Below are 144,179 nucleotides of genomic sequence, written 5' to 3'. Positions count from 1 at the left end.
TTGGGGAATATACCTTCTCCCACCACGACCCCTCTGCACGGTGGTGCTCAGTGTGCTGGGCATTGCTTTCACTTTTTTGCCCATTTTGGGGTGTGTGTGTTTAAAAAGTTTCAGGTGCTCTCATAGAAAAATCTACCACAAATGCAGTCCTTTTGCAGAAAATGAATGGGTGTTAAAATTACCTGTCAGCAGGGCAGGTTTGGACAAGGATGCTTGCACACACCTATATCCACTACTGTGTAAGCCTGAAGTAATGAGCTACACCTGGTTACTGTGAAAAAATAAAGTGCAGAGCAAGAATGCATTTCCCACAGGATCCTCCTTTACTTTTTGCGAGTATTCTTGATTTTATCCTGAGACAGAATCATAAACTACTACTTTGCTACTGTATTAAGTAAAGTTCTGAGACACTTGTAAGCAGGATGCTCCTAGTTATGTGACACTTTGTATTTCCACAGTGCCTTTCTGGTAACAGCTACTAATTAACATAAAAAAAAGGAATATTAAGATTACAGTTGGTTAGAAGATGCAATATATTTTCAGCTTTCTGTAGACGTGCGCTGCAATGGGCTAGTTCCTCAGCTGGTATGCAGTGGGTTGGTTTGAAAGTAGATGCTTTGAATATTATTTGCCTTCTTCCCCCGGATCCGGGGTTTCCGTGCTTTGCTCTATATCTGATGGCTAATATCCACTCGATAAAATGGCTCAGCTTGCCCTGAACTGAGGACAAGCAACCAGCATGAGACAAAACTTGAGTGCTTCGTACCCTGCCCTCTCCTGATGGCAAACTAGTGAGATCTCACAAGGTTTAATATTCTCTCTCTACTGATGGTGCTCAGCTCCTGACTTGACCAGGCCACCTCTGACTGGTTTCTCAAGCTTTAGCGTACCTGTAAGTGAATGCTGAGATTTTCAGTGTGGACTCAGGATTTTCAGCTGAGAAAAATCTCAGGAAGGAAAATAATTGAATTTCTTGTGTTACCTTTTTCCTCTTCACTTTCTTGACATCTGCTTTCTTGTTTGTCTTGCTCGTGAATGGCAGAGGAGGAAGGTAGTGGGGCTTGGTTTTGGTTGTGATCAGTCTCCTGCGAATATTAATAAAAATGTCTGGACTTACAGAGTAAGCACAGGAGTCACAGGAGATTTTATACTAATTTTAAAAAATAAGTATCAAAGGAAAAAAGGTATAATTTGAAACCAATCACATTGCCTCTCAGTATAATGTTATTTCCAGACTGAGACTCCAGATTAAAGGAAGAGGAGCACTCAATTCTTCCCAAAGAGAGTTTTTTCCATATGACATTTCTTTGCAATGCTACTGCATTTCTGTCTTGCATAGCCCTTTTTGTGCTTTTTAGCAAAAAGGTTAAGATCTCTCCATTCACCTCCTTTTCCATACTTAGAGTATATAGCTATAGCCTGCTCCTTTCTGTCCTCTCTCTATATATTCTTACAACTTCCAAGTTTTTTCCTTTCTGGTCTTCCAATGGAAACTGCATGTCTTTGCAATAAGCTTTTCTAGAGCTGTTCACCTACTTCAGTAGCAGTGAACAGGCAAGGAACAAGTGATGTGTCAGTTCCTCTCTACCCAGGTTCCCTCTCTGCTTCCAACCAGTCCTACATCTTGGTCAAACTACCTGTTGACTTTTCTGGATTGATGCTGAAAGCCGAAGGGGTATTTTCTTGCAAAGCAGAAGCTGCTTGTGAGAGAAATGTCTCCTGAAATCTGGGTAAAGTGACTGCCTTGGGACCATTAGTGCTCCAGCGTAAAGGTCAGTGCACGTTTAGTGAGTGTATCAGAAGTAATAAACCTGGTCAGATGCCCGTGGGGCTCCGACTCAGTGCCCGTAAAGACCTCTTACGCAGTGGGCAAGTGAGAAATGACGTACAGCAAAAGCCCTTGGTAAAGGTGATGGTGTACTGTGACCTGCTTCCAAAGCACAGAGCTCTCATCTACTTGATGGATTTCCCTTCCAAGGGTATGACTTAAAATGCTGAGCCCCCCTCCTTTACAACATTGCCTTGGGTGAAACAGTTACCTCAGCCCAGGCTGGAGAGCAAGTATTTCGCAGGGCAGGTTTCCTCTGAAGAACATTCTTGCCTTTTGTATCATCAGGACATGCCCCTGCTCAGAGGGAAGGAGGAGCTCCTCCACGATCAAGCTATCTCATCCATCGTGCACTGAATCCATCCGGACTGGCCCTTCCCTAATTAGGGCAGCAGTCACCCGTAACACCTTCTTCATGGATGATCTTGTTGCTGCCTTCCCGGTGCTGCACTTCCCCACAGCAGCCAAGTCCCTTCTACTCCTGCTGAAGCGACCAGCCTCGTCTTCACTCGCTCCCTTGCTTGACTTTCCCTCAGAACAAAAACATGTCAGAAATGAATTAACTTGTAGAGCAAATTAATTGACTAGTGAAAGAAAAAAACCCCACATTGTTCATACATGGTCTGCATGAGCCTCCATTCACCCACAGCTTCTGCATGCAGACAGGAGAGGGACAGGAGTGATGCTCTTGGAAGGGTCCTCAGGACATAGCATTTTTGGGGCTGAAGATGATCACTGGAGTGATGATGAGTGAGTATTAGGTTGAGGAGAGTTGCTGGAGATGTTTAGGTGCCTGGGTACAACAGGAATATAAGGTAACTGTGCACTGGTGAAGATGGAAAGGAGCTACAGAGCAGAGGCAAGAGGATTGTCATATTCCCAGGCCTGGGGGGTCACTGGGAATATAGAGCTGTGGGTCACTGGGATGAGCTTTGGACCAAAAAGGATTTTGGGTGGTTGGAGGTAAGGTGACTCTGAGTGAAGGACTGTGGCTATGGAGTTGATCACTAGGAAGAGGCTGTGAGAGGACAGAGCACCAGTATTGGGATGAGGGAGTATTGGAGACAGTCAACAGTGGGATGATAGTGGGGGGCTGAGCACAGAGGGGTGCTGGAGGTGACATTTGGTCAGTGCCTGGGTGAGCAGTAGGAGTTAACTGAGGCAGTACAAGGTGCATGATCCCCATTGTTGTCTCCTTCATAGCTTCCCTCCTTTCTTATCAGAGATGAAAACATAGGGAAGAGAGTGAATGGCCTCAGCTGTGCTCTTTGTAGGAGAGGAAAACATTGCACTAACTCATGCAATTCCTGTTTCTGTTTTTAAGCACACCACTGATCTTGTTCTAACCCCACTGCCCATCTTCCCAGCTGCATCACTCTTTGCAAAGTTAGTCAGTAATTGTGATAAAGATAACGAAGTATGACCCTTGTGCAGATGGAAGGCAGTCAAGGAAGTGACGGTCGCAGCTTCAGAGTGTGCTGCCTGACAACAGAGACAAGGTACCACTGCTGAAAACACGCTCAAGTGCAAAGACCTTGCCCAGTGGTTGCTTGTAGCCCAGCACAGTTTCCCCTAAGCTTGAAGGGAAATGCCTATGGATTGCTTGGGGAAGTCTTAGCACGCAGTAGTGGTGGTGGGAGCTTGGTTACACCAAGTTGGTGCTGAGCAACTCCAATATTGTAATCTGGGTACTCCAGAGAGGGCATTGCTGGCTTCTTGAGGGATGTCATAGTGAAATCCCTTTTCACTGGTGGCCAAAGGGGGGAAAAAATAACCATATTTGGATGATTTAAATTACAGGTGTCTTGAGTTTGAGATATGAGAGAGTTTAGTGCTGTTAACATGTCCTCAGAATTCTCCATTTAATCTTGAGTGGGGAATAAGATGAAACAGTTGTTTTGTACTAAATACTGGTAAAGGAAATCACAATCAAATGAGTCCATATAGGTAATGTTTTTAATTTATTTTGTGAAACAATTGCATTTTAAAAACTTTTTTTTCTACAAAAATAAAATCAAAAACAATTCATAGAACTTTAAATAAATAGTCTCAATCATACACTTGTATCATAAGCATACTGAACCCAGCCGAACCCAGCCAAACACAGCAGGTTGTGTCACAGGTGAGTGACTCTTGAAATGTGGCTGCAGAGTACAAAATGCAGAGTGAACACGATTCCTTTCTGAAGCAGCTTATAACTTAACACAAATAACAAGGGGTGAGGAATTCCTCTTTACCTACCCCCAAACCAACTAGATCTGTCCAGACTTTGACTCTTAAGCCAAATACTATTCCATGTGAATGGCAGAAGGGTGCTCTGAAGAAGAGTGCTCTAAAGATGGATCTGAATGACAGTTACACATTTAACAAGTGTCCAAGCAGTTTTCACTTATTACCATATACAGTACTGACCACCTTTTAATACAAAGTTATCAATGTTTTTCTCTTCTTCATGCTCCAAATATAAAAAAGGAAAACAAATGCCCTTCTTTCTCCCAAAGCATTCATACCAAACACGACCTCAAATCAGTCACTGGTGTCAATCTCTACAGGAGATCATGATTCAGCTACTCATACTAACAATTACAATCTTACACAGCATAAGGTAATTGGCATTTCTAAACAAATCAACAGAAACAGAACTCCCAGTCCAACTACACTATTGCCATAGCCATTACAAAGCACAAGCCTCTAAAAACACTCAAGTCTTAGATTTCATCTGAATCTCAAGTCCTTTTCCACAAGAAGTCAAGGAATTTTGGGCAGGGGCACAGAATACCAGGTTGCTGCTCTATTCCAGTCTGAAGTTACTTTTTCTTTTTATCTACAGTTCCCCAGCTGTTTTTATGGGAAGATCATCTTCTACACTTCCTCTCTAGAAATTAAAAAAAGATACCCTTATATGCAAAGTTGGAAGTGCAGGTACAAGATCTCGTGTAACCTCTTATGCACCCAGATGGGACTAGAAATTTTAGTACTGGACTGCGACAAATACATCCAGGAAATTTTGTGCTAGCCAGCCAGTTTTATTTAAGCTTAAGCCACTTACTTAAAATGCCTCTGTTTATAAGTTATAAACAAACCATTATCCCTCCTCCCCACAATAAATAAAGCTATAAAAGTCACAAGTATGGCCATGAGTTACCTTCAAGCCTTGGTGCCTTGAAGTTTTGCTAAATCTATCTGTATTCATTTCTCTGCTGTGTCTACTTACACAGCTTCTTAGTTTTCACTGTTCCCCAATAACCTCTGTGTTTTGGTTACACAAAGCTAGAGTTAAGGATGTGACTACAGTAAAGATATACCATCCATTTGTCCTTAACAGGACAAAGATTACAATCATATTATCAAGTAGGCCAGAGAACTACAGCTACGGAAAGAATACCAATACTTCGGATTAAGTTTAACATCTCCCCAAACTTGCACAATAAAATATCTGTAACAAGATACAACCAGCCTTGTGTTGCAGCCTGAGAGGCAGTTATTTCTAAGCTCAGTACCTTATTATCATCCTTTTCATAAATAATACTTCTGTGACATATGCCTCAAAAACAAGTAGGATCCATGACAAGTTCTATTTTCTTTAAATAAATTTTTAAAAAGTATAATGCCACATGAGGGTAAATTTACACATAAAAATAAACATACACGTTTCTATACAAAGTGCCTTATTTGCAATAAGGGAGAGGTAGTATCAACAATAAATGCAATGCATTTTCTGACTTTACATAAATAAGTGAGTCTCAAGTATATGTATTTTTTGTTAATCTTGGAGTGCTTATACTGAATTCATAATCTTTTCTGGCAGTTTTCATTAAGTCAAAATTTTCTTGTACTTTTAGTTCAATGGCCTCTTTTCAAGTTTAAGAAGTTATTGAGGCAATAACTTGCTTTTGTAGTGTTATGTGACCTATCAAGTCAAAGGACAAAAAGAACAACAAAAAATAACCAAACAAACAAACAAAAAAACACCAACACCCTTTGTCAAGTATTAAAACGTTAAAAAAGTTGGAACCTTTGTCCACTTTGGAATACGTAATTCTGTTGCAGAAGACTTTAAACAAGGGATTCACCACTGTAGAGCTCAAACACAGAAAATCCCTTTGGTAAATGTAAGCCTTACCCGAGTAAGGAATCTAGAGCAACCCCCACAATGAAGATGCTCAAGTTTTGTTTTGTTTTTTTTTAACACTTGAAGCCATAAAAAGAATAAATTATTTGTTAAATAAATAAATAGATGGATTTTTACAACTCAGCAGATCGCTCTTTCAGTAGTAGCGTGGGGTTGATATCTTCCATTGATGTTTTTGAGGTACTAACATTAATAGTTGCCTCTGTGGGCTCAGGATTTAAGATGTGGAAAGCAGTGAAAGGGCAGCCTTTCACATTGTTGCAGATGAGCTTCTGTAAGGAGGCAGTATTGATTATTTCAAAGCCCACTTTTCCACCAAAGGTGCTAGGTTTCCAGTACTCAGGGGAGCAGATAGCATTTCCCATCAGTCCTTTTAGAGAGAATGGTGCTCCAATCTCCACCATTGTTTCACCAAAGATGGCACCTGGCCGTGGCTGTTCTACGAGAAGGCCTGGGTACAGCTCCATAGCATCAATGTCCCCATAAAGCTCTTCCAGTTCAGCTGCCATTTCTTTTTCTCCTGTAATTATTAAAGAGTAAAAACCATGAGTGGAAAAAAAGAAGTCCTGTTTTCACAGCAACACTATCCTGTTCAAGTCCAGTAATAGCATTGCAGGACTCTTGTTAGCCATTTTAAGAAAGGGGCCTCTGTTAGAAAGGATGAAAATTGTACCTGTAAGTTCTTCAAATGATTTGAATGGTTTCAACATGAAGCGTTTCCTATACTCATTCAAGGACTGGTATCGCATTTGTCTGCTCTGGTCAATCGAAGCCTTTGCTACTTTCTGTACTGCAGCAGGAACATTTTTCCCACCAGCAACCTATTTAATAAGATAAAAAGTAGTGATATGAGTAATGAGGAAGTTCTGCCTTTATATATATGATTAGGTTTGGTATAGCTTTATTCTACTGCCTTGTCCATCCCCAGTTTACGTCTCTGTTGGTTCACTAGCAACTTGGGAGAGTACCTACCCTTCCAGCACTTTGCTTGGAGAAAGACTTCACCATATGGGAAAGGCCATGTTCCAGCATTATAGAGTTGTTGTAGAGGAACTGCTGGAAAGTATACTCCTGGTCATGTATCTGGAAAGTGTCGGGCAGAAGCGGGTGCCAGTGGTAGAGAGTATTGAATTCAGCTGCAATTCGGTTCTGGTATTGAAATCGCTGGTTGAACAGCAGCTCAGGATCAAACTTGAGTTTGAAGTGGTAACCGCTCAGGTGTTGCACATAGTCCTCAATAACAATCTTGATTGTCTCTCCTGTTGGTCAATGAAACAGGAGAGAATATTGGTACTGGTTCCCTGAGAAACCTTAGGTGGTTACCCTGCTCTGAGAAAAATACCATTTCTGAACTGTTCTAGAAAAACTACTACAGTAATCAGGATAACAAACACTTCAACATTCTGTTATCTCTTATAGGAAGTGATTCACATATTTTATGTGACTAAGAGTAAGGAGTGGAACCTCTTAAGATCCAAAGTACTTAAAATCTAAAGAGTTTTTGTCTGTGGTAGAGAAGTGTTTTCTACAGCTTTCTTCCCCCCCGATACACTTCCTTGTACATTCTACAGACAGCACAGATCAGTATCTACATTCTGTTCAGTTATACAGTGCTCTCTGGGGTAGAAGTAGGGGCTAATGAAGAAAGTGGGTATCTGAAAGCAACACTCAGCTTCCAAGCTGCTTAATAAAATTGTCTTGGTTTACTATTTCAGTCACAATCTGGGCAAGGTCTTTTCAAGCTTAGCGTACATCACTATTTACATAAAATAAAATAACCACTGAACAGATAATTAGAAAGCAGAAGTATGTAGAATTACCTCTTACATAACTTCCTGAGCTTTAGACTTAATCACAGCCTTTCTTTTAAAGCATACCTGAACTGACCCAGCCCCAGGGGAAATAACCCACAAAAACCCCACAACATCTGAGAGTCTGAGGTCATCTAGTCTCACGAGCTTTCTCTCTGAGAGAGGAAGCTTAGCTTCCTGCCTTTTTGCTGCTTTCAGTTCTGTTCCCCTTAAATAAGGGAATTAAGTACCACTTAGCTCAGTTTTCTTCACTTCTTTCTTTAATATTGCTGGGAGAAGGCTGTATCTTTACGCAATCCCAGTAACATGACATGAAGGCTCAGAAATATGCCCTCACACACCAATTTAAGTAATAGCTTTTCCTCTTACTACACCTACAGCATATGCAGTAGATAATGGATAGAAGTGTCATGCTCAAGAGAAGGTTAGAGTTGCATGTAGTAAAAGTGACGCTCACCTATCAGTATTAGTCTAGTAGTTTGGAACAGCTGCTCATCATCCCACTCCGGATGCTCCTGTTTCAGGATGTCACAGACCCGGTTGTGTTCCCTCAGCCATATTGTAGCATACATCATCAAGCCTGGGACTAAACCAAACACCTCCTGCCCGACAGAAAACTGCAAGTGTTCAGGTATGTGAGGAGGGTAGATCATCTCTGCCTGAGTGTCCTTTACTGTTGGTGGATACATTTCTCCATCAATCATCTGCCAGGGGGAGGGAGAAAGAACAAAACAAGAGACTCATAAGTTATGATGCTTATGAGTTAAGCTGTGTTGATTCTGTTAGTACTGACTTTAGACTTACACTTTAGATCAATTACACCATACACAGGGTGCTAGTTTTAGGAAATATGCATAATCCAATAAGGTGGCAGGAATTTTGAGGTAAGGCATACCTGGTATTTTAGCTTTCCATCCTTTAGAAGTCTCAGTTTAAGTTGTCTTTCCAGAGTCTCTCCATAAATATGGTTCAAGTCAACCTATAAAATAAAAGCATTTGGAACATGAAGCCAAGATGCATTATTTTGTTATTTTAGGATAGGTCCTACTTCTATGGATGCCAATAGGAGCTCATCCCTTAGATGTTTACTTTTTTATTATTGTTACTTTCTAAGTATCACACACTGATATTCAAGATGAAGCCAAATTACTTCCTGGCAACTGGAGCTATCTCTGCATAAGGGTAAGTTTTTAACTTGACTAGCAATTTAAGAGGATTCTGTTTAAAGAGTCAGCAGCTCTCTATTACACAGACAGCTCTTTGTATATACACACATATTTTATAGTTTTCTGGTTTAGACATACAAACTACACTTATATTAGACAGCTTTTGGATAAAGAGTTCTTTGTTTTACATATAAAGATCCTAAATACAAGTCTGCTTTTGAAGTTCTTTTTTAACCAAGTCTCTTCTATTGGCAGCACACAAGACACTTTACAGTGCTAGATACAGCTCTTTACAACCAACAGAAAGAGTCCAGAGCCAGTGAGGACCCAGAACTTATTTAACATGCTTTAGATGAAAAAAGATTCTTGGGAAGAAAAAGTCACACAGATCACTGTGCAGATATCTTAAACCTAACTACATGCTTTGCATAAGTGTTTCTGACCCAGGAAGAGATGCTATCGAGTGCTGGAATTTTGCCTAAGGAGACGTTACAGAAGGGGTAAGCCCATTGGTTTGTGGCAGTGTTGCACGGTACACACACTAGTGTTTGTGTACCCTGGAAACCTGTAAGATACCATTCCAGCTGCTCAGTAGCTCCTAAGAATTATGTGCTGTGTTCAAGTTATAGAGCTATGATCGTACCCCATGGCCAAAAGCTTTTGTGAAGCCAGGTCCTTTCTTGTGGTCCGTCTTAAAGAACTGATGAGTGAAGTGTTGGGCAAAGAATGTGAACATCATATTTGTGCCTTGTGGGTCAGGAATAAATTTTTTCCTTAGCAAAAACTTCTCCACAATCAGCTTTGAATCTGGGAGCTCTTTCTTACCTGTGAAAGAAATAGTGAGATATTAATGATGACTATGTTTATGCAATACTTAATTTTGATCCTAACAACAAAAAGTCTTAAGTCTTTCAGTGTATTATTGAAGGATAGCAGCATACAAAGAAAGGGAATTATCTACTTTTCTATGCTCACTTTGAGTTTATTAGAAACTTCTAAATTCCCTCTTTTTAGTGTGTAACTCAATACAAGAGCCAGAATAGTTATCTTTTAGGTCTTCACATAGTGTATCCAAAACATGGCTATTCTTAGAGCCAACTACACCGAAAAAAAGGTTATAGACAAGGCAGGTCTCATGGTATTTTCTAAGAGAATAAGATAAGCAGAAATTCCTAGAAGTGAACATTATTCCTTACCTTTAACACCCATTGGTGTTGGACAGTCAAGTCCTACTGGTGGAAGGCTTCTTGTGTAGTAGGAAATATTGGAATAAGCTTCCCAGCTTTTGTAACTATAATCACTGTTGTAGGTTGGTGGGCTGTCAATCAAGTGTGATCTTGCTAGAAAAGAAAAAAAGAGTATTTGATTTTTTTTTAAACTGTACATTTTAGTCTCAAAGAGTAAATCACAAGGCCAGATCCTTTGATATGTGTGGAATTTGTCAATGCAGCTGCTGCCAAAATGTATCAGTTACTGATTTTAAATGGGATTACTGTTACTGAGTAACAGGCCTGGGTCCCGGATTATCAGCTGGATCAAGCTATTTACATGAGTAATTTGGTACAAAGTTCATGCTAGCAAAATCTTTTCCATTTCAAAGCATGTTTCATACAAGTCTGCAATCGTGCCGTAATCTTAAATTTTGGTTAGTGCATTTTAGCTAGCTAACTCTCTATATGGACCAATCAAGTACAATATTCTTGAGTCCTACGAGTAACATCTGCCAGTTAAGTGGACTAGAAGAGAGAACTCATACTTACACGTTAACACATATCTCATAATAGCATCTCGTAAGAAGGGAACATTGTTGACGATACTCCAGGCTCCTTTGAAGTGGGTGAGGATGTAGTGGACAGTATTTGGCGAAGGTTTCAATGTTAGCCTCAGCCATGTGAAGAATTCCGCTGTGAGCATCAATGGAAAGATTATTGTAAGTTAGTTACTGAGAATAGCCTGCAATCTTGAAACTAAATTCTCAAATTTCATTTCCATGAGAAGATATTTAAGATACTTACGCGTTGCACAGGTTTTCCCATAATATCCTGTCCTTGTGCAGTCACATTCATACTGATCAAATCCTCTTGTCATGCATACTCCTCTGTTCTGACAGGGGTTTGAGCAGCAGGGGTTGGCTGGAACAAAACCAAATGCTCTGATTAGTGTCTTATATGGCTACACTGGTATTGTCACCTCACTGAGCTGATTTTTCAGATGCAGGTAGACAATGCCCTGAAGTTTAACGCTTATCAGGAAGACAAGAGAATGAGCATTCATTCACTTTAGGCTACTACAGGTAATAGTTATTAGCAAAAGCACAGGAATTTGTCCACATCTCCTGACGGTAATAAACCCCTTCAGAAGGGTTGGATTGTCTAACACAAGCTGACAGAAGCCTGACATCCTTTTTACCATACATCGAATATTCGAGAAATCTTAAAAGAATATAGAACATTTTAAAAAATCCTTAAACCCACAAAAAATATATAAAAAAAGAAGAAATCCCTATCCGTGGTTTGAATCGCGATTCCCGGCGGCCGGACCCGCTCTGCCCGGGGAGGAGAGCGGGCGGGACTCACCTGCGCGGCTGACAGCCAGGAGAGCGGCCACCAGGGTGCAGGGCAGGATCATGTCCTGGCGGGGCGGGGATGCAGCGAGGACCTCGATGTAGCTCTGGCTCTTGCGGCCACTCGGCGCTGAGATCGCAGTGCTGCTCCCAGGTAGACGCCCGCCTATTTATTCCCGGCGCCGCCGCCACCGATGAGTCACCCACCCCTCTCTCCGGAAACTATCACGAAATGGGGAATTTCGCGCCGCTGCTGCTCCGGACCGCCCCGCCCCGGACCGCCCCGCCTCGCTCCGCTCCGCTCCGACCTGCCACGGGCCGGGGCTGCTGCTCGACCCCGGGCGGCGTCGGGCTGCGGCGGGGGCGCTGAGGTGGCGGTGGACGTGCGGTGGCCCTGTCGCTGTCGTGCCCCCTCCGCCAAGGCTCAGCCGCGGCGGGCCGGCTGCAACGGCTTTTCCTGCCGGGAGCCGGCGCTGAGGGGAGCACCGGCCTGGGGGGTGCTGCTGGGCGCCCTGTTCCTCTGAATCCCCGGTGGCCTGGGGGGCGGAGGAGGAGGAGGAAGAGGAGGAGGAGGCGGCGCTGTCGTGGAGGCGGCTTCTCAGCGCCCGGACCCGTCCTGTCGCCCTCCGGCGTCTCCTCAGGGCAGGGCGGCGGGGAGTTTCCCGCGGCCGCCCCGGGCTACAGGGCGCTTCGCTGCGGCTGGCCGTGTGCCGAGCGACGCGGGTGCGCCGGGCCCAAAGAGCTGCCGAAACCCCCCCTCCCAGTTTTCTGACCCCTCAAACTGCCCCTTTTCAAAGTAGATGCTTTCCAAATGCATCTTGTTACTGCACCTGCCCGCCGCGGGGCTCTCCTGCCGGCGGCGCCCCGCACCAACGGGAGAAAATACACTTTTCTGACTGAAAAAGTGCAGTGAAAGCTGACACCCGGCAGAAAAAACTAAGTGGGCACCAGGCACAATACCACTGATGTCCTACTGACGTTTGGGCTCCCCTCTCTGTCTGACACAGTATTGAGCGCTCTTGGAAACATGGGTTTTAAAGTGTTAATGAGGTAATTTTAATATGTTAATTAAAAGTGGTTGGAGGACTTTTTCTCTGTATGTGTGAAAGTGGGCTCTGCAAAGTACTTGGTTGCAAGTGAGTATGCACAGAGGGATGTGGATGGGCTGGATCGATGGGCCAAGGTCAACTGTATGAAGTTTAACAAGGCCAAGTGCTGGGTTTTGCACTTGGGTCGCAAACCTCTCATGCAAGGCTACAGGCTTGGGGAAGAGTGGCTGGAGAGCTGCCAGGTGGAGAAGGACCTGGGGGTGTTGGTCGACAGCCAGCTGAACATGAGCCAGCAGTGTGCCCAGTTGGCCAAGAAGGCCAACGGCATCCTGGCTTGTATCAGGAGCAGTGTGGCCAGCAGGAGCAGGGCAGTGATCGTGCCCCTGTACTCCGCACTGGTGAGGCCACACCTCAAATACTGTGTTCAGTTTTGGGCCCCTCACTACCAGAAGGATATAGAGTTGCTGGAGCGTGTCCAGAGAAGGGCAACGAACCTGGTGAAGGGTGTGGAGAGCAGGTCTTATGAGGAGAGGTTGAGGGAACTGGGGTTGTTTAGCCTGGAGAAAAGGGGGCTGAGGGAGCCCTTATCGCTCTCTACAACTACCTGAAAGGAGGTTGTAGCAAGGTGGGTGTTGGTCTCTTCCTGAGTAGCAAGCAATAGGATGAGTGGAAATGGCCTCCAGTTGTGCCAGGGGAGGTTTAGACTGAATATTGGGAAATATTACTTCACTGGCAGGGGTGTAGGATTGGAACAGGCTGCCCAGAGAAGTGGTTGAGTCACTATCCCTGGATATGCTACATTCACAAAACAACACAGACGTTTGGATGTGGTGCTTAGGGACATGGTTTAGTGGTGAACTGGCAGGGTTAGGTTTACAGTTGGACTCGATGATCTTAAAGGCCTTTTCCAACCTATATAATTCTGTGTGTATTCTGTGTAAGTGAATACTGAGTATATTTAATTTTATTTCTATATGCTTGCATTTCTGAGGAGACCAAACCCCGATATTAGGCATCTTATTTTGAAATGACCAGTGACTTTTCCCCAGTGCTTTTGCTTTAAAATACCCCCACTGCTCTGTATAGTCACTTTGTAAACAAATCTTTGCTCATTTCCTTCACATGTGGTACAGCTTTTGCGATCTGAGAATGCTTTACCTTTTTGTCATAGATATGTTTTTTTAATCAGCACACTCTACTACTATTTTTAATCTTTGTTGCCTATGGAAAATGTCTTATGAAACAAGTAGGATGTAATGCACAGTGTAATCCTCTATGGTGTGGTGCTGGGGGCTTGCTGTAGTCTTCCCATCAGTCGCACTTTCGCCCTTGATGTCAGCATTAAACACCAAAAGGAAAAAAAATCCATTGCTGTTTCAACAAAAATAACCTCTGAGGTTTGATGCTGTGTTTAAATGATGTGTTTAAATTGCAAATCTGTGACTTTACAGAAAGTGATTTGGTCTGGTTTAAACAAAATCTTTTTTTTTGTCCGTAAGAATTGTATTGTGGTCAGTGAATAATTTGTATACATCAGCTGTATATATCAGGTCATCCTAGATGTTTTAGGGAATGGTGCACGAAAGTCTGTAATCACATGATTTTTCTGGCATAGAAAAAGGCATACATTTATATATTTATACGCATACGCGTAAAAAACCTACAGGCTTTGGTCATATACTTGAGGCAGAGGGTGGCTGTCGGGAGCCTGTTCCTGCATGAACCGTAGGTAACTGCAGGCTGTGGCTGTGTGCAAGTGTGGTAACTGTTGCTCGGTCTTATTGAGTGTGAAAGGGGCCTGCTCCATTCCTGCACTGACTAATCATGAAACGCTGGTAATGTTTGGTGGAACAGGGTATAGAAAGGGATGCATGGTACATACGGTGCTGTAAATCAAGGGTCTGGCTTTGTAGATTTTATATGCTCATTTTACACTGGTTTTATTCTGCCTTACAAAGCTTTTATTGATGCTGTTAGATAATAAGATTTTACTGAAAACACTAGGCAGGTGAGACATTATGTTTTAATAAGGGGCATAGGAAAATGTAAATCCAGAAAATGTTTCTAGGATGTAGAACCAGCAATGTTAAGGGGAAAACTGATTGTGTGCAGCTGGAGAATTACCCCTAAAAATGATAATAGAAAGCCGACTATGCTATGATTTGGAGGACCCTGGGGTATAGGGAGCTGATATTGCTTAAAGTTTTTAAATAACCGATGTGCAAACAGAGCAACAGGGCAGAGCCTTGGCAGAGGATGCTTCTTGGGAAGCGTCACTTTTTGCAACTGAAAAGGCAGTCAGCACACTTCACCTTCCACCCTACCCTACACGGGGTGCAACGTGAGCTCTCTGTAAGTCTGTGTTAGGCTGGGGAAGGGCACTTGTGCACCTGATAGCTGCAGTATCACTGAGATTATTCTTCAGCTTTCCAAGGTGATTGAAAATCTGGGAGATATGATAGTGCTGTTTTTCTGAAGGCTGACCTTCCCCACTTGTTGTTTTGAAATTGTCTATAATAAAGAACTGGTTATATGTTGGAACGGGAATTTTTCTTTTAAAAAAATAGTATGCTGTGGGAGGATTCACCACCAGGTGGAGATTTTATTTAGCATACAAACCATCTTTGCAAAAAATCAGTATTATTTTTATTCCTGTGAGAGTTATTTAAACACCCTCTAGCTTCCTCAACCTCAACATTTTTACACTGGCTGAAATTTCTCGAGGAGGCGATTCCCTGAAAGCTGTTTGTTCCTGTTTCTATTTCAGGTTTAACTGCATATGAAACGTTATATATAGAATATATATCAAAGTCATATCTCTTTCCTGTCATTGGTCTACTGTTTCCCTAAGGCAAGGTTTCAGGACAGTATTGGAGGAAGATCCAGCAATCCTTAATGACTGACATGCTTCAATAATGCCACTGAAAGAGGGGAGATGGGAAAATGTTCCCTGGCACTGGTGCTACTCCATTTTTTCACTGACTCCTGAGAATCTAAGGCAAATGCTGTTGTCCTAATAATACTGATTTTTCTGAGATGGTGTTTCTGTTGAAGGGAGACTGAGGCTTTGCAAAGCCCATCATGTGTCTTCCTTGCAAGGTGTGTACAGCCTTTATGCAGAGTTGTCAAAGCAACATAATCTTTCCAGCAAATGCATCTTTCCCCCCTGGTTATTTTCATTCATTTTATCTGTAGCTATGGATCAGTGGGAAAAATCAGTAAGTTCCTCACTTCTCATCAGGAATATTTTCGCCCCTGAAGTGAAATATGGCTCTGCCAAAATCCAGGATGTTTCTTAACAGCTGCACGTGGAAATTAAGTCACAATTCTATACATAGTGGAATATAAGCAAATACAGATTTTTTGCCCCAATAGTAGGTAGAACCTTACATGACCTGTTTTTGACAACTTTTAAGGAAGCAGAAGGATTCACTGAGTATTAATGCCCTCTTTTGCTGGATGTTTGTTTCTTATTGTATGACATGATAAATGATGATATGCAGCTCTTTTTTCCTTTTCTTACTGTTAAGATGATACCTTATTTGAGAATAAGTGGTATTAATTTAATCATTTGCAATCCAAGCCACATAAAGCTCTGTTTTGTAACTGAACTTTGGAAGGTTAAGCTGTCATTAGAAACTGTAAAATCATAGAATCATAGAATGTCCTGAGTCAGAAGGGACCCACAAGGATCATGAAGTCCAACTCCTGTCCCTGCACAGAACAACCCCAAAATTCACACCACATCTCTGAGGGCATTGTTTCTTGAATAGCTTCAGGCTGGGTGCCAAGATGACCTCCCTGGGGAGCCTGTTCCAGTGCTCCACCGCCCTCTGGGGGAAGAACCTTTTCCTAATATCCAACTTAAACCTCCCCTGGCACATCCTCCTGCCATTCCCTCGGGTCCTATCACTGGTCCCCAGAGAGAAGAGATCAGCACCTGCCCCTCCTCCTCCCCTTGTGAGGAAGCTGTAGACTGCCATGAGGTCTCTCCTCGGCCTCCTCTTCTCCAGGCTGAACAAACCAAGTGACTTTAGCTGCTCTTTGTACAGTTTCTCCTCTAAATCCTTCACCAGCTTCATGGTCCTCCTCTGGACACTCTCTGGTAGCTTCATATCCTTAATGTATTGTGGTGCCCAAAACTGCACACAGCACTCAAGGTGAGGCTGCACTCCACCCTTTCGTTCCTCAGCCTGTCTGTACAGCCAGGAATACCAAGCCCCAGCTGTAAAACCCAGCACTTGCCCTTGTTATACTTCATTACGTTGGTGATTGCCCAGCTCTCCAGCCTGTCCAGATCCCTCTGCAGGGCCCCTCTGCCCTCGAAAGTGTCAATAGCTCCTCCCAGTTTTGTGTCATCAGCAAACTTAATCAAGTAATTTTAAGTAACTTTAATATAAAAAGATAAATACACCAATTGGAATACTTTTTGTTCTTCCAAAATTTCAAACTGTAGCTATCAAAAATGGTATTGAACAAATACTTGAACTACCAGCTTATGTTGTTGTGTTAAAAAAATTAATTTAAAAAATGGCTTTGTCATCAAATGCATGGGAACGACTCCCAGGGGCTTTCACTGTGAGCTGGATGCTGTTTATGTCAGAAAAATGTGATAAACTGAAAGGCAAGATGATTTAGGATTTGTATTTTCCTGGGAAAAAAAAGAAGTAAAGACAAGTTTTTTATAGTATTGCCACTTTATAAATTACCTCCCCAAATTTGTTTAAAAATCAAATATTAAGACTTTTTAATGCATTTTTGCTTGTCTGTTGTTTTCTAGCTGTCCTCTCTTTCTAAATGGTCTAAGAATTTAAGGTTCTAGAGGGTATGTGAGTTTATTCTTATTTTTGCATAATATTTGGTGAAAATAACAAAGTAGTCTACAGACTATTTTGTGTCCATAGCGAGTAAAAGGATTTTGTTGAGTGTCTTAAAGAATCCCTGAGAAGATTGCTTCTCCAGGGAAAAAGCTGCATCTCCTCACTAGTTTTTCTGCTCATGATGAGTTTGTTGCACAGTACGCTTTGGAGTTGAGATGAAGTAGAGTGTGAGTAGCTGTCTGGGTGCCAGGATGATTTTGACTTCTGCTGATTTTCACCTACATAGTGGGGTGTCTGCCACTTCCAAGGTAGGGATGACTAACAGAAGGGCTCTGACAGAGCTGTGCTGTTGTGGATATTCTGGGGAGAGAGCATAAGGCTGGAAAGACTGTTTGTGGTCCCTGCTGAGGTGCTGATAAAGTGAGCTGCTCGTCTCCACCTTAGTGAGTACCCAGTATTTTTTTAAAATAGCGAGTAGATGATGCACAGTATTAAATAAAGGCATATTTCTATTCGCAGGTACAAAGATTCATATCAGAGCTTTGTCAGGTTTATGTTCACCATGAGCTCAAAGGTGTAACATGCAGTTATGTGAAGCATGGTATTTGTGACACACGCACAGAAACATGGCTGAAATATTTATAGGTGCTCTATAAAACAGAATGAAGGAAAACACCTTCTTCCCCATCCATTGTTTGCATTTACAGGTTTCTATTAAAATGGAAAAATTGTCCAGCCAATAGATTGGATAGGTGTCCTGGTTTCAGCTGGGATGGAATTAATTTTCTTCCTAGTAGCTGGTACAGTGCTGTTGTTTGGATTTAGGATGAGAATAATGTTGATAACATACTGATGTTTTAGTTGTTGCTTAGTGCTTACACTAGTTACGGACTATTTAGCTTTTTGTGCCCTACCAGTGAGAAGCTGGGAAGGGGCACAGCTAGGACAGCTGACTCAAACTGGCTAAAGGGGTATTCCATACCATGTGACGTTATGCTCAGTATATAAGCTGTAGGAAGTTGGCAGTAGGGAAGCAGAGCAGCTTGGGGACTGGTGGCATCAGTCATCGGGTGGTGAGTGGTTGCATCACTTGTTTTTTCCCTGGGTTTTGCTTCTCTCTCTCGTTCTTTTCCTTTTCATTACAATATTATTAATAATATTGATATTGATATTAATATCAATATTATATTTTAATTTTTAAACTGTCCTTATCTCATCCCACAAGTTTTCTTACTTTGGCCCTTCTGATTCTCTCCCCCATCCCACAGGGGCAGGGGCATTGAGCAAGAGGCTGAGTAGGGCTCAGTTACTGGCTGGGTCTAAACCACAACAATAAGATACATGTGTTGCATGGAAAGAACATTGGTAAAGCAAAGAGTCCTCGTATCAGCTGGTTCAAAGCAGTAAGTGGAATTGAAATCAGTGGGGCTCTTTGCACTTAAACTGGCAGTGAATTTATCCTCAAGCCTTTTTAATATCTTTCAAATGTTTTCCCTTCCCTTATGACTGTGAGAATCTCATCATCATGTTTAATACAGCAATAATTTCCTGGCAAGCAAGCCAGTTTTATTTCTTTGGTACTTTTCTGCTCTTTTATTACAAAATGTGTGCAATCTGAAGTTTGCTATCACAGAAAGTTTTAATATGTTGCATAAAAAGCAAAAACACACTATATATGTAGTGTGTAGTAGATATGATACAAAGAAATACAAAGGTATTATAATTCTGGTGGTTCTGAAAATGTCCTTGAAAATCAAAGGACCTTAGGAGGAAGTCAATGTCTTTAAGCTTCTTTTGCTGCCGCCTTCTAATCAGAAATGTGTTAACGGAAGTGTTCGGTTATGTAGTTGCTTTAAATTTTCATGCAACCACCCCCTCATTTTTCTGGCCAGGCAACCGGGCTGCCAGTTTTCTGCCTCTTTATTCTGTGTCCTCATGGAATGCTCCAGTTGTTTGGGTCCAAGTTTTGTTGGCACCCATAGGTTCTGCTGGAAAACAATTTAGATTTAGAACAAGGATTTAGAACAAGGGAGGTTTATTTGTTTTTCCAGGAAAATCACAGTAAAAATGTGTCCCATTTGTGGAGTTTCTGGACTCTGAGATTTTCTTATTGTTGTCTGGAACACAAAATAAATTTGTTCCAGTCAAAAATATGTACGAATATAGAGTATGTGAGATCTGGGAACTGCACTGCCTTGCACGTAACAAAAATACCATGGACAGTGATTGGCAAGAAACGCTTGCGAATGGGCTTTGACTACACCAGCCTGTTTCAGGGAGACAAGGAGCATGCAGTTGAGGTGGGAGAGCAGTTAAATGGGGTGACTATGGGCATTGATCACAGCATAGGAAAATGGGAGTATACCTTATTATCCAAATCAGCGTGGGTTGGGTTTTTTGTTTTCCTCCTGGAATTATCAAAAAAAAAAAAAAAGTGTAAAAAACAGGTGGATGAAACAAAAAGCTATGGCTGATTTAGGCAAGACCTGAGCAAGTTTAGGCCCCATTTTTTTGTTTCACCCCTTTTCAAAGAGGCTTGCCTTTGCACTCCAGCTACTGAAGGAGATACATACGTCCACTGCTTGTGTTTTATTTGGAAGCCAACAGGAATTCTGGGGGATGCTTTTCAATATGGAAGATAGTCATTGCTACAATTAACATCTGCTTGGAGTAAACCCTGTTCAAGTAACCCATTCCATGCTTCTGTTTTTATTAGTGTCTCAGTTCTTTTATTAATCCTTCAACATTCTTGACAGATTCGGCTAAGAGTTAAAGGCTGAAGTTAAACTAAGCTGAAAAGAGTGACTTTATGTCGAAGTTAACTAGTGAGATGAGATGTGAAATGAGATATCTGTACACTTCATGTTCATCATTCTGTGTCGTGGCCAGGTTTTTCCCAGGTAGGCCTGTTTGCTTTGCAAATTCTTTGCTGGTTACCTGTATTCTAATGTGGCTATAGGGCATGTGCACACTTCTTGGTACGTGGTGTCAATTTGTCACAAAAGTAGAGAGAAAAAGAACAGAAGAATTGCTCATTAATAGCAGCTAAAGTTTGAATCTCCACCTTATCCAAAGCAAGGTTGATCTCCTTGCTTTGGCAGGTGACTAGACATTTAATTCATGTTATTGTAAATGAAAGTTAATGAATGAAGCCTCACCAGAATGGCCTCCAGAACTGTTTGTTTTGGGTTTTAGATGAAATGTATTAGACAATATTATTCTTTTCCTCATTTGCAAACTTGGTAGTCACAAATTCAGTCCTGCCTGACTAGTTCCTGAAAAACAAGCCCTAAATGACTTAAACTCAGCTTGAAGCACTTTAGGACAAACTTTTTCCAAGGCATGTAGATGAATGGAGTACACAACATTTCTATCCCACATGGTAGTTTGAGTTTGAGGCAGAGGCTGACTCTGAAAATTTCATCCTAGCTATGATTGGTCCCATTATTTTTAGGTGGCAAGACTTTTAATTCCTTTTTATGGTGAACTTAAAGGAAAAGGCCATAAACATAAGATATTAGATTTTGGCAGCCACGATCTGGATCAGATCTATGGATTTGTTTTTGTAAGTTCAAATATTTTTTAAAAGACCTTGTTTGGGTACACTCATCTCTGGGATTTTCTTCCTATTTGAACTGTACCTTTTAGAATGGAAAATATTTTTCATTGTTACTTGAATGTAGAAAACCTAATTTTCTTTATTGGCAATTGGGTACCAAACAAACTGTGAACTTCTCCACTATTGTGATTAGGTTTTCTGGGGTCAGAGCCCCTGTTGTTTTCTCCATGCAGCCTCAACATGCTTTGCATTTCCTCTGAAGACATTTGATCACAGTTACCTCTTAAAATTACATCATGAGATTTTGTAATTCCCTTATATAAGGAAGCGTCAGCTGACATTTTATCTGCTTTTTGTCATCTCACGAAACGGCTGTAACTCATATTAGCGTAATTGTTTCTGTTATGCCATTTAAGTAAGCATTGTATATCAAAACAATCAAAAGGCTATCTTTCTGTGGAAAACCTCCACAGAAAATTTGTCCATAGAAAGAAGATTTGCAGATATTTTGTTTCTCATTGCAGATGCTGGTATTTTCTTTTAACTACTTTCTGCTTAACTTTTAGTGAATTCTTTCATCTAGTTTCACGCTCTTTTGTTGTGCAGCTGCAAGCTGGTCTGTTGTTAGGCAGCGAACACCATACTTCGTAATTTTCCTTCACCTTCCAGCATGCTGTCTTTACACTGGATAAAGGAAACTGTAATAGGTTTTACTGAGTAGTAAATTGTTTCAGCGTAATGTTTTTTTACATAAAACAGCTCTTTGGGTACTAAAGTTTATTTAGTTTTATTCATTAAACCCTTTTCATATTTAGTTTACAGAAAGTAAACAGTGTTTCTGCAAAGATTTTTTTTCCTGCAAGTGCATTTACCAAATCAATTTGCAACATTGCAAAAGCTGCTGTTCCATATAGTAACCTCTGCTCTGCAGGGTTTTGTAAGGTTTTCCAAGAATTCATAGTTTCATAAGGTGAGCTGCCTTTAGTCCCTCGAAGATGTCCACAGATCCTGTAGATACAGCATTCATAGGTGTATTCATCAAACACTCGAATATAAGAGCTGAACCCAGGGTGTGATACAAATACTCTTTTGTCATGCAGCTGAAACCCTGTCTTTTGTTATGGAGAGGTATATTATATCTCAGATATAATCAGTTAGCAAAGGAGAAAAACTGAAAAAGACAAAAAAGGGGCAGCACTTCAGCATAAACTGCATAAAACTAACCATGATAGGGTTTACTGAACAGAAGATCGAATCTAACTCCACTTAAAACATTTATCCATATATATATCTATCTACACTATATATATATTCCACATATATAACTATATATCACTATAAATCATCTGTATTCACAGAATATTATGATCAAAGACTCAAAAAGAAAAAAAAAACAAAACCAAACACCCCACTGCCTAAGTGCAGCTATGTACTTCTGATGTAGACATTTGTCTGATGGGATGCTGAGTTTTTTCCTGGAAGGCTTTGATGTGCAAAACTATGCAGAGTCATGCTGTCCTGTGGGCAGTTACAGTCTATAAAGGTATGTGACTGATGGTGACTGTTCGGAGATGGATTTATTAACTCATGCAGTTCATTGTAAACTTCTCTCCTTAAAGCAATTCTTAATAGAAGTATTGGGATATTTTTACAACCTTAAGTGCACAAGTGTAACATCTCATCATGATTTTCCACTCTCTTAGCTATGGATGAGTTTTCATCAAGATCTAATACATAGCAATAAATTTTTTATATATGAAGATCTCATGTGAATAATAATTGTGAAAGCTTATGTGTACAGTGCAGTAAGACTTTTTGTTAGGGCTTTTACAGTTTCAATACATGATTGGACTTTGGTGATCAACAGCAGAATCTCACGAGGTGGATATACCTACAGCACATATTATAATATTCAGTGGAGATTTATTTTTGTGTAAGTCTGGGGAAGCATAAACTGTCCTCAGCTTGCCCTCCAATTTTCAAATGCTGCTTTGCAAGTATTGCACAGGTTGCTGTGTTGGTTGCTGTGACACTTTTGTACTTACTGTGATCAGCAAATTAATTTTCAAGTAACTCCATTGGGGATCATAGTATGATCAACAGTAATGACATTCAGGGCTTTGAGAAGGGGGCAGCTCCACTCTGCAGCTTCTTGTTGTGAACCTTCACTCGGTGCCCACAGAAGAAGATGGCATCAAGATATATTTTTCATTGAGGACTAGATGAGGATTAAAAAATGTTGATATTAAGATGCTGAGTTCATTAAAACTGACTCTGGCCCTTCACAGCTGGGAGGCTAGAGGATTCATCTGGTGTCAGACAAACAAAAATGTTCCATGACACAAATCTCATGGCAGCTCTTTGGGATGGACAGTGGAGACCATGCCTGCACAAATTATAGTAATAGCTTACACCAGGGTGGGGAGGTTCCTGGATAAGGTTGTGCCCAGTGCAGGCTACCTGAAGTCCCAAAGGACTCAAAGACCAGATAAAAACTGTGATCCTTTTCATTAAAAGGCCTTTAGAAACTCAAGCAAGTGGGTAACTTGCTGTAATCATTTGTAGTTACCAGTGGAAATTGAAAGGACTTTAAGAAATATTGCGAGTTAAACTATTCAGGTTGGAACAAGACTTAATCCAGGAAGATTCTGCCAAGAAAATGTATGGCTTGGGAGAGAAAATCTGGAGAAAATCCTTTTTTCAAAGTGAAGTTAGGTGATTGTGAAGGAGACATCACATCATGTTATGTCTTGCCAAGTCATATGATTCTAAGCAAAGGCAAATAATTTAGAAATTGTTCAAATGCTTTTATGCTTTTTGAGACAGCCAATTATGTAATGGCATAAAAAACTGGCTGGCTCATTGGGCTCAAAAGCAAGCCTCCGAGGCAAATAATGCCATTGTGATACTCATCAGGAAATAAAGTCTCACTGTCTTTAATTTCTTTTCCGTAGAATTTACAATTACTGAAAATGTATAGCAATTGAAAATATAAAAATAGAAGATAAGGAAGTACAAATACTGCAGTGGGTGTAAGACATCAGACCCACAGCCCATCTAGTTTAGCATCTGCTAAACTAGGGAAAACAACTGACATTTCTTTTTGACGCTTGAGCTCTGTTACAGGTTGAAGCCAGTGTGCTGCGAAAGGAATGTCATCGGTGTATCCTTTCTATTTGCGTATGCTAGTGAACAAGAACCCAGTGACCTGCACTGTTGCAGAGCACCTTTTGCCTGTAGGAATGCCCCTTTACAAAAAGCAAAATGAGGGAATACCTTCTGAAAGGATGTTTTCTCAGAAATGGGTATGTGTTTATTTGTTCCAGATACTGAATTTTCAGCATACAGGTTAAAAGTCTAACTCATGTCTCAGTGAACATCTCATTACTGTTTGTAAGAGTAACGCATATGATCTTGTGAACAGTTTTTATTATTGTACTCCACACGATTCGTCCTATATCATGAATTTTGATGTTGCTTCTTTGTGGAGCTACTGTAAATTTGGTTTAATATTGACGTGACTCTCTTCCACTATTTTCCTGTTTACTCAGAGGTGGTCTCTAAAACATTTTTGGATTTATTTCTCATCCTAACCCTCAGTGAAAAGAAGATAAATTATACAAACCCAACTGAAAACATTTCAGCTTGCCTTGCTCAGTTGTTTCCACAGCTGTGGAAATTCTGTGCTGGTGCCACTATTTGCCTTGCTGTGTGCTCCTTATAGGTAGTTCATTAAGTAAATGAGGGCTTTGCAACATGTTCTGGCAATGCATGTTATTTTGGGTTTTCATTTTGCATGGCACTTCTCCTGGGATTGTTTTGGAGAGAGTTGCCAGAGACCTTGGGCCAGTCAGCCCTCAGCTTTGGCTTCAGGCCAGGTTTGGATGGAAATAGCAGGGTATGTTTCACCATTATAGAGTTCTGTCTGGGGAGCTAATTTTGTGCTCGTGTCCCCAAGGAGTTGTTGCTTCTTTGAGCTACAACCAGTTCCTTTGAAGTGACTGGTTCCAGACCATTGCAAAGGCTATCACAATCTTGTGATAGGCCTTCAGTGGTTTCTAGGTCAGCAGATGGGTGGAGGGCTGATGGGGATTACCATTCCCTGCTGGCTCCCAGTGAGCTTTTCTTCCTTTCCTGCAGCTCCTTAAGAGTTTCTGCTCTTGCTGGGGAAAAAAACACCTGACATGGCAGTGTGTGTCTTTCCTCTTGACTTGATTTTCATAAGGAAGGGCCATAGCTCCTGTGCAAATAGCTCCCCCATAGCTCGCTCTAACCACAAACACAACTCCCAAAAGGTTCCTCCACCCCGTCTCCTGGACTCAGTGAACTCAAATGATTCTGGGTCAGGCCCGTGGGCACCTCAGAGTAGCTGTTAGTGGAAGTGTGGATGTGGCAAGCAAGACCTTGTGAACTTCCTCTCGATGAACTAATTTGAAATAGCTGGTACTCCTGCCTTGATCAATTAAATATGGAGTGTTTCATGCCAAGTAGTTCTTAGGTATTGTAACTTAGCTCTTGGGGATTTTGAAATGTTTATAGACTTCCCAGAGGGTAGGAAAGAGGAGAAATATTTACATGTAGAAGATTCTGTTGTTTCACTTACCTGGTGAGAATGATTAGCCCCCTTGCCCAAGGCTCCTTATCCCCTGCTTTTTAACACTAATGAATGTAAATGACATAAAGGCAGTACTGTGAGAAGTCATATATTCTTGTCACACTATGAGCAATACTGTATGGGGAAGGAAAACCCCCAACAAATGCAAAGCACTTTGCACAGCAGGAATTACTAGGTAATCCGGGTAAGATCCTTTTTCTATTTGCTGCACTTCACTGTGCATACAGTATCATGGTATCAGTTGATTTGTTACCCACTCCCAAACAAGTCCTTGCAGCTCAATGGAGATTTACATTGTGACGTTTTGGAGTTATGAGTCTTACCCCATGGATGGAATATTTTTGCCAGTTTGCCAATTAGCTGGAAGTCCTCCTCAGCACAAGGCTGTGTAAGATTAATGTGAAATAAAGAACTCATGCACAGCATCAATATTTGGACAGTTAAAATGTTGTGGCAAACACGAGTGAAACAAGCCTGTATTCAGAACTCCAGATCAAATCCAAAAGGTCTCTTATGCTGCTACCAGCCCATCAGCTGGATAACACTTACCAAACTGTGTAACTTTGGAACCAGTTCCTATGCAAAAGCTATGACTTCAGGCTTGCAGTCATGAAAAATAGTGTTGATTAAGACTGGATTTCATCCAGGTGAAAATCTCAAAACCTCCCCTTCCCAGGGTGTTCTGATTCCAACTTAATTAGCAGGGTAATTTTAATTTTCCTCTTGCTAAACTGTTCCTTCTTGCTCAGATGCTTAACTAAAATATTAATAAATTGTTAACCTCCTGTGGATTAAAACAGGCTTTTCCACCTGGCATGTCCTTGTCTTAAAGTGAATCTTCTTCCCTCACTTTGAACTTCACATTTCTTATAGCCATTTTTAACCATGTCTTTTAACTACCAGCATCTGGGGTCAATGGCAGTATTAGTCCTGACTTTGGGATGGAGTGCTCAGCCCTGAGCTCTAATCCCAGCTGAGCCCAAGGCCAGGCATTCATAAACAGGAGCACTGCTAGGAAAGCTACAGGACATGTTTTTAAATATAGGCATCCCTGCCATATCCATCTTCCCATCCAGGTCTGAAATGGTATATTTGAAGCTCATGGCAAACATTGCATTCCACATTTGCATAATTTTTGTTTAAAATACACCACAATACTTTTTCTTGACTATACATAATGTGCTTTGTTTTGACAAAAGCTGAAAGTATTCAGCCTGGAATACATACTTGAGCCTGGAATACATACTTGACTACTTGAAAGTAGTCCAGCCTGGAATACATACTTGCTCCTCTGCTCATTCCATGCATGCGTCATCAATTAGAAGCGTGGCTCCCTACAGAGGTTTTTTGTGAGTATGGATTAATTTTTTTCAGCTGTTTGAATTGATGCTGGAAGACAACAGGCAGTTAGGAAAACATGAAAAACAGAAGCTGGAAAGACAGATTTGGAAGAAAACTTGCTGTTATTTTATGTCCAAGAGCACATCTAGAGCAGGAGAACTATCATGGTATGGTAGTGCTACATGGTTTTTCAGATAAAAGACGGACTGTGTCCAAAGAGCTTCCAAACTGACTTTAATGGATTTGTGTAAGGACACATAAAGCATTTCATTATGTCTTGCACTGGACAGAGGATTTGAAGGATTCCTCTTGCTTGTACTCACAAAAGTTATGAAAAAAGAAGCTGCCAGTATATCTGATATCAATTTGTGCCTGATTCATTTGGTGGATTTCCTTGGCCAAGAGCTGATTTATTTGCTGAATTAAATATCACTTCAAAAGTAACTCTGTTTCTGCTAATTTGAGAGTATGAGTCATCATTTCTTGACTTCTGTACAAAAAGGAGTAGATAACCAAAATCTCCTTTTCTCCCTCCTTCTAGCTTGTACTCTCATCTTTCTTTTTCCAGTGAGAAAAAAACTGAAAAAGGCTATTTTGAGAGTTAGTATAACTGTTGGGTATTGTAGCTAAGGGAGAAGATATGTATAAAAACCTCTGGAAAAAAAGAACAAAACCCCATAAAACCCAACCCAAAACTTTATTTTGCTAACTTCAAAAATAAAAGATTATAATTGACATTAAGGTAAACAACAGTAACAGAAGTAAATGTTTTGTTTGGTTACTGAATAAAGTACCAGTAGGCAAATTAGATTACAAATTTGAATTGACATGCACATTGTGCAAGGAATTAATCCTAAAATAATCCTTACAAATTTTGTGGTAGTGGTAGCCACCTTTCTTGTTCTTTGAATTCACACCACTTCCTTTGTCCATAAGTACATATCATGGTATGGGAGTTGTGTGAGAGAGGATTGTTTGCCTTCTCTAGTTACAAGAACTGTTCAGCTCACAGAGGTTGTCAAAAGCCCCGCCTCTTGAAAAGTTTAGGGATTATGGTGAGCTGCAAGCTCTGCAACAAACACCAGGTTATTCCTGTGTAGCTGCCATAGTGTCTTCAGTTCAGAGATTGGACTTAATAAATGATGGGCATGGCGAGTTGATCATTTGTGGCTTGCTGTTGTTCTTTTGTCTGTTTGACAGTCCAGAGAATAAGGGTGAAAACTTAGCAAGACTGAAAACGATCACCTGTTTGCAGGTTCTCCCACTTCCTTTTCAAGAAGGGAAAATGTTGGTTTTCAGAATATTTGCCAACTGAAAATGCCCAGCAAGTTGCTCAGTTGGGTGTGTGCAGGTATATCATTCAGGTCCCTTTTTGCTGAAGCTCATGAGAGTGTACAAGTCATGTATTGCAATGTACTTACGTGCCGCCTTCTATCTCTTCTCTCAGGTTCTGACCCCAACATTTTCCTTTTTTTTTCCAATTTTTTGTTTTACAAACTCAACTAGATAAATATGCATAAGGCATGCTGAAGTATATATAAACATAGGAAATTAAAATTAATTGTAAAAAAAGTAACAAAAAGAAATAATATAAAACAAATTAACATTTTGGGGAGAGGACACAAAGATTATCCACATAGCCAATAGCTCCCAAAGAGATTACTGATCTGCTTGCCAGGGAATATAGTTAGAGAGGGCTTATGTGAGTAGGGCCAAACTACATGCAGGTCATCACAGCCCACGCAAGTTTCGCTGTATGAACTAGTGCAGTGTAATTTAAACTGATGCAGCCTTTTAGATTTTTCATACTCAGATATACATAAAAATATGAAGATTTTCCTTTGGCATACTTGCTCTTATAAACAATGATGACATTGGATAAAGGATCAAGCATCGATAGTTGGGGATCCACTGTACAGGTATGATTCGTATCATAGAATCACAGAATTATATAGGTTGGAAAAGACCTCTAAGGTCATCAAGTCCAACTGTCAACCCAACACCCCCATGCCTCCTAAACCATGTGCCGAAGTGCCATATCTACATGCTTTTTGAACACCTCCGGGGACAGTGACTCCACCGCTCTGGGCAGCCTCTTCCAATGCCTGACCTGAAGAAATTTTTCCTAATATCCAATCTAAACCTCCCCTGACACAACTGGAGGACACTTCTTCTCATCCTCTTGCTAGTAACTTGGGAGAAGAGACCAACACCCACCTTGCTACAACCTCCTTTCAGGTAGTTGTAGAGAGCAATAAGGGCTCCCCTCAGCCTCCTCTTTTCCAGGCTAAACAACCCCAGCTCCCTCAGCTGGTTCTCATCAGACTTGTTCTCCAGACCCTTCACCAACTTCATTGACCTCCTCTGGACACACTCCAGCACCTCAGTGTCCTTCATGTTCTGAGGGGCCCAAAACTGAACACAATATTTAAGGTGCGGCCCCACCAGTGCCGAGTACAGGGACACGATCACCTCCCTGTTCCTGCTGGCCACGCTGTTCCTGATACAAGCCAAGATGCTGTTAGCCTTCTTGGCCACCTGGGCACACTGCTGGCTCATGTTCAGTAGGCACGTGCTCTGCTGGGTCTAGCTAGGCGTATGCCTGCATACTCTTCTATAAATATGTGCTTGAGTTTAAAAATGTGAATACCTAGACTAACAAGTCATAAAGAGCCCAACACATCCCTGTATAGCTTTTCAGGGCAGCCAGATTGAGAGGAAAATGCCTGAGCAAATCATAAAGACTCACAGATATTTGACAGGATAGAAACCAATTACCAGCAGCTCCCAAAGGTACAGAAGAAGACATGGCCAAAAACCAGTACACCCTTGACAACATCAGATGAACAGAGGAGCTACGATTAAGATTTGCTAGCCATCATCTCTTATCCTTCGTGTCATGGAAGGAAACCTGACCGCAGAACCTTGAAATGCATTCTTGGTGCATGAATGCTGATCAGACTACTTGGACACACACATCCTAGTGCTTGCAATCCTGTGGGTATGAGAGTGTCAGTATGAGTAACTGAAATCAGCTTTGCTTTAAAACAAAGTCACCGTCCCCTTCTATAATCTTTTACACTGAGCTTTGATCCATTGTTACTGAATTGTTATATCCTCCACAGTTTGTTTTTCAAAGGCAGCAGCAGGTTTTCATACATATTATTTGGGTGACTTGAGCTTTCTTAGGCTTTAACTTTGTCAGAAAAAAATGTTTTCTGTTCTAATTTTTCAGTGACAATTTTTTTCTTCATTTCGCTTATCCAAGCCTTTAAATGCCTTTCAAAAATCTTCTGTGAAGTAGTGGTTCTCTTAGTGCTGTCTCACTGCAACTTAAAAATGGGGAAGGTTTGGGCAAAATAAGGTTGATCTTGTGAAGGACTGATTTAAACACATCCTGTGAATATCTACATTGGGAGTGTCATGACCTTGTCCCCAGGCTTTAATATACAGAATTATGATGAGGAAAAGTCATTAATTTGCCATTGTGATGGTGTGTACAGTATGTAAAGTCTAGTCCATGAATTTAATGCTCCCTTGCTGAATCTGGTTATATCTGATACTGTCGCATGCTGACTTGGGCTGACATACTCTAAATAGCCAAGTATCTCTATAAGTGTAACAAAAATGGGAGTTAATACAAGTGGGATCCTACTGGGACAGCTTTAGAAATAGCTAAACCTGGAGGAAATTGAATGGGAAGTTGTTTTTTATGCTACTAACGCAAAACCCAGCACAAAGATAATATACGTGTATGTATTATGTTACAGTTTCTTGTGTGATGCTTCTGCTGCTGTTCCAATTTGTGACCCATTCAGTTTAGAGGAGGGTGAAGATCCATCTATGTATTTCCATACACCAATCATAGATATTTATGTTCTGTGTTTAGGATTAGAGATAGTTACTTAAGGAGATGTATATTCTTAAGAGCAAAGCCATTGCTGTCTTCTCTATTTATAGCATAGAAACATATGGATCATATGAACATTCTCAAATCTTGACCTTATCACAGTCTCAAAGCTTCTGTCATTTGTGACCAAATGTCTAACTTGTTCTAGCAGAACAAAAATAAATGGGAAAAAAATAACAGGGTTTTATTTAAAAGAAAGCATTATATTAGGAAGTGAGTAATTATTTTGCATGTTTCTAGTGTGTTACAGATTTCTGTGCTTGCCTTTTTACGTGAGGCACTGCGTTATTGTGTTAAGCCTTATTAAAGATATCCCTGAAGAAATGTAACAACCAGGATAAGTGAAACAGTTCTTCCAGAACGGCAAGAAGAAAGATGACTTTGAGATTAAAGTTAGGTTTTTGCCATTAGCTTCATGTGTAACCTGGTGAGAATCGTTCAGGCTCCTGTGCCAAATTCCTAAGTGTAAGCGCAGAACAGGACTTTTTTGTCACGTTTGCCTTGTATTCTGGGTGGGGGCGCTCTTCAGAGTTCCTACAGAATTTAATATACCTGGATTGCTGTGTCAGTGGGAGTCTCTGGTGTTATAATTTGCAAATAATCTCCCTAACAAGATGGATTGAAGGTTTATGATTGTAAACGCTGACATTAGGTCTGACTTATGCTCATTGGATTGGCCCTCTAGACATTTTCAATTAAGAAAAATTTTCAGGTCCGTCTTAACCCATGCTGAGGAGAGATCCGCGAACATAATTGGAGAAAATTTTTTGGAAAGTGCTCAAAATAGTCTAAATTTAAAATGTAGATGAATACTGTGCCTGATACATGGCTGTTGGATCTCTACCTTTGACAGGCTTAGGTGTGATTTAATGACTCAGCTTTCTGTCTAATATGGGGTATTTGTCTTCTAATAGCAGCACTAGGTGGCACACAAGGTCAGGTCAGAGCACCTCACTTCAGGAGCAGGGGTTTACCTGCTCCCCGGGATCACCTGTTGAAATGCTTGCAGGGAGCCTGTGGTTCACACTCCAAGGCCTTTTGCCATCTATTTCAGTTTACTGCAAAATCCAAAAGATGCTGAAGCTGTTCCTAATGACAGCTGCGTTTATGTGCCATAGCCATTTGCCACATCTGGATGTACTGTATCGTCTTCCTGCAAGCATAGTTAATTCTACTCAGACTTTAAAATGAAAAATCACCTGAGAGTAAAGCGCACATGACCGAGAAAAAGCAGCCTCAATGTGAAAGTTCATCCATTCTTGTGTCTCATAACTTACGTCTTATGTTATACAGAAGAGCGGCTGGCTGCCAGAGAGTGATGAGTATCCTGATGGAAAGCATCATTGTTAATCTTCCAGCTTCATTAACAACAATTTGTTTAACCTGAGCATGTCCAGTTGTATAGAGAAAACCTGAGCTGGTAAGTATTTCTGTTTTGGTTTCTTTTATCTTTCTTGCTTGTGAGTAATTGATATTTTACACTATGTTGCAGATTATGTTTGCCATGCTTTTTGTGCATGTTACTGGCTCATACTGTACTGGACAGATGTACTTAAACTGACACAGAGAGAGTGTGTGTGTGTGTACATATGTGGCACATCCAGCCACATAAACACGTACTTACAAGATTTTCTGAGAGTCCGGTGTGAAAAAATAAATTTCACATCATTTATTCCTGCATTTCATGTGGATGAGAAAATGGCACGGATATTGCTCTGTTCTGGGAAGGATGTTCAAGACTACATGTATGTACACTGGGCAGCATAATCTGAGGCACTGCATAATACCAATAAAAAGCTGTTTTGGCATTTTAAAAGTTGTAATCAAAGAGAAACAGCATGCTTTGCTAGAACAAACAGTTCCCTATTAATACACAGTGCAAACAGAGAGACATCCTCCTTGAGATTCTTTTAATTCTGTAGAGCTTTTACCATGGTACTAATTTTAAATTGGAAATACCATTTCCATTTAATTATTAGGAAAGGAGCGGTTAGGTTTTATTACCTAATCTTTCCTTGCTAATAACCCTCTGTGTATGCTGGACTACTTCTTATTTTCTCTCTGAGCCATTACACTTGTCTGGCAGATGAATAAAATGTACTCTGTGTGTAAAAAACTTTAAAATCTACTGCTAACAGGTATTCCTAGTGTGAAATAAGATGTACTGCATGTGGAGTAGGAGTTATTTCTATTCAAGATTCTCCTAAGCTTCAGTAAGGAGTCAGGAAGAATGGGTTCACTTTGGCAACCAGTGTCTTCTGACAAGAAAAGCAAGGACTGTTAACCTGGATTTATAAACTGTGCTGAGTTTTAACTGTAACGATTGTGAGCTTCAAATTCTTGCTCAGTTCTTAGATACGGTTAAACATCTCAATGTTTTTACAGTGAAGAATAAAAATTTCAAAAGAAAAATGTGTAGGGCAAAAGCATCTGGATCCAAGACATATTTTTAGGACTTCAAAAGTGAATCAAACTTTCAAAACTTCAGGTGTTGTTTGATTCAAGTTTGGGTTAAAAATGCCACTGTAGACCCAGGAATAGTAATCCACTCCTCCAAAATTCTAACATTCCTTCTTAAGGGAGTTTTACTCCCTTAAGAGTACTCCCATGGCACAACTTGAGGCCATTTCAGGATTGGAACTGCAAAAACTTGCAAGTAAAAGAAAATAATCTGAAATGTATAGAAAGTAAAAGAGAAAAATAGGGAAAGAATTATGCAATTGAAATTCTGGTATAACAATTCACAGCAACTTTGTCACAAATCCCCAAAACAACCCAGTATGATTTTGAGGTTGGTCCATCACATACCAGAGTGGGCTGTAGTAATTTTTAGTGCACTTACACCTAGATCATGGTGTTCCCTTTCGAGCAGAAGACAACTGGAAGAAGTTCAGAGCAGACCTGGGAATAAAAAAGGTAATTGGCTGGAAGGTTTGGGTTATGAGAGGGTATTACAGCAGGTAAATATACCACATAACTTGGCTAAATAACAACTCACTGGACAACTAACTATCTATGGACATTGGCAGGGTATATACAGGAGGATGAAGGAAGAATTTCAGGTATCTTTAAAAACAGCAGGCAAAATAATGGAAGAAACATTCATCTGGATAAAAGGGAGGGGATCCTTTAAAAATGATGGCTTGCAGGCCATCACATTCTTTCTCTGGGAAGTGGTGGAAACATATGAGGGTGCTGAACAGCTCATGAGGAATGGGGAGGAGGTGGCCTGGTAGTGAGAAGCAAAGCAGACACAAACAAGAGACAGGAGAGGGGGAGGAAAAGAAATATCCTGTTCTCTCCTCTTCCCACCCATGGCTGGCTGGTCCTATTGTTACTGCACTCAGCTGACTTCCAGAGAACAACTGTTTTGCTGAGCAGCGGTGATTTAATCTACTAGAGTCTTTCCAGGTCCAGCTTATTTGAACATTTGAACTCAGTGACTGAGAATTCATTCAGTCCTGATTAGAACATACATTTCATATGAATGACAGTGGATTTTTTGTTAGCAGCATGCACATTAATTGCCTTTTTTTCAGGTGATTGGTAGCAAGGAGCTCTGATGTGAAGAGATCCTGAATTCAAGGTTGGCCTTGGACCAGAGAGGATGCATGCCAATCCAGAGCATTCAGAGCAAGAAATGCCCATTGCCTACAGTGACAGCAATTAATTGGATAGTCATTTTAGAAATGATAATATTCTGTGTCTGTTCTTTAGTGATGTGTTATATTCCTAATGGGCCAACAGAAATCAGGCTTGAGATCATAACTGGAAAGATGGAGTATGAGTGGAAAAAGCTTGTGGCAGAAGGATTTGTTTGGTGACTTTTACCCGTTGGTAATGTTATAATAAATTCTAAGGAAATACACCTACGAAATTGGTTGTTTGAAACAAATAATGGCCTGAAGGAGCAGTTTGCAGCCTTAGGCAAAGCTTAAAACCAAAGACGTAGAAAAATAATTATTGACCACAGTAATGATTTGTTTTCAATGATTTATTTTAAGAAAAGCAGTTTTTAAATGTCATCTCTGAGAATTATTACTCAAGCTTTAGATATTTCTCCTGGTTAGGCTTAGGATGGTTTACACATACAGAATTAAGAAAGGATTTTGTCTTGAAAAAATGAATGTGTGAACAGAAGCATTAATACCCCTGAAATACAAGATCCCATAGGATTTTGAACAAATGTAGAAGGTGGCCATCTATGCCCCATTTCAGACCAGTCTTTAAGTGTACAATTAAAATAAAGCATATGCTTAAATTTCTTTGATGTCAATGGGACTTCAAAAGGTCTTAAGTGATGTCCTGATTAGAGAAGCTTCCATCACCTCATACTTCTGCTGGTTTAAAACTGGACTAAAACAGAAGTCGTTAAAGCCTATGACCCTTTTATGTGGTATTCAAGTTCCACTGGCAAATATGTGCACAATAGAATAAAAATGCAGTGACAAGTCATGTTCAGAACCAGAGCTAGCTGGATTATTTATTGCAAATTTTTACATAGCTTTTGCACAATTTTCTACACAGGAAGCTTCATCTGGGGGTGTACAGAAAAGTGTTTCGTTAGGGGGGAGGCAGCGCGGAAGATTTTTACATTCATTGAATTAGATGTCATCCTGCCAGATGAGAAGGGAGGGAGGAGGTAGCCAGCAAGGAAACAAGAGTTTTATTCTGATAAGCATAATGCTGGAATAGCTCTGTGCTCTTGGCATCAAATTAGAGGGAATAGTGATGTAAACTGTGCTGAACTTGCTGTCAAACCCGGTTTGCTGTTAATCAAGAAGAGTTCTGCTTGCTGAGATTTGAGTATTGACAATGCTTGCTGAAGGCTGGTAATGATTTATGTTACTTCTGTAAGTTAAAAAAAAAGGGGGGAAGCAGAACAAAAGAAGAAAGGTTGGGGTCTGTAAACCCAGAAGTGAAGAATGTAATTATTTTTCTTCGGTTGTTTTACTTGGCAACTTCGCAGGAGTAAGCCCTGTTGTACTGATGGTAAATACGGAGTTATGTCCCTTAAGAGAATTTAATTTGGGCATATCCAGGAATGTAAAGAAGCATAATCCTTGAGGACTAAGCTGTGCACCCATTTAGTCATTATTAAAAGAGACTAGGCTTTATCAAATAATAACATTCTCTATTAATTTGTGTATAAGGTTTGTTTTATTTGGCAAATAACTGCATATTCTTTTCCAGTAGATAGTGATACTTGTAAGGGGCAAGTAGATTAAGCATGAAGCTAAAGGGTATTTCAGAAGTTGCAACACTATCCTCTGATATATTTAGGCTGTATTTACTGAAATGCAGCCTTTTCATAGAGCCAAAAGGCTTTTCTTGCCTTGTACAGACTTGAGCAGCTCCACTAGGGATGCAAGACTGGGGTGAGGCAACCTGCTTTGTGCTGTTATTGATGTACTGTTACAGTCTTAGACTAGTCAGTTTGGCATTCCACACTGCTCAGCACTCCTCCCACTTCTCACCTCTTTAGACTAAATTGTTTGGAGAAACACATCTGCTAGCTGTGCTTTTGTAGGTCAGTCACACTGGGGCCTTAGGCTTGGTGGAAGCCTAACAAATAACAAGAAGATAGCTAATAACAGAAATTACAACTCTTTGGAGGAAAAATAAATTAATCTGACCCTAGAAATTTTCAGTCTGCTTTAGTCTTGATGGAGCAAAGCACATTGTGTGTGCATCTGCCTGCAGGCTGAAATAGCCTCCACTGCGTATGTTCCTGTTTTAGAGATTATCTTTATTATTGAAAAAAAACAACCCCACCTGAAGTTTAAGAGAATGACAGAAGATATACGAAAATCACCTGGAGTGACTCTAAGTTGTGCAAAAAGGCAAATCAAAGCATATCCCAAGCCCCAGGTTCTGAGACATGCAATGCAGATTTTTATTTCTTGCTATATTGGGTTGCCCAGGTTTGTCTGTAGAATTTTAAAAAACAATTCTGAATGCATCATGTGTTATAAGCATTTCCATCTTGATGTCTCTGTTGGTCGCTTCAGATATTTCTAGGTTTACTTCTATTTCTTAACTTCTACTTGCAAAGCTGAGTGTCAGTTTGTTATTTTGAGGAGAGTGACAGATTGCTGCGGGGTGAGGTGATGTTGGTGATGTTTGTTTGGCCTTAACGTTTTCCAGCCATTTCTGGGAGCAGCTGTCTTTAATCATTAGAATCCGTTACTTCAGAAATAAATAACGGAAGTATCCATAACAGTACATAAAATTAACTGCCAGGATGAATTTGATAAGTAACAGCAATTCAAAAATTCAGCTTTCAGACAGTGGGAGGTTTTGGGGTTTGCTCTTCTCCAGGAGTGCCTTTAACCATTTATAAGATAAAGACAGGATTTCAAAGTTTCTCAGTGAGAGATATTTAAGTCTGTATAATCTCTGAGAAACAGCTGGCTCCTGATCTTCTTGGTTTTATTTGTATATTAAGGCAAATATTTGAGACATGTTTAACTTCCAAATGATGTATTCCTTATAGAATAAAACAAAAACAAAGCCAGAGAAAGATACCATTTTCTCATTCTGCAAATGTAAAAATTGTTCCTTCTGTGCTTATTCTGCACATTTGGACTCAATTCTTCCCAAGCTTTAAAAGTTCAGGTTGAAATATTGTTCAATACAAGACTTATTTTTGATTATTAGATGCTTGGTACCAGATAGCATGTGTACCTTGCAGTTCAGCTCTTCTAGAAGTATTCTGAAAATTCAAATGTCTCCATTTCTTTGTAATAGAAAAGGACTGCAGGTCCATAACTCTTACTGGTAGAACAATTTCCTATTTAAGTTTAACTTGTTTTACGGAGTGTTTCTTTATGTTTAGGGAATATTTTTATGTCCTTTGTTTTTTGTCATAATAATATAGTAGATTTAGAGCACTAGGGAATAAGGTTTCCTGATAATCAGAGACTCCTTAATGGTATCTAGGAACTTTACTGAATATCAGAACATATTAAAAAATAAAGCCACCTCTCTGCCTATTGGTCTTTGATGTAGGCTTTTTATGTCTAACTTAGTTTACAGACATAAGACAAATGAAGTAACATTCAGGAGAATGAAGACAAAATAGTCCAAAGAGATTAAAGCAAAATTTATCAGCAGAAGATGCAATACTCAGCAAAAACATTTCTCAAGAGCTTCCTCGTGTTGGTCTGTCACACCTGGATTCCTGAGCAGCGAGCTCTCCCTGGAGAATTATCTGCTCTTTAGCAGCAGGAAGTAGCACCAGAGATTTTCACTACTCCTAAGTTTCTGTGTTAATTTCTGATATGGGTGTTGAATCTTCTTTTGTGATCACAGCAAAGCTGAGATTGATTTTAGCCAAAGGAGAAGCAGGAGAGTAATGGGCATTGTTAGAAAAAAAATTTTTCTTTTAGCATACAGGATAAATTGGAAACCAGGGCTTAAGTAACTAAGACAGCAGAGAGGACTGGAGTTGAAATGTTCATTAAAGAGGATGCAGCTGAAAAAATGCTTCACCTTCTTATTGTCACAGATTTTTAATTTTCTTAACTGCCTGAGCAAATAAACTCACTACAGACAGAATTGTATTAATCTGAATAAGAAAGACATTTCTGGAGGATTTTAAATGTTTAATTGAAACAGACTTATTTACTGCAAAAGAAGAAACACTTAAAAAATAAATCAGATGGAAAATTAATGCCAAAACGAGACACTGGAGGTTTGCTTACAGTGGTATGTTACAGTAGTGGAAATTTTGTCGGAAATAATACAATAAGGATCTTTGTCATTAAAAAAAAATAAAAAGGACATTATAACAGAAAAGCACTCATTTAGGAGAGGAAATGTGCAAGTTACCCTTTAACTGGAGTATTGCCTTTGAAGAACCTGAGCGAAGTACGCAGAAAACCAGTGACCCGCGATGTTAATAGTCTGTCAAGAGAATGTTTATTATGCAATAATTCCTAGAAGGACAAACAAGGTTGTCCAAACACTACCTTCTGCTTTTTAACAGAAATATTTTACCTCCTGAAAAGTGTCTCACAAGTGTAAACGATGGGTTTCCTTCAGTTTTCTTGTGATACTTGTGCGAGTTCTTTGCAGAAAACGTCATTTGCTTGATTGAAACCTTAGTCCTCTCCAGAACTATACACTCAAGCACAGCAAATGTTCTAGCTGCTCCATATTGTCAATGTCATAAACATATTTCTAAATATTCCATATTTTTTTAATCATGCAGTTTTTCCATAAGTCTCTTTGCACATGAAACACTTCCAAAAATAGAATAAGCAGTGAGTCCTGTGAATACTTATTCCCAATACTAGTAGTGTTTTCTTTATTTGAGCAACTTGCATGAATAAACGTTTGCCAGAAGGAACATGACGGAGAAGGATGGGACGTGACAAAGTCCCTGAATGCCCTATATTCATATTCTTGTTATTGCTGTGATGAACAGAGTACAGTCCCAATGTGTACTTCTCTGCTTTTTACTGACATGGCCTTTCTAGCTCCTGGATATTTTGCTTTGAATATTTTCTACCACTCTGCTGTTTAGTAGTGGGGTCAGCTTAACTTCTTTTGATTTCTGTGTTGATGCAGTTTTTTCAAATCATGAAGTCTTCATTAGTTATTGATTTTTAGTTTTCTGTTTACACTGTCTTTTTCTATTCCTTTAGCTGCGTGCAAGATGTAACAGCAGCAATCAAGGACGATAGCAAAATGTAGGAAATCTAAATACATTTAATGCATCCATCCTCCATAGAGCAGAGTTCAGTGGGATTCCCACAGTGGAGCCATTCTGCACAGGATGGGGTTAGAGGGAAAGTCTTAGCAAAAGCATTTTGGGTCAGATTGATAATACAAATGTAAGCATAGCTCATGTAGCAATATTTTGAACTGCTAATTTTGATGTGTGAAGCCTATCACTTGATTCAGTTTCACTGCGAGGCCAGTAGCCAGTGTACTACTGGGTTTTTTGACAACAGTTGTAAGGCAGAGCTGAGACTTAGAGACCAGTAAGTTCTTATTTCTTCCTAGGCAATAAATTATATCTATGAATATGTGACAGCAACATAATTTTTTCAAGGGGAAATCATGCCTCACAAATCCACTTTGAACATGTCAGCCACTCTTTAGGTGATTCAATTTGATAAACTGTGATTTTTTGAAAAGAAAGTAAAATATCCACAGTCTTCTCATGGATTAATAACCGGTTAAAAGAGGGGGAAAAGGATAGGAATGAGTGTTCAGTTTTTGTAAATGGGAGTGATAACCAGTGGAATCTCTTTCTGGAGCCTGTGCTATTTAATATATTCATTCAGGAAAAAGAAAGGTTTAATAGTGAAGAAATCGGCTTTGAAGCTAACTGAATTACTCTGTGTAGCTAGAACTGCAGTACATATAAACAGATGTAGATCCAAATTCAGTATTACTGTTTAGGAAGGAGAGCTGTTCATCACTGTAGCTAGCTCAGCTAAATGAAAGACCAGTGACTTATGCACCTCAAGAAAAAAAGTAAATAAACGTGGATTCTTCAGCTTGGAAAACAGGTGACAGACAAAACTCTGTATGTGGTCATTTGGAAAAGATGTACAGGAAATTACTTGATGTTACTTACAGCATAAAAACTCATATTCAGCCAATAAATGACCAACCTATAGACAAGCAAACAAACAAAAGAAAGTAAGCTTTCTATTAATGCAAATTGTGGAATTTCTAGGCATAGGAAGATACAGAGACTGAAGGTATTCCATCAAAAAGATTGGACAGATATGATAAGAGTTATGTCAGGGAAAGGAGCATGTTACACTCTTTCTGGTTCCTACATTTTTTCCTGAAGTCCCACTACTGGTCACAGTTGAAGACAAGATACTGGGCAAGAAGCAAGGTGGAAAATTACAGTGAGGACAGCAGATCTTCAGAATAATGAACTCGATACCATTCTTGGTGTTAAAATTATTTTTCTTGTCTATTGCTTCTTTTTGTGACTGATTTTTGTTTAGACTGAGGCAACTTTATTTACTTCTATAATGTAAATTGTACCCCAAAGTATAATATAATACAATATTTAGTCCTGTACTCATGTCCTCTAAGTGGTCCTAGTACAAATAAGGTCAGCTTAGTGTATAATTATTCTAATTTGTTGAGAAATAACATTATTTTCCTGTCAAGCATGTGGCAAAGAAGGTGGTAATACCATGTATGAGTTTTAAATAATGTAAAACTACCTTGAAACATCATCTGCTGTGAGATTACTTAAACTGACCTGGTAGCTCACAAACTGGCTATGAGGAGCATTCAGCTGGCCCTTCAGGTTGTGCTGATTCGGGGGAATCCAAGTGATGTGTCACTTTGTGATAGACGCGGCTGTTCGCCAAATCAGGATCCAATGTGATTTGTGGGGAGCAGATCGAGAAGATGGAGTCAGGTCCTTCACAGTGGTACATGACAGGGAAACCTCAGACGGTGGATGTGAGTTGAAATAAGAGGGGTACAGAATGGATCTAAAGAGAAACTTTTCCTCCACAATGACAGTCCAGCCATGGCACAGGCTGCCCAGAGAGGTTGTGTCATCGCTGACCTCAGAGGTTTTCATGTTTCTGCTGGATCAAGCCCTGGGCAACCTGGTCTGACCCCAGAGCTGCCTCTGCTTTGAGCAGGAGGTTGGACCAGAAACCTCCTCAGGTCTCTTCCAGCCAGAGTTATCCTATGATCCTATCATTTTATGAGGTCAGACGTTATAGATATAATAGCAGACAATTACAGAGACTAACTTCTTCCTTAATATGAAGGTTTCACCCGATGTGCTGTACTTCAAGCTCTCAGAAGATATTTCAGGATTGCAGGATTGTGTCTGAAACCTGCTGTTATTTTAGCCCTTTGTGTTTGTTTCCATAACTGCCATGGGTGACTTGGCCACAACCCCAGAAAACCACCATGTAGGTGGAAGGAGGGACAGAAAGAAGGGGTCTGCCACGGAATCAGACACCTGAGCAGAATTCCCTTTGAGTGCAAATTTTCCTCATTCACAGTGGAGAGTCCTCCAGAATGAATACTTATTTTTTAAGTGATAGGGGAAATATTTGCATGTGGATGTGGGGAAGTAAGTGCAGAGGCAAACTGGCTTAGAGGAAATTTCACTTTTCTGCTGTACCAATATTTCTGATAAATTGTCTTAGAGGAGCAAACTGGAAATTAGAGTACATTTATTCTGCCAAATGTCAACTGATAGGAGACATTGGATAGCTGCTGCTAGCTGAAAATCCAGCTTTAGGCAGGGACCCAGCTACACCATTTCAGGTTATGCAATTGATAAGCAAATGGCTATTTTTCACTTAGAAGCAATCTTAATAGCAAGATTTACAATTTCTCTCCCCTGTGGTTTTATATACAATGGATTAAATTATTTTCATGGCAGAAAGAGAGAGATTTTATCTTGACAAGAGCAAATGTCTCAGGTCTCATGGAGGCCTCTGGAATGTGGAGCAGGAGGTAGTCCTCTGTGAAACACCTGGGGTTTGTAAGCCTGATGAAAAAGTGATTTTTTTTTCTGATACATAGTGAAGTGTCTGTGCTTAAAAATGACTGGAGAAAAATACTGGGTTTGTGTTCAGCCTCTGACAAAATATCCCTTTTTGTTTACTTAGTTGCTTATTTGTCCTGATAATGCCCAGTATTGCTTTTCCATGGTTTGCCTAAAGTTCTGTCTGAGCTTTGACGCTCTCAGGCAGCACACTAAAACGGCCTCTGTAATTTGTCATAGCTTCCCTTACAAGTCTGCTTCAGGAAAGACCTTTGTCTGCTTTGTACTTCGCAATGCTGTTTTCCACACCCTCTAATTGCCTCACTGCAGTTCAGGGCTTGTTTCCACTGTGGATGAGCCGCTGTCAGGGAGAAAAGCCAAGGAGGCAGCTTGTGGTCTGGGGGCTCTGGCAGACTGAAACAGCGTGTGTTGATCAGTGGAAGGCAGAAGTGACATCTCACACTGTGGGGTATTGCAGAATGAACAGCAGCAGCAGGTAGTTGTTAGTGGGTTTAAATTGTCTGAAATAAAAAAAAAAGACTTCACAAAAAGAGAATGGAAGGAATCTTAACCGATGTCATTCAGAGATCAGCTGATGAGGCACCCCACAAAATCTTACACAGGTAAGGTGAGTAAGGAGTTGCAGTGTGTGAAAAAATGAGACGGGGAAGGCATCTGCTAAACTTGTTTTGTGACGGGAAAAATCATTAAAATGTACCCGTAATTTTCTTGAAGAAATAGATCAAAAATAACTTTCATAGTTAATATTACAAAATAACAGGAACAGTCATAATGTAAAAGAAAGCTTTTCATTTCTTCTTGCGTCAAAAGAAGGGAAGAGGAGTTTTTTCTCACTAGTTAGTCAGCCTCTTATCAAGAGTCTGTGTTGTTTCCTTGGACTGGGAGAAATTGGAGTTTTGCTACTCAGAACTAAGTCATGGAGTTTTGACAGAAATACTGGAGTTCCCCTATTTGTTGGGTGTTGTGTTTATTTTTGCATTTGCTATCTCTGAAGCCACAAAGAAAGAATATAACCAGAGCCATACCCTGGGAATCATGTTTTGCATAAATTTAAAATGCCAAGAAAGAGAGTTGGAGATTAAGCCTCAGTTTGCAGATAACCCTTCCCTGGCACAGTACAGGGAATCAAGCCTGTCAGCAACATGTGGCTTCACAGAAGTTTGTACATGGCTGGAGTAGGACTGTGCCAGGGTGGAGATGCCTGGGAGAAAGTTGAGCAACAAGACCCCTAGGAACACAGCTCATACCTGGGCTGGAGTGGTGGGTGCTTACGGTCACCTCTGAGACATACACACCTTCTGGAAACTCTGCCTCTCCAGCACTCAGCACAATGTAGTACATCTCTTGGACACTTCAAAATAAGAAAATTTGGGGGATTTAGAGCACAGGAAAGATGGTCATACCCTCAGCCTTGCCAATCAATCACCAGTCAAAGGGAAGAAAGAAACTTGCTAAGAGCAATCATATTCATGCCCTTTGTCATTTCTGCATGTCTCAAGACCATTACTGAGCTCTTCTGACACATTTTAAAGAGCCTTTCCTACCAAAAGATGAGTTGATGGTGATCTTCAGACAGTAGTTGATGTGGAAGCCAGAAGAACCTGAATAATGACACTATTGTGGTTTTGCTGCGTTTTCCTTGGTAATGTTCCCTCAGAAAAAAACAAGGAGCATTTAGGACCTTTGGAAGAGGGGCAGGCAAGTCAGGAGGACCACAAAGGTGTAGCAAGGTTATGCAGGGAGAAAATTAGAAGGGTCAAAGCCCAACTAGAGCTTAATCTGGCTGGCTGCTGCCGTAAAAGACAATAAAAAGTACTTCTATAAATACATTAGCAGCAAAAGGAGGACTATGGAGAATCTCCAGCCTTTAGTGGATGCAGGGGGGAACCATAGTGACAAAGGAAGAGGAAAAGGCTGAGGTACTTAATGCCTTCTTTGCCTCAGTCTTTAATAGCAAGACCAATTGTTCTCTGGGTACCCATCCCCCTGAGCTGGAAGACAGGGGCAGGGAGCAGAATGGAGCCCCCATAATACAAGGGGAAATGGTTAGTGACCTGCTACATCATGTAGACACACACAAGTCCGTGAGGCCAGATGGGATCCAACCAAGGGTACTGAAGAAACAGGTGGAAGTGCTCACCAAGCCACTTCCTATCCGTTATCAGCAGCCCTGGCTAACTGGGGAGGTCCCAGTTGACTGGAGATTAGCCAATGTGATGCCCATCTTCAAGAAAGGCTGGAAGGAGGATCTGGGGAACTACCTGTCCGCCTGACCATGGTGCTAGGGAAGGTTATGGAGCAGATCATCTTGAGTGCCATCATGCAGCATGTACAGGACAACCAGGTGATCAGGTCTGATCAGCATGGGTTTAGGAAAGGCAGGTAATGCGCAGCTAACCTGATCTCATTCTATGACCAGGTGACCCACTTAGTGGATGAGGGAAAGGCCATGGATGTTGTCTACTGAGACTTTAGTAAAGCCTTTGGCACCATTTCTCACATCATTCTCCTAGAGAGACTGGCTGCTCGTGGCGTGGATAGGCATACACTTTGCTGGGTAAAATATTGGCTGAATGGCTGGGCCCAAATTGTTATGAATGGAGCTAAATCGAGTTGGTGGCCGGTCACAAGCGGTGTTCCCCAGGGCTCAGTGTTGGGGCTGGTTCTGTTTAATATCTTTATCAATGATCTGGATGAGGGGATTGAATGCACCCTCAGTAAGTTTGCAGATGACACCAAGTTGGGTGGCAGTGTCAATCTGCTTAAGGGTAGGAAGGCTCTACAGAGGGACATGGACAGGCTGGATCGATGAGCCAAGGCCAATTGTATGAGGTTCAACAAGGCCAAGTGCCGGGTCCTGCACTTGGTCCACAACAACCCCATGCAATGCTACAGGCTTGGGGAAGAGTGGCTGGAGAGCTGCCTGGAGGAGAAGGACCTGGGGGTGTTGGTTGACAGCTGGCTGAACATGAGCCAGCAGTGTGCCCAGGTGGCCAAGAAGGCCAACAGCATCCTGGCTTGTATCAGGAATAGTGTGGCCAGCAGGAGTAAGGCCATGAAGGCCAGCCCCTGTACTTGGCACTCGTGGGGCCACACCTTGAATATTGTGTTCAGTTTTGGGCCCCTCACTACAAGGACATTGAGGTGCTGGAGTGTGTCCAGAGAAGAGCAACGAAGCTGATGAAGGGTCTGGAAAACAAGCCTGATGAGGAGCAGCTGAGGGAACTGGGGTTGTTTAGCCTTGGAGGAGGCTGAGGGGAGACCTTATCACTCTCTACCTGAAAGGAGATTGTAGTGAAGTGGGTGTTGGTGTCTTCTCCCAAGTTACTGTCTACAGGATGAGAGGAAATGTCCTCCAATTGCAACAGGGGATGTTTAGACTGGATATTAGGAAAAATTACTTCACTGCAGCATTGTCAGAGATTGGAAGAGGCTACCCAGGGAAGAGGTTCAGTCATCATCCGTGGAGGTATTTAAAAGGTGTTTGGATGTGGTGCTTAGGGACATGGTTTAGTGGTGAACTGGCAGCATCAGGTTTATAGCTGGACTTAGAGGTCTTTTCCAACCTATACGATTCTGTCTATTCTGTGTGAAATAGGCATGATGAGGAAGTGGGTGAAGAGATTGTCCACATCAAATAAGTGCTTTCTGAGCTGGCAGTCCTAGGTTTACTTTCTAAACATAAACTTGCCTTTCTTTGTGACAGCATTTACAGGACAGCATTTTCCACTCATGCCTTTTTTTTTCTTACAAGACAAGACAGAAAACTAGGTTAAAAGTAATGGCCAGAGTGCTCAGCTCTTGCAGTGCATCATAGGAGGAGACCAGTAAGATGATGGAGAAAATGAGGTTTTTGGCTTGCATTGCTTTGCACCAAGTGGCTTGCTGTCCTTTAATTATAGCTACCAGTTTACTACACGTTAATGAATCTTGTTAACAGAATGTGAATGCCACTTACTTACCTCTCAGTTGTGGAAGTGTACCCTTTGGTTTTCTGTGCTTTGAAGGGGGCCTAGCTGAGTCATTTAAGTCATTTTTTTCTTTTATCTCTGCTTTTTTATGGGCACATTTTTAAAAGAAATGAATTCCTGTTTAGACACTATGTGCAAAGCCCCAGCAAATTCCACAATAAAACTTAAAACTGGGTTTTTGGAAAGAGCTTGATGGCACAATCAAAGTGAAACTTGGTCTCGCCTTTTGATGTCTCTAGAGAACTGTTCTGTTTGAGATGTTATGTTGAGAGCCCTCATTATGGGCGAGCAGAAGCTGAGGTTCAAGTCTGTCATGGTCTCCCACTGACTCACTGTGAAGTCCACAAACGCAGATGGGAAATATTTATTTGGGTGTTAATGATGCAGCAAATAACACAATACTTCAATTTATAAATGTACTTCAGTATATTTCAGAATACTTCGATTTTAGGTTCTTTAAAGCAAAACAGAAAAAATGTGGAAGGGAAACTTAAGGTCATCTTAAATCTTCACAAAGGGCAAAAGTGATAGAATTAATAAAAATGGCCATTAAAAACAACCAAAACCTGCCAGCTGCTTCTCTTAACCTCCTTCTTCCCACTTCCCTTTCCTCCAGGAAAGACCATTGCACACAGACAAAATGTGCAACTCTTAACTTTGTAAGTGGCAGATGAGAAGCTAATGGCATAATTTGAATAATTTGATGGGGGTGTGGTTCAGACTAGAATCTTTAATAATGCTGAAATGTGAGGGGAAGCAGAAGCCTGACAGTGAAAATACTTACAGTGACAAGGAATGACTTCCATGTGTGCATAAGTTCAGTTGCTTTGCATTTGTAAACCTTAGGGTGGTAAAACACTAACTTGAAAGTCAGATTCTGTGCTGCCGAGACTTTCTTCTTCCTGAGCTGAAGGATTTCTATATGGACCAAGACACAGAGACCTCACAGGCAGCCAGCAAGGCCATGCACGTGGTCAGCGCAGAGCCATGCAGTTATGCCAGGCTGGGCACTGACCCCAGACTAATACCCCACCTCTCTGGTTGTTAGTGTATGACGTTGGTGTGGAGCTTCTGGATCCGAACTGCCTGTTTACTGCTCTATTGTCCTACTAATTTAGGTATCTCTGCATCAAAGCGGGCATAATTTCATTCTGTCAGTCTCCTGCTTTGATGCCTTTTTCTGTATTTCAGGCCCATGGAAGGGAGGGGAAGCATCACCTGACAGTTTTAAAATGAGGTTGTGGTAAATGTTGTGTTTAATGGACAAAATTGCCATTCCTGTCCATCGCTCTGAGATTTTGGATGCTTTTCTGATACACCCCTGGTGTGGGGCCTGAAATCTGCTGCTGGGTCACCAACCAGAGCGCTGGTGCTCTTCCACCCACATTAGGAAGTGGTCACCAGCTGCGATGGCTGCGCCAGCTTGGGAGATTCCCATGGGTGACAAGCAGGACCCGGGCCCTCGGCCTCCCTGCCGCTGCCGAGGTAAGTACGGCTGCCCCAGGCGCTGGGAACCGGCTGCTGAGCAGGGCCGTGGCCACCGCCGGCTGCGTGCCCCGCTCCCACAGCACCCAACGCTGTGCTGCTGCGGGTGCTTCGGACAGCAAATGAACGTGCTATGGAATAACACACATTTATTCCTACAGGAATACCCACATATTGTTACTGCAGCAATGAAAGATACGGATTTTTTGGGAAGTTATTTTAATACAAACTTCCCTTTTCCGCCTGTCAGATAACTGAAGGTGGTTTTATTTTTATTCCACTCTCACAGTCAGTACCCGGTTGCTTTCTACGGCTCCACTTAACGCTGGCGGTGGAAAGGTGCCGCGGAGAGTGACCCCTCGATGGGGGCCGTCCCGTCCCGTCCCGTTCTTCACCGTCCCCCTCCTCAGGGGAGCGGGGAGCGCGGCCCGCGGCGGTGGGGCGGGCAGGTCACCTTTAAGGCTGTCCGCCACTGCTCAATGCTGCCTTCCCCTCCGTAGAGGCCTAGACTGCCGCGCCGCCCCACCTTCGCCGCCGTGCCTGCTCCAGCGGCGGCCGAGGAACGAGAACCGTGTCCCGAACCCAGCGCTCTCCCTGCCGCAGCCGCCGGAGCCAGCCGGCGCCTCACGCCTCCTTAAGAGGCGGCGGTCCTCTTGGCGCCTCCCCCGCCGCCCGCGTGAAAAGTGCCGTATGCCCGCAATGGGGAAGGGACGGCGCCCCAGCCGAGAGGGACGGCCGAGCCCGCGGGACCCCAGGCGAGCGTAAGCGCGGTGCCTCCTTCTTACGCGCTCGACAGCTGTTCCTCGGCGGGGTGGGAGGGGAGGTCTGGCAGGGCGGGGGTGTGCGGCGGAGGGCCCGGGTGAGGCGCGGCGGTGAGGAGAGGAGAGGAGTGGAGCGGCGACGGCCGCCCTCTTCCTCGGCAGGGCCGGCGGCCGGCCAGCCGGATTCTGTTCGGGGCGGCCTGGGGCGCGGAGCGGCCTCTTCCTCCCGGGCACTTCCTCAGGCACCTGCCGCCGTCCCCACGCTGCCCGCCCGTCCCCGGGCCCCGCTGCGGGCAGTGCCGCCGGGGTCGCCGGGGAAGGCGCGCTGACCGCCCGCCTCTCTGTCAGACACACGATCGCTGTGCGGCGTCCTCCCTCCCCCCCAAGCACATACGCGTGTAAAGCGAGCTTTCATAAGGTAAAAAAAAAGACAGCGAGGGGTAAAAAACGCCTTTGCGGCGCTCGCCGTGCGTGCCGGGGCAGCGCAGTGTGTGCAGCGAGGGGTACGAGGGCAGGCCCGCGGCATCGCGGCGGGTGGAAGGAGGCACGCCAAAAGCTACATAACGGCATTACTCGCTACCGGCCCCTCGGTCTTGAGGTGGTACGTTCGCGCTTGCCTTCATTCATTGTGGCTGGAGCTGATTTTTGGCAGCAATTACCGCGAACTGTGCCATCTCACTTACTTATCCCCACATAGTATGTGTGATGAAGCAATCCATTTTGAAATTTATAGGGAAGTAAAACAATGCATCTGTTAAGGAAAAACTTGACAAAATGTCTGCGACAGCAGCTTTTCTTTTGGGTCTGATATGAAAAAAACATGCGTAAGGGTTCCTGTACGTGACTTACAGCAGGCATCTGTTGGCCTATATTAGAAGTATGATCACAGACCATAATCCCTTGTTTTCATGGGTTACATGTTCCTCTTTGGGAAAAAGCTTGCAAGCTTTTACTGGTAGAGATAAGTTTGTTGTCCTGGTTGACCTCCGGTTAGTCCTGCTGCGTTGTTTGGAGAAGCTGCTCCTCAGTGGTATGACCAGTTCCTGTGCTGGTGGTTGTGTTTCCCCCCAGTAGCTCAGGGGTTTGCATTGGTACAAAGTCAGTCACCTTCCCTCGAGCAGTCACTGAAAATGGGTTTGAACTGCTGTCCTGGACTGAGAAATGGAGCTGCTGAGGCTCCAGCACCTCTTGGTGTGTGACCCTGCAGAGCAGGTCACAGCTTATCTGTTGGCATTTTGTCATACCTTTGGGGAGAAGCCCTTCGGCCTCCTCAACTGTGGAGTGTGAAACTTTCCGTTTGGAGGCTCCTTTGGAGATGAAGGTGTGCTGACTCTGAAACTAAATGAAGATCTAATCCCAAGTGAGGAGCAGTGATATGGGTAGTACTTCCAACTGCAGTGGATCTTGCTAGTGGGAAGATGGCTTTCTGCACCTCAGTAGGCTTGGATACGTAGTGTATTAAACAGCTGATTCATAAGATCAGCTTCTTTGTGGTTACTAAGACTGCTTCAGTATATTGAGACTTCTGGAGAGAAAATGTGAACCTAAAACTGATGTGCTTATTTTATTTTCTTTCTGTTAGGGGGAAGGTTTTGAATATCTAGTGCAGAGTTAAGTGCTCTTCTGCCATTGTTGTCTCTCAAAATCTCCACCTTGTCCCTTTATGACCACCTTTCTGCACTCTTTTGTTCTGCTATGGCAGGGATCCATAACAAAAGAGAAATGGAGATATTTATGCTCAAATCACATAATTTAATCTCTTCCTGCATGGCCAGTTAATTTGCACTGGAAAAATACCAGGTTGACTCTTGGCACCAAGTGCTGTTTATGACTTGTTTTTCTTAGAAGAATTAGACAAAAGGAAAAAAAAAACTAATGCTGTTGCTTCACTCAGATTGTATACCTGAAGACTGCATCTTAACTTGAATGTATTTTATTGAACATAGTTATCACAAGGTGCCCTTCTTGAATTTTCATGATACTTTGAATAGATAACTTTTGTCAGCTGGCCTAAAATAGCCAGGATAGGAAATGTTTCAGCCAATCTGTTTTTGCCATAGTGTACTTAGGTGCATAGCTTTTAGTCATACATAGGAGGAAAAATAATGAGTATGGAGTGAGACCTGACTGTTTCCTTTAGAGGTGTTCCTGCAAAGCCATTGAGCAGGCTTCACTGACATTTTGGGTGACCTCTACTCTCTTTCTTGGCATGTTTTCTTGACAATACCAAAGAACTGAATCCAGTGCAATGTAGCAATGACTTTTTTGACTTTCCAGGCGCACATCACTTCAGGAGTAATAGGAAATGGCTCTCTTTGGGCCTATTTTAATTGACATGCAATACTGAGGTATGTGGCAACTTCTGTGACTTGCATATAGGTTGGAAGAGGACAGCGTTGGCAGTAGAACTGAAGCTGTTCTCGATGCTTGGGAACGATGAGTTCAAGTTAAATTATTTGACCAGCTTGGGCTGGAAGTTATCAAGGATAGACTTCTGTATCAGCCAGAGAAGGAGGTGTCTCCTGCTTGTACCCATAAATTCAAGCATATGAAAGCTGACTACAAAATATGAGAAAACACTTAGTTTCCCATGGAAACAACAGGTGGAAGCTCAGAGTATGGTATAGCCCGTGGTTAGTGTGTGGAGTTGAGAGATGGGAGACTAAATTAAAATTTATTGTTTACCTGATACAAAACACTGATGTGGATCAAAGTCTCCATATCCTTCAGGACAGTATCGTAACAACAGGAGTGACCTTAAGGGAGCAAACCCAACTTTTTGACTAACTGTTTACTTGACATTGATGGGGAAGCCCACATTTCAGTAGTTGCTCTAAGACAAGTACATGTCAAAAATATGTGATTTATAGTCCAGAGGTGGTTTAACCAATAAAAACAAATACTTTCCTACAGTTCTGCTTCAGCTGGTGTTTCAGCTCCCAGCTAAAGCCTGGGGGACCAGTCACGAGACACATTTTTAAACTGAGTTTACAACTGGTCTTTTTTTTGTTTCATTTGCCTCTTTCCAAACAGAAGCTCCATGTAATCTGTGGAAGGATTTATCTTTGACTTCATGGGCAATGGCAGCAGAACTAGCTATCATCTTCCTGAGAGGTGATGAACTCTCTCGTGTGTTTGCCATGCTTCAGTGATATAACTGTGTCTTTCTCACTAGTTGTAAAAACAAATCCCAGAACCTGTCTTAGTAATGGAAATGATCTCATCACTGCCCTAGGTTATAATAACGTGATGTAGTAACAAAATACTTTCAAAAGAACTTTTTTTTTAAAAAGAAAACAATATCCCCCAAAATGCAAGGAAAAAACCACCCTGGTATTCAGACTTTCCTGAGGACTTTCATTTACTGTTTACCTCAGAAATGATACGAATTTTCTGACTGTACTGCTTTCCAGTAGCCTGTGTGTCAATGTCTAGAGCAGCATTAGTCAGCCCATGGTGCAGGGATGGGAGGTGGTCGGTAGGACATGTGAAAGCAGTTCACAAAGCAGGATCAAAGCACCAAGAAGCTCCAAATAATTTTTTTTTTTTTTTCAGACATATTGTGGGGGAAGTAAAAGTAACTAATGAACACTTAAACTTCAGCCTAATTTCTTAAAAGGGAAAATATTGTGGCAATACTGCAAGAGAGAATTGGTGGACTTTCCTTAGAAAGATCAGCTACTTCTTCAGCTTGAAAGCACTGTTTAGAATGAGATGATTTCTGTAGAAAACAAGACCGCAGTGTTGGTGAGGGGAAAAAATCAGACATACATTGACAGAAGATGGGGCCATCCCTGTACAGATTTTACTTGTTCTCTCTAATGTTCATAGTGAGATCCATGGGCTGTCGCTGGTGGTAACTCTGAAGCCTGTGTTGGTCCTGTTTCAGTTGGCAGGGGCAGGGCATGGGCACTGCAGTTCTCCAAATATCTTTTCCTTTCCCTGAAAGATGGTTGCTGAGGTGACACTTTCCATCTTGGCTCATGCTTTTGCTGCATGCTGGGGCTTCCAAGACTGTCAGCATGTGTAGTGACGGAAGGTTTTAGAATCTGGACTGGAAATTGTAGACATTGTAGAAGCTGATGTGTGAGTTGCCCAGACTCTTCAAGTAATCTGGGAGGAAAAACAGGTGCTTTCAGGATGAAATTAATGTGATCCTAAAGCAGATATCCAACAGGCCACATAAATTATGTGCTAGGAGTGCCTCTTTCTCTCTACTAGCTAAGTACAGATGAAGACTTACATATGGTAGGGCATTTGAAGTTAAGTGATTCCTACCTCTGGGGTCTGCATCTCTGAGCACAGTAGTCTCCTGTGCAGGCTGCATAGCTCTGTTTGCAAGCATTCGTTTTAAGTTTTGAGATGCACTCTCCTTTCAGATGAGTGGTAGCACTGGTAATGGTGCATCCTAAAGCTGAGTGCAAAGAACATAGTGCTTCTTTTTGTCTGCTGATACCAAAACTACTTCAGCAGACACCAACAGGCTGAAGTACTAAATTAAATGTTGCTCATTGTTAATTTTTACCACTTCAGGATGCTGGAAGCATATTTTTTTGAAATATAAAGTAGGCTGCTTGCAAAAAAGAATCCTTGTCTCCATCATTCCAGCTTCCATCCCTGAATATGCAGATTTAGGAAGACAGAAAATGTAGTGTCAAAAGCTTCCACATAGACAAATTCAGAACTATACATGATTTGACTCAGTCACATTTGTGTTTTTTGTGGTTCTCTGATAGTAAAGCCATTGAACTGACTCATCTTTGATATTTATCTAATATTTTCCTTAAAAAGATCTCAGCATAAATCAGTAAAACTTTTATTTCTTTTCCTACTGGTATTATCAGACATTTATAACAGTGCTTATGTCCTTAGCCAAGATCTGTAGGAATGTGCACTTCCATAACAAATTATCATTTTATATTTACAGCGATTATGAAGTTATGTATTTATTTGCCCACACACAGGGGTTACAATAAGATCTGTACAAGTGTGTATTTATTGTAATGAGTGTCAGGCACAGCCCCCAAGGGTTTTAAAATGCAAAGACATGTGTGCTGAACAAGACCGGTAAGTGGAATGTTGGGGTAGATTGAGATGATGAAGTAAGGAGCATGGTGAATACATTTGTACGGGCGCTCTCATCCCATCTGGTCCATTGCGTTGGCTGCACTCTTTTAACAGAAAGATGTGGCTTTTGGAATGTCTTGTAGGTTAAGTGTGGGGTTTTTTTTGGTTGGGTTTTTACCCCTTCTTCTCTTACTATGCCCATGTCTCCACGATATAGGCTGTAAATGGGGCTTAACCAGGAGAACTGTATTTCTCATGCATTTAGCTTATTGCATTGTGAACTGGACGCTCAGAATAAATGTCCCCAGGTAGAGGATTCATTTTGGCCTGTTGCACACTCCATTAATGTCAGTGGGTATACAAACAAAGACCACTTGTGGGCAATTATTGTTCCAGAGAAGCTCTTGCTGTGGCCTGAACTGTTACTTTGCATGCTCTGTCAGAAAAATTGGGCCTTTGTATTCAACATGCAAAAGTGTAACTCTCTATGCAAAATCTGCAGCTGCTGCCTAACATTGCAGTTCTGTTAGAAATCAACCACAGAACTACAAACCATTTGGGGGAGTAGGTGACTGTGTAGATATACTCTTCGAATGTAACTAATTAGAAATTTTCTTGTTGTTACACTTGTGTACCATCTTTTAAAAATAACCTATAATGGAGAATTGTAAAAGGTAATGCACTTTAGAGCCACTTCTATTCTTAAAAGTTTCATAAATATAGATGCCTTCTTAAATGAACAGCTGGAATAATGATGATATCTTGACCTAGGCAATTTCTGTAACATATGAAACAAACTATTATTATGTAGGTGTTCTGTTTGAATCCTTCCTCCTAATCCAAAGAGCATTGATAATGAGTTTCTGACTGGAGCACTAAGTGCAACACCCCTTTGCCTTTTGATAAAGGCATGAATTTGCTAAGTTTTTACAACCATGGTGTTTTTGGACTGTCGTCTTCTGTGGAAAAATACCTTTTCTTCACATAACCAGAACCCTGCTGCTATGAATCAAGAACAGCACTAGTGAAAAACCTCAACTCAATCTAGAACAGTAGCTTGTACAACATCTACCAGGAAGATGATAGGAAGACAGTCCTAGCTTTTCTTATATCCAGTTCATTCTTATGGGCTTCTGTGTGCTTAGTGATGATACTTACAGACTAATTTTTTACCAAGCAGTTTAACCTGAAAACTATAGGAAGCTGGTGTGATGTCTGTGCTGACAGTAATGAAACCCAGTGTTTTTTTCTAGTTGCAAAATTTTACAACATCTCGCATTTCTCTGGCATTTTCCACCTTGAACAGCACATGCTCACACAGACCTTCCTGGTAAGTGACTGATTACATTTAACTATGGCATACTTCCAAGTATTAATTTGCCTTTTATACTTAAATTCCTTTTTCCAAGAATCCCAAATTTATTAATTTAATGAGCTCTTCAACTCTTCTGTGGCCTAGTGAGTATAGACTTAATTTTTAGAAGGATGTTTTTGATATAGAGAAATTAAATAGCTTCTTCCTAGTCATTAAGTCAAATCTGGATCAAAATTATGTATAAAAACCTGAAACCATGTGTCAGTCTCACCTTAGACATTCTCCCCTCCCAAATCAACAGTGTTGTGAAAAACCGCTGCTATAATTGCGGTGAATTTTATTAGATACTGTTGTCTGAAAAAAATTAAGGTGTGAGTTTTGGTGGTGTGGTGTGGTGTTTTTTGTTTGGGTGTTTTGTGTGTTTTTTTTTTTTCCTTCTATGTGTTTCTGAGGATTATCTCTTCTATGTTAGGAATTGAAATAATGCAAGCATGAAAAAGATGTTTGATATGGCTAAAATGGAAGGAAAACAGGTTTTGTTGCTTCTAAAACTTTTTTTCCCACCAGTGAATGCAAAGTAAGGAGGATCATGTGAATTGACCCTGGCTTCTCCCTTCAGTTCTTTCTCCTCTTTAAAATTACTATTTTACGTAGGTCTGTCTATGATCAGCCATAACATTGTATAAATGTTTCTGAAAGAGGCTCATAAAAAATGATGGTGCTAAGTAGAGCAGAGCAGGACAGTGCTGGCTAACACAGCCCTGTGTGCAGGAGGAGAGCAGCATCCAACCTGTTTTCTGCATGGTTCAGTTGAAGAATTTAACCCTGAATGTTTTGCATGCTAGAGAAGAATATATGTTCGGTTGTGGGGCAGTCCTGCTTATAGGTATCACTTGCTATGCATAAATGAAGGGCCAGAGAAGGAACAAGCATTGGGGATGAGGGAGACCAAAATTCATATGCCTACTCTGAAATTAATTGTATGGGAAGGTGAGAATTATTCTTCCCCAACTGAGAGTGACCTGGCCATGTATGGATTGGCTATTTTGAATTAAGTTTTGAGTATAGCTGTGATAAACTCTTCTCAAAAAGAGTTTTATTAAAACTGATTAGTTCTTTAATGACAGCTTTTTCTTTGGCAAATTGACATTAGCTGAACAAAAACTCTTGTTGAAAAGTACTTGAACATCTGCACTGGGTATTCCTGTGTCCTGTAATACGTGTCAGTCATTTCCCTTTCAGCACAGGGTGGGCACATCAGATGGTGTTTTCATGAGCTGAGAGAGTTTGAGTTAGCAAGGGAGTTAGTAAGCCCTCGGTGTCTTAAGAAATAGTTAAAAGCTTAGACAGTTTGGTAAGAGAGTAGTCATAGCTCATCTAAATTTTGCTGAACTTTCTCTGGCTGACCAATCCTCTATGCCTCAGAGAAGGGCATGAAAGTCCCCCTTATGCCCCTACTTTTTGCAAAGCAGTTTTAACAAGGGAATATGCAAATTTGGGGTTTCTTCCTGACTTTGACTGCAGTTCATTTATTTCTTGAGTCATTGTTTGTGGCTCCTTAGTGAATTGGATTGTTTGTATTGCATTCCGGAAGGCCACATTTAAGGTCTGGGTGGCTAGCAGTTACTACATTTTTGTTAGTTTTTTGCGTTTTGTTTGCTTTATGTAACCATTAGCGTAGATAACCTTTTGGTACTGGTAGGATCAGATCATAGTAAGGCTTGACATATCTTCTTGCTTATGATAAATAGAATTTTTTTCCACAAATATATTAAATATAAATGTTATTTTCAGTTTGAGCCCATCTCCAAAGCCTTAGTTGCTAAGGTTGTGCATCTGATAATAGTGGCTTAGATCCTTCTCCTGATCTTCTCAGGCCTTGGCTGTGCTGTTAACAGTAGCACTTGAGGTAGTCGTCTAAAAGTGAACCAAGCATCACCCTATTCAAAGGTTTCTTCCTAAATAATCAGAGAGATTGTACTAGAGCTCTTGCAGCAGCTTGGTGTTTTTGCTGTTATTCTGAACTCAGTGGAAGTGGTGGAGCAGAAAATTCATGCCATTTTGACACTGCTACTATAGCCCTGGGAAAAGAGCAGGCACAGGCACTTGTTGGCTGGAGCACAGATGGCAGAGATGATAGGGTAACAGAGAGCCTTGGCAAAGTGGTGAGAGGCATGGTACAGAAAGAGGAAGCTCAAGAAGGGGCAGAATAACGTGCTACTCCCTTGTGCAGTTGCCAGGCAGGAAGGTATCTCTCTGCTTGCCCTCTTCAGCAGGAGAGGAGGGGTCAAAGTCTTACTTGAATTTGTACAGAAAATCAAAAGCCCTGAGTAAATGCTTTGCCAATATAAGTTTGGCTTCAAACACAAGCTCGTAACTTGGAAATTTTTTGTAACAGCTCAAATCCTGGACTGAAGGCCTCTCCAGCTAGAGGCTTGGCTGTGTGGGCTCAGGCAGACCTTACCCCAGGCCATGTGGAAGCTGGGTGTTAGATACCAGATGAAGGACGCTGGTATGATGCACTTTCTATATCAAAAGTGTCCCACTGCAGTCTTATCAAGAAAATGGATAGGGCAGTTGGACTATTCTGCTAGGTCTAGTATTTTTTTATTATAAAATTATATATTAAAATTGCAAAGAAATCTTTCACAATATAAATTTACCACTTAGTCTCTCCCTCAAGAATAACATATGCAGGAGGGGTGTCTGTGTTTGTGTGTGTAAAACAAGTTTATGTTACTCACTTAAACTCCAGCTTGGCAATAGCCATAAAGTATTTCTATATAAACTTTACTCACATCATTTAAAAGAGGCTGAAAAATCTTAGCATCAGAAGTTTGTTCATGACTACTTTTACTAGAAGACCTGAGAAATTTTCTTGAGTCACTCTCCTTCATCATGCTTTTAATGTTATGATCATATAGACGAAAGGAAGTGCAGCACAATTGTCCCCTTTTATTGCAGACGGTGACCAGAGCTCATAGCTTGAGTAAATAGTCCAAAACCAGAACATGGAAGTTGTAATGTTGAGTCACGTTGTACAGACACAGAGTATAAGATGACAAAATGCACCTTTTGTGTGCAGTCCTTTCTCCATTGCTGCAGTGCCAGCATGACAGCAGCCTGTGTGTGCTGGCTGGCGTTACAATTTGCACTGAAATGCCAGGAAATTCAGAAGAAAAGAGCAGTTTAGATAAGTTGCTTTGGATACCAACTGAATTGAAAAAGAATTAAAACAGATTAAAGGAAATGTTTGCCTAACTTTCAGGTAGATTTGTTTTATTGTTGACATGTGTTACCTGAACAGAAGCCAGCTGTTAATTTCACCAACTCCTTGCGTTTTTAGCTATTCATGTGGTTGTTTTTTTGTGTGTAACCACTTCATAACTATAATGCAGAAGGATTGTCATCCGCAATTGAAGCCTCAGAGCATTGGACAGCTTTGTGTGCTTGTCTCTTCCCCCAAAAGTTAAACATAAATACTTAATTAAAAATTTATTCTAATATTTTCCCTAGAGTTTTTTATTTTAAACCATCCCTATTTTACAGCAGGAAAGCAAAAGAAGGAATGAAGGTGTAGATAAGTTAAAGATATGTAAGAACCAGACTTTCCATTATTTTAATAAAATCTTTAAAAGGTGTTGGCCCAGAAATACTTAGCAATTGGGTGACATCCCTGTTGTCACCAAGGGAGAGTGAAGGATTTGGATTCAGATCGTTGGAGTCTAAATCTAGTGCCCTAAAACATTCAGCAATGGTTCTTTCCACAGTACCAATGAGCATTCTTAAAGGGTGTACTTGGAGGTTTTGGCAGGCAACAGCCCGTGGCCAGCATACTGCAGCACAGTAGAGGAAATGGAGAATTTTGTCAAAGATCCAGGTAAGAGTGAAATGCAGGGGAGTTTTTTCTTTTCTTCCCTTCACTTAAGTTTTAAAGGACAACAAACAACTTTGTCCATTGAGGTGTTGCACTTGAGATGTGTATCGACTAATTTTTAGAAGTTATTATTTAAGTGTTTGCATTTTTGGCAACACTTTTAAAGCTGCCACTGGTATTGAGTTTTTCCATTTCGGAGAGCCTGGCTTGAAACTCCAAACATGCTGGGTACTTGGGGCACCCATTATCTTGAAGTGTGAGTTTTTGTTTGCTGCTGCCTTGAATTGGGCTTCCAAAAGTAAGAATACCCCGAAATGAATAACTGGCATACATAAATAGTTTATTTGTGGAATAACTAAATTCCAAAATCCTACTGTACAGAAACGCTGGGCATTTTTTAATCTTGCTTTTTCTTAACTGCAGTGTGCATGTAGCAAATAGCCTACATAGATGATCTTCTTGAAATTATGTAAATAATAGAGGGACTTGACTAGTGTACTGTAACTGTTTTTGTGGGTAATATATCCTAAAAATTCTTCATTTTCATGGAGCTTCAATCAGGTTTTTCACATTCTTCTTTGGTTTTTGGCCTTCTTGCTGGAAAAACAAGCTGGCTGTTTCCCACGTAAGCTACAGGGAGTGTGACCTACACAGTGGGGATTACTGATCAGCTGCTTCAGTTTTATTTTTTGCCAAATTTTGAGACTGCCACCTAAACTATCTGTTTTGTGGCTTGGTTTTCTGTAGAAAGACAGTTATCTTAGCCATTTTAAAAGAATATTCTCAGCGGAGGGACTCTAAGCTTTTTTTTTACATTCCAGGCTGTTTCTTATTTCTAGTGCAATTTCAACTGAAGTAAAATATAAGACATTGGAGAACAGCTATGTAAAGGTATTAAGAAACTCTTTCATTCTCAGAATAAATTAATTCCTTACTTTGTATTTACGCAGTTCCACTTTCTAATATTTCTCAAGGTTCCTCGTACAGTAAAATCATGTATGATGCCGTGGCTTTTTCTTGTAATGTCTTGCACACTGTTGCAGTGAGTGTTTTTTGTTAACTCTCCTTTGTGTAAGAAGTGTAATTGTAAGGCAGCCCATCATGTCCTGAGTCAGTTGCTGCTTCTTTCAGGCCTGTAGTTAGTGTTCGTGGCGAATATACAGTATTTGGCTGGATAGGCAATGTACTGGGGGCTTCATGACTGATGTGAAACAGGTGCAGGTATTCAGGCAGAAATTATTCCAGCCTCTTGACTATTCCTGTTGGTAAGGTCTTACAGAATGTAAGACAGGGTTTTTTTTTTTCTCTTGGACTCAATCCAGCTTAATTAAGTTTATTATGGGAACATGTTTGATTTCCCCTGAATTACCAAGTCTGGCCTTCTGTTACAGGAGGTTACAGCAATGTGGATCTCTCCAGGAGGTACTGGGCAGCTGTATATAGAGATCTGGCTTGGTTATTTTATCACTTCTGTCTTTTGCGCTCTTGGCCTCTGAGGTAGCATCCAGTACTAGATAAGGTGTAAATTTACCTTGCTAAAGGTTTGTGACACTTCCAGAGTTTTGGCCCTGTAAGGGTATTCTATAGTGCTCTCCTTCAGTTGAAAGGAAATCTTAGTGCATATCACGTGTAGTTTCAGTAATTGCTTTACAGGCTGATAGGTCATCTTTCACAAGGAGATTCACAATCTTTTCATCTGTTACGTCCTCTTTAGCAGGAAGTCAAACGTGGTTTCCCAATCTTAAAATCTCCTGTCTGGCTATTTATGCTGTGTCAGCTTCCTTGCCAAATTTCACCCCAGAGCATCCTCCAGAAATAGGGCACAAAGGTTGAGCTTTTTGCTTTTCTGCTCAGAATCCTTCCTTCCACCCATGCTCTCTTAGTAAGGCATGGGAAGAACAGTCATTGCACATCAACAAAGAATATACTTTCTCATTTGTGATGAAAATGAAGTGATGGGTGCTCTACAAAGAGTAAGAGGTAAACCTTGTTTCTTGTGTGGGAAGACCTAAATTAAGAAATAACATTACAGTGATTTTCCAGGATGGTAGGCAAAATCATGTAGAAACAGATTATTTGTTATTTCTGTTCTACAATCGCAGAATCAATCTGTAACCAAATAAAATTCTGTAATATGATTTGATAAACATGGATGGCGACATTCATACCAAAAGCTTGAGTCAATACATAGCTTATTCTGTACCCTGTACTCTTATCATATTAGATTGAGCATTAATGACTGTACTGGTGAGTCGCACTTATTCACTTATTTTTTTTAATTGTCAGTGTCTTTGATTTTTTAAGAAGAATTGGCCAGCTTGATATCAACAATCTCCTTTTATGAATTTTCTTACAATCTTGAGGATGTGTTCTGGTGGTGATATTTATACTGTCATGTGCTTTACTCACTTTCAGAGCTTTTCTGTTTGGTGAGACTAACTGTGGAGTAAACTCTTAATCAGCACGAAGTGGAAAAATCTCATTATTTTTCTTGTCCTTTGTCTTTGACGTATCCGGTAAAACTGAATTATCTGTAGGAATTTACTGGATCAACACTAAGAATGAAAAAGTTCCAGTAATAATCTTTGTCTGTGTGTGTAACAACTTTTTGCAGAATTGCTCTGTTATTGTTGGTCTTTCAAGACAATAATCCCTTATCCGTTTCAGTCTGCCATGTCAAGTGAAAATGAGCTGAGATCATAGAAGAGCCTCGATTTAAATAGCAGTCTGCCTATCCACTACTAGCTTGTTACTTTTGATGTTGCTTTTGATGTCTGACACTGTGTGTTAATTAAATGCTCTTGGACAGGCAAAAGTAGAGTTTGCTTTTGGGTGAAAGTGAATTTTAAGAATGTAACAGGAGCCTGTCTGTGTATTACATGACCAAGTTAAACTGTGGCCTGGTCAAGAGGCTGTTTGCTCTGGTGTTTTGTAAACTAGGACTTTGTCAATAGAAGTCTGAACAGCTTAGTTAATTTTGGTGATACTCTATGAATTGGCAGAATTTATGCTTATGTTGTTGTAGAGGCACTGCCTGTGAGGCGCTTTGCTAGTCCTTCAGGAACACATGCTATCAGCCCTGGGAACAGCACAGTTCGCAGACAATGCCATACCACCAGATATCAGGGAAACAAAACAATACATGTTAATAATATTACAGTGTCCTTGAAGATCTGCTTAGAGGTGCTGCTTTCCCAGCAATCTGTCCAGGTTTGGCCTGCTGCTGGCTTGCCCTCAAGTTCAGTTCTTTGTATGTGCTTGTGATGCAGTCCTTAATTGGTTGATGATTTTTCCATTAGGCTTTGTGGGATGGACAGTGTATAGTGGCAGTGTTAAGTGAGATGATTTGGGGATCACAACTCTGTTTACTGCAGATATTTGAATTAAACATTCTTCAAGGCTTTCTTTAAGGTTCTTTGATGAGCATAATAGATATCTTCTGTTAGTGTGGTATTTTGGCTCCTCTGCCACACTAAGACCTTAAATACAGAAATATATTAGTGTGCTTAACCTGAACTCCATTGATAACATAGTGCAAGCTTGTGAAGGGTATGGTGTAATTTTATTAGGGTCAAGTAACTCTGATTTGAATTAAATCCACCATAAAGGACATAAGTATTCAAGCCACTTAAACATGGATGTCTGTTCTACTTCAGATGTCCTGCTGGCTTCTGGCAGAGCATGGATACCTGTCCATCTGCCAGCCCCAGGTTGCCTCTGGTACAGTCACATGTCTGAAATGGCACTGGGTGCCTGTTTTTGGGTACCTGCCTCTTTAACACATCCTGAAAGACTGATTAAGACAGCAAATCAAGAGCTCCAATTTGGAGTGATACCAACACGACTGGAGCTGGCATCCATCATGCTATTGGTTGGAGCTGTATGGAAAACAAGGATGTTAGGCTTTGTGCATCACATCAGTGTCTACTTGTTCCCTGGCCCTTTCCTCCCTATTCAGAGACTCTGCCTGCATATCTTTAGCTTGCAGTTTGTGCATGTGTGTTTGTGATACAGTTGTTAATTACGTGATTGCATGATCCTTGCCTCATTCATCAAGGACGACAGGCGGCACGTGGGGATTCGTTACAGCTCTGTAGTCAGAGACACTTGTTCACAGGATCACAAATGTGTTTCCTGTAGGTGTTGAAATAAATGAGGCAGGGGGTTATAGGAAAAGAAAGCATGATCTAATGTCTAAGCCAGTTGACCAGTTGAATGATGATCTGGAGAACTGGAACTCAGCCTCTGGGATGCTGGCAAATAACTCAGACTAGGCTTCTTGTCCTAGACCTAACCCATTTTCTTATTTCCACAAATAGAGCAGTATCCTCAGGTTAGTTTTGTGTATCTTCTCAAAATGCGCATGGTAACTTGTTGGTAGTTGGCTGTGTAGTTAGGGGAAACAGTGTATTTTCTGTTTTATGACTTACAAATTTCCTCTTCATTGCAGTGCTTGGGTAGCCCTCACTGTTCCCTTTTCTTGATTGCCTTTGGAGTTTGCAACATTTCCTCAAAAACTAATATGGCAGGGCTTGTTTACCAAGGTCCTCCAATGTCCTACTTTAAGTAGGACAGAAGGTAAAATAAACTTGAATATAACAAAGCAGTGATACAGTGTGCCTATAAACACAATGCTGTTTTCTTCCCATCTGCCTGTTTATGCTACTGCTGAATTTGGCTGATAAAATTTTAATATTAATAAGTCTTTGCAGTTATTACAGTAGGAGAAATAATTGTGGATTTGTGTGTTTGAGAGCTTCCTTTAAGTCTGAAAAGCTACTTGCTTTCTGTGATAAAGACAGCTTGTTCCTGTTGCCCTGGCATTGAGCTGCCTTAAATGAAAACTATGAACTGTATATAAGCTAAAGTCTTTCAGACTTCCTTAGATAATAGCAAATAAATAAAACCAGGGTAATTTCTCTTCTCAAGCTATTGTTAGGGCTGTCAGGATCAAAGAAGGGATATGGTAATGCTGTAATGACCATAATGAAATGAAATTTTTATGGGAATGCCTGCGTATAATTGCTCAAGAGCAAGGGTTTTGGGAGTGACATAAATCATCATTCTTTAGGGCTTATTCTGCCCTTTCAAAATTGGGGATTAGGAATCATTTCCTTGAGACCACATGGTGCTGCTCTTGTTTGCACTATGAAGCTTCTGCTGATGTTTCAGGTCTGGCTCTGGTCCAGCTGACTATGAGAACTGATCCTGTCCATCAGTTTCTGTGTTTTTTTTAGAGATGCAGAAAGGGGTAACCTCTCTTAAATATATTTTACCTTGATAGTTGGAAACAGTTATGAAGTTTAAGGCCTCTGGTGCCCTCTGATTTCAGTAGAAGTTTTCACAAAGTGTTCAGAAATAGCCTGGATTTGGCTGGGATAGAGTTAATTTTTGTCCTAGTAGCTGGTACAGTACTGTGTTTTGGATTTAGTGTGAGAATAAGGTTGATAACACACTGTTGCTTTAGTTGTTGCTAAGTAGTGCTTAGGCTAAATCGAGGATTTTTCAGCTTCTCATGTTCTACTGACTAAGAATGCTGGAGATGCACAAGAAACTCGGAGGGGACACAGCCAGGACAGCCGACCCCAACTGGCAGAAGGGATGTTCCACACCATATGATGTCATGCTCAGTTTATAAACTAGGGGAAAGCTGGCTGGGCATTGTTTGGCAGGTGGTGAGCAATTGCATTGTGCATCACTTGCATTGTATATTCTATTATTACTATTTTATTTCAATTATTAAACTGTTTTTATCTCAACCCATGAGTTTGTCACTTTTACTATTCTGATTCTCTCCCCCATCCCACCCTGGGGTGGGGGAGCGAGTAAGCAGCATGGTGGTGCTCAGTCACCACCCAGGATTAAACCATGACAAGAAAACTGTGGCCTATGAAGAACCTGTTTTAAATCCTGCAGTCTGCCTATGAAAGCCTCTTGTGGATCTCTGTAGACAGCTGGGGTGGCCAGGGGGGTTATACAGAGCTTCACTTGGAATTCCCAGGTTTACAGAGGGCACTATTGCTTGTCGTTTATAGTTAAATGAGCAGCTGCCAAATGAACTCTCCTGTGCTGTTGCTTGCTGTGGATTAGATGTGGGAATTTGTTTTCTATTATTAGACACAGTTAGGTGCGGCGTGAGGAATTTGCTGTTTGTAGAAAAAGCTTTCAAAGTGAAGGTATGGAAAGCTGCATTAAAGTCGCTAAACAGACCCTTACTGCAGAGGGTTGCAGTTGTCTGGTGCAAGTTGCTGACTGTTGTGCTTGTGGTCTCCAACTGGCTTTTCAGTTCTGAAATTCACGTTCCTTGGTGTGAGTACAGGACACATCCTTGTACCATGAGGAGGATACAAAGAGGAACTTCATCTTTCTCCTGTCCTGACCATGTGAGCATCTTAATATAGAAGCAAAGCATGGGAACCAAGAATTTGTCACTATAGTAAAAAGGCTATTAACTAAACACAGATTTTCTTAACTAGGATTGTAATGCATGGAAGCATATACATTTGAAAGTTTGTAATGGATAAACGTAATTGCTGTATTCTTTTGTTTATCTGTAGAACTGCTAGAAACACTTGGATGACTGCAATTCAAGATATTTGTTTCATGCTTTTACCCTGAGGTAGAGGAAGTAAGCACAAGAAAGTTCTAGTTCAGGCAAGTAAATATCTATACTTCAATAACTTATATGAAATTCAGTTCATGGTAAACAAATGAATTGTGAGAACAGTCCTAATGTGGAGGAACTAATTTGCTCTGTAACAAACTATAGTTTAAAAGGAACAAAAGAATTTTAATGATTTTTTTTTTCATTATTTAATAGTTAAAGGATCTGTTATACTGAACTCTGCTTTGAAAAACTGGGAAGCCTCTTCCGCGTAGAATTGAAGTAGACATTTGACAGTTGTCCTGAATAAAACTTAAGGCAAAAATGTCTGTCATAGATCCCTATCAACACATTGTGGTAAGTAGCTTTGACTATTCTAGTTATACTGTCTTGTATAATAAATACTGTCTCTTTTAATATATCCTATTAGAAGTTATCCTAAATAAGCACACAGCATTAAAGTTATCATTAATTCCTTAAGGAAATGGTAAATCTGGTTAGAGCAGATTTCTTCAGAAATTTGGATGAACTTTGAAAGATTCAAGTTAGTTTTTCAAAAGTTCGAGTGTATTTGCTCATGGGTAAGTCAAAATGAAACTAGGCTCCTAACAGCCTCATGAGTATGATGTCATAGGGTATCTTTCTGAAGGACTTGCCTGTTCAAAGTGTTTCAGCAAGGTCCCTGTAGTTGACTATTTCTTACAAGTTTTTCCACATGATGATTGTCAAACTGAACTGTAGTCAGCAAAAGTAACATCACATGTCTAACTTTCTCTGTTGCAGCAAAAATTTTTTTTTTACAATTGTAATTACCAAATAACTCTTTTCCCTTTTCATCAGTCTGGATAGCGGGATAAGTTGGCAATTTGGGATATTTAGATCTTAAACTAGTGTGTACCAGTGATGTTGATTTAAAGGCAATCTTCAAAATACAGCCTGCAATCTCTAAGTAAAAGATCTGTGCCACTCAATAACACACTGCTGCCAAAAGCTCCTGCTCCCTCATTCCTGCTTTATTCCAATGTTCCTGCTGCATCCCTTGTACCAGCTCACAAAAGTATCTGATCAGAGTGAGCCAATTGACCTTGCTGAATTGGCAGAAAAACAGTTCAATGCAAAAGACTAGTTCTCTGCTGTCAGAGCTGCCCCAAGGGAAGGGTACAACCGTATGAGCACAACCCATCTCAGTAGAAAAGTAGGGGCAAGGGTAGGAGGAGCAGGGAAGTGGGAGCAGAACTGCCCTTTATATGGCAAGCCAGCGGAGTGTCTGAGCATCTTGTTGAACACTGTCTTTTGGGTGTAATATTCACAAATATCTGCTTCAGTGACTTTATAAAGTAAACACTGAAATTGCAATTCCTGCTCAGACTGAAATCTTGAAACAAGCTGGGCGTGTTCCTATCAAGCACTTTTTTTAACAGTCCCAGAATCTCATGGCACGAAAGGTGACATATACTCTCAAAGATAGTTACCACACTTGTCATAACGTTGAACTTTTATGTTGTTAAAAATACAGCATATGCTTCCTTGAAATGATCTGTTATCAGTGATGTGGTTTCTACCTCATGCAGTCACATCCTTTGCAGGAGTTTGCAGCCAGCCGATGTCAAACTTGAGTTTTACTCACTCTGTAGTTCTGTGAATGCTGCTGTAAAGACAACTTTCAGGTTGCTATCTGTGTTTAACAGTGTTAAAACAATACACTAACTTATTCTTTTCTGCATTGGTGCCCTCTCCTGGATGGAATGCTTGGTCTGATCTGTACCTATATGGGAGGGGTCTCTGAGGCACTCAGTTACATTTCATTAAATCACTAACGTAAAAGATTTTCTTGATATCAATATGTAAACCATAATGAAGAAAATGAGCCTTAGAAGTATTCATATTTACAGTTTTCTGGCAATGCTGAATTGCTGCCGTGGGAATGTTGCTAATGCTGGAAGAAACACTGTTAATGCAAGAGCTGATCCTATAATTGCTTGAAAAGTGAGTGGAAATCTCTGAGGTTTCATAATTTGAAAATTGAAGTTGCATGGAAATTCTTACTAAAATTTAAAACAGTTAAGGGCAGCAAGCTCATATCAATGCAAAAATCTTGGGTTTTTAATGACATTTGGCATTAAAAGACTCAAAAGAATTCTGCATTTTCCAAAAGTCCTTCTGCTAACTATTATGTGTTTTCCAATCTCTTTATTTATCTTTTCTTTTTCTCATTTTATGAACAACTCGGAGGAATAAAATAAGGCTTTCACAAAGTTGCTGCAGGTGCAGACAGAACTGACTGCACCAGAAATGCTTTTAGATTCAGAGAATAAAGATGTGTAATACATCTTCAGGTACATTGATATGGGGGATAAATATAACAGTGGGAATAATCACTTCAAGATAAAAATTGTGTGTGTGTACGCACAAATGTTTGTCTTAATTGTAATTCCCTGTGAAAGAAGAGCATGGACTTTATGAAAATCTGCTACTTAAGAAAACAGGCAAACATTTTCATTTGTCCAGCCCAATCATCAGCTCAAGTGTCCTTAATGTTAAGGAAGTAAGAGTAATAAATACTTATTACACAATCTATCTATACCAGAGCTTCCTGATTGGTATTTCATGTGCAAGTATATCTCCTGATTGAATTACATTTTGTGACTCAGCATTCTGGGATATGAAAAATATTATATTCAATGCATGCAAATACCTTGCTTTCTTAGTGAGTGTGGCAAGTTAGTAGGTAAAAGCCAGTTGTGTTACAGGTGATCTTAGCATATTGTTCTGTTTCCCAGTCCCGTGGTGGGAAGGTAATGATGTTTATGTACATACAAATGCAGTAATATGTAAAATAGAGGAGATCAGATAATTAGGGAAATTTTACTGTGAGGGAACAAAGCAGTCACTGGTGGGAGAGGAACAAAGGAGGCAGGACGAGGAGGAGTTAGAGATGGAGAGCTGTGGTGTGCTAACAGGAGATATTGAACCATGGCTGTGCAGGATACTTGCAAAGTCTTGTGGATTGAACCAGTAGAGAGCAAATACCATCTACATGAGTTTCCATAATTCAGAAAACCCTTGTTCAGGGAAGGCGTATTGAAAACTTTTTTCCTCCTTTCTTGTCTAAATTTATGGATAAAGAGGAGGTAAAATGGAACACATATGTAAAGCTAGGTCACTTTGGATGATAGGATTCAGATTTGTGAATTATTTGTGAGTTTCTGAATTTTTTAACCTGGCTTAGATTTTTTCAGAAGTATGCAGATGTTGCTCCACTCAGTGTTGCAATGGTTAAGTGATTTATATACCATCGTCTTATTTTTCAGAAGTAATTGAGGAGTTGGCAACGTACTGATTTTTATCAAGACTTAAGTTGAACATAAGTCACTTCAGAAAATGCAGCTTAGTCATCTAAACTAGCAAGGGCTGGATTTATGAAAGTATTCAGAGTCAATATACTTCTTGTATTTTCAGGGAGCATCTGACTTCTTTAGAACTCAGTCTTTCCAAAGATGCTTCTGAAAGTTATGTTATCCGTTAATACGGACAATTAGGCCTCAATACCCTTAGAAACTGGATCCTAAGTGGAAAATTGCCTTAATTTCTGATTGCACTTAAATTGCATAAAACCCGTTTATTTTGGGGTAAGAAAAGGTCTAGGCTTTTGAGCTTCCTGTGTATCTTTGTGTATTTTTTTGTGTTTTACTGAGGGAGATAGTTTATTTTAGTAGTTGCAAATTTCTTCCAAGCATGTGATTATGGCCAAATATTAATAACTCATAATTATAACCCTCAGTGTGTTATTTTGGGTGAGGCACGGGGAAAGAAGATAATGTTTTTCAGTTTTGCCAGACCTCTCTGTACTTGCATTCATTTCAGAGGATAGCAGATGTTAAACTAGACTTAACTTCCATGGCAGAACAACAGCTGGAATGATGGTTTGCTGCGTAAGTCAATAAAAAAGCAGTTCTCATAATAACATTAGCAAAACACTTACCCAACTTATAATGGAAAATAATGATAATGTCTATACTTCTCTAATGAGAATACACTAGTAAGAGGTGGTTTGGCCTTGTTTTGATGGTAGGCATTTTATTTAGGCATATAAGTTTCATAAACAAGACTAAGATGCCAGAAAACTGCTTTACAGAAGTGCTTTTTGTCAGTGAGCAACATGGAGTATCCCCATTTTGCAGCCAGGATTGAGGGGCACCAGAGTTGCATGAGTTCCACACAGCAGCTGAGAACTCAATTCAGCACGCCCATGTCCCGTACTTGTAACTTAATTATAGCTCTGTCCTCCTCTTTGTTGCTAAACGTTCAGTGATCTCTGATTTGTGGTCTCCAGTGAGGACAGGCTCTTTCTTAACAGCTAAGAATAAGGAGATGGGTGGTGTGTTTGTAGTTTAGGTTGTTTCTTTTAATTATAAGCTTGTATATGGCAAAGGAACTACATCAGTCTGTGTGAACAGACTCTGGGGCCAGTGCTGTATTGTGAAACCGACACATCAGGGATCTGATGTGCGTGTGAAGGTGGCACACACTGATAAAACAGTTTCAAGCACTTGCAAGAAGCAAACTGAAAGCAAGGGACAGTGGGAGTTTTCTGCAGATTCACAGCTTGTAAAAATTCTTGAAGCAGGGTAAATGACAGAGCTGGGATAACTTTACATAGTTGTGTTTGCAGTAGTACCAGCTGTTCCCAGGTACCTGCTAAAATCCCCATTTACCCTGCTGTGATGGAAAACTCTGGACTCTTTTTGCCACATGGCAGGGGCAGAAGTTTGTTCAGAAAGAAGTCCCATCTTCCTTCCGCTTAATCCATCCACTCTTGGAAGCTGCAGTGCAAAAGGTGATGGATGTCATGAAATCATTGGTATGTCTTCATGTCAGCACAAGGCAGGCTGTTAAATAGGTGTTGCTTCTTAATAACTTTGAATTCCCACATCTAAACCCTTTCTGTTGGGTTTGATACTCTTGAAGTGAGTTAACAGTCCCAGCTGGGAGAATTGATTAGAGTCTGGATTCCATTTTTACTGTGGTTGGTGAACCACTTACTAAAATAGTCATTGCACAGCATACCACTTGTAACAGTTTACATTGCCACAGTTTTCTTCCTGCCTGCTTGCTTGTTGTTTGAACCAGACAACTCCTACAGCTTACAGGAGAAAAATTACAGAGTTGGCATCTACTGCTGGGCAGACTATCATGAAATGAGCTTCCAGCAGTCATCACAACATGTGGGTGATTACAGCCTTAATAAAGATGTAACGATTCAGTGTCTGGGTCAGGCAGTGTCTGCAGTGAAGTCATAACCTTCAGTATCACTGTAGGCATTTTCCCCTAGATATTTTGCTACGGTGACGTGGCTATGCCTTTGCAAACCTGTAGACTACAGACTTGTGGAGGAGTTTGTTGGTATCATTTGCATTGTTTTTCAATGTGTCCTGACTCAACTGTTATTTAAGCATTCACAAGCTACTTTTGCATTAGAAGATTGCTTTCGGCTTTTTTTTTTAAGAAAATTTACAGTTTCTTATAGGTTATATGTAATCATTTTTTTGCTTATTTGTATTGGAAGGATCCCATTTGGTTCTAGTCTCTGGGTGTAACATGTTGTAGATGTGAAATAATGAGGCCTGGCTGTAGCAACCAGTTCTGAAATAGTTAGGAGAACCACCTGAAGGTCATTACAAAGTCTAGCAGTTGAAGTAGCAGTAGCTTAAATGGTGGCATGTGCCACTGCTGAAAGCTAAGCCTTGTGTGGATTGAAGGGTTTTGTTGGCTTATCTGTTCATTTAAAAAAAAAAAAGTATCCAGATGAAAACTTAGCAAGAAAGCACAAGGCACAGCTTGAATAAATATGTTGCATGTTCCATATCAAAGGTGTTGTCTATCACAGTAAATAAATATCAATGAATTTCCTGATTCTAGTACTTCCCCCTTTTCCTTCTGATTGGAAGATGTTGTAAGACTTTAAATATTTGATTAGGTGTTTTGGGGCCTAATGACTGAGAGGCAGTGTTCATTTTAATGTATTTCAGAAAGTGAACGGGTGGTTAGAAAAAGATAGAAAATATCACTCTTTGATTTTTAGAAATGGAAACCTGAGGTAGGGGTGTATCACTATATGTTATAGGTGACTATCTAAGGTCCCCAGGAGGTATGCTTTTGGTACAGTGGCTTGAGCTGTAAGAGCCAGTCAGCTTGGACCTGATGCTCTTTGTAGAGGCTGAGCTTAGGTGTGAGGTGGCCCCTCCTGGTGCCCAAATTTCTGTTTCAGGAGAGTGAGCTGGTGCCCTCTAGGTTGTACCAGTGCATGAGTCAATGTCTAGGCACTGTGAGCAGTCAGAGTGTCTTAAGTCTTTAAGATAGCAGTGTAGATGTAAGTGCTGAGAGACAATTGTGTGAGACCTAATCCTGGCTTGGATATGTAAAACTTACCCCTGAGCCCTGTACTGTGTCCCTGTAAAGGCCAGTATTGTCTGCCTTGCAATATGGAATTGTGATTCTCATAATGGTATTCAGGAAGTTGTACAAATTTATGGCTATGCAGATAAAGTAACAATAGGTGTGAATTACTGACCTCTTTTCATTAAGGTTTTGTTTCTTAATGTCATGCCTTTTTCTGCTTCCCTAGTTTGTTCAGGACAGACCTGCTCCTAGAAAGGCAGCTCTTGCTGTGTGCTTAGGCTTTGCAGGAAACACGAAGCTCAGGAAACTGCCATCAAATTTGCTTGTGAATATTTTAACAGCTTGCTTTTCCCCTTCCCTCCATTGTCTTAAAGACACTTGCACTTTGAAAATTGATGGGTACTAAAAAGTTGTATTCCATGCGTTACTAACTATATCCCTTGTGTGTGCAGTATGCATGTATCTGTTCCAGAACATATACTTTGAAATAATTGCAGCCATTATTTTTACTGGGGGAGGGTAATTACAGAGACAAGCATGCTGTGAAATAGCCCCCTTTTTATTTTTTTCTTACCGTACCAAGTTGTCCCTGACTGACTAAATGCCTTAAAGCAGGTTTTGTAGAGGGGAGGAGTGTTAGTCATTGAGATTAGTAGGTGTGGCTGCAGGAAAATCAAGCAACCCTAGTATAAGGTCTGACCTTTCAGTAAAGCTACAGGGTGCAGTTCAGCTTTAAGATGCTCTATCCAGTATGAATTTCACTTACATTTTGACTGGGTGATTTCTCTCTCTGTTTTGGACAAAATGAAACCTATTTTGATAGGTGGGTTTTGGTTCTGGAGCTTAATTGCCTTTAACTCTCTGACTTCCAGGTGGAACACCAGTATTCACATGTATTCACTGTGACAGTAAGGAAAGCCACAAATGTCACAAAAGGAGCGATTGGTGACATGCGTGAGTATTTCTGTTTTGTCTTTCTTCTAGGAGGCTGTTGCCGTAGGCAGGGGCAGATGACACATCATGCTTGTCATGCATTACATGATCATTTGTGGGTTGGTGGGTTTTTTGTCTTGCTTGTTAAAGCTAGGACAACGTACCCATTTTATTGCTCACTCACTCTAACTCAGAAAGCAGATTTGCTGCTCCTTCTTTCCAGTGATCAAGAAAAGCTGAGTGAGTTGTAAACAATTTGCCTACAAGCAAGCACCACCTACACGTAGTTTTTTGGCTGTCGGAAGCGCTGTTCTGAGAATAGTGAAACTGGAAATTGCTGTATCTTCAAAGGCTGTGGTTTGGTGGTGGGAACACTTAAAAAGAAAGAAGCCCAGAGCTCTGCTGAGTCAATGCAGTAAGAAGGAAAAAATATCCAAAATGGATAAGCAGATCTCATGGTGGAGAGCTATACTAAGACACCAGCACTTCTTCTCCTTTCTGTAAGGCTTCTGAGCCTGTGGACTTAGCAGCTGAACAGGAAACCACTAGGAAGAATGACCCATGAAAACTCCTGTCTACTCTTAAGGGGAGAAACATATATTGGCTGAATCTGTAAAAAGAATATTCCTGCTTCCTTGATTAGGACTGTTTTGCTGTCAGGTCATCTCTCCCTTTCCCTGGTGCTTCATGCAGAGCATTGCATAGCCCAAGGCTTGCAGGCTGGGGCTGGGAGGATGAGTGTGGTGCCTTGCTCCTGCTCTCTCATCAGGCTCATTTGACACAAAATTGTTTCTTCCCCAGCACATTCCTGGAAACTGCTTTCAGGTCAAACTACAGCAGCTGCTCTGACACACAGCTTTGCCTCAGTGGGTGAATAGGTTTTTTTCATAACTAATGTCTACTGTTGATATTAAACTTGGGGGAAAGTGGGAGGGGCAGTTGGAAGGGGAATGTTCAAGAGCCTGAAGTATGAGAGGAGAGAGGGGAGCCCTGGCAGAAGGAGGGAAGAAGGAATTGGTAATCTATTTAGCATCTACTATGGGGTGAAGGAAGGAAGCTCACAGAGAAGATGCAGTGGGGTGTTATCCTGGTGGCCTCTGAGAGGGTCTTCTTTATATAAAGACCTTGGGAAAAGTGCTTTAAAGAGTAGAACAAGGGGCCCACAGGTTTGTGACTGTGTAAGAAGATGGGTTAAATAGAAAGGCACGGGCTCTCAGACACAGAGGTCTGTGGCATGTGACTGTGTGGGGAACATAGGAAGGGAAGAAAGGGAATTGAAATGGGGACCCCATGGTATGGTATTAAAGGGAGTATATAAAGGGTGAAGAAAGCCAGAAGACCATGGCATTATTTCAACCTCCTCCCTACCCCAGGACAAGTATGGTCCTGTAGTATAAATTCCAAATATTATCCATCAATGTAATTGGATTTTTTTTCCAGACAAAACTCTTTATCTTACCAAATCATCAAAACCAAAATGCTGCTTGGGAAGAACTTTTTAATTTTGATAAAACCTGACAGAACTATGCTCAAGGGCCATTGAAACCTGCTTGGTTTCCTGTCTGAGGCAGCTATGAGTGCTCCATAGCCTGAGGCACCTGCAGTCTTGGGCATCTTTGAGTGAGCTTCCAAGTTCCTGGGGTTTGTTCTTGGAGTCCTGGCAAATCCGCTGAAGTCAGGGCGGGGCGGGGGGGGGGGGGAGAGAAAAAAACAGATAATTTGTTTCTGTTTTTACTTTGGGAAAATGAAAAATGTTTTTATTTCCCATGTATATACAGATCTTGGTGTGTTGGAGCCTGGAAGCTATTTGATCAAATCAGTATACATGTTAATTACTTCAGATGCATGAAGCTTTGAGCAGTGGAGGGTCTTAACAGTTGATTGTGTCAGTCTCCCTCTCTCTGTATATATTAAAAAATATTTGTTTTCACAGAATGGTAGGGGTCAGAAGGGACCTCTGGAGAAAATCTCATCTGACCCCTTGCTTGAGCAGGTATACCTAGAGCAGGGGGCACAGGACCATGTCCAGGCAGGTTTTGAATGTCTCCAGGAAAGGAGACTCCACAACCTCCCTGGGCAGCCTGTTCCAGTGCTCTGTCACCCTCAAAGAATTTTTTCTCATATTGAGGTGGAACTTCCTGTGTTCCAACTTGTGCCCATTGCCCCTCATGCTGTCATTGGGCACTATTGAAAAGAGCCTGGAAGCATCCTCTTTACACCCACCATTTAGATATTTGTAAGTATTGATGAAATCCCACCTCAGTCTTCGTTTCTCCAGGCTGAACAAACCCAGGACTCTCAGCCTTTCCTCATAAGGGAGATGCTCCAGTCCCCTGATCATCTTGGTAGCTCTCTGCTGGACTTGCTCAAGCATTTCTGCATCCTTCTTAAACTGGGGGGCCCAAAACAGGACACAGTACTCCAGATGTGGTCTCACTAGGGCAGAGTAGAGGGGGAGGATAACCTCTCTCGGCCTGCTGGCCACACTCCTTTTAATGCATCCCAGGATACCTTTGGCCTTGGCCACAAGGGCACAGTACTGGCTCACGGTCAGCTTGCTGTCCACCAGCACTCCCAGGTCCTTCTCAGCAGAGCTGCTTTCCAGCAGGTCAACCCCCAGCCTGTACTGGTGCATGGGGTTGTTCCTCCCCAGGGGCAGGACCTTGCACTTGCTCTTGTTGAACTTCATGAGGTTCCCCTTAGCCCAGCTCTCCAGCCTGTCCAGGTCTCATTAGATGGCAGCACAGCCTTCTGCTGTATCAGCCGCTCCTCCCAGCTTGGTGTCATCAGTGAACTTGCTGAGGTTACACTCTATCCCTTTCTGCAGGTCATTGATGAATATGTTGAACAGAACTGGACCCAGCACAGACCCCTAGGGAACACCACTAGTGACAGACCTCCAACCAGACTCTGCTCCATTGATCACAACTCTCTGAACTCTGCCATTCGGCCAGTTCTCTGTCTACCTCACTGTCCACTCACGTAACCCACACTTCCTAAACTTACCTATGAGGATGCTATGGGAGACAGTGTCAAAAGCCTTGCTGAAGTCAAGGTAAACAACATCCACTGCTCTCCCTCCATCTACTCAGCCAGTCATGCTATAGAAGACTATTGGTCAAGCATGATCTCCCCTTCATGAATCCATGTTGACTACTTCTGATAACCTTTTCCTCTGCATACCTGGAGATGACCTCCAGAATGACCTGTTCCATCACCTTTCCAGTGATGGAGGTGAGGCTGACTGGCCTGTAGTTCCTCAGGTCCTCCTTCTTGTCCTTTTTGAAGACCAGAGTGACATTGGCAACCCTCCAGTCCTTGGGCACCCCTCTCGTCCTCCACAACCTTTCAAAGATGATGGAGAGTGGCTCAGCAAGAATATCTGCCAGTTCCCTCAGCACTTGTGGGTGAATCCCATCGGGGCTCATGGATTTGTGAGGATTCAGTTTGCCTAAATGATCTCTGACCCAATCCTCCTCAACCAAGGGGAAGTCCTCCTTTCTCCAGATTTTTGTCTCTCACCTCTGGGGGATAAGATGCCTGAGGGCCAGCCTTAGCAGTAAAGACTGAAGCAAAGAAGGCATTCAGTAACTCTGCCTTCACTGCCTCCTGTGTCACCAGGGCACCCACCTCATTCAGCAGTAGGCCCAGTTTCCCCAGTTTTTCTTTTACTACTGATGTATTTGAAAAAACTCTTGTTATCCTTAACATCCCTCACCAGATTTAATTCCAAGTGGGCCTTAGCCTTCCTCGTTGCATCTCTGCATACCCTGACAACGTTCCTATATTCTTCCCAAGTGGCCGGTCCCTTTTTCCACATACTGTAAACCTCCTTCTTCCATTTGAGTTTTTCTAGAAGCTCTTTGGTCATCCATGCTGGTCTCCTGGCTCCTCTGCTTGACTTCTTTCTCACAGGGATGCACTGATCTTGAGCTTGGAGGAAGTCGCTCCTGAATACTGACCAGCTCTCTTGGATGCCCCTGCCTTTTAGAGCCCTAGCCCATGGGATTCCTCCCAGCAGGTCTTTGAAGAGGCCAAAATGGGCTTTCTTGAAGTCCAAGGTTGTAACCTGACTCATAGCCCTGCTTCTACCTTGCAGTATCCTAAACTCAACCATCTCATAGTTGCTGCAGCCAAGGCTACCCCCAACCCTCACAGCCTCAACCAGACCTTCTTTGTTAGTTAGGATAAGGTCGAGCAGCACATCTCACCTTGTTGGGTCTTCCAGCTGTGTCAAAAAAGTTATCCTCAATGCTCTGCAGGAACCTCCTGGATTGCACATGCCTCGCTGTGTTGCTTTCACAGCAAATAACAGGGTGGTTGAAGTTCCCCACATGTACCAGGGCCTGCAATTGTGAGGCTATGTCCAGCTGCCTGTAGAAGGCCTTGTTGACTTCCTTTACCTGATCAGGTGCCCTGTAGCAAAGGCTCACAACAGTGAAACCCATATTTGCCGGCCCCTTGATTTTTACCAACAAGCTCTCGACTTGTTCTTGCTCTACCCCTAGGCAGAGCTTGATACAGTCCAGTTGCTCCCTCACATAAAGAGCAACTCCCCCACCTCACCTTATTGGCCTTTCTTTCCTAAAAAGTATGTAGCCATCCATGACCCCATTCCAGTCATGCGAGCTATCCACCATGTCTCTGTAATTGCAGTGAGATGATGGCCCTGCGACTGCACATAGATCTCTGGTTCCTCCTGTTTATTCCCCATGCTGCATGCGTTGGTGTAAAGGCATTTCAGAGAGGTAACTGAGCATATGGGTTTCCCCAGAGGTGTGTATGAGGACACTATAGCCATGCAAATCCTTGAGGTGGTTGGTCTTCCGATTTGCTGAAACTGTAACTTGTTGAAAGAATTTCTGAATTTTTACATTGGGTTTCTGGTTTCAAGGATAGGCTTCACTACCAGGGAGTGTGGCTGTGTTATATACAATCATAAAATCATTAAGGTTGGAAAAGACCTCTAGGATCATCAAGTCCAACCATCAATCCAATGCTACCATGCTTCCTAAACCATGCCCTGAAGTGCCATGTCTACACGTCTTTTAAATACCGTCAGGGATGGTGACTCCACTGCCTCCCTCAGCAGCCTATTCCAACACCTGGCCACTCCTTCAGTAAAGAAATTTTTCCTAATATCCAATCTAAACCTCCCTTGACACAGCTTGAAAGCATTTCCTCTTGTTCTATTGCTTGGGAGAAGAGCCCAACCCCCACCTCGCTACAACCTCCTTTCAGGTAGTTGTAGAAAGCGATAAGGGCTCCTCTCAGCCTCCTCTTCTCCAGGCTAAACACCCCCAGTTCCCTCAGCTGCTCCTCATAAGACCTGCTGTCTAGACCCTTCACCAGTTTTGTTACCCTTCTCTGGACACACTCCAGCACCTCAATGTCCTTCTTGTAGTGAGGGGCCCATAAATGAACACAGGATTCGAGGTGTGGCCTCACCAGTGCAAAGTACAGGGGCATAATATGAGATGCCTTGGTTGGGGTGGGTACCTGACTGTTGCTCTCCCATGATGGACGCTACCGAGCTTTTGACTCTTCTGGTGGGTTTTTCCTAATTTATTCTGTTGTTGTTGCTCCAGTTTGTGTAGGCAGTGACTGCTTTGTGGGTAAGAGAGGTAATTTACATTGTGGTGGTGATGGAGGTCCTGGGGAACATGAGAGATTTTATATAAAGTTTTGCTCTTTTTTCCATATCAGTCTTTCCAAGACTTTCTGGAATAGCTGTGAAAGATCTGAGTCGATCTATGTTTATTAAATATGTGGAAGGGCTTATAATTTTGCTGTTCGTGTGATATTTTTCATGTTAAGGATTTGAGGTCTATCTCTACTGAAGGAGTTTTAGATGATAGGCCTATTGTGCACAGTGCCCCAACTCTGTGGATGGGCATGGAGGGCCTGACTTCTCTGGCATAGTTATCCAAACATCTGTCTCCTCAAGCCTAGACTGGGGAGATATGCAGTATTTTAAGCAAGTTTTTCAAGACTTTTAGAGCTCTAAATTAATGGGAGAGCATAAATAGTTGTGTCATCCTTAAAACTAGGTAGTAGATGCCCACTACCCTGTAACTTCCACAGGCAATATGTTTCCTTGAGTGAACAGTTCACACACAGCACTGCTGATTCAAGATGTATTTTTAGTGCCCTAGCTGATCTGGGTGGCTGGAACAACAGAGAAAGCTGACGCTAGGATAGCTTCCAGCCCTCTATTTTTATTTTATTTGGCTGAGGTTTCCCATTGTTTCTGTAAGCTTTAAAATTTTTGTAGCGTGATCTGACAAAGACAAGCAATCAAATCTGAATCTGGGTCACACCAGGATCTGAGTAGCTAAGCTACTGTAGCTCCTTTTGTTTCTCACTGATAAAGCTCTCAAAATAAATGAAAATGGCAATAGTTGCATCATAGAAATTTTCCATGCAAATGCTTTTCATATATGAAGGAAGTTAGTCTCCTTACACCAGTTTGTCATTCTGTGAATGTGTGTTGGGATGAAAAATCAGAATTGCTGTAAGAACACATGACCCAGGTGGGGTAAGTTTTGAGAGCAGACTCTCTCTTTCCCAGGAGTTCATTCAAGTCCCTTCTTATTTCAGGTATCTGCCTGTTATTGCAGGTACCTGACCACTTACTGTTGCCATTTTAGGAGTGCTTCCTTTATTTTCCTTGTTTTAATTCTATGGTGTCCCTTTCAAGGTGACTCTCACACTTTAGATATGGTACTATCAATATCCAGTCAATGCAGCTTTATCTTTACAAATATTTAAACTCTGTTTTAGTGACTGCTGTTCTAATAGCTGTGCTCAACTCTTCTGGCTAAGTCTTTTTACAGGTTGGAAGATTTATGAGATGACCAACTGCAGCAGATATGTGATGGGCTGACCTTGGCTGGCTGCCAGTTGCCCACCAAGCTGCTCTATCACTCCCCCTCCATCAGCAGGATGAGGGGGGGAAATATGATGAAAAGCTCTCATGGGTCAAGATGAGGACAGGGAGATCACTTACCTATTACCATCATGGGCAAAACAGACTCAATTTGAGGAAATGGATTTATTGCCAGTTAATAGTAACAGAGTAGGATAGTTAGAAATAAAACTAAAAACCCCTTCCGCACTATACCTCCCTTCTTTCCAGGCTCAGCTTCACTCCTGACTCTTCTATATCCTCCCCTCAAGCAACACAGATGGATGGGGAATGGGGGTTTTGGTCAGTTCATAATACGTCTCTGTCACTCCTTCCTCCTCACAATTTTCCCCTGCTCCAGCATGATGTCCCTCCCACAGTGTAAAGTCCTTCATGACCTTCTCCTGTGGGGGTCCTTCCCATGGGCTGCAGTCCTTCAAGAACTGATCCACCGTGTACCCCTTTCCATGGGGTACAGTCCTCCAGGAACATACTGTCCCAGCATGGTTCCCACATGGGCTACAGTTCCTGCCAGAAAATCTGCTCCTGCATGGTCTCTTCTCCATAAGCCACAGCTCCTGCCAAGAATCTGCTCCTGTATGGGCTCTACACAGGCTGTGGTGTCCTTCAGGGCACATCTGCCTGCTCCAGTGTGGGATCCTCCACAGGCTTCAGTGTGGATCTCTACTCTGCCATGGCCCTCCATGGGCTCAGGGGGATAACCTGCATCACTATGGGGGAATCTCTGCTCTGGCAGCTGGAGCACCTCCTCCCCTTCCTTCACTGACTTGGTATCTGCATAGTTGCTTCTCTCACATTTTCTTTTATGGCTGCTGCACTCTGGGTTTTTTTTTTATCCTTTCTTAAATACGTTATCACAGAGGTACCATCAGTGCTGCTGATGGGCTCAGCTTTGGCTAGCAGCTGGTCAATCTTGGAGCCAGCTAAAACTGGCTTCTTACGGCGTGGGGGCAGCTTCTGGTATCTTCTCACAGAGGCCACCCCTGCAGCCCTCCTATCCCCCTGCTGCCCAAAACCTCCCACATGAACTCAGTACAAGATGGAATATCTCACAATCTGTATGTTTTTGGTGAGGATTTAATTATCTTAATTGCTTAGCTCTCTGCTGGTTGCAGGGGTCAGTAGACCCTGTAAAATCTCTTCTTTGACTGGAGGTTTTGGAAAAGACCTTGTCTTCAGTCCATTGAGTTTTTGTATCGTGGATGTTTACTTTTGAATCTACTCCAGATACCACACCATACTGTAGAGCCTTTCCTTACATCTGTGACAGTACAAGAACTTGCAGAAAAAGACAAGGCTGAAACTACAGCGTTCTGGCAGAGAAATGCTTGCAAACTGTGGTGGTTCTTTCCATAGGATCTGTCGCCTTCTGGATTTTCAAGCGGCTTCATGGAAAACTGGGCCAAAGGAGGCACTGTAAAATTTGTCTTACATCTTTAGAGACCTGTTTTTATTTAAGTATACAGGCTTTCAAACCGATTGGTAGCATCTACAAAGGAAACCAGTTGTATGACTCTACTCTTAATGGTCATTAATCTTGCTTAATCCTGGTTTGAATTTTCAGCTTTTAGTTGCTTCATCTACTTTGGATGTTATGATAATTAACAGTGTAATTCCAGGCATTTTAAGGAAAGTCTTTTCTTAAAAATAAAAACATTTAAAGTTTGGATAGCTTGTGCCACTAGTACTCAGCTTCTCTCCCTGTTTATGTCCACCCAGTTGGAATAAAGGATGCACTTCCACTGTAGTTAGGATGCTCAGATAAGCAAGTTAAAGTATTGGGAGCATTCCTGTCATCAGAGCTCAAGCCTGGTTGCAAAACTTGCTAACATGGAGGTGGAAAGCAGCTTCTGTAAGTGGCTCTTGATGTGGTTAGCTCATGCTGCTGCAACCAGGAGGGGATATTCCCCACAAGTCTAGGAGGTGCTCTTCTGCTGGGGCAGTGTCATTGATGTGCTTCCAGGTTGCCTCCTGTATCTCTAAAGGGAACGAGGAGCTGTGGCATTTTGTGGGACCAGTGTTCACTTTTTCCTGCCTGCATCATGAGCCTGGCCCTGGCCGTAGGATCTGCTTCAGCAATGTGAAGGAAAAGAGGAGGCGATGTCCAGTGCAGTTTCAGTCACCATTTCTCTCTTTGTACGCTTTTACCCAGTGTTCCCTTTCAGCCATAGGTCTTGGTGTTGAAACTGGCTCATTTAAAGCCAGAGTCACAGTAGTCTAGCTCAGTTTAGGCATACATACGCGGTATTTTAAACCTGAGCTAGCTAAAAGGGAAGGAACTGGAGATTTGCCTGCTTGTGTTAGAGCAGGGACAGAACAGTCTGTGTTACAGCAGCTCATTTGGGATTAACCCAGCTCTTCTCTGTATCACAGCTCGGTGGTCTTGCACCCTGACTTAGCTACAGTATACTTGATTTAACTCTTGAAGTGTCATCAGATAATCCTCTTCCTGCATGGCTGTGAAGCAGAACCTGATATTTGCAAGGGAGCTTCAAGAGGAAAACAAGCCAAACACCTCCCTTTCCCAGCCTAACAAGCTGGAAAAAGTAGGTCAGAGTTGGCCAATCTTCCAAGTCCTAAAAGCTGCACGTGCAGATCCTCACGTGGCCAGGAGCCATAAGATGTACTGTATGTCTAAGAGAGCAAAGCAGAGGAGGAATGCTGGAAGTATCTTACAGGAACGAGAAAGAAGTGTTCCATTTGGACCCATGCTGCTTCATTCTGTGCTAGGGTGGCCTGGATGGGGAGCTGAGCCCCAGGATGACCAAGCTCTGTGGGCTTCAGCAAACCCTTTTGATTTGACTCTTCCTGACAGCTCCTGTACCAGCCCTACTGTTGGTCATGTCCTGCAGCGATCCATGCTCTGTCGCCAACCGTAGCAGCTCACTCTGGCTCTAGAGCCATAGGCTGGGACTGAAACATGTATCCTTAAAAGATGTGTATCTTCAAAAATGAACAACACTAGTAACAACTGCTCAGGAAATGCCTACTGCAGATCTCGGTCTAACACTGAGGCAGTTGTAGACTAGATTTCAGTTTCCTTGACACATGCAATATTTTTGCCCTGCTGTAGGGTTAGCCAGAAGCAGTGCTGAGATGTGAAAGTTGTGTTGGAAACAGGCTTGTGTGTTCCACAGTGAAACTGATCCAGAAAATGCTGCTCTTTCCAGTTCCAAAAATATATTTTTGAAGAGAACCAAATTCTCTCTTCTGAACACTTGCCATGTAGTTACTGAGGCAGGGATTGCTTCTGTAAAATGTTAGTGAAAGCTTGTAGCCATACTAGAGGAAGGCTTTCTTGTTATTCTGTTTCACTGTAATAACATCAAAGCAGTCATGCTGGCTTAGACCAAGGATCTATCCTGCCTGATATTCTGGTTGAAGGACCTCCTTGTCTCCCTTCCCTTGCCATGTTGTGACTGACTGCAGCCCCAGAAGGGAGGTTGTTGGTGACTGGGACCTGTTTCTGTTTCATATGCTGTCATGTCTCCAGCCAGAACTTTGTGGTGGGGCTCTCCTTCAGGGAGTTGTGGACACCACTGTTTCTCCAGTTTGAGCCTTTCTCTCCTTCCATTTAGGAGGGGACTCCCTCCTTTTATTCCATTTGTCCTCTCATAATTTGATTTCTTCCCGCTTTCTTTTCTTCTCATCCCCCTTTCCAGGGAGGGCTTTGAAGTTGTGTTAGGGTTGGGCTAATGCCTGATCCTAAGGGCAAATCAGGAAGAACATCAGTCATAGTCAGATACAAAGGAAAAGTAGGAACAGGGTAAGCATGTGATAACTTTCCTCTGATCTTCTCCAAGCACTCAGCTGTCTTCAGTAAGGGACTCTCTGAGCTGGATGTGCTTCTGATGTAGCCTTCACTGGTTTTCCTTGAATCCACGTAAGTCTTCTCATCCACGGCTCCTTTGATAAGGAGTTCTACAGGTTGCTATCTACTGCATGAAGATGACTTCTAATATGTTTTGAAAATGGGTTTTTAAAAGTGCGATTTGAAGCATCCTCTTGTTACTTGCATTTTGTAGGATAAGTGTCCCACATATCGGTCTATACTAAAGAAAAGTTCTTACGCATAAATAAACGTGCTAATTTATATATTTGTGACTGAATATACTCTGAAAGGAGGGGAAAAATCATTTAACCTTCATCGCTATGGAAAGAAACACTTGTGTAAAGCCTGTCACTAAAAAATATGCTCTGTTAAAGTGTCCAGACAGCAGTGTTATAGGGCAGTTGAAATACAGGGAATGTCTGCTTAATGCTAGGTTATGTCCTGCTTAGCTGGACAGATTAACTCACATGAACAATCATCCTTTTCCCTTTATGGATCTGTTAATGTTGGTGTGCATATGCTGTTCTGACTAAGTGCTTTGCAATCCATTCTTCAGGCCTGTAATAACCTGACTGAGCAGCGAGGTTGGGGCAGACACAGTTCACAGGTGTCACTTTATTTATGAATTTCCTGTAATTGCTTGCAGTAGCAATGATGATGGTTTTACTAAGATGTGATATTTACGTAGCCAACCTGAGCCTTTACTTAGCTATGGTTCTGCCCAGTTAGGACAGCTCCAGCTTTTTAAAATGTTCCTGACAATCATTTGAAATAAAAAGGGAAGAGCCTCTTCTCACTCAAAGGCCTGGAGGCTGCACTTCAGCAGTCTAATAAATCAAGCTCTAGGGCTGCTGGTAGAAGACCAAAACCTCTAAAGCCTCATGATACCAAACACAGATCCAGTGTAAACTTGTTCTGCGGATTCAGAAAACGTTGCCAGTTTAAATTTGTATTAGCAGACTTTATGCCAGACTAGGAATAATCTATACTCCATTAGCGAACATAAACATGGAATAAAAGTCATATTGTGGGTTTTCAGTAATTTACCAGGAATGTGATGATATGCCTAAACCTACTCTAGACCACACCATCACTGCCCAGGTCTGGCTTTGCTGTGGACCCACAGTTATTGCTGAACTAGGCAGCTATGCCGCCTGTTTCTTCTCTCCTGCTTGTGTCGTTGTTGGCAGAGTGAAACGTTTCACAAGTTTAACACTGAAAAAGCTCTTGAGCACTAGGCATTTCAATTAATTAAAAAAACCCACACAAACCCCTTAGATTCTGGCACACTACTAGAAAGCCAGATTTTTCTCTGGGCTATTGCAAGCTAATGTTTTAGTCACTTTTCACTGCTGTCTGTCTGCATAGGGAAGTGTACAGATAATATAGAAGAGTGAATATTTTTTTGGTCTTGGCACTTCTATAAATTCAGTTTGAACCTACTGAAGGGTTCAGCTGACTTGTTTAGGTTTTTTTCCTTTCAAGGCTGGATCAGCAAAAGTGCTAGTGGTGTCCCACCCCAGTAAACTGGGTGGTAGTGCACAGCCTGTGCTGGGAGTTCAGTTCTTTCCTTCACTTAAGTAATGCCGGAGAAGAAAAGCACTGTAATAAAAGGCACTAATAATCTCTAATAAATGTATTACCCAATAACAGGATTTCTCAGAGCATAGCTGCTGCTTTGGGAGTCATTAGTAGTCACCTTCTCCTCATGAAATCTCACATTGCATCATCCCCTTTGCAAAATCCCTCTTGAAGATGAAGGCCAAGAGCCCTAGCATTCCCTATAGTACCTTCAACACAGGCAGAAAATAACCTGTCACCTCCTCCTTAGGACCCCTTACTGATACCGTCTCTGTGTACTCCTGGATATTTTAGGTTCCATGTGGCCTTCTGGCATGTCTCCAGACTCTTAGTATAGCATCTGTATTACTGCTAGACTTCGAATCTGTTTGAAGCCTTTCAGAAGTATCTGCACCAAATGAATGGGAGGACTGACTTTATAGTAGACTCAGCTACAGTCCTCTTTGAAAATGGAGATTCAGAACATATCTAAAAAGACAGATCAAAGTTCCACCTTGTTGCTGTTAGTTGCTGCAGAGTATTATTGTATTGAATGGAGGGCTTGTGATTGTGCAGCTGCAGTAGTTTTTAACACAAAGATTACCTAAGAGAGTGACGAGATGCGTTTGTATGTGGCAGCCTGACACAGCCAGTTCTGCTCCCGGCATTCCCGGGCTCCACCTCTTCAGGTGGGAGGAGAACTTGGTTTCCAAAATCACACTGCCAGCAAGGTCTCTGCATACTTATTTGTTGCCTATGAATTGACAGGGAGGATGTACCAAACTGATGTCTTACCCTGAGCACTCAGCAGCCTAATCAGGGTCTTCACCATCCCATCACACAGCCAGGTCGCATTGCTGGCTGCTGTATGGGGGACCTTGTGGCCCTGCCTTTTTTCCGTTCCTCCTTGCCCATCTGATACTGAATTAATTAATCAATTAGTGGTGCTTATGTTCTCCTGAACACAGGAAACAACTTTTTTTTTAGGCTCTTGAGTTAGTCTGTCCTTTCAATAGTGTGCTGCAGAGCAAGGGTAAGCTAAATCTAAGAATTCGTATATTTGCGGATATGTTGTTTGGGGAATATTAATTATTTGGGAATTATTGATATTTGGCAAGTATTGATAAGTACTTTTTAAATAATTCCTTTTTTAAAAACTGGAAAATCACATTAAACTGGGAAAAAACCATGATTTTAAAATTCATTGTGTTTTCACCTGACTGTGGCAGAGAGATCAAATCATATTTCCATGCCACTGTGAAGCATATTGTCCAGTGAGCCCTGTAAAATTCACTATTTAAATAAAAATTCAGTCATTATTTTAAAATACACACCAAAACTATGTTTTTGGCCTAGGAAGAAACTCATGTAGCTCATCCTTGCGACAGGACAAGTGGTAATGGTTTTAAACTAAAGGAGGGTAGATTTAGACCGGATATAAGGAAGAAATTTCTTAAAATGAGGGTGGTGAAGTGCTGGAACAGGTTGCCCAGAGAGGTGGTGGAGGCCCCATCTCTAGAAACATTCAAGGCCAGGCTGGATGGGGCTCTGAGCAGCCTGATCTAGTTGAAGATGTCCCTGCTCACTGCAGGGGGGTTGGACTAGATGACCTCTGAAGGTCCCTTCCAACCCAAACCATTCTATGATTCTAGCTCGTGACATGCTGGTTTACTGTGGTTGGTACTAGCTAACATTCCACCTGTTGAAAATACTGTTGTGCTCCCTGCTTCGGGTTTCCCTAGGGAAATGGTAGGTTTCATAACTTTCATAAAATTCAGCAGACCCCTACAGCCAGACAGCAGTGAGTATGCGCTGCACAGCCTGCTTGAACTCCCTTCCCCAGCCAGAACCGCTTGTGCATAAGGCACAGCTCACATTTTTTATCTTCCTTCCATCCCCTCAGAGGAGAGGGAGGTAGTCCATCAATTCCCGTTATTAGCTTGGCCTCAGTCAAGCTGCTCAGCTGCATGTAACTTCATGCTAACCAAGTTGTGCTGTAGTGCACTAAGCCAAAAAAATGGTGGAAAGTAGATACAGATAGTAATTCGGGACCTAGTAAGGTTTTATGAATGGGGTTGCATGTAATCATGGAGGGCATTGGTTAACCAGAAGGCAAAAAACTCCAATGAACCAAGCAAACATAGCTCTTGAAGGAAGTTCTGCCATGTACTTGCTGGAATATTCCTGTAATTGCATAAGTGTGGAATCTGGAGATCATGGGTCCAAAAATTCTGGACTCAGATTTACTTTCTATAATGGTGAATGAATGAACTGAATTATATGCAGGGGACTGGAGCATCTCTCTTCTGAGGAAAGGCTGAGAGACCTGGGTTTGTTTAGCCTAGAGGAGGCTGAGGGGGAATCTCATCAGTGCTTCTAAATATCTAAATGGTGGGTGTAAAGAGGATGAGGCCAGACTCTTTTCAGTGGTGCCCAATGACAGGACAAGGGGCAATGGGCGCAAATTGGAACGGAGGAAGTTCCACCTCAATATGAGGAAAAACTTCTTAGAGGGTGACAGAGCACTGGAACAGGCTGCCCAGGGAGGTTGCAGAGTCTCCTTCTCTGGAAATATTCAAAACCTGCCTGGAGCCACCTCCAGGCTCCTGTGCCCCCTGCTTTAGGTGTCCCTGCTCAAACAGGGAGGTTGGATAAGATGATCTCCAGAGGTACCTTCCAATCCCCACCATTCTGAGATTCTGTGAAATTAAAGTTATTATAGTTTTGTTTAATGTCTATTATGGACATCAGTGTTTATGACATGCTCGTGGAAAAAAAAGGACAAATTCTTATGGTGTGGAATTTTTTTTGTAGCAAACCAGATTTTGGAATACTTCAAGAACTTTACATTTCTTTCAACTTTTGATGGACAAATGAGATAAATTTTAATGTATTATGTACTGGCTTCATCCTTGGTATTTTGTATTTGAAGAGGCTTTCTATAGTTTCTTTATGTCTATTATGCTATTGAAATAATTGAAATTGGAATGACTGAAATATAAATTATATACCTGAAATATTAATTCTGTTAATATGAGAGTCTGTTGACAGTCATCTCACCAAATTAGTAACATAAGATCAAAGGGTCTCCAGTCATTGTAGAAAATTTTACAGGTTTCTTTAATAGACAGATTGCTTAAAGCATTACTCATTTTTAATGTGAAAATGATTGATCTTAATTACTGTCCATTGTGTGTTTCACTTCATGATTCATAATGTAATTTAGAGATAGAATTCTATAGCAATTACTTAACCAGGAGATAAATCAAATGAGGAAAAGTCATTGAATCCTTACTTCCTACCTCTCAGACATTTCTTAAGCCAGTGTGTTTAAAAATAACAGTTTAGATTCTGACTCTGCTTTTGTTACTGGATATCTGTCTTCAAGCCCTGGAGATTTGGTGGATGCTATAAATCTCACAAAAGGATTATTACGAACATTTTGTTAGTTACCTTTATAATTCATCTATGTATAAGATGCTAGTTGCAGGACCCTCTGTTAATTCCATTGACATCAATGCTGAAACTCTTAATTTTATTTTTTAGTGTAAAGGTGGGGTTTTAGATACGCTTGTACTTAATTATCTGTTCATACCCATTTTTTCTTGAAAAATACTAATGGAGTCTGGCATCTCTATTCCAGAGCATTATCTATGCTGTTATATATAAAGCTCTTTGACACTGGAAGAAGTATGACATTTTAGTTGTGTGCATGTTGAGGCACTTACTGTAAATACTCGAAGAGTGCGAGGAAGAGAGGAATATGGAATCATGCCTTACAGTTACTGTCTTATGGTAATGCATGTGTCCATTTGCAAACCTTCCAAGTTTTCCACGTGCAAAACTTCCAAATGTTACCTACATTAAAAAGTTGAGATGCACTGCAGATAGCTAGCCCACAGATAATGGAGGAGTCATGCAAGAATGCTTGCACAAAGAATAGCCCAGAGTCTAGATGAGCTGTATAGAAACTTTTTCTTCAGAAGTGTCTTGAGGAAGAAGTACAAATTCTTATACATTGCTTCTTTTGAAAAGTCTGTGGTTGGTGTTTCAAGTAGGTTGCTAAAATAAAAAAGCAATTCCATGACAGTGTTGTCCTCTATATAGATAATTCTCTTGTGCTGATTACACTCACAAGACATCAGCTTTTCACCTGTAAACAACTTAATAAAGATGCTTCCTTTTAAAAACGAAATATAGATAACAGCAGTGGTCGAGCTACCTTTCACTTACATTTTCAGATTAGTTTTTTTCAGAACTGTACCTGGCAAATCAACTAACAAAAACACAAACAGAAATAAATACATCCATGCAAAAGGATGCACATGCTGTCTGTTTTATCTGTGTTTGATAAGTTTGTTTTGAAATACATTAAGTGAATACTATTGTTGTTACATGCCAGATTTCTCGTAGCTAGTTTTTGGTCCCCAACCAATAATGAGGAATAAGATTTTGATTACTCTAGTATAGCTTAAAGCAACATCTTAATCAGAGCACACAATCTTCCAGTAATTTTCCTCTTCATCTGAAGAAGGAAGTTATAAAAGAATTGATTTTCATTTTCTTAATTGAAAATAGCACAAAATAAACTTTGAAACATGAATGGGCAGATGATTAACTCTTTACCTTGGATTAAAAAAGATAATAAGGGCAGGGAGTGAGGGGGTGACTTGGCAATACTGACTTACAAAGACTGATTTTTCTAATTTTAGTTGTTCTGTGCCTTGGGTTTCATTTCTGCTTCAACACTTATTTGGAGACTGATAGGAAGTTAGTGATGGCATCTGTATGCCAGCTCTGCAGCGGTATGGGGTTCCCACATGCTTCGGGATTTTGAATACAGATAGGAAACCATTTGCTTTTTGTGTTTAAAAGAAAAAAACTGGACTTTTCTGACTTAGAGCTGATCACATAATCACATAAAAAAATTGAATGGAAAAGGAAGCATTGCCATTTTTGCCCAGAACACTGTTCAGCACCAGTATTTTGGTTAAAAACCAAGCTTCTGTAGGCAAGTTCAGTTCCTTGGCAGAACAAGTTTGTAGAGTTTATTGCCAAAGTAGTGCTAGATGTCCAGACTTATCAGATGAGATCTTGTCACTGCTGATTTTGGTAGATATTCAAGGGGCCTTGATTCCCTTCTTTCTGGCACAATTTTGTGTAGTAATTCAAGGGAGCTAATGTATTCAGTAAAAGTTGGCAATTCGTTACATCTGCCAGTGAGAAAACATTTAAAAAACACTTGGGGGTTGATCCCCCTGTTCCCCTGACTTTAAATAAGAGACAAGATCAGACATGCATTCTTAGGAGCTAATAAAGATTGCTATTTAAAGGCTTTCCACACTGATCCCCAACCTTAAATAGCTGCTTGTTAATTATACAGATAGCAGTGTGACCTGCCAAATCATGGCAGTTAGCAAAGCCCAACAGATATAAAGCACAGTGCAGAACTTCCTAAGAAGTTCTGGGGAGTGTTGTAGCAGTCCAATTAATTTAATTCTAGCATGAAGAGTTAATCCATTCTAACTTCCTTAAGAAAAGCAATAGCCAACCTTCCAGTTTTAAACTGAAATTAAGAGGAGCATGCAGTATCCTCTCCTCATCTCCTCAAAATCTCAGACCCTAGGTGCAGCAGATACAAGTAACAAAAAGAAAAATAATTTTGAATGAGTAAAAAATATTTGAATCACAAAGTCTACTTACATACAAAATTTTAATTGAGGGAGCGTGAGTCTAAGAGGAGGTTTGTTTACTGTCCCTAAAGTTACCCTAGTTAGAGGAATACTTAATACAAAGCATGTTTGTGTTATTCCATGTTATTCCGCATCTACAGAGCTATTTGAAGTTCTTTGTGGGTAAGTTCAGTATCTTTTGTGTTTGGCAAGGGCATCTGAAGGTGTGTTAGGTCTGGCTGATGTTCCCTGCTAGAATTGCCAAGAGGCCAAATGTTTTGTTTTGATTCTGTTCTGCCCTGGTACACATACAGAACCTCCTGAGTGGTTTCAAAAAGCCTTTTTTTGGTTGCTTGCTTGGTTGGTTTTTTTTATTCCCCCGCAAGATGATCAATTCCCATTTGGAAGTGTCAAACTTTTTTGTTTTGCCCTTTTCGTCCTTCCAGCTGAAGTGACCATGTGGTTCTGGACCTCAGCAATCTCACTGATGATGTTTTATTGAAATCCAAGACTCTGAAAACATTTGGCTTTGTTGAAAAACTATCTTTAGACTTAAAGTGTGTACAAGGAGGAATGTTCAGACCTGTTTTGCCTAGCAATGGATTTTAATCTCTTTCAAAAAGAGACCTTTAAGGCAAAGATTCTTGTTTGTAGCGGGTATTCTATTTGCTTGCAAATGTTTCACTAAAGCAGAGGACAGACCTTGAAGAAAGGATGCTGGAAGGATATGCATGTTTTACCACAGCAGAGCAGGTGGCTTTTCATGATCACCAAAACCACAGAAATACCTTTCCATGCTTTCCTGTGAAGCATCTGAGCAATGTTTTAGAGAAATCTGTAAAGGGCTACATCAACCTTGGCCCAATTTGACAGAAAAAAAATCTCATTGGACAGAAGAAACCTCATTGGACAAAAAAAATTTACATGCTTTAACCAGTGCGAAAGGTGGGGTTTTTAGGACTGACAGCAATGCATTCTTTGCTCTCAGGAATGGCTATTATTAGACACATCAGATGAGTTTTGTCAACATATATTATCCTCCAACTGATAATTCTGATTAGCTCTAGTTGGCATATGTTTCTATATTTTCAGCTACTGTTCTGTGCAGTTTTTATTGAAATATGCTGTGTAAATAAGATCTTGATTCTGTGGTGACCTCCACAAAGTTCTGGTGATTGCGGTGGCTTCAGATTTGAACAGCACTCCTTACGCTGTGTTTAGCAGTACGTAAGCGGCTTGACTGATTTCCCTTATGATTGCCAAAGCACCAAAGGTGAAAGAGGATCCAAAACTGTATACCAAGCTGCTTGTTTTTGTTATTAACTGAAGACTGTTTTTGTGGAATACTTACTTCTGTGACACAAGCCAAAGTAATTAAACTCTAGAAGGAGAAGAGGGGGCAAGAGCTTTTAAAAATAATTATTTCCAGTAAACGTGAATCAGTCCCAGTGCCATTCTGTTTGTTCCAGGCTTTTCTCCTTCCCTTTTAAAAGTATAAAGTCTGTTTCTTTTGGGGAGATTGTTAATATCATTGTATTGGTCATGACATTGTATATATGTAATTTATATAATTTAATATTTTTCTGTCGTAGACCATGAGGTGGTCTGTGGTTTCACATAATTGTATTGATTATTAGAACCCAAACTTTAGTTTTATCTAACTTGAACATCGGTTTTGCTCTGTAGTTGACACTCCAGATCCCTATGTCGAGCTGTTCATCCCATCTGCCCCTGATTGCAGGAAGAGAACAAAACATTTCAATAACGATGTGAATCCTGTGTGGAATGAGACCTTTGAGTTCATTCTGGACCCCAACCAAGAGAATATTCTTGAGGTAAATCACATGGCTGAGCTGCATCTGTGAAAACGGAAGTTCTACAATGTCTGGAGGGTTAAAATAACAGTAGCTTATATGTGTATGGCATCTGATTTCTCAAGATTACAACTTTTTTTAAAACATTAAAGGCTGGTTTTTGCCTTTAGGCTTGGTGCTAAGCAAGAGGTGTTGAATAAATTGTATTATTCAAGGAGTAGCATTGAGAGTTATTGTGAGTAGCCTGTAACTAATCTCTCGGACTGCTCCTGAGGGCTAGTAGCTTCCTATTTTTCTAATCAGCCATAAATTATTTTCTCCCTGCTTCCAGCACCGATTCAACTATTATGGGCAGTGAACGGGGCGGGGGGGGGGGGGGGGGGAGGGCGGGTAACGTCAAGTCTCTGCCCATTCCCTGCTTCTCCCTGAGGAGACAGGAAGCAGAAGGTTGATTCTGCTGTCTCCACTACGCCTGGGACCAAGGGCCGAGTGGCCCGCCGAGTGACGTTTTGGGTACTCTTATTCCAGGGGCAAGCTTGTTGACTAAGCCACCCTTAAGTCTCAGTATGTTAAGCCTTTCTGGGTTGTGTACAAAAGGTGAGTGTTAAGTGTAACCATTTTATAAGTGAGTATGGCAAGCGTTTAAGGTTATCTGTAGTCCTTTGTTAGCTTGATTCTTCACAGGGGATGGCCTGAACATGTGAAGTCTTCTGACCCAAGCTTATGGAGTTTCAGTCTAAATTGGTCAACTGTCAATTGTTGTCAGAGGTTGTGAAGCTTTTCATTGAACTAGTCACCATAATCTCTTGGGGCTAATCTGGTCAAGATCTGAAAATTGAATTGTGCTTCCTACAAGGCTCCCTGTGTTCCTGGGGAGGAGGGTAGGTTCTGCAGTTCGGGGAGGAAGAATCCCATGATCAGCTGAATGGAGCATGAAGAACTATCATATGCATCCTGCACAAGAGACAACAATGTTAGGGAATTCACAGTAACTTCACTACAGTTTTGCAGAAAGCAGGTTACCCAAAATAGCTTCCACCAGCTAGTCAGGTGCAACTGTCACCTGAGTTGATTCTTAATAAATGTTTTGGTTGTAGACATGCAAACTGCCATGTGAAACTTGAGAAAAGTGTGAAATTTCTAACTTAGTGCTTGCTTTCTAATGACAAGGCAGGCAAGTAGAGAGCAGGAATTAGAAAGAGGAATGGAGTGATTCTGACTGCTTTGTAAGAAAGCATTTGTGGAACTAGGAGGAAGAAAAGAACAACTTTGGTTCATCAGCTGTCTTTGTTGCAGTATGGGAACTAAAAATTGATTCGATTTTGCCTGATAAAGCCTTTGTGGATTCTAACAGAAGGCCTGGGACAGAGACTTTTACCTGTCTCTTTGCAGATCTTGTGCTTTTTTTGGACGATCTGCAGGAACTATGGCTGGCTAAACAATTGATGATCTTCAAAAGATGGTAAACTGAGGAATAGCAAATAATAGTTAAAGTCTTGGTTTTACTGTCATTGTATAAAGACTGGGTCAGATTCTGCTTGTAGGTACACTTAGGCAGCTTCCCTGGTAATGTATAAATTTGTTGAGTACAAAATTTTGTTCAAGGATTTTAAAATTATAATTATTAGTCACAAACAGTAGCCAATGGCTTACTTGCTGCCTTCTTGGGAACAGTCACACCTCTTACTCTCTGTATCTTTATGCATTCTGATGTGAAGAAGTTGAGATGCTGGCAAGTCATTACTTTCTTACTGTTACATGATCTCAGATATTTTTGACCATGTGGAGGCCTGGGTCATTGACTTCCTTCTGTGGTAACAATGTGACTAGCTCATTTCCCACGAGGGTGAGAACCCCCAGTTACTAAAACATCTTTTGTAATTTGTCTAACATTTTGTAAGGTGTTTCTCAGTTTTTAGTATGGTTTTATGCAGTCATTATGAAGTACAGGATTTTATGAGCTGGCATGCAGTTGATTTCCAGAACAGTATGGCCATAGCATACTGCCAGGTTCTGCAAGTGTCTGTTTCCTGTAACAGAATGCAATAAGATTGATTAGAAGTAGAATTTGGAAATGTATCTTTACAATAAATAAAGGCTGTCTCTTGTCTCTGACATACATGCTATAAAATTCCATTAAAATTGCCTGCAAAAGCTGGAGATACCATGTGATAATGGTTAATTGTGGACCTGGTTGATATATATATTTGCATACACATATATGTGTTGTTCACGATAAATGTTGTCTTCACCGTGAAAGGCATAGTCTTTAGGTTAAAACTGATGTTTGCGTTCTGCCATTGTCATACACATCCTCAGTGCCCAGCAGAGCCTTTGGATTCTGCATGGAGTCCAGCGTCAGAATTCAAATCTGAAACCACCTCCCTATCCAAAACCTTTTTGTGAATTCCCAAGATCTCACAGACTGCACAATCATCTCAACTCCTCAGATTATTTTAATCTACATCTTTAACTCTATCCCAAGTGCAGTTTTCACTCTGAAGTAAAATATGCTCTCCAGAATCCCCATTAAGAAGCTTTTGCTATTGCTGTTGGTTTTAAAAGACAGCCCTCAGAGATTACAGCAATGAGCATGAAGTTCTGCAAGGAAAGAGAAGACTGTAGATGCTGTTAAAGTAATGAGTTCTGTCATAAAATGCAGTTCATCATTTCAAAGGGTTGCTTGTGGCACAGGATGAAGAAGATTCTTTATAGCTGAGAAGAGGCTGAACCCAGATGTAGCAACTAGTTATTCAAGTGATTGTATCATAATTCCATTTGTTTTATGCAAAAGATATGGTCCAAGCCGCAAACATATGATATTTTAGAAGATACAGTTCCACAAAAAAATCATAAGCCAAATGAGTTTGGAGAACTCATTTAATAGAAACCATGTAAATTGTGACTTGAAATTAATTCTGAATATCTTGAGAACTTGGAAAGCTGCCACTGAGAAAAAAGTCTGCTAGATGTAGACCCAAGTAGATTAGAGCAAAAGCATTGAACAATGTTCTGCGGTATCCACATAAATTTTTGAATAACATCACATTTTGAAAAGGTATGTGCTCTGACATGGAGAATATGAGAAGAGACTTGAAGATCTGGCTGGGTATAGAGAAAGACTTTGTGTAATTTGGAATGCTGCACATTTTGCCAAATGATTGTTATAAAAACCTTGGTCTGTAGGTACAAGGCTGGGATGTATAGTTTCTATCTTCACTAAAACATGGGGTTTTTTTGTGTATCACATTTAAAACTGTATTAGTTTCTCCATAGTGAAGTTTTACTAACTGGAAATTTGAAATAATTGTATATTTTATATGTATAATTTGAAGTTATTATGTCTGCTTAGAAAATGGTGAGATTTACTGACAAATGTGCTCTGATGAAAAAAGCTTTGTAGATGATACTGTCATACTCATTCAGTTGAATGTGTTGAAGGTGCCACCTACACTATACATGAACTTAACTTGTTTAAAAGAACATGTCTGTTGGCATTGGGCGTTGACTGGGTTGGGTTAGGCCTATTCCTTTTCCACATAATTTTGTTTTTACTTTAGGCATAGGCTGTATGGAATTAAAAAGGAATTTACTGAAGTAGAATTGAATACTCGTGTCTTTTTTAGGTTACTTTGATGGATGCCAACTACGTTATGGATGAGACTCTTGGCACATCCACATTTCCTATATCTTCTCTGAAACTGGGAGAGAAGAAGGAGGTCCAGTTAACTTTCAACAACGTAAGTTGCAACATTCATAGCTTTGACTGTGTTGGTGCAGCTTTGAACATGATGGAAAGTTCTTAAAAGAGCACCTGAACTGAGACACCTAAACTGTTGTGTAGACCAGGATGTACCGCCTTTATCAGGTGTCTGAATTTTCTCTGTGCCACATTCTGGTTTGATCTTCACAAATCAATAGAGGATGGTGCTTATAAAGGCCGAGTGATGTGTCCTAAGGACTCTCATTGAGGCTGATGTTATGCAGAGTACTCCCTCAATCACTTTGTTGAAGGTTAAGAAAAACATTGGGCCTGCCCTTGGTACTCCTCAGAAGTACATGTTCCTAGATGAAAGGAAAACCAAGATCCTGCCAGTCTGCCTCAGTACTATGTATGTATGTGTTTTCTTAATGTAAAACTAAGTTTTGAATTCAAGAAGGGATTAGACTATATCATGGAGGGGATAAGGGTGACAGCCTTTCAGCCACAGTATGTGGGTAGGGGCACAGGAGGATCTCAAGTGAGGATTGTTCTCTTCTTACCCTGTTCGGAAGTTTGTTTTCTAAGCATTCACTCTTGCCATGGTTAAACAGAGAGTACTGGCCTAAAGGCACTGTAGTTATCTTCTCACAGTCCTGCTGAAAGGAGAATTAAGCAGTGCCACTGAATGTCTTAGTGTCCCTTCTGAGAGAATCCTCTTTGAAAGTCTAGTTTCAAACTTTCACTTGCTAAACCAGTTTCTGCACCACTTGGTTCAATTTAGTTTAATGGTCTTTGGGAGCAGAAGAGGTTACGCAGATTTTGCTGGTCAGTATATTACCTCTGCTGCTGATGCCTGTGGCTTCTGGAAAGCTGATGGAAATTCTTTTATTATTATATGTTTCACTTTCAGTAAATGGCTTGTTGTAACACAGCCCTAGTTAACATGCAATAAAGCACTGATGTGAATGCTCTAAGAAAAGGCAAGTCCCAATTGGATTAGTCTCTTTAAACACGTATACAAAACAGATGGAGTCAGTTTAGCAGGGATTGTCTGCCTGGAAATTGTTGTTAAATCTGTGTGTAATTGAGCTGTTCTGTAGGTATTAAAATATTATCATTTATTAGAGTAACATAAGGCCATTCTGAACATAATTCAGTACTTTTAGTTATATCCATCACATCTGATTATCTTTATATGCATATATATTGTATGCATATACTGTATGTATAAATACTGTCTCCATTTCTGTTTTCGGCTATGGTTTGTTATATGATCAGAGGTCTTGATTTGTGACAGCTCTGCTGTTTTCCATGTGATGTAACTTCAAAAGTGCGATTATAGCAAATCACTGGTTAAGGCCTATTTATTGGAAATTGGAGAGTTTCATATGTAAGGTTTAGCATCTTTGTTTATTGAATAATATATACTATGTTAGTATTTAATGATATATATTATTTATATATATTTAGTCCTACATATAAATAGGATTGTTTTAAATTATAAAAACCTATAAAATATACTATTTTGTATATAAAAATATAGTAAATAATAAAAAATATTCCTTTAATTAGGCATAGCCTTAGGGTGTTTGGGATTTTGATGGCCTCATAGTTTTTTACCTTTTTATTTTTTAGTTAATGCATTTTTTGAAGTTTCTGCATATTTATTTCACTAAGCGTTTCAGTAACTTGGGCTTCTAGAGTGTGGGCTGGCTGCGGATGGCTGGTTCTACCAGGCATGAGGTGAGGTAGTGAGAAAAAGCTGATGGATAAATTTTGAAAACACAGTATACAAAGCCCATGCCAATAATATAAGGCCTTGCCACGTGACAGATGTGCTTTAACTTCTCATCAGCACACAGCAAAGCTTGGTAGAATACACAGGAGGAAAAAAAAATCAGTGAAAAAAGCCAAATACACTCTGAAATTTATAAGCAAATGGTAAGTGAACATCAAGTCAGGTTGAGCCCAATGTAGGCAATTTGTATACACAACATGTATTCCTGAGATTTCTGTGGCAATCCATATAAGGTATAGAAAATGGCATGCTATTTCCCTGTTGGAACATTTCACTTCAAGGGTTTATTTAATACCGTGTGCGTACACCATTTTCAACCATTTGATCACTGCATGGTTTCTGAAGTGCTTTCTAAATTAGTAATAACAGGTGTTGGAATAACGTAATTACTACCATGTCTTTGAAGTATTTCTGTAAATGACTCTTCACTCTGTTTTTTCATGTTCTCCCTTTGTAATTTCTTTGCCTTTTCTTTTTCTCACCACCCTGTTAATGCGCCACCTCATTTACAATTCCCCTTTCAGAGGGCAGGAGTGGAATGCCAGGTTTTACCTGGCCCGTCAGCAGGTATGTGGGATGTGGGAGGCCAGAGGCAGCTTTGCACTTCCATGCCCTTAACTACTCTGTATAAGTGTCAAGCAAACATTCAGTCTGAGGCTTCTAGCTCCATTCCTAGTGATCACATTCCACAAATGAGGATATTCTGTTTATAGCTAGAGGCAGAGTGAGCAAGACGCCGTGTGTGAGTGTGTTACGTCTACAAGGCTGTACCAGCGCATTGGTGGCCATTGCATATGAGAGAGCTCTGGGAGATGAAAATGCCTGTCCATTCTGTCTTAGTTCTAGCAACCTTGTACTCTTGAATTTTGCCTAACAAATGCAATTGGTGCTTTAATAATAATTTTTTAACCTTTTAACCATTTACCTGCAGGGAATGACTTTAAGTGCTCTATGAAAGGCAGAGGAGACCGACCCATAGCTTATGGGTACAGGAGTTCTATGTGGTCTGCAAGTGAAATCATTATGTAGTGACATTTATTAGTTTACTTGCATCTTTCAGAAACTTGTAAGCAATCACTCTTACTGATTGATAATTTAAGAGTATTTAACTGTGGAAAGACACTTGGTGGCTCATGAAGAACACAGAGCAGTCAACGCCTTACAAGTCTGTTTCAGATACAAGTTGAGTATGAAGTTTACCTGGTGAACTAGGAAGCAAGTGGCAGATAGACTGTGACTGGCAGCAGAAACAGAGGACCATAAGAACATGAAGACAATTAGATCCCTTCAGGCCAAAGATGAATAGCACTATCAAAAAGTGATTGTCAGTGGAAGAAAGCCAAGACAATGGGACCTGATGAATTAAAGTCAGGACCTAGCAGCACCTAGTAGCATTTTCTACTGTATTCAGTGGTAGTGGTGTATTTTGGAATCATATTGTGTGCTTTTAAAGAAAAAGATCTGCAGAAAAGAAACTCATATTTAAATGTCCTTCTTTAAAATAAATATATTTAAATTAAAATTCTGACAGTAATAGTTCATGTTCCAGGTGTGTTTGTGGTTTTTTCCCTTTGTAAGTGGTGTAACCATATTTGAATATTTCTTGTTTAGGTCACAGAAATGACTTTAGAATTGTCTCTTGAAGTATGGTAAGTATCTTGTGTTTAAAAAAAAAGGTAGAAAATGTCTTAGCAGCAAAAGTATTTTTTATTTAACTCTGTTCATTAGAATTTTCTTAAAAACATGTCAGGTAAGGCTTCCTTGTCTTAACATAAAAATACCAAGTACTGTAAAATCAAGAGATTTTAAAGTTGAGGGTTGTTTTCACATTGTAATTCTACCATTGAGTTGAACACCGTTACTTTTACTCATAGGTGTGCCCTTTCCAAATGCTTGCAGGAACAAGGCCATCATACATGAATTTCTCATCCTGGTTTATGTTCATGCTTTCTTTTTCAAGATCTTTTTCCTCTAATAACTTCATAGACATCAGGTTCAGCTATTATCCTCATTATTTTACCTGCTTTGGTAACTACCTCTCACATTAACTTCCAGCATATATGGATACTCATTACAAAGCAGTTGCTGAAATGTATTTGAATGTTAATACCACACAGTACTGAAGTCAAAGGTGGACATTGCAGTAGGGCCAGGATTTCACCATGTGTAAAGCTAAGCAGATGCCTACCTTTTTTTTTTTCTCTCTAGCTGTCTTTCTCCCTCTTTCTTACCCTATTTAGGTGAGAGACCAAAAATCACCTTGAGGCATAATCAGAAAAATATCTTTTAGGTCTAAAAATAAATCACTGAGAACAAGGCATTTAAAGTTTCTTTTTTTGGCTGTTATTATAAATAGCAGTGCTGAGCATTGTAACTGTAAATGTAGAACTTTCTCATGATGACTCTGGAGACTGGCAAAAATCCGCCAGGGATAATTTCTGCTCATCATTTTGTAGTAGTAAAGATGCATATGTGGGTGGTCCTTGAGACCACCCCTAAACCTTCCAGGTCTTGTACATTACAAGTGTTTCATATCTCTGACATTAAATGAAGAGAAGATGCTTGCCGATGTCTTGCTGCTCTTAGGCAGTAGGCTTTAAAATATGTTAAACAAAATGATCTCATCAAGTTCTGTTCTGTTATTCTTGGCTGCATGGACTTCAGATTCTGCGTGGACCTCTTGTTCATATACCTTCATGGAACATTGCTTCTAGGCAGTCTTTCTTCCCTTTTTCTTAATCCCATTATTTTATTACACAACAGGTTTTTTAAAAATCTGAGGAATTATTATCTGTGCCTAAATAGATCCATTTCACCATTTTATGCTTTTCATAAAGGACTCTTTAAAATGCTGGCTTGTAACTAGCATGTCAAAGTATCCACAAACATTTTTAGCTCATATTCGTAAATACAGGAATTTCAATGAAGTTAAATATTTCAATGAAATGAATACCAGGACAAATTTGTGCACTCCTCCTCACTGCTGTCTGCTAGAGGCAGTGCTCCTGGGAGGTATTGTAGTCAAACCCTTTGAAAAACATACAGACTCAGAGAGTTAACTAGTGTGAATGGGGTGACAGTTCAATTTGTTTATCCTGCCTTGATACCTGAAATAAGAAGTGGGAGCTGAAGTATAGCTTTTATCGCAGTACTGAGGTCTTTATGCAGCTCTGTGTACATTTTTGATCACACAATGTGGGAAAGAAGCTAGAGAAAACAGCTTAGTTTTTCCTGTGGCCAGCCAGTAAATTTGTGCTGAGATCCATACAGCTTTTGATTGTAAGGCTGAACAGATACAGAGTTAAAATCACCCTCCCCTCCCTTAGCATGAACCTCTGACTTAAGAGTAGTATGTGTTAGTAGGAATGAATGAAAATTTTACATTGCAGTTCTTTGTTCAGTGGATAAGCAGAGAATTCAAATTTTTAGACTGTCAATGTATAATTGTGTTGAGTGGTGAACTCGCTATATTTTAATTTATGTTTTTTTTGAGACCACATAATATACCACTAGAAGCTGCGTATTTAGTGTTTGGTTTTCACTAGTTTATGAACAATGAGGATTCTATATAAAATGCATACCTTAAAGATACAGTGTGCCATTGTTCTTTGCATCCATCACTGCATGGAACCAGCTGATGCAATTGTGTTGCATGAATAGTCATAATTTTATTTTATTTTATTTCGTCTTATGTAAGTTAATGAGGAATTTACTCCTACTTCCTCTCATTTCCCTAGGTGATATTTTTAATTCTGTTTTGAATTATGCATTTTGTTAAAGCCTGTCTGTTTTGCAAAATAGCTCTTCAACTGATCTCCGGTTCAGCATGGCTCTGTGTGACGAGGAGAAGAAATTTCGGCAACAGAGAAAAGATAATATCATGCAGAGCATGAAATCATTTCTAGGAGAGGAAAACAGCAAGAACTTGACCACTTCCCGTGATGTAAGTTTGGAAAGTTCATATCAAGATTAGTATCGCCTTTGGTGTCCTGCATTTGTCTCTTGAAGGAATGAAACAGACATATGAGGTACAAGCGTTCGACGTAAAAACAGATGGCAGAAGCAAGAAATATTTCTTTTTCCTCTATGTGCGTACAGTATTTAGGCTGGAGAATAATTTTTCTTGTGCTCTAAATTTATAGATTAAAGTTTAAGGAGACAAAATCCTGTGCCAAAGTGAAGCTGCCCTTAAATAAGATATGCCTGTTATGTTCAAAAGGACAATACTGTGTAAATGCCATTGTAGGATAGAAGTCACAGGTTTTCATTTGCTCTGGCACCTTAAACAAAGTGCAGTAACTTTTATCTGATTCGTTATTGTTTTAATCCTTAGGAGGCTGTGCCTAGGTTAAAACTGGGCAAAGGAGATAAATCCACGCTTTTCATTTTGCTCTGATTCTGAATTCCATGCTTAGTTAAGGTGTTGGTTCTGAGCTGAGATCGTCATCTTAAAAATGCCTAAAAGGCATGTGAAATACCTGCTGCACAAGACGTGTGTGGTAGCTCTGGGCATGCATCCAGCTGCAGAATCTGCCCTTGCGTGCTTGATATCCAGCCTGTGCTCTTAAAATGGCCTTGGCTCTATGGCCTTCATGTCTAAAGGGTTAGGCAGGAAATGAGCCGTTTTGATGTTAGAGTCAGCTTAGAAATTAGTTTCTTTCTGTCCTTTCTTCTTTTGCTTTAGCCTCTTCTGTAAGATTAGAATTATGAAGTTTATTTCTTAGAGAAATTTCTTACAGAGCTAGTGCTCTGTACCGAGCCAACAGATCTATATGGACTGATGGTGGTTTGGGTCACATTAAAATGAGGAAAGGTGCTGAATCCTACTGATCTTTTCAGTGATTTCCTAAAACACTGCATTATTTTGAATTAATTAAGGATACACTTGGTACAGATCCACTTGTTTTGTAGTAGCTTTTCCATCCTCCTCTTCCTTGCTTGTTCCTCGTCCTGTTCTGCTCCCAGAATTGTGACAGGAAGACTGTGTATATGTGGGGCATGTCATGCAATGAACACAGTCAATGAATTAATCTGGGTTGATAATTCATTGATATTGATTCCTTTTGTGCAGTTTTAGTGCAAGCAGAATGTAAAAGTCTTTTGCAGAAACTGAAAACAATACTGAAGAATTCCTTTTAAATTCCTATGAAGTTTTGAGCAGGTGGTAACTGTGTCATTGTTGTATACTTTTGAGCTCTGTCTTGCGTAGTAAAATGTGCTTGTGTGAGTTTTCTGAGGAAGATGAAAGAATTTGACAAGAATCATACATATTTTATTTGTAGAGCTATAAATTGTGCATGTCGTGAAGAAACATTTTCAAGGTTTTTTAATTTTCAGTTCAGTTATTTTAATCTTAACACGTCCAAATCTTATCACAATAGATATTTGTGGATGTGACGTTGGTCTGATCTTCTACAGCAGAATAATATCTTTCTCAGAAAGAATGCAGATATTCTACCAAGATCCAGTTACGACTGGAGTGATACTCAGTGCCTGAAGTATCAGTTCTATGCAGGTGGTGTGTGCGCGCGTGAATTATTGTAAAGGCTAGGTAAGATTTCATATTCTTTTTGTAATCATCTTCCCTTGGTATCCCTCACTGTCTCAAATACTGAAGGTTTAACAGTTAAATTGCATCTTCCAAGACCAGACAGTAATCACTAATTGGAGGCCTATCAACTCTAGGAAGGACTGAAGTAATGTGATCCTCCCATTTTTCATATGTCAAGTGTGTATTTTTAAGCTGACTTGTCAGAATTTTTAGCTGCTTCTAGCGATGAAAAAAACCTTTTTGTTCAAATTAAAATATCATTTTGTCCTTATAGCCTATCATTTTTACTTTTATTGCTACAGATGGAAGATAGCAGGAGGATTTATAGGATGTTTTGTAGTCTTAACATGGCATCAGAAGCTGGGAGACATAATGAGTATTCTTAGCTGCCTGTGAGTCATTGTTTAATCTTAAACAAGTCACTCACTCACTCAAAGTTCACCTAAGTTTCTTCATCTGGGAATAGCAACATGTGTGCCTTGCAGGGGTGCTATGAGACTTTAATACCTGTGAAATAATTATACATGCTGGCATGGGGAAATGAGTACTTCTAAATTTCCTTCATTAATCTTCAGGCACATTCTGAAAACACAGAGGATGAGACTTCTTGTACCTGTGTTATTGCTTAGTTTATTTTTATGATTTTTGTTGCTTTAAACAATTTTCTAAAAATACCATAATCAATTAAAGAAGGCATATAGTGCCCTAAGACTTGATTTGCACAACAGTTTTTTAATAATTATCTGTGTGCCCGATGGCAATTTTTTTTCCACCATAGCTATTCTTGTCCAGATTTTGTGCACTGTGTTTCCAGGCATTTAGATAAAAACAGATACACCCATTCCCAAGATCATTCCCAAAACAAGATTTAATACATATTGGCTTTTTTTGCCAGATTACAGGAAAGTATGATTGAGATAATCTTTTCTGAAGCTTGCTTTTCTTAAAACATATCTTGTTTCCCAAATCCTTTTCATTTTCATGACCAGTTTGGTGGTTAAGCAATCGGCACTTGTTGAGATGAGGCACCCATTGATGGAAGTGGAACCATATGATGCTGAGCTTGTCCACACAGTACAGTGCCCCGTGGATCCTAAAGACAGTGCAGATGTATTGACAAAACACTTCATCTGTGTTGGTATATCCTGTTCAGTGGAGTTTGTTTGGATGATATCTAAGCTGGTTTGTTCAAAACTAGCTTGGGTCCCTCAGCATTGTGCCATGCATAGGAACCATAGGAAAAAGAAAGCCATGCTCGCATGGCCTTTTGGTTGTTCAGAAGAGGGCACAGCCTTATATAATTGAGTGTGGCAGAGTGGCCAGGAACTAGAGCAATGGGCCTTTGTCTCCAAGACTTTTGAATTCAATTCACATTTTTGCCATTGACTCACCGCATCACTTTCTTGTGAGTCACATACCCTTTTGGTCTAAATTTACTGATCTGTTTCAATGGGTTTAGTACCTCTACCCTGGTTTTACTGATGATGTATAAAGGACTTCAGGTTCAGAGTGCCTCAAAGGGTGGAGATCGTCAGCCCCAGCCTGTGTACATGGAGAAGCGTGCACGCCTTGGTATCCTGTCTTTTCTTCATTCTTTCTCAATTGTGATGTGGCTTTTTGTTTCTTTTCCCTTTGTACTCTGCAGCTATAGAGAGCAGGTTTCCTCCCTGCCTCTGCCCTATTTATGCTAGAGGGCAACTTGTAAGATGGGTGTATGTAATTTCAGATTTTACCATTTCTTGCCCTTAAGTGTGTTGGAAACTGAATTGCAGCTAAAAAGCTGCTTTAACAAACCTACCTGCTTGGAAATGTGGTCTACCTTCCTATGCAAAGCAGGAAAGCACTCTTAAGCTTCATCACCTGACTTACACATGCAAGTCAACTTGTATTCAGTTGGTTGAAATAAATGAATGTAAATATGCAGTGGATGCTTATCTTCAGTTATTTTTCATCGTTTAAAAGCTTTATTTACTGTGGGAAGCTTACTTAAGCTGCTGCCCTCTGCTCTAGAGCTCTTTAGTTGAGTTTCATTCCTGGAAATAAAGTAGCGATTGCACCTCTTCATGCTTCGCTTTGGTATCAAGTGGAAATGAAGAAATATTATATATACACCTAATTCTCGGTATACCCACCCTCCCGCAGTATAGGAATGTATGATTCCCAGGATGCCTGTGGATTAAGTCTACAGGAAGCACTTGCTGTCAGGGTGCTAGTGACTCTTCTCAACATTCTTTATTGATCCTCCTTACAGATTTCTCTGCATCCTGAAGAAAACTCAGATTTTCCCTTGTGCTCATGCCACTGCACTGATGAATAGATTTGTTGAGTAGTGGTGCTTTGGAAGTGTTCTCACATACTTTTTCCAGGCATACACCTGCAAACCACTGTCTTCATCCTGTTGGGATTTGTCTGTGTAAGTTAATTAGGTAGTGTTTGTAAAGAGCTTTCAAAGCCTAACATACATTATTAAGTTTGTGATTAGTAATGTGGCTCTTCTATTCAAAGCAACTGCTCCGTTATTGGGGTGTTGGCTTAACAAAACAGGCATGTCCTAAATCTTTACCTTTGTTGTGTCATTTATTTATAGATAGCTATCACTGGAGGTGCATGATGAATGCTGATGCCAGTAAATACCTGTGGTTTCTATTACTAAAGCTTAACACTTACAAAGATAATAAAATAATCTTACTGCAGCAAGAATAAGTAGTTCTTGTGGAATGGAAGCCTCCAGAAATGTCTCAACATACCTGGTCATTGTGCATGGTCATTTCCATGTGACTGTGCGTTTTCAGTTCACAGAGGAGTTTCATGTCTTGGAGTGTAGAATGTGCAAAAATAAACTGAACTCAGTAGTCATATGGTTCCTCTTCTTATAACTAGTCCCATCTATTGGCACCTTAAATTGCGTTTCAGTGAAATTTTTGATTACCAGTTTGATCAGATAGGGGCTTTCTGCACAACTGTGTAATTCTTTTTATGTTTAATAACAACCAAGATGTTGTTACCTTACCACCACTGAACAGTGGAAAATTCTTCTAGGTTTTGGAAACTGGGAGCCAGGGACCTTGCTGAAACACTTGATGATGGTAGCATGTTAAGTTTTAGAATCATGTAATCACAGACTGTCTCAAGTTGGAAGGGACCTATAAGGATCATCAACTCGAACTTCCCGCTCCTTGCAGGACCACCTAAGACTAAACCATATGACTAACAGCATCGTCCAGACACTCCTTGAACTCTGACAGGCTTGGTGCTATGACCACTTCGCTGGGGAGCCTCATCTGGTGACTGACCACCCTCTCCATGAAGAACTTCCTCCTATTGTCCGATCTGAACTTCCTCTGTTGCAGCTCCATTCCATTTCCTTGTGTCCTATCACTGGTCACCAGAGAGAGGAGATCAGCACCTCACCCTCCACTGCCCTGCTTGAGGAAGTTGTAGACTGCGATGAGGTCACCCCTCAGCCTTCTCTTCTCCAAGCTGAACAGGCCAAGTGACCTCAGCCGCTCCTTGTAAATCTCGCCCACAAGACCTTTCACCGTCTTGGTTGCCTTCCTCTGGACTCACTCTAATAGTTTGATGTCCTTCTTATATTGAGGCACCCAAAACCACACACAGGACTTGAGCTGAGGCCTCACTGGTGCAGTGTAGAGTGGGACAATCACTTCCCTCATCTGGCTAGTGATGCTGTGCTTGATGCACCCCAGGACACGGTTGGCCCTTTTGGCTGCCAGGGCACACTGTTGACTCATATCCAACTTGCCATTAACCCAAATCCACAGATCTCTTTCTGCAGAGCTGCTCTCTAGCCTCTTATCCCAGAGTTTTTATGTACAACCAATATTACCTCATCCCAGCTGGAGAATTCAGCACTTGCTCGTGTTAAATGTCATATGGTTGGGGATTGCCCAGCTCTAGTCTATCCAGATCTCTCTGTAAGGCCTTTCTACCCTCGAGGGAGTCCACAGCTCCTCCTCGTTTAGTATCATTGGCAAACTTACTTAGTGTACATTCAATTCCTGCATCCAGACTATTTATAAAATATTTAAGAGCATTGGCCCTAAAATTGAGCCCTGGGAAACCCCACTGGTGACTGGCTGCCAGCCTGATGTAACTCCATTTACTGAAACCCTTCGAGCCTGACCTATCAGCCAATTGCTCACCCAACATATCGTGGGATTGTCTAGCTGTGTGCTGGATGTTTTGTCCAGGGGGATGGTGTGAGAGACAGGATCCAAAACTTTGCTAAAATCCAAAACCCCCCACATCTGCTGGCTTCCCTTGGTCAACTAGATGGGTGACCTTGTCATAAAATTGTAATTAAGTTGGTCAAGCAGGAATTTCCCCTTGTGAACCTGTATTCTTGCTGTGTGGTAATATCAGGTGTTTTTATTATAAAATGTGTTTTAAAACTCCTAACCAAAATATTATTTGTCTCTCTTCTGTTTCTGATTAGTTACATGTACTGCTTCTGGCTCTGTCACAAAGATATCATTTGGATTAAAGCTGGTGTTTGGATTGCTTTAAAGATTTCTGTGGCTTTGTAACTAAACAGTTTATTTAAAAACTAAATTTAATATCTTCTCTATTTTGGATTACAGATAAGAAGGGCATTCTTATGTCTTATCCCTAAAGAAATTCTGAGTATATTTTTATTTAGAAATCTTGCTGCAAGTGGCGACTTCTTCAAATAGATTCTAATTCTTCAGAAAGTAGGCAATTAGAGTTCTAAGTAACAGGGCCTTGTGGGGGCAATAACTTGCTAATGCCGAGACCGGACATGGTTTATTCACTCAATTTGTGGACTTGTTGGTTGTATTTTAAGGTCTGAAGCAGTGCCACAAATCTGTGTGAGTGAACTGAACTTGGAATTCCATACATTATTTCCGTAGACAGGAAGCTAAGGAGGGTCATAATGATAGTATTTGACCTGAAGAATCAGAAAAAACAGACATTATCTTTCTGTGCCTGTAAGGAACCTAAAATGGAGGATTCTGTGCAGTGATAATATTGTACCCTATTAGGAAGTAGTATTGAATAAAAATTACACTATAATGGAGCTGTAGAAGTACTGTTTGGAAGGAACTTCTGGAGGTTAGCTAGTCCCAGTTGTCTCTGAAGGGAGTGCTATTGCCAACACTCAATTTACTGCCAACAGAGAAAATTGGGGGGATTGTGCCTAGTAAGACCCAGAACAACCCAGAGTTTAGTGAATTCCAGAGTCCTAACTCTGGTGCTCACTTCCCAACCTTGGTCTGATCCTGAACTAAATAACTTTGTGAGGAGTACAACCCAAGCAGCTCCCAGTGGCCACATTTGCCCCTGGTTCTTTACTATTTGTGAGCAGCAGGTGAGGTACAGCATTAGTCAGTCCTCCAGCATGTGCATTAGGAAATTGTCACCAAGGCAGTCTACAAACTTCCTGGATGGCTTATGCAGTGCTGACCTTTCAGCAGGGGGGTAAAATCCCCTGTGAGGATCGCAGCCAGATCAGGAGACTTCTGTTTTTCAGAGAAAGCCTTACCCACTTCATCTCATTGGTGAGCAGTCTGAGTCTGACTGCCACAACATTCTTAGCATTACCTTCTGTCTGATCATGACTCAGAAGCTCCCCAGAGGTGTGTCTCTGGTTGCATCCTGATGTTCTCTGCAATCAGGAGCTGCTTGGTTGTAGAGCACAGTCCCCTTATACCCTTTCTCCCCACCTGTATTCCCAGCTGCCACGCATGCTGTTCCACCAAGTCTATGGCATTCTAATTGTGTCATAGACCTGTGGCTCCACTTGAACTTCCAATTTTTCTTGTTTGATGTCTCCACATCAATATAGAGACATTTGAGGTAAGCCTCTGAAAACACTCTTACTTCTGAGCAGGAACTTGCAGGTCTCACTGCTAGCTTTCTCCTATGCACCCTTCCTACATTTGCAACATTTGCACCATTTAATCACTTAGGTCCCTGTCATTGAAGTTAGTCTAAAGTTGTCCTCATTAAATTAGCAAGTCTGTTCGTGAAGGTGTTCCTCACTCTGTTGGTCAGGTGGATTCTTCATTTTTCCATACATGATCTTCATCAGGAACCAAGTCTTCGTGGTCGAGAAGCCAAGAATCTCTCTAGTGACACCACCTGAGCCCATTAGAATCTGCTTGAACCTTTCCTCTTCCAGACTGGAAAGATCAAGTCCACAGGCCACAGCCTTGGGTGCCTGTGCCTTCATTCTTGCTCAAACAGGGGGCAAAGTGCCTCTCTTCTGCTCAGGGTCTCCTCAGCTTGTATCACTGTTGCTCACGTGGATGAGCAGTGAGGAGTAGCAGCTGGAAGGCCAGGTGAGACTCAGCCATTTCTCCATGCCATCATGGATCTGGAGCCTGGGCAAGCATCAAACCTCCCTAAACAATCAGTCTGGCAGGCAGGCTGCCTGTATCCCATAGAAGAGGGAGTCATCAGCTACTGTCACTTGTCACTTTCTTATCTGGTAACCTGTGATGTCTGGTCCAAAATTGTCCCTGGCAGCATTTGTTCCTTCTCTGTCACCAGAGCTCTGAACCGAGGTGAAAAGCTGCAGGTGGAAGGGGAGACTTGCTGCGAGCAGCAAGCTTGCAGCTCCCCCTTTCCTGGGAATTCGGGCTTTCTTCCTGCCCTTCTGTTGCCTCAGTCATACCTTCCTTCTTGCCTGCATGAGAGCTAGGCACATCTAGCTTCCCTTTATATCCTTGCATGCCAGGTGCTTTGTTACATGCCATCTGTTTGTACCTACTGGTTGCTAATGGTCCCTAGGTACAAGATAAATAGGAAACTGGAAGGAAGTCTGCTCTGCCTCTCTGTGATTTCCACCTTGGCAAACAGGACCTCTCATGCTGCTGGCTGGTTCCTGGCTTCCCCTGCTCATGATGCGCAGCGCTCTCCTCCCATGTTGCAGTCCAAAAGTACTTCTGCCATCCAGCTCTTTGTGAAGCAGAAGGGACTGAGTAAATGACATACAGATATTGTACATCACTCCTGGGCCCAGAGAACCTAAGAGAGACAGGCAGCTTCATGGATGGGATTAGGATACTTTTCATCTATGTACAGTGTTTAAAAGTCATATCTCAAAGTGCTTTACTAAAGTATTTTGCCATTCTCTGACACATGTACCACTATACCTTCTTTTTGGCTTATTAGAACTTTTGTGCACAGATTTGTAAAAGCACAGGTTTCTCCTCTGCTATGAGGATCTCTGGATGGTGATCAGAGATTGCACAAGGCTGGTATGTTTGGCCAGTGATTGATGAATAACGTTTATTTACTACTTTTAAGTCTTTATCAGAATTGATGTGGTGATATCAGAATTGATGTGGTGATGTGGCTATTCTTCTCATCTATGCAGGTACCAGTGATCGCGATATTGGGTTCAGGAGGTGGATTTCGTGCCATGGTAGGGTTTGCTGGAGTCATGAAAGCACTTTATGAATCAGGAATTTTAGACTGTGCAACTTACATTGCTGGTCTCTCAGGATCCACGTGGTAAGGGTTTTTTCTTTTTTCTTCTGTTTTTCTTCAGGAAGTTCAAGAACAAATTTTCATGAGAGTTGACTTATTTCTAAGGTTATAATTCACAGCAAATTTTACACATACACTATTGCTATGGAAAAGACATATGGAGACAGCTGTCAGTGGGGCACGACTGCTGATGGAGGTGTTTCAGAATGCCTCGAAGGGTGAGCACAGCTCAGTCTCCAGGTGATCTTTCTGGGAGCTTTGATAGCAGGAAGGGATGAAAAGAAGTGCTATGCATTTGCACCCATGTTTCTGTATCAACAGCTAATACTCTGCGTAGTAGGACTGTGTAACTGATTGTTTCATCTTGGTAACCAAAAGTAGGAATTCAAGCTGTTGGTTAAATCCAAAATATTTTTTGTGTTGCTTGATTTTCCTGATGAAATGAAAAAAAAAATTCCTTGCGATTTGAAGATGATGACTCAATCAACCCAAAATGGATTATATCCTTTTGGGACACTTTTCAGAGATTCTCAAAATCATTGAAAGATCTTTTGCTCCGTTTTAGACTCAGTAGTCCCCTCCTTAGTGGATTTACAGGGGATATCTAGGACCTGTTCACTGATTCTTTCTTAGCATAAGGAGATTAGAGCAGATATACTTAAGCTTGTAGGAAAGAATACTGACTGACTGCCATCCGGCACGGCATCATGCTAGGGATTGCCTTGTACCACTCCTATTGTCACTGTTTAATTCAGAAGTTACATCGTTTTTAAAATAGTGTGTTAGTCAGATGGGAGAGAAGATCTTCCAAAATGTCTCAATTAGAATGCCCATATCAGGTGGTTATGATGTTCTCCTGTCTGACTCAATGAATTCTTCAGCCCATTAACAGGAACAACATCACCAGGAGAAAATCAGAGTGACTTCACTGGGTGAAAGGCGCTCTCTGGGCATTATGAGCTCAAGGCTTTGGAGGCAGCAGAATGCTTTGAACCCCAGTAATATGTCTGCCTCAACCACTCTTCTGAATCAGAGGGTTTCTCTTCTCCCTGCCCAGTGCTGTGAACCTGCAGCCTTTTGTTTCTTTGCTTTTATAAAAATTGTCCCAAATCACACTTATTACAAATGTTGAAACTATTTGTTTTGACATTTCTTAAATGAAATGATGAAACATTTAAAGCTGCGTGATTTTCATCAGCCAAAGCCATCTGACATATTCAATCCAAATTTCGTAACTGCTTGGACTCCTTAACACTACATTTTTTTCATTAACTGAAAAATTGTAGACTTTTTTTTTTGTCTAACTTTAAAACTTGCTTTTAATATTAATGGATCAAGTTGCAGTAGAGGATGTTTTAACTTAAGAAAATGTTGACCTTTTCAATGGAGTATCCCAAATGTCACAAAATACCATTTTATCATATCCAGGGTTTTTTTTTATATACTAGTTTGAATACTGGAGCTGCATCTGAATCCAGTTTAGGGCCACCTAGTACAAGAAAGATGTTGACAAACTGGATTAATGCCATCAGAGTGCTAACTAGGCAATAAGTGGACTGGAGCACATAAGAAAGTGAGGCAGCTGGATTTATTTAGCCTTGAGGAGTAGGCAAAGGTAGTGGTGGCAGGAGATCTTGCTGCTACCTTCAGCTACCTAATGGGTAGCTGTAAAGAAAGCAGACTTTTTTTTGGAGATGCACAGAGAAAGGACAAGGGGTAGTGGCCAAAGTTAAAGCAAGATGAATTTGATTAGCTATTAGGAAAATTATTTTGCAGTGAGAGTGGTCAAGCACTGGAATGTATTGCCACATCCTTACTTGACTGGACTGGGTAAGGTGTCACCCTGTCTCTCTCTGACTCAGTGAATACTTATGTGAAAGTAGAACTTGCCTGAACAAAGCCCTGAGCAACCTGATCTGACTTTTAAGATGGCTCTGCATTGAGGAGGAGGTTGGAATAGAGACCTTGAGGTTCCTTCCAGTCTAAATTACGATATTATATAAATATCTCATTTCTTCAAGAGTAAGGGAAAAAGGCTTTTATTGGAATAAATAAATATAAGTGAGCAGGGAATCCCCCTGGGATGTGTTATATCCCCTGGTTTAACTCTAAGGAAGCACAGGAGTTTTGGCTCCACATGTTCTAAGGAAATACTCTAACCCCAAAGTTGTTAACTCTTTTGAAATAGATAATGATCTGTTCTATTCCTTGTGTGGCTTTTTTCAATTATTCTTCGCTTGTGTGAACCTTGCTTCCCCCCTCCCAGACTAGAGAGAAAGCTTTCAGAGTGCCAGAAGGTTTTGAAATGCCAAAAGTGCCTGTGAACTAGTAAGTTTCTTGTTCAGATTGAACTGTAAAATATTGGCATCCCTAGAACCTGGGTTTTCTATCACTAGTGGTTGGGGAGCAGATTTATCACTGTCTATTGAGAGACTTGGATGTACTTTTGCCAAATTGCAAAAAGTGGTAGATACAATTTGGCAGGATGAAGAGCAATTGAATAGTGCAACGCAGTTTGAAAAGTTTTCACTGTGTGTCTAGGGAATGATATGTAGTCCGTGTTCTGAAAAGATGTCAGTCAGCTGGCCATGAGGTCCTTTTTTGGGAAAACCCAGGTGTGAATACATAGTTGATCTAATGTAAGCCTATAAAATCTGTATTAAAATAGCAAGATTATCAGAACTGATTCACTCAGGAACATATGTTGGAAACAGTTATATTTAAACAAATTTGCTTTTGCTGTCTTGGTGATGTCATCTATTCAGACTTACCTTGCTTGATGAATAAATAGATTGACACTTTGGCACTGCCTTTCTTTTCTTTATTTCCATGCAGTCTGTTACTTGGGAATAATGCTCTTTTTTAAATTTTTTTTTTTCCGTGAAGGGTGGAGAATTCTTTTCCTGCAGGGAGAGGCAGGTTTTTGCTTGTTCACTCAGATGCATGCCTAACCTTGGAGCAATGCATTTACCTCCCTGATCATTTCTGTCATCTTGCTTCAACCTTGTGCCGAATTCTTCATCCTGCAATTTCCTTTCTCTTCTCATATGGAAGCCTGCTGCTGTGCTTGTTCCACCCACAAGCTGATGAGCATGCTAAGCTTTAGAGCCTGTGCAAGGACTAATGAATCAAGGTCTTACATCATGCATGTGACAGGGTTCATCATGCTGTCAGTTAAATTGCCAGGCAGTGATCTCAGGGCCAAGCTTACACAGAGTGTATCTCAGTACTACGCAGAATTATGCCTGCAGTATGTTATGTATACCCGAGACAGCTAATTGAATAAATAATAGTGAAATGAGCATCTGGTAGATTGGGACAACCTGTTTTGAGTCTTCACCCTTAGTGTTACTTAAGCCAACCAAGTGCAAACCACAGCTGTCTGCATGTGTGTCTCAACTTTGTTTTGAGTAAACATAACTTCAGTTTCCAGAGTTATTCAGTGGCAAAACCAAGATTTGCCTGATAGGCATCTTCTGAATCCTGAGGGTCAATTAAATCTCTGCACAAGTTGCAGTTATGTGCTTCATCTTATGAAAACGACTAGATCCTGGAAAGCATGCCATTACTAATATATGTTAGGAATTTTTGAACAGTAATAATGAACTGGAGAGTGACAGAAAGAGGTACATCTTAGAGTGAAAGAGCTGCATGTGTATACTTATAGGGCCTCCAGTCTGCCAATTTAGGTATGCTGTGACAACTTGATAAACTGTTTTTTCAGCTTACGATGATTCTGTCCATTGTCCCTTAAAGAGATAAATGAGGAACACTTAATCTTTTACACCGTACACATTATGGAAATATATGTTGAGTATTTGATTGTACGCTTACATTTAGAACAAATTGTTTAGCTTTCTATGCCTTGAGAAAAAGGAAATGACAATTTACTTTATAAATAATGAGTAAATTAATCTGATTTAATCAGTAATTGTATCAAAATATTTATGAGCTTATTGTATATTTCAGCCATCTGACATTGAACCAGGCTTTGATACTTACAGAGCCTATTTTCCATTGCAGGTACATGTCAACTTTGTATTCACACCCGGACTTTCCAGAAAAAGGACCAAAAGAGATTAACCAAGAATTGATGAACTCTGTGAGTCACAACCCACTTCTGCTGCTCACTCCTCAGAAAGTCAAACGCTACATTGAAGCACTGTGGAATAAGAAAAGCTCAGGCCAGCCTGTCACCTTCACAGATATCTTTGGAATGCTAATAGGTGAAACACTTATTCATGATGTGAGTTCATTTTTTTTATGATTATCAAAGTCATGAAACTACTGCATAATAACCACTGTTACTATTTTTTTTAAATTACCTTGGTAACATTTAACAAAGCATGTTTAGCAATAGGAATATTTAAAGTTATAGCTGAACAGATACTGGGTAAGAAACTTATAAAATGCTTTCCTTGCTCTGGGACAGGGACAGTACTCATTTCTTTAAGAGCTAGGAAAACGTCATGCAACAGATGCATGTGCAACAGAAATGAACTCAACTGCTGAGTACTTGCAGCAAGCTCTTAACATTGTGTATCATCCATTAAAATTACTGCTCAAGCAATTTCAGCAAAAGAATTACAAAATGTTGTAACCTCTTTAAGCACATTTTGCTATAAGAAAAAGCAGCATTTGCTTAACAAAATACTAATTTCAAGGTGAAAGATTCACAACTTTATTTATTATTACTTGCTTTTCTGAAAAAAGAGACAATAGGAAGGCTTCACTGAAGGCTACATAGAGGGCTACAGCAGCTGTCCTGCTCTACTCTGCGCTATTCAAGAAGCACTTGGACAATGCCCTCAGAGATGTGGTGAAAATTTTGGGTTGTCCTGTGCAGGGACAGGAGTTGGACTTCATGATCCTTGTGGGTCCCTTCTAACTCAGGGCATTCTATGATTGTGTGATTGGTACCTTTGTATGTTATTGTTGACAAATCCTAATTGACTGAATCAGGCACACAGACTTCAGATGAGTCGGGTGAGCAGAGTTTGGGTTTGATCTTACCGTAAGATTGAAATGTGTAAATAGATTCACAGACTTGTTTTATACACTTGCCCCTTTCATGAGTATACGTTGCCATTAGGTTTTAAATACAGGCAATACAGCTTTTAGTAACTGATATATAGGGTGAGTTTCTTATGATAAAGGGGTGTTAATGATCTGTGGGGTTGGTTAGACGTCCCCATTTTCTAAGGAGTTAAACAAAGGCACAGATGTTTGGCTTAAATCTGAACCTGACACAATCAGTGAAAAATGAAAATAAGGCTCTTGGTTATTCACAGATAGTACTATTAGTACATCTAATAATAGTGCATCTACATAATAAACATCTACATAATAGTACATCTTAGTACTATTATGTCATAATGACTTTCAGTCTTTCTTGACTGCAGACTCCAGAATATTTTCTGGGGGAGATGCAGATCCTTGGTTAGCAAATATAAGCCTCTTAATAGTCCATTTGCTTTTCTTCGTTATCTTTGTTGATCTTTCAGAACCAGCACAGATAGAAAAATATTACGCGATCATTAGTAGCAGTTTTGCCTAGGAGGTTTTTCCTTGTTTTTGTCTTTTACAGTAGCAGAGGGAAAGAATCTGCCTTGTCCAGCAATGCTGTTTTCTTTTTGGCCACGTTCTTTTGGATTCTATAACACATGCTTATTTCAGCTGCCTGCTGTGTCTTCTCCCACTCCTTCCTTAAGTATTAAAAGTACTCAAACAGATCACTTCCTTTTACAGTTCTTCTGTCCTGTTTTTCTCGGAAATAACTGAGTTTATCCATTTTCCTTCTCTTTGACGATTTCAGAGAAATGAGTAGTCTCCCAAATACCAGCAGGCCTCTATAGGATCTGTTTGGATATAATGCCTTTCTTTTCATGCAGAGAATGAACACCACTTTGAGCAACATGAAAGAGAAAATTGATAATGCACAGTGTGCTCTCCCACTCTTTACCTGTCTCCATGTCAAACCAGATGTCTCAGAGCTGATGTTTGCAGGTATGTTTTCAATCTGTGTATTGAGTCACTTGTGACAAGAAGAGAGAAGTGCGTGGCTGAAAAGCCTATTTTTTATTACTTCTGAGAAAATTGTATCCTGCAACTTGGTACATGTTGAAATTACTAGTCTTATGGCAAGGATTAGGAAAGAATTTGCAATGAGATGAAACATTCTTCGGGGCTTAACAAAATTTGCTTTGTTATGAACAGAGTACAGGGACATTTTAATTTTGAAAAGAGAGGAAGTTGTGATGTCGAAGGATATATCAAATAGGAACATCATAAGTACAATTCTGATAGGTTTTAAAAGGTGATGGGGAAATGGACACATTTGTGTTCAGCACCTTCTAGGAATCAGACAGTAGAGACTGATAACAAGAATTTACTCAGGGATAACTGATCACATACTTAGGTAGGTGGATACTTATTCAGTTGGTGCAGTATTTGCACCAAGGTTAAAGGGTTGTGGAGAGCAGGCATCAAATGGACATGTTCCTCACAGCATACGGTGGAACTGAGCCTTTTCTTGGCTTTTAAGATGTCCATGGAAAGACAGACTGTAGTTTAGGTCAACGGCCTTTTATTTTGCTATCATTCTTGGGTTTGGAGACTTATTCTTAGAGCATTTTGTAAATTTTTTTTTCTTTTTACCTGAAAATAAGTCTAACACAGTAACAGCCTCTTTAGGTTTCTGTGAAATGTTAAGTGGTGGCCAATTTTTATTCTCTATATGTTACAAAAGAATTATTTCCTACCAATTGAAAAGAATATTGCTTATCCATGAAGTAGCTAAGTACATTGCAGGAGCCAAGACAGAAAGAAAGCTTGTGTTTCTCCAACAGCCGCTTAACATCAGTATATCAAACAAGTAAAGGGAAATGTCTTCAGTCATACAAGATTATTTCTCTCTCTAAGGAGGATGACATTCAAATTGAACAAACATATTAGATATACTCCCTCTTTTTTACTTCTTGCACAATGTAGAGTACTGTGCAAGTACAGAAAGTGCAAAGAACAAAAGGGGCTTTTGCTTTTCTTTATTCCATAGGTTTTAATCCCATCTAAGTGTCCTCAATTGAGAGTGGTTCCAGTTGTGCTAGATGCTGTGTAGTTTATATATAAGACTGAGAAGGGAAACACCAAGTGGCTTGCCCAAGGTTTATAAGTCAGAGATTGTATCCACATTTCCTAAAAAGATAATTCGGAAAAGTTGCTGTCAAAACTTGTTTGTAATGGAAAATGAGGTTGTAAATTAGATTAAATTTTTAATGGGAGAAATTCTACTTTCCTCCTTAGGAAACTGAAAACTTTTTGTTTGAAAAGAAAAGTATTTTGGTTTTCTATGAGCTTCTGTTTTCTGAGACATTTTATTTGGGTTACTTTTTACCATTTTAAAAACAAAATTATCTTTAGTTAATAATGACCTTCTCTAAGCAAGACCAGAAGCACCTGAAGGCTCGTCTAATTCCTCTAGCCTTACCAACTGGTCTAAAACAGGTATTGCCTCTGCCAGTGGATTTTATTTTTGCTTTTTTGAGGCTATCATCTATAGCATTATATAGGTTGCTCGATCTTGATCATTTCTATTGTAAGCTTTTTTTCTCCTTATAGAACTCAACAGCTATTCTTTATATGAAATACATAGTAGGTTTTGAACAGAAATATTTACACTTTGTTATTTATTAGATGTAGGTGAGATCATTGGTGATGTTTCAAGTTGAAATGCATTAATTATATCAGATAACATTCCTTCCAGGAGCGATGGTGCAAGATTTCATGCAGCTCCTAATAGCTTTCATGCTCCAGGCTCTGCATGTTTTCCCTTCCAGTAGCATTTCTGACCCAGGCGGCGCCAGACATACCCAAAACTGCACTAATCATTTTAACTGAACATAATTACAGTGATTTAGTTAAAGGCAGGGGGGTGTTTTGTTTTGTTTTATTACAATAGCTTCTTTAATGATAAGACATGACCTTAAGAAACTGATATTACTGATATCCATTGTTAAAGAGGGGAGTGGAATTTAATGTTTGGCTTTGTATTGCATGCTTCTATCCCCTAACAGCCTTGTTCACCAGCTTTGCTGCTGATGCAATGCCAGAGCAGTCAAAATTTGGATTTTTGGGTTTTGCTCTTATAGTAAACTTATGTCTGTGAGAGGGTGTTTGTGTGACTCCATACCAGTAAGTGCTACAGAATTCATTTGGGAAGCAGGGCTGTCTTCAAGTATGGATTCATAGCACTCAGATTCCAGGTTCCATCCAGGTTTCAGAGGGATCCTTCGGTCAGTGCTCGGTTAGCCATGTTCATCACACATATACTGGGTTGGGTATGATTCTGATCTGCCTGCATGCAGCAAGGCTGGACTGTAAAGTGACTCTGGTCTCAGTGTGTGAGTACAGTGCATGTATTTATGTGCCCAGTAATGCTGGCAGAATATTACCTCTCTGTCTTCCCTGCTGTGAACAGGAAAAATCTGTTGCATCTTCAGCTGATATGAAGCAGTGTAGAGTTATGATCTAACTTACATCAGGGCCACACACAAAATGCAGTGAACACAGCTGAGTGGTTTGACTTTAGTACATTTTGGATTAAGCCACAGCCAAGGAACTAACCCAGTTTATACCCAGAGGTATAAACACTAAGTATTTCTCTTAGTACAGAGGTCTTCTCCCTTGGGACATTCAAGTGCTGCTCATTTAAATGACCATTGTCTCAAGGAGCTTCTGGAATGGCAGAAGCTAATGCTGAAGCCCTTTAATTTTAAAGCAGAAATCATATTTCCCTATGCAGGGTATGTGATTTGAGAAATCTTCTTCAGTGCAAATACAAAAATGAAAGTGGATTATCACAGATTAAATTCATTCTAATTCTGAATTTAGTTTTGCTGTCAACATGGTTCTGAATACATATCTGCCAATTCCTGCTTATATATCTAAAGGGAAATATCATTAAATTCCTGGGTTGGGTCTTCAAAGGAATTTCCTCCTCTTCCAATAAATGTGAAGATTTGTGGGTGGTTTATTTGGAAAATAGGATGTTGTATTTGATTTAGGAGAGATAAGCATTGCCCCACAAAGCCAAACTCAGCAGTCGTGATTAAATCTTTCCTTTTCAGGATGAGTGGTTTAACATTTCAACAGAAACACTGAACATCTCAAGAAGTGGATGACATCCTGTGATTTGTGGGGCTTTTTCAAAGGAGTTTCTTTTGCCTTTCTATTTCAGAATTATTTCTAATTTGTCTACAGAAGCAGTCAAATCAATCACTACTTAAAACATGGAACATTAAATAGATGAATGGATGAAATGCTAAAAATGTAGGGTATTTTTTGTTCCTATTGCTGCCTTTTTGAAATGAATTCTCTGATGTCAGCAGCTCCACTGGTATCAATGAAAATATTTCAAAATCAGCTAAAATACATTTTCAAAAAAAGGCATACATCATAAAATATAAGTCGCTTCTGAAATTTTCTGCTAAGATCAGAAAGTGCATTTGACCATTCTATTCCATATTTTTATTAAGGCTCTCCAGTCAATAAAATGGCATGTATTTTTATGTTTTGTATTGTTTGGTATTAATAAATTTCTCAGCTGCCTCTCACCTTTCCTTTTCATATTGGATTTCACTAGAAACTTTAGGGTTTTGGTGGAATCCAAATGCCTCTCCTATAATCTTTCACAGCTTTTGTGACATTAAATAATTTTGCTGCTGCTTTTGTCACTGCCCTCCAAGTTTTTGTTAGGATCACAGTGAGAGAAAAGAAACTTGGAACTCAAGAGAAAAGAAACTCGGAACTTAGACACACGTTGCATTTCAGGGAATTGTATCAAAGCATGAGATGAAAACCAGATGTCATTTTGTTTTTCTCATTTGTGATTGCTGCTTTTGTACTTCTGTTTTTACAACCTCATATTTCTTCACCACAGTTTGTTGTGATAAGAGAGAATGAGAATGAGAATTCCTTCTCTGCCAAGATGTTAGACTGTCCATGTGAAATAAAAATGTTGACTTCTGCTCAACCTAAGAGATATTCCTGTTGGTTATTTAGCTTCCCATTTAACTAAAATGTCTTTGCTTGGAGAGAGGTTTCATTCATTTATGTATTTTCATCCTCTGTTTCTATTCAGGTTGAGACTGCTAACTAAGCAAAATTTTGTTTCTTGTTTTGCAGACTGGGTGGAATTCAGTCCGTATGAGATTGGTATGGCAAAGTACGGCACTTTTATGTCACCTGATTTGTTTGGAAGCAAATTTTTTATGGGGACAGTGGTGAAGAAGTATAGTGAAAATCCCTTGCATTTCTTGATGGGTGAGTATGTGACAGAAAGAGACTTTAAAATAAAACTAGTTTCAGTAGTTCATGGACAAGGGCTTTTAAACACAATCACACAGAGTGTGAGACAAGAAGCAGAGTTCTCAATTTGTTGGAAGACGTCCATTTGAATGATTTGACAGACGTAGATTGGCATTCCCTGTTTTTTTTGTTTCCAGTATGTACATTTGAGCTTATGACTTAGCAAGTTCTAAAATCAGAGGTGTGTTCAGAGAGGGAGCAACTGCTTAAATAGTGAAGTATGTTTTATTTATTCTACCAGCCTCCATTTATTGTTTACTTTTTCCCTTTCAGGTGTCTGGGGCAGTGCTTTTTCTATATTATTTAACAGAGTGCTTGGCGTCTCTAATTCTCAAAATAAAGGTCCCACCATGGAAGAAGAACTAGGTAGGTAACATTAGTAAATAATTCTTCTACTATGCAAAACGGTTACTAGCAAGATTCAGTGCACTATTACTCTGTGGAAGGATGGCACTCTGCTGGTAGTCATTGTAAGAATGTGGAATTCAAGTAACTTTAATAGCTGAAATTGGTCAATGGTGATGAAGCATGGGAAAGAGGGTTAGTAATTTTCTTTATTTCTCTTTTGTTTCTGATCAGTGTCAGAGGTACTGATAACAACTTCGGGTTGACAACTTCTTGGTACAGGTACTAACTAAACTGAACTTAGGGTACTAAGGGAACTGACCAGGAAGGGTGCCTTCCTGGACTTGCTGCTTACTAACAGAGAGGGCCTTGTGGGTGAAGTGGAGATTGGGGACCGCCTTGGCCACAGTGACCATGAAACAGTCAAGTTTAAAATCTATGGTGATAGGAGGAAAGCTGCTAGCAAGACCTTAACTCTGGACGTGAGGAGAGCAGACTTCAGTTGCTCAGGGAACTACTTAGAAAGGTCCCCTGGGAAGAAGCTTTTGAAGGTGCTGGGGTCCATCAGTGCTGGTCGCTTTTTAAGTACCATGTCCTAAAAGCACAGGAGCAGTCAATCCCAAAGTGTAGGAAGTCAAGCAGGCGAGGCAAAAGGCCAGCTTGGCTGACCAGGGATATTCTTCTTGAAATAAGGAGGAAAAACAAACTATATGGCCAGTGGAGGCAAGGTCAGGTGACATGGGAGGACTATAGAGATGCTGTTCACCACTGCAGGGAGGAAATATGTGCAGCCAAAGCTCAATTAAAGTTGAAGCTGGCCAGTACAGTGAAGGACAATAAGAAGGGCTTTTTAAAATACATTAATGGCAAAAGGGAGGCCAGAAATAACATTGGCCTGTTGCTTGAGGAGAATGACCACCTCACAAGCAGGGACATAGATAAGGCAGAGACATTTAATACTTTCTTCGCCTCGATCTTCAACACTGATGGTGGGCTATGGGGGCCCCAGAGCTCTGGGCTAGAGAACCGTGACTGTGGGAATGATAAACTCCCAGTCAAGCCTGAACTTGTGCAGGACTTGCTGCTCCAGCTGGATCCCTACAAGTTGATGGGGCCTGATGGGATTCATCCAAGGGTACCTAAAAAGCTGGTTGATGTCATAGTGAGACTTCTCTCAATGATTTTTCAATGCTCTTGAGAATCTGGAGAGGTCACGGTTGACTGGAAGCTGTCAAACGTTGTCCCGTTGTTCAGGAAGGGCGACAGGCATGACTCCAGTAACTATAGGTCCGTCAGTGTCCCTTCTGTGTCTGGTAAAGTTATGGAGAAGATTGTTCTTGGAGTTATTGAAAAACACCAGAAAGACAACGCAGTCATTGGTCCTAGCCAGCACAGGTTCACGAGGGGAAAGTCCTGCCTAGCAAATTTGATTTCCTTCCATGACAAGGTCACCCACCTAGTTGACCAAGGAAAGCCAGTTAATGTGATCTTTCTGGATTTCAGTAAAGCTTTCGATACTGTCTCTCACAGTATCCTCCTGGACAAGATGTCCAGCACACAGCTGGATAAACACATAATGCAGTGGGTGAGCAATGGGCTGATGGGTCGGGCTCAAAGGGTCATAGTAAATGGGGTTATATCAGGCTGATGGCCAGTCACTAGCGGGGTTCTGCAGGGATCTGTCTTGGGACTGGTACTCTTTAATCTCTTTGTAAATGACTTGGATGCAGGACTGGAAGGAATACTCATTAAGTTTGATGACACAAAACTGGGAGGAGCTGTTGACAGTCTCGAGGGCAGAGAGGCCCTGCAGAGGGATCTGGACAGGCTGGAGAGCTGGGCAATCACCAACGTAATGAAGTATAACAAGGGCAAGTGCTGGATTTTACATCTGGGGCTTGGTATTCCTGGCTGTACAGACAGGCTGGGGAACAAGAGGCTGGAGAGCAGCTCTGCGGGAGAGGGACCTGGGGGTTCTGGTCGACGGGAGGTTGAACGTGAGCCAACAGTGTGCCCTGGCAGTCAAGAGAGCCAACCGTGTCCCGGGGTGCATCAAGCCCTGCATTGCAGCCAGTCAAGGGAGGTGATTGTCCCACTCTGTGCTGGTGCAGCCTCACCTTGAGTGCTGTGTGCAGTTTTGGGCACCACAGTATATTGAGGATATAAAGCTACCAGAGAGTGTCCAGAGGAGAACCATGAAGCTGGTGAAGGATTTAGAGGAGAAGCCATATGAGGAGCGGCTAAGGACACTTGGCCTGTTCAGCCTGGAGAAGAGGAGGCTGAGGGGAGACCTCATTGTGGTCTACAGCTTCCTCACAAGGGGAGGAGGAGGGGCAGGTGCTGATCTCTTCTCTCTGGTCACCAGTGATAGGACCCGATGGAATGGCAGGAAGATGTGCCGGGGAGGTTTAAGCAGGATATTAAGGAAACATTCTTCACCCAGAGGGTGGTGGAGCACTGGAACAGGCTCCCCAGGGAGATAATCACGGCACCAAGCCTGACGCTATTCAAGAAGCACTTGGACAATGCCCTCAGAGATGTGGTGTGAATTTTGGGGTTGTCCTGTGCAGGGACAGGAGTTGGACTTCATGATCCTTGTGGGTCCCTTCTAAACTCAGGACATTCTATGATTCTGTGATTCTAAACTGAAAGTCACCTGCATATATCCAAGTATTTTCATGAAGTTAAAAGAATCCAACTCCCTTTTTTATATTGTTATGCTAGTTTCTGGAGATCAGAAGCTGACAAATACTTGCTGGTTACTTGTGTAATCTATTGACACTGGACTGTATTATTCAAGGGATTAGTAAAGTAAAACCGGGTGTATCATCTCTGGATTGTTAGATTGTTCCATTCTAACCATAGGTCACCTGTTGGTATCTGATCCTTTGCTTACTAATTTAATTATTTCAGTTTCATTCCTAATCCACAAATAATGTAATGACTCTAAGGAAAGAGTTGTAGCTTGGTTTGAAGAGACTTTATTGTGTTTTATTCAAGAATGCAGTTGATAACAAAAGGGGGGGGTTACACTTTTTTTTCCTTTTCAGAAGACAGCATTACAGGGAAAATATAACCAATAAATAAATTGTACTAGACAGCCAGATATTTCTGAAGAGTGTGAAGAGAAAATGCAGATCGATTTGATTTAAAAAACAAACAAAAAAAGCCCCAAGCCCCTTTGCTGTCTGTCTCCTAATAGATGGTATTCAGCTGTTTGATAATGTGCTTAACTGTGGAGGAAAATGAGACATGTGCCTCCAGGTTCATACTTCTGATACATCTCATGAGTATTAACGCCTAGTAGTGGAGGAGCTCTTCCAATAGATTTGGTAGTGGAAAAGACTGTTACTGCTTTTTAAGATGTTTAGAGACAGAATGTTATGACTCATCCGTGGCTCATTTCACATATAATTTAAAAAGTAGGATCTGAAGTGGGATTAGATGTGAAAATACTAATGTGACTTGAATCACAACCTATTACCGTAGCAGTAGATGTCCCAGTGAAACCTTGGTACCACCAAAGTGAATGGCAAAATGCCAGTAGACATCAGGAGAGGCAGTGTTACACACAGCATGTATAAATCACACCTAGAAGTAGTAAATAATAAATTTGGCATGGGGTTGCTTTAAAGAGATGTTTTGATGTCCAGAAATTGCATTTATTGTTTTTGTTAGCTCCTTTTTTCATTCAACTAATTCTTATTTTGACCGGTCTCCTATGTCATCGCTCAAGAATTCGTACATGTTTGTCTTTGGTGTGTTTGATCATTGATGGTGTTTGGTATATTGAAGACCCATTGAGTATTAAAAAGAAAAAGTATTTAAGGAAAAATACATGATGACTAAGCTCTTCTGTTTCTGTGGGGATTTTTACAGTGTTGTAAGTCTAAGAGGGCATAATCCTCTTTACAAAAAAAGCAACAGTGGTGCTCATTTGTATCCAGCATTCTTTACCAAGGGTGATAAAGCTGTGATATTTTACACTTGACATTATAGTGGCTCTTTCTTTAATCATCTCTTTCAGCCAGATGTGCTTATAGGAATTACATAGACTTAAGCAAAAAGTGCAAAGTGTAATTGCCATTGTTTTAATACTGCATTTGGTAGGAATTACAGCATTGTTGGAAATTAGAGCCTGAAGCACAGGTATGCCACCGGGGACCAACATCTACATTATCCTTCTGTGAGAAAAAGTAGATATTATTTTCCTTTTTTAATGGAAAAAGCAATTAGTTGATAACATATGTTCAATCTCATTAGGAAACAACCCTCATTCAGTTTATTTTAGCTGGCTTCAAATTTCAGTCAGAGATGATTCCTAGCATACATTCTACTAGGGAATAAAGGGCTTTAATTTTCAAAAGTTCTCATGGATACAGTTGCATCACTGGGCTTCAGTCTCTGTCTCCAGTCTCTGTAGGATATAAGCTTCCAAGATGAGACTGCTCGTAAAACATTGCAGATCTACTGTACTTCAAGAAGGACTTCCCTCTATAGTTAGTGAAAACAATGTTTTCAGCCTAAAATCTACTTTTACATGAATTCCCCTTCACTACAAACCTTACCTGAGGAGTGGAATAGGTTGCTTTTTCAGTACTCATTTTGACTTTGAAATAATTGCTTGAGATAGTAATGAACAGTTAACAATGATTTTGTGATTGTTTTGCAAACAAATCTGTTAACCCTAAAAAAATGCAGATTTTTGCCAGGGAAGTTCACTTATTTCTGTTTTTATTTCTCTCACTTAATGTTATGAGATGAAAACCATTGGCTTTTCTACCCATGTAACTGTGTTGGCCTTTATTTTTCACACTAGTTATTATTCATAACGATCTTGGCTTTTGAGTTTTCCCCCACTATTTTTAAGGGTAACCATACATACAGGTATGAATGAGGTTAAGCATTCCTCCCTTTTTAAAAAATTAGCAGGTAATTAACAGAAATTATCGTCATCTTCCTAGTTCACTAAGAGTTACTGAGAGGACAGAAGCTCTACATCTAAATTTTAATCAAGGTGAAAGAAATGCATCAGATATGTAGTGCAGAGGTGAGTGGTAGGTACTACTTTAGGATTACATTTTGTTTTCTCAGCCCTTTGGCTAATCTCGTTAGTGCAGGAGCTTTGCAAAAATTGCAGGCTAAAGCCAGTATATTCTGATCAGATTCTGACCGTAGAGATCTCCACAGCAGATTGAATATCTTAGCTGTATTTTCTATTAAGATGACTGTGATAGTTTTATGACTCAAATTGTTTTCAAATCCTTAGCTGTTCTGATAATTAAACCCTAGCAGTTTAAAATAATTTTACATTTCTTTCAACAGAAAATATTAGGCTGAAGCACCTTGTAAGCAATGACAGTTCAGACAGTGAAGATGAATCACAGCATCCAAAAGGTAAGGAAATCCTCACATTTTATTTCATAGTTTACTGTTTTCATCAACTTTCATGTAGCATGGTCAAGTTCATGGATGTTGGTAGCTGGCCATGGATGTTTTTCCTTAGTCTTACCAATAGTCTTTTCTAACTGAGAGCTCTGCTCTCATTTATACCAATGATAAAACTTACTTGCCTACCCTCGGATCTTAAGGGAGACAGTGGCTCAGCAGAATAGAGAAATGTTGAGCAAGACACCTCAGGAGGGCCTTTGGCTTGACTTCATGCCTCCTGCTCAAGCTGGTGATCAAATTATTCTCTGGCACATCTTCAATTTTGGCATCAGCTCAGCGGGGCTTCACAGAGGTCTGTGAATTTCACATACACCCCAAAATCAGATTTCCTAGCCAGGAACCCCCAGGAGGCTATTGCCAGCAAGCTACTGAGCTCAGAACCATGTTCGAATTATTATCAGCCCAGAATACTAATGCTATCCATCGTTTTCAAGGGTTCCTTGATCAAATATTAGTTTGTGTTTCCAGCATTCATAGATCTATTCTAGCACCTTTACAATTTATATCAGATACAGGAAATTCTTAGTGCTTGGTACAGTGTTTTAAAAAATGCCTAAGTCCAGTTTCCCAGAAGAGGCACAGCCACAAGGAAAACACAGGGCAGGGGGAAGAAAAGACCATATTGAAAATTATCTTTAGGTACCTAACCATGTGGGTTGGATGAGTGGGCAGGGAGGTAGATAGAGACCTGGCTCAACAACAGAACTCAGAGGGTCATGATCAATGGAGCAGAGTGTGGTTGGAGGTATGCCACTAGTGGTGTTCCCCAGGGGTCTGTGCTGGGTCCAGTCCTGTTCAACATATTCATCAATGACCTGCACAAAGGGACAGAGTGTAACCTCAGCAAGTTCGCTGACGACACCAAGCTGGGAGGAGGGGCTGATACAGCAGAAGGCTGTGCTGCCATCCAGTGAGACCTGGACAGGCTGGAGAGCTGGGCCGACGGGAACCTTATGGGGAAAGGCTGAGAGACTTGGGTTTGTTCATTCTGGAGAAGAGAAGACTGAGGGGGGATTTCATAAATACCTATAAATATCTAAAGGGTGGGTGTCAGGACGACAGGACTAGGCTCTTTTCAGTAGTGCCCAATGACAGGACATGGGGCAATGGGCACAAGTTGGAACACAGGAAGTTCCACCACAATATGAGAAAAAACTTCTTTCCTGTGAGGGTGACAGAGCAGTGGAACAGGCTGCTAGAGAGGTGGTTGTAACTTGAAACTCAGGTCTGTTCCTGGAGTCCAGGAGTTTGCAGTTTGGATGCTGGCACCGATAAAGCTGTATCTTCGTTGCCTTTGCTGTCCAGGCTAGTTAAGTCCAGCTCAGGTCATCTAACACATTCCCAGTCTATTTTCCTGATGGACACATCCATACTACTATACTGCAGATGAAGTTTCACTGGCCTGTGAAGGTAAGAGGATGGTTTTTCTCCATTCCTCTGAACACTCAGTCCCTGGCTCCTTGAAATAAGGCTATGACCCACTCCTTTTATTTTAATAGGTTCTTTATTTTAGGAGACCCAGAAATCTTGGTTTTATACTTTATGTGTTAAGTGTCTCACAATTGGTTGTTTTCATTTTCCTCTACAGGCACTGAAAATGTTGAGGCAAATCAAGAATATCAGAACAACAGCCAAGAAAGCTGGGTGCAGCGAATGCTGATGGCTTTGGTGGGTGATAGTGCCCTTTTCAACACCAGGGAAGGGCGTGCTGGGAAAGTGCACAACTTCATGCTGGGATTGAACCTCAACAGCTGTTACCCGCTCTCTCCTCTGGCAGACCTTCTTACTCAGGAGTCTGTGGAGGAAGATGAACTAGATGCAGCCGTTGCAGGTTAGTTTGCAGAAAGCCTAAGTTGCTGCATGTTCATTAGTAAAACCAGAACCGGGAAGTTCTCAGTGTGGTAACATCTAACTATGAGACTTACAACAGCAGGTACCTGAAGGCAGGAAAACACTTCTGTAGCAGCAGTTGTGAATATTGATCAGCAGCAGAGGTTATGAGGTGACTGGGTGTCACAGAGGGCACCGCATAGTGACTTCTGTCTGCTGCCTACCTCCCATGTCCCCTGGCAGAGTGTGCAGAACAGTCAGTACCTTTTGGAGGGGAAGTGGCTCTTTGTTTTGAAGGAATTGCTGGCAGAGGTGACCAGGTTGCTTTTATGTATGGTGCCCTTCATTAAGGCCACTTTCTCACTGGGCTTGGATTTCCCCAAAGGGTATTCTGTGTTGTTCCTTTTCTCTTAATGGTGCTAAGCCTTCTGGTGGAAATAAAGCCTTTACTTGTCCTCCTACAGGGCTTCCCTGTTGCAAAAATTTTGTAGCTCTTCTGCTGTCTTTGTCTTCCTCTGAAAAATCTGTGGAGACAACACACTTCTTCATGTGTAGATCCTTGCTTGGCTGACACTATGTTGTTCCCAGTGCAACTGATCTGTCAGTTGCATTCACATTTCACATGTGACTGATGAGTAGATGCATGCACATTTCATGTTGGCATAAGCTGGAAGCAGAAATGTGGATGGAAAATAAGAATTTCAGAAAAAAGTTAATTTGCAAAAGACTTTCAGTGTCTTCCCCCACTCTGTGAAGTAAATGGTGTCTGGGACAGTAGCTGCAGAGAGTTAGGAATCATGTTCAATTAGTATTTTGAAGATTTGCTATAGACACTATTCATTACAATCTTCTCAGTGAGAGCCAATGAATTTCTTAGTATTCTTACGCTGGTGCTTTTTTTTAACTTCCTCTGTAGGCAACAGAGCACTGAGTTAAGGATGTGAGTTTCCTTATAGAAAAGTTAGGTCAGAGTGAAGATGCATACTTGGTGGAACCTCTATATACAGTTTCTGTGACAAAAACTGTAGTGCTTCTGGATTATTGTGGGTTATTACTGACATGTATCAAGCGGAGGAACTACAAGTCTCTGAATATGGTGTTCCTCCCATGTTCTTGTGTAGCGCCACAGCATTGCCAGCCATCCCTCCTAACAGCAGTAGTCATTTCAGCCCTTATTTTCTATTCAGAGGAAACAGATTGTCCTAGCTGCTCATTATGCAATATAAATACCAGATGTCGTTTAAAAGCTTAAGTAGCTGATGCGTTCTAATGTGTATTTTTTAATGTAACAAATCCCTTTGAGTGGTTGTAGCGTAATTCCCATCTGTACTCCACTTTCTAAATATTTTTATCATCTCAGAGGTGTTTACAACTGGGTAATCTTAATATTTATAGTAGTTGTAAAAGAGGCAGGAAAGTGGGTAGTAAATTTGTTGTTGGAAAAAATGACACTTGATGAGAATTTTGCATAATTAAGAAGTGGATAATCTTCAGAATCAATTATCAACTTCCTGGGGTTTAATTTCAATTGAAATTAAATGCTGGTTTGACAGAATGAGCCTGCACCTCTGAGACAGTTACTTTTGAGTGCCAGAAATTTATTCGGGTAAAATGTCTGGGAAAAGTTTGAAATAACTGATTGTTTTAGTCTTAGATGAAGCCCACACTCATAAACTGAACTAATGACCCAAATCTAACAACTGTATGAGTAGTTGCAATATTTTGGTCAAGAATAGTTAAAAAACCCTTGAAATTTGAGTAGTTAATATAAAATGTAATAATTTGGTAGTGTGATTAAGTGTATCCAGATTTTAATGCTGTGAATTTTGCTAATATATGTAAGAGCCTAAGAACTCAGAGGAGTATATAGAAAGGAAACTTTGGTGTAAATTTCAAATATTATATATTAGCAAGGCTCTGGAAGCATTTAAGCTTTTCATATTTATTCCTACCATTAGCAGTTTACCTATCAGCTTGAGTAGAGAGAGAAGTCTGAATTGCTTTTTCTTTATTGCCAGCCACTCCGAAGGAGAAACAAATAAATCAAAAAGGATATAAATAATACTTTACATCTCCAATTATCTCAGACCTTCTGTAGACCCACTGAGTTGCACTGCAGAGGATGAACTGTCACAGACCTAAGCCAATGTTAACAGTCATTACTGAGGATTGAATTTAGGTTCTGCAGTGCCTACAGCAGAGATCCCAGCTAGTTGATCTGAAAATGAAATTATTGGCTTCGCTTTGCTATGGATTCTGTTTATGCTGAGCATTTTCTTAATTGATCTCAAATATGCTTTAAAACTTTACACCCCTTGAATGATTTCATTGTGAACTCAGAGTTGTTCTGCTTCTGTGCCTTGATATTACAACACACAAAAATCACTTGAGAAAATGCCAAGTGAATAACAATACGGAAAAAATAACTCATCATCTCTGCTTCCTTATTTCAATAGTTATGGAAACTGTGTTATAGTAAACTCACGTCAGTAGCAAATACCCTTTTCATCTCCCAGAATTCCATTGGAGCTGCCATCTGTGACAAAGTTTGGTCTCTAGAACATGCTGTCTTTTTTATTCCCAAACAATTCTTAATATCCATTTGTGTATCCGCTTACTGCAAATCAGATAGGCATGCTGTGCTGGTTTAACACAGAGCTATACTGTAAAACATCTTGTGCTTCTCCCAGCTGGGAGTGGGGAGCTGGGACTGAAAGCTTCTCATAATATGGATGCACCTTTCATAAAAGCAGTCCGCATGGGCTGAAAATTAATGTCCCAGGCTCTCAGAGCATAAATGCTCCATTCAGTCCATACTGTTTGAAGAATAATGATGGGTTGACTTACCAGGGGTGCATATATAGAATGATTGTCCTGGATTCTTGTGTTGTAAAGTATAAAAAGTAAAAAGGTTTCTTATCCAGCCCTTCGGAATAACTACAGCACAGGTTATAGAGTAGGTGGCACTTCTTTTAGCATCAGGGATATTTACTGTACATTATACCTCTCCCAGGAACAATTGCAGTCTCGCCTGCAGTGTCCTGAGCCACAGTTCAGTCTGCCTGCTTGCCTTGTCTCACTGGGGTATTGTGTGCTGCTTCTGGCCTCTGGCTCCAGATCCTGTGTAAATCAAATCAAATTGCATGCTGAGTCTGCCTTTAAAGACATGTCGTTAAAATAACACTGGATTATCTTCATTGCTTTTTGCTTTTTGACCCCATAACACGGACACAAGTTGCATTTTGGAACTTTTCTTCTCAGTTCAAAGATTAGAAATGTGTTTCTAAAATGAATTATAATAAAAGAAAAACCTTTAAGTTTAATTTCTCCTGTAATCACAGAAGACCATGACAAATAAAAACCATCTATGTGGTCATTATAAATTTATTGATGGCATTATGATGTTTTATCACTTAAAGTATCGTTAATCTATTATGAAAAATTTGATGCCAGAGTCATGAAGGCTGTAAGCAGTAGGAACCATCTTGTTCTTCAATGCCTTTTGGGTAGGACATTTGTGTATGTAGTAACATTCCTGTCACAAACATTATTATAGGTGGTACTAGTCTTGTTTAAAGGAACACTGTTGACTTTCAGATTCAAATTTTGTAAAAAAAGATAATACAAAACTTGAACAAAAAATGTTTCTGCAATTTTTAAAAATTCTGTTGAGAACAAGGGTTAAATTATGTTTGAAATATTGTCTTTAAAAAAGGAAGGGGAAAACAAAACTGGTTTACTTGTGCTAAAAGGATCTGTAGTAAGTGTATTTTTTACCAGTATTTTTTTAGTTACGATGAATTTGATAAACAGTAATTTCTTTTTATCGATGCATGCTAATTCATGGTTATGAAATGTGTCTGGCTCTAAAATAGGTCTATAAACACACTTAGCCGTTTAGCACAATAGGCAATGATTTGAAAGTGTTTTCTCCCTTACAAATCAAGGCAAATATTAGGAAAGTGGTACCTCATTTCTTAGCAAGGTGTCCTAAAATATTATTATTATTATTATTATTAATAATAATAATAATAATAGTAGTAGAAATAAAAAGAATACTGTTCTGAGATTTTATTGCTGCTCATAGCAATAATTTTTTCTCATGAAGCCTGAAATGATAGGAATGCGAGTTTGAATTATTTCTGATGGATTTTCTTCACATTAAAATATCTTTTTTTCAGATTACCTCCATCACCAAGAAGTGGGTGCTAGGAAGTTTAAGAAATAATTATATTATTCTGTTCAGCATTCCTTATATTACACTGCCCTCTACAGATATGAGCATTAGTTTTTAGTCAAAAGGCAAGAACAAGCACTGGAAATATTTTCAAGATTTAGAGCAAGAAAAGACTGTCAGGACAAAAGTTTTAAGTACTGCAGGGATCATTTAGTAGTATCCAGAGACTTGGGTGAGTACAAAGACACACAGGAAAAGTTGCTTGTTCTTTCCTGAGCTGCTCCCAGGGCATATTGGGGCTAAAAGGGAAACATGATCTTCTTCAGCCCTCAGTTTGGTCATTAGAGATCTTAGGAAATTATTTTATATTATACCATGACAGTAGCAGCAGTAAGTGGCTTACATGTAATTCTGCCCATTGCTTAAGTTTCAGATACGGATATGGATTACTGTTTCTTTTGTTCCTAGTATAGTAGTGAGTATAAGGTCATGAGATTTGATGTAGGTTGAAAAACAAGTCATTTGACTTGGTAGTCCTAATCTTAATGGACAGGAACAGACATAGACAAGCATCAGTCAAGAGCCACACCAAGGCCATTAGGCAAATTTCAGTTATTTGGGAAAGAGGAGCTGGGAAGGATAGGGGGTCTGGGAGGGAATCTTAGGGAAGAGGTTTGGGCAGGGGTTGTAGGACACTGAGGGGATGTATGTTAGGAATCTGTCCCTTAATGTCCCATAAACACTTTCCTTTGTGTATGGGTTGTTAGGGATGAAGGGGTAAAGCTGGGAAGAGTAGGGTCAAATCTGGGCATTTGTGCCCTTCAGTTTTGCCTTGAGCTGCCCCTGCTTCTGCCTTGGGACGTGGTGTTTGTGTACTTGACCTCCTGAGGTCCCCTCCAGCTCTGATTATTTCCCCTCATTCATCAGCTGTTAAAATGAGAGTTAAGGTTACACATGAGTTCATGGTATGGTTAGCTGGGATACTGTACATTTTGAATACTGTGGAATGTTCAGTACTTGGGGAAATGCTTGAAAGCCCATCACAATTTCAGTTCTTAACTTGTGTGTTTCTGGTTTGTTTTGTTTTTATTTGTTCTGTGCAGATCCTGATGAGTTTGAGAGGATATATGAGCCACTAGATGTGAAGAGCAAAAAGATTCATATAGTGGACAGTGGGCTTACCTTTAACTTACCATACCCACTTATCTTAAGACCTCAAAGAGGTGTTGATCTCATCATCTCTTTTGATTTTTCAGCAAGGCCAAGTGATTCCAGTCCTCCTTTCAAAGTAAGTAAGATAAGCTGTTCCTTTCTTTGTGTTCATAAATTTAAGTTGACTCAGTTGCATTCTTCCAGTCGGGTTGGTTGCACATTTCATGGTTCCAGAAGGCCTTAGTGGTGTTGTATCGACAGCACTGGAGCAATTTGTTTCCACATTAAGGCAGAATATTGCATTCTGCCTCAGTTCCTGTTTACATGAGTCACGTAGGACAACTGACACAAAGAAGGCTAATATAATTTGTTTGAAGAGGTAGCTCTGTTGTTTTTATGGAAGTTTTGCCTTCACACTGAATTGCAGAATTTTATTTTATGTAGTATTAAACAATTAAATAAGTCACTTACCATTGTGCTAGTGCTCTAGCTCTGTACAGCGGTTCCCCTCTGTGGTGCTGTGATGTAAATGGATGTTTTTCTGTCATCATCTTGCAGAAATATGTCTCAGTCACTCTGGTATTGCTAAATATATAACGTTTTGGAAGCAGGGCTAACTGTTCATTTACATCTCACTAGGATCTCTCATCATCCCACTACACATCTCACATCATCCCAGTACTTGTGTAAGTAGGATTCCTAAATCCATTCAGGCAAGAGCAAAGCAACCACAGAAAAATCCAGCACACGTGGAAAGCACAGCTGTCATTCTGGATGACCTGTACAATCTGTGCATCCAGGCAGCTCCAACTGATCACAAAAATTTAATGATGCTCATTTTGGTAGCTAACACAGAAACAGCAGCGCTTATGAGACTATTGTGAGGTACTCAAAAAAGAGGCAATATTTGTTTGAAACCCATGTGGATTTTAAAACATAATTTTTAAGGAAACCAAGAAAACTTGCCTGTTTGAGAATCAGTTGGCATTCTTTGTTGCTTTACAGAGAAATTTCAATTAGAACAACAGTATTTTTTTTCCTTCCTCATGCTATCAGGGACAAAACCCCCCCAAAAAATTAGAAAATAAAAGCAGTAGCAAAATGAACTCTAGATCAGTGTTGTCAAATGCAGAAAACCCCAAGCTTCAGGAGAACAAAAAGGAGTAATTTCTGTGATCTCTAGGTCTCTTGGGGACTACCTAGAAGAGTAGAGCACTGAGAAGACTCGTACTAGTGCTGAGATCCTTCATTTTTCCTTAATTGACTGAATCGCACCCACAGTCTGTTTCTTCCTTTGATTTTCTATTTGTTTAACAATTAGACTTCTTTTGTCATGACTGCGTATTTTCCTTGTCAGCTAAACTTGCTGATGCAGCATTGCCATCTCCTCTGAAATATCTTTTTCCTCCAGCTATGTTGTGTTCTGCACATCGAGTCTGTGCAAAAGGCTGTGTATAGCCATCTCTGTTACTCTCAGCCTACGCACTGTGCCTTCTGTCTTCGTCAGCTGCAATTTTCTATGCCATTTGGGGAACGTAACATAACATGGAGAGATTGATTGGAAGTCAAGTGGTATCCTGAAGGTTTCTTTGTAAACACTAATTTCAAAAAGGCAAAATCCTTTTACTCAAGAAAAAATGGTGGAAAAATTAAATGGTGCCTTAGGTTTTCATGAAGCCACCATTGAAGGGAATGGTTCAGTATTTCCAAAGCGCAAATATGTGTATAATAAAAAGAGTGACATACCTCCAGCTAATACACAGGTATAGTCCACAAGCAGAGGCTATATGCTAATGGCCTAAAGGACAGAAACCAGTTTGGTATACTGGCTGCGCAATCCCATTGGTTCTGCTTGCATTACAAAGAGTAAATGCCAATTCAAGAGTTGGCCTGTATCTGCAGTAGCGCTCTAGTGTACTTTTATTACTCCAACACACAGGGAAATCAACCAGCTGAAGTCAGTGACTGTAGTCTTGTTTTATCATTTTATACCCACTATCTTTTAATTTCTTGCGTATCCAAAACAGTTGCCCAAAGAAGGGTCCTATTTCATTCAAAACCCAGATTAAAGATGTTGACCTTCCCTCTCCTCCCTCTCACACACCCTCATTACATGCTTTTGAGTCATTACTTACAGATTATTTTGTTTACTGAGTTGTCACGAGGAAAAAAAGTCTGTTTTCCAGACTTACTTCTTCATTTAACATGCTTTCAAAATGCTGGTCTGTGTTATGATGTGACTCTGAACATAACAATGCGTGGATTGGTGTTTATTAACTCTCATTGGTTTCCACAGCACTGATACTCAGGTTGCAAGTAAAATTATGGATGTTTTTTCTAGCTGTCAGGTCTGTAAATTCATCCAAAGATTTACATGACAGACCAGCTCTTTCCATCCTGTGAATCATCGCAGGTGAAGATTGCACAGGCTGAATTAGGTGCTCAGTTTGCCATACATGTTCATCTATACAAAGATTGACTTGATCAGTCCTTCTGCCCTAAAGAAGTATGCATGAATAAAACTGCTTCTAGTAAACAATTTGACTTGTGTCTCTCTGTACAAAATCTCACTCACTTTGCAGTGGGTGCTTATATGCACCTGAGTCTGTGTTATCTTTTCAGGAAATTTTGCTTGCTGAAAAATGGGCCAAAATGAATAAGCTTCCTTTCCCAAAAATAGACCCAAATGTATTTGATCGAGAGGGCATGAAGGAGTGCTATGTTTTCAAACCAAAGGATACCTCTTCAGAGAAAGACTGCCCAACTATAATCCATTTTGTTTTGGCCAACATCAACTTCCGGAAGTACAAAGCTCCAGGTGAGCACGCAGTTTCCGATGCTAAACCTAGGTGTTCCTTTGAAGCTTTGTAAAGACATGGTGATTATATACTAGAAATGTTTTGTCTCTGAAATAACTCTTAAGTCTATCTGTAGTAGTTAGGGATTTCAAAAGAGCCATTAAAAATAGGTGGTAAGTCCTCAGACCTAATATTTAGATTATATTTTTGTATTTGTTCTGTATGCAGGTATTCCAAGAGAAACACAGGAAGAGAAGGATTTGGCAGACTTTGATATTTTTGATGATCCAAACACACCGTTCTCTACCTTCAACTTCCAGTATTCCAATGAGGCTTTCAAGAGGCTTCATGATCTGATGGAGTTCAACACCCTCAATAACATAGATGTATGTCTGCTGTGTGGAAGGGGCTGGGTTTTTGAAGGGAAAGTAGATTATGTGAGTTAGTAGATGATACAGAAGGTACAGGGGTTTACTTCAGTGTTTGCCTGATTGTTATGACATACAAAGTGCTTCCTGTATTCCCAAAATCGTGACTGGATCAAAGCTCATTATAGTTGGTGGCAAAAATCTGCTTTGTTTTAATGAGGGCTGGGGTACGCCCTAGGTAAGTTCATATTCTTTTAAATTTAGTTCCTGTGGGTTTTTTGTCAGTTTACCATTAAAAGTCCTGCAGGATAATGGAGCAAAGGTGTCCACACAGGATGTAGATGTTGTGTTCAGGATTTTATACTCAGTTCTATATGCAGATCTTCCAACTGGAAATAACGGAAAATGGAAAATTCTTGTAAAGATCTCTGGAGATGTCTTTGTCAACTAACTCAGTAATAAATATTTTTAATTAGTACTAGCTGTATCATGAGACCATGTTGATCAAAGGACTGGGAAGCCTGCCATACGAGGATAAGCTGGGAGAACTGGGTTTGTTCAGCCTTGAGAAAAGGAGGCTCAGAGGGGATCTCATCCCCATGTACCAGTACTTAAGGGGCAGCTACAAAGAAGATGGAGACTCCCTTTTCACAAGGAGTCCCATGGAGAGGACAAGGGGGAATGGACACAAGTTGCTCTTGGGGAGATTCCGACTGGACACGAGAGGGAAATTTTTCACCGTGAGGACAGTCAACCATTGGAATAATCTCCCCAGGGAAGTGGTTGACTCGGCCACGTTGGACATTTTCAAGATTCAGCTGGACAGGGTGCTGGGCCGTCTTGTCTAGACTGTGCTCTTCCTGGAAAGGTTGGACTAGATGATCCCTGAGGTCCCTTCCAACCTGGGATTCTGTGATTCTGTGACTTGCCATACGTAAATGATCATCCCAGATAAAGAAATTATATTTTTTTTCAATATAGTGAACAAATCTTGTTACTTCAGGACAAAAGAAGCAAAAGGGAAGATTTAATCTTTCTCAAGATGATAATTATCATCTATATCATTTAAATACAGATTTTCTCAGTGTTTGACTTACCTTCCAGAATTGCACTGGGACTTGGTTTAAATGGTGTATATTGTTGCGTGACTTCTTTGACGTTGGTGGTATTCTGTCATATCTTCATATACTAACTACACTAAAATAATTGTTTTATACAATCAAGAAAATAGTACTCATAATAATACTCAGTGATCACTTTGTTCAATGATGGAGCAGTGATAAAAGCAGGAGCAACAGTTGTTAACATCTGAAGGAGTCTTTCCTATCAGTTAATAAATTGTTAAAATGTTAGCTGTTTCCCTGAATGACTTGTGGTTCACTGTTTTCCAGGTGATCAAGCAGGCTATGATGGAAAGCATCGAGTACAGAAAAGAGAATCCATCTCGCTGCTCTGTGTCTCTCAGCAGTGTTGAAGCAAGGAGATTCTTCAATAAGAATAATCTTAACAACAACCATTCGTAGAGGATGTGTCACAGGTCCCACTCCTTAAAGAAGCTGGTTCTATCTTTATAACTGGAGTTAAAAAGACATTATCAGAGCATCACTGCTCCTGAACAGGGCTGTGCAAAACTCCTGAAAATATTTTCTTGTGAATTTTCAAGTTTCAATATAATTTTGTACTTCTTTTTTTTAAACTAAAAACATTGAAAACATTTCAGTATGCTGATAGCTTTATTTTAAAAAACATGGAATTAGTTTATTTTTACTATGGTCATTGGGTTCACCATCATTCTTTTTTCTCAAAAAATTGTAAACAGTGGTTTCTCGTAGTGGGGCAGTTGTCTGATTTTTAGTTGATGTGAACTGGGCATGTCTTGAAATGCAAGATGGAATTGGAAACACAGTAGAATTAAACTTCAATAACAGAGACAATATGCTTGGGCTGGGGCCAACAAGACCTGGGCTTGGGCCCAGATTCCCCTCTGCTTTGTATCAGTGAGATTTCCTCTGACTTTGGTTTGAAAAGCCAATACTTGCTAACTCCTCCTAGGCAACTGCAGCTCCCTAGTACATTAAGTCGCTTGATTGCTTACTAGCTCTGTTAAGGTTGGTTTCTTATTCTGGAAGGCGTTTTGCTCACTATAACCATTGGCTACATTGGCCTTACCAAAACTCCATCACCAAGCTGCATTTCAGATTTCAATTCTCTTGCATAAGTGATGTCTCAGCCCCACCCCCCAAAAAAACAACAAACTGTTGATAACAAACAGGTATCAAAGAAATTGGGTTTATACATCTTTGGTGTTTTAAGTGGGGTCCTCAGCTGGTTATTAATGCTACTAGGGCTTTTGTAACTGATTCTAAGAAGGATCTGCTCTTCCATCTTTTTATCTCAAACATTTTCACAAAAACTGAAGTCCACTTTACTACTCTTTAAGAACGTATGATTCCACTCAGCAAAAAATCCAACCTTGTATATTTTGTTTTTCTCTTTTGTTCCACAAAATTATATTGCTTGAATTCCTGAGCTAGTAGCACCTGTGTGTTAAATTATTGTTAGTTCGTGTATTTCTGACCAGAAGTTCTATGGACAAATTAAAAGTGATTTTGCATTTGATCGCCATTAAAAGCATCACATTTCTGCAAAGGGACTGTAGCTATGATTACTGGGGATAGGTAAAACGTTCCTAGGTAAGAATGTGAAGTAGTTCATGTGTTAAAGGCTATTTTTAAAAATATATTTTTAGGACGCTGAATAATAAAGGGCTGTCCATAAATGTAGACGATTTTAGTACCATCTCAACAAGTGTTGAGATAACTCTGTAAATGCATAGAAAAATGCAGATGCACCTCCAAAAACTTCCAGCATCCTTTGAAATAATGTAATTGGCAAGTGTGTAACGTGGGAGAGAGCAAGAGGAACGGACGAGGTCACTGGTGGCCTTGCACTGTGTGCAAGATGCAGGAGTCACACGGTTTTTGGGCACTTGGCTGCCTCGTTTAATTTTTTTTTTGAAGTTTGTGGGATTAACTCTCAGCAAATATACCTGGCAGTCCCAGCAGCTCTTTCTTAGCTGCTTTTCTCTGGAGTTTGAAGAAAATGGCAGGGGCTGAATAATTTAAGTCAAGGTGAGATTGCTGTCTGTGAGAATTAATGCAAAAGAGCGCACAAAGGTGTTTGCAGAGGTGAGAGGGGAAAAACATATCCCCAGCCACCCTGTGGGTTACTTGTCCAGCACTCCACAGCAGATGGAGAAGAAAAGCACTCCTTTTGCTAGGAATGTCATCATGGTGAAAACAAAGCACGCTTTAAGTAGGATTATTTGCAGTATCATGGTCAGAAGGCACATGTGTTTCCCTTCAAGAACTGCAAGTGGAATTTTGGTCTCAAGATTTCTGTTGATGTTAATAGGGTTCCAGTTTCACCCTCTCTCTTTCTGATAAGGCTGTTGGGATCCCAGCAAATGCTAAGATTGTAGCCATGATGAATGCCATCACTCTGCGCAGAGAGTTTTTGAAGCGTAGCTTATCTTTTGTTTGATAGTTTTCTGACAAACAATTGTTACAGTAACTGCTCGTTTATCAGTTTATTGCTAATTCAGTGGCTGTTCTTTTTATCCTGAATTACTGAGCTATTTTAAATGGCTAAAAACTGTAAGCACACGGGAAGGGAAGTAATTATAATACATTTCTTTTAACAGCCACTGTACCATCCCTCCTTAAATATACATGCGACGTTACATGATTAATAGCATCTTCTGTGTTGATTAATAGGTTTTATCTCTGAGTTACTGCGTGTTTAAAATCAGGAGAGAAAATAAAAGCAACTTCTCTTAATGCTGCATAATTTAAACACTTTCAGTAAATTTTGGAATACACGAAGAAACTGGTACTGTTATTGTAATATTGTCTTTTAAATATTTTTTTCCTTTGTTGCCATAATATTTGTATTTTTTATTTTATACTATGGACCTACTCTGTTTTGTAGAAGTGTTTTATCATACTTTATACATGCTTTATGTTATCACAATGTTATCAGACAACAAAAAATAAAACTTAACTATATTTGGCACCTACTGTTTTCAGACAGTTTATTTTGATAATTTGCATTATATTTTCGCTTTTATTGTGAAGAGATGTGGGACAGCTCACAAGCAGGAAATTCAAGGTTTTGCTTGCTAGTCTTTCTTTCTAATTGAGATGTTAAAACTAAACTTTTTTGAGCAGTACAGTGTGTGGGGACAACACATCAATCCATTTCTATTCCTACAGATACATTTTGGTATCAGCACTCTGCCACATGTTTTGTGCCGTTCTCTTAAAGAGTTACTGCAGCGAATTACAGTATGGGTGTGAGTGCTGTCTTTGCTGCCTTTAACCTCAGATTTCTTAAAAAACAGATCGAGGAGGGAAGTTCCTCCAAACCTCTTCAGATCAAATAGCTGCCAGCCTGTTGCTTCTGTTTGCTGAAAACCAGGAGCCGCCTGTCATTTGCAGGTACTTCAAAATGCAAAGGCATCATTCTGACGGAAAGTGTGTATTTTTAAAATAGGAAAAAAAAAAAGTTTTCTCCCATTACTGTATGGTCAATAAGGCTAAAAGTCAGCTACGACCAAGAGATCTTAGAGTAAAATGTTAGAGGCATCAAAAGCTTGGTGTCTGGTCTGTATATGGGGGGAGTGACAAGTGTCTCGATATGCCTAAATTCTCGTGAGCCAACACTGCTGGACCTTACACAGCTGTAGGAACCAGTATACATTTTCTCATTCTGGAGCAGACTGCTAGGGCAGGAGTCCCTCTGCTAAAATCACATCTGTCATAAAAAAACCTTTTCAAAGGTTTCAAACCTTTTCATAAAACTTTTTCAAACATTTGAAGTGTCTTGGGCTTCCCAGAAGCTCAATGGCAAGTTCGTAAGTGTGAATTACACTACAGTCTCAGAACAAACGACCTCTCTTAATTCTGTGTCCATAAGCTTCTAATGGAAAAATCCATCCTGGTGCAGTCAGAAACTTAGAAATTGAAACCTTATTTCAGTTCAGCTGCGGAGTGGAATACTAGGACTTACAGTCTTAGTCACACATTATATTAAAAATTACTTCAAAGGAGAATAATAATAATGCAGAAGAAACTTCTTCCACTTCTGATAACGGATGTGAAACCAAGAACATGCACATTTTTTTCCTTAGCCTAAAAATTTAGTCCTTTCTTTCTCATTTTCCCATCTTTCAATCACTCACTCACCTGTTTCATGCCTGCAATATTTTTTTCCAACTGAACGTGTTATACATAGAAGGTGGGTTCCGAGAATTAATTATTTCAGGTGTCAGAAATTATTTTAGGTGATGCCTGCAGGAGTGACTGCAAACAGCTTGGCCTTGGAGGTAAGCATGGCTCCTGTAAAGCAGATGTAGACTACATGTCTGCCCCACTCCAGGGAAGCCTGGCACCAAACCTGGCCCTGAGCTTGCATTTCTTTTCTGTAGGACCTTTGGGCACTCTCCAGCTGCCAGGGCAGGTATCTGAAATCTCTGCTTGTGTTATTCCTTTAGCAGCAGGAGCAAATGCTCAGAATAAAATCCTATTGACCCAGAAAGAAAGAAAGCACGAGAGCGTTGACCTCAAGACTGTTTGCATCAGCAAAAAGAAAATTCGTTTGGCAGGGAAACAGTGCTGGAAATGAACGTGCTTTCTGGTTTGACCCAGCATATTTTGTCCGTGAAATGAAACTTGAGAAGTCAGTGTAAACGGGCTGCAGTGTTCCCTTTACCACAGCCCAGATCACCCACAGATCTCTGCTTTTAGAGCACCGACAGGCTTGTTTTTAAGGAGAGCTGTTCCGCCACTCCGAACACACAAATGGATGTGAGATCAGTAACACTGAGGAGCGAGTTGTGCAACTGCGTGTATTTACATAACACGTTTGCTCTGATGCTCACTCAAAGCAAAAGCACGTAGACGTTTCCTGAAGCTGTAAATTCACCCATCACTCTTACTGCTTTTGCGTTTCACATACAGGCTGGATTTGTGTGTTGATGTGACTCATCCCATTAAGTTATGTACACTGGCTCTTCTCACGCTAGGTAAAAACTGAAGACCGTTGGAGTTCACAGGCAAGGAATTTCCCATGACCACAAAAACATGAGACCATTTTGTATGTGAAGAACAGGCAGTGCAGGAATGAAGTTGACAGAGCGACTTGTTAACCTTTGCACTAACCAAAAAGTACAATATTTAGTACAATAGGAAGGAATTCCTTATGTGACCATTTAACCCTTGAGTGCTAAGCCACCCAAACTTGGCTCAAGCAGAAATTAGGGACAAAAGGCCAGGCCCAGACTTCTGTTCTCTTCAGGTTTTGTCAGGAGAGGTATGGGAATAGAAGAAAAGTCCCAAAACAGGAGACCCTAGCACAGGAGGAGAGACCTGTGCCTCAGGAGTGCCACAAATACAGCCAGACCCAAGAAATAGAGGGAGGCAAACGGGGCACTGAAAGGGAAACCCCAACCGTGACGGGGCTGCTGGGCAGTTGTGCAAGGGCTGGGGCGGAGGGATGTCTGATGTCTGCAGAGGGGAACCATCCCGCCAGTGCTTTGGTCTTCCCCGTGATTCTGTCTGTGCTAGGAGTCGTAA

General features: G+C 40.7%; 2 protein-coding genes across 3 annotated transcripts; one reads left to right on the top strand and one right to left on the bottom strand.

Moving 5' to 3' along the window:
• Positions 1–3,762: 3,762 nt before the first annotated feature.
• PTGS2 (prostaglandin-endoperoxide synthase 2) lies at positions 3,763–11,719 on the bottom strand. The gene is made up of 10 exons (XM_009506313.2): positions 11,514–11,719; positions 10,953–11,069; positions 10,698–10,841; positions 10,134–10,277; positions 9,581–9,762; positions 8,667–8,750; positions 8,229–8,475; positions 6,933–7,219; positions 6,634–6,781; positions 3,763–6,480 (listed from the first exon to the last, which is right to left on the bottom strand). Exons 1-10 carry the CDS (start codon positions 11,563–11,565, stop codon positions 6,074–6,076), a joined length of 1,812 nt encoding a protein of 603 aa, XP_009504608.1. The 5' UTR covers positions 11,566–11,719; the 3' UTR covers positions 3,763–6,073.
• Positions 11,720–32,109: 20,390 nt separating this feature from the next.
• PLA2G4A (phospholipase A2 group IVA) lies at positions 32,110–141,618 on the top strand. 2 transcript variants are annotated; one of them, XM_064454358.1, is made up of 19 exons: positions 32,110–32,214; positions 65,346–65,442; positions 65,609–65,749; positions 72,664–72,745; positions 92,403–92,551; positions 96,157–96,270; positions 99,643–99,680; positions 101,833–101,974; positions 110,946–111,082; positions 115,082–115,304; positions 116,950–117,064; positions 121,241–121,378; positions 121,697–121,789; positions 127,094–127,165; positions 128,808–129,050; positions 134,330–134,514; positions 137,001–137,196; positions 137,405–137,562; positions 138,936–141,618. In XM_064454358.1, the coding sequence occupies exons 3-19, from the start codon at positions 65,717–65,719 to the stop codon at positions 139,065–139,067; spliced, it is 2,250 nt and encodes a 749-aa protein (XP_064310428.1). In that variant the 5' UTR covers positions 32,110–32,214; positions 65,346–65,442; positions 65,609–65,716; the 3' UTR covers positions 139,068–141,618. The 2 variants fall into 2 exon arrangements, with proteins under 2 accessions (XP_064310428.1, XP_064310427.1); XM_064454357.1 differs by lacking the exon at positions 32,110–32,214 and adding an exon at positions 48,426–48,529.
• The last annotated feature ends 2,561 nt before the right edge of the window (positions 141,619–144,179 follow it).

The sequence above is a fragment of the Phalacrocorax carbo genome, chromosome 6 (genome assembly GCF_963921805.1).
Source record: "Phalacrocorax carbo chromosome 6, bPhaCar2.1, whole genome shotgun sequence".
Classification (NCBI taxonomy): Eukaryota; Metazoa; Chordata; class Aves; order Suliformes; family Phalacrocoracidae; genus Phalacrocorax; species Phalacrocorax carbo.
The sequence above is the reverse complement of the archived record's forward strand: the minus strand, read 5'-3'. Positions and strand labels throughout refer to the sequence as shown.

What these genes read in the sequence shown, in the direction of transcription:
- PTGS2 (XM_009506313.2), bottom strand. Translation starts at nt 11,565, where the DNA reads ATGATCCTGCCCTGCACCCTGGTGGCCGCTCTCCTGGCTGTCAGCCGC. An exon ending in AACACCAATGGGTGTTAAAG is followed by an intron (nt 9,763 to 10,133) that starts GTAAGGAATAAT and finishes TTTCTTTCACAG; the next exon opens with GTAAGAAAGAGCTCCCAGAT. An exon ending in ATGGAAAGCTAAAATACCAG is followed by an intron (nt 8,476 to 8,666) that starts GTATGCCTTACC and finishes TCCCCCTGGCAG; the next exon opens with ATGATTGATGGAGAAATGTA.
- PLA2G4A (XM_064454358.1), top strand. Translation starts at nt 65,717, where the DNA reads ATGTCTGTCATAGATCCCTATCAACACATTGTG. An exon ending in ATCCCTATCAACACATTGTG is followed by an intron (nt 65,750 to 72,663) that starts GTAAGTAGCTTT and finishes TCTGACTTCCAG; the next exon opens with GTGGAACACCAGTATTCACA. An exon ending in ACACCCTCAATAACATAGAT is followed by an intron (nt 137,563 to 138,935) that starts GTATGTCTGCTG and finishes ACTGTTTTCCAG; the next exon opens with GTGATCAAGCAGGCTATGAT.